At 46.4% G+C, this 144,179-nt stretch overlaps 1 protein-coding gene across 1 annotated transcript; it reads left to right on the plus strand.

Moving 5' to 3' along the window:
* The first annotated feature begins 39,444 nt into the window (after positions 1-39,444).
* Positions 39,445-91,583, plus strand: POLR2L (RNA polymerase II, I and III subunit L). The gene is made up of 3 exons (XM_069624018.1): positions 39,445-39,558; positions 40,033-40,175; positions 91,134-91,583. Exons 1-3 carry the CDS (start codon positions 39,460-39,462, stop codon positions 91,240-91,242), a joined length of 351 nt encoding a protein of 116 aa, XP_069480119.1. The 5' UTR covers positions 39,445-39,459; the 3' UTR covers positions 91,243-91,583.
* Positions 91,584-144,179: the final 52,596 nt, after the last annotated feature.

Genomic DNA, 144,179 nt, shown 5'->3' on the forward strand with positions numbered 1-144,179 from the left:
CAAGCACCACCAGTGCACCTAGTGATACCACAGAGGCAGCCACCAATTCCCAGGATCAGAGCCAGTCCAGTCCACCTAACCCCTGAGCAGATACACACCCTGTACCGTCTGGACTGGGATACCATCACCACCATAGTAGACATGATATACAACGACATTGTGAGTCTCATTGACATCCGTACTGCCATCCCCCCCCTCTACTGAAGGTAGTAGCAGTGCTCCACTTCTTGGCCACAGGCACCTACCAGCATACGGTAGGTCAGATGCATGGCATATCACAACCAGTATTCTCACGCACACTGAACCAGGTGCTCGATGCCCTCCTGAAGCACACAAGTCAACACATATACATGCCACGGACTGCCCAGGAGATCTCCAACACCAAAGTTGGCTTCCATTCACTGGCAGGCATCCCAAGTTGCATCGGGGCCATCGACTGTACCCATGTAGAACTGGTGGTCCCACATGCCAATGAGGCAGTGTACCGTAACAGAAAGCTATACCACTCCATCAACGTTCAAATGGTATGTGACTCCAACAAGATCATCACACATTGCTGTGCCCGATATCACGGTTCAACCCATGATGCAATGGTCCTGCGGAACTCGACAATACCACGATACATGGAGCGACATGCTGGACAACGTTCGTGGCTACTTGGTGAGTAGCAGGCCGACCACATGTCAGTGTGATGTGGATTGTGAGTGGGGGGGAGATGCATACTCCAACTGGGCGTGAATGGGGGGGGGGGAGATGCATACTCCAACTGGGCGTGAATGGGGGGGGGGAGATGCATACTCCAACTGGGCGTGAATGGGGGGGGGGAGATGCATACTCCAACTGGGCGTGAATGGGGGGGGGGAGATGCATACTCCAACTGGGCGTGAATGGGGGGGGGGGGATGCATACTCCAACTGGGCGTGAATGGGGGGGGGGGAGATGCATACTCCAACTGGGCGTGAATGGGGGGGGGGGAGATGCATACTCCAACTGGGCGTGAACTGGTGTCATGAGAAGAATGGACATACATTTTTGCATCACTGTACAGTGAGGCAGCCCACAATGGACCAGAGACAAAACCACATGCTGGAAGTGAGTGCCACGACAAACATATCAATCCATTACGCCAAACAGGCCATTCGAAACAACATGCACACCGCACAACACACCATTCCCCCCATTACACAAATCAGCAACATGCATATCAAAATCACAACTGAAATGTACGCTGAACAACATCAGAAATGGTCCGCGCACATGAGTGCATACAAATGGATCCCCTGTAGCCATTGTGGTGAGGCACACCCGTACCCCACCACTGAATTGCCATCAAACAGCATGGGGACATCAACTAAGGAATGGCAGTGTACTAGCAGTGTGGCACTAACGTTGCCAGGGCCAGGAAACACAAATCACTTAAACTCAGGCGGGACATGGCAATCCCTGCCGTATGCATGCATGGTGCATGTCCACTTGCAAGGACCACCTCACCTTCCCACATTGCAGTTACCCTGATTGCCATGCGTGCTTGGATCTGTGGATGTCGTTGAATATGCAATGTTTGTTTGTGTGATATGTGCACACTCCACATTATGTAGACACTTACACATACCCATTGTTGCACCCATGCAGGTGATGCAGGTTATCCCCTGAAGAGGTGGCTCCTTACCCCTGACGCATGCTCTCCATCGCCTCAGCAATGCGCGTTAGGACCTGCCTCACAGCGGCCATCTCGTCACATAGGCGCGTCATGTTGCTGTCCATGGCAGCTTTCATGTCCCTTGACAACACCCGGATCTCCTCCCTGGTCGAGGCAGCCTCGCTCACTTGCCGGGCAACCAGGGCATTAAGCTCCTCCTGGCGCTGGCGTATCAGGCTCATGGTGTCGACTGCGGCCCTGTTACTCCTCGGCGCAGCTTGCTGCATGTGGCCGACATCAGGTGAGCTCGCCACGGGACTGAATGACCCATCCATTGAATCTCCGGCATGCACCTCATGGATGCTGCCATTGGATGTGTTGCATGGGCTGTGGAGTGGGGACAGCTGGGTGCTGGGTGTACGCTGCCCTTCCGGTGTCGGACATGGGTCGTCCACATCACTCATAGGTGCCGTGGCTGCTGCTTCCCCGACGGAGCTATTGGCTGCGGACGGCGTGCCTTCTGGCACTGGCTCCTGAGTGGTGGGGGTGGGTGGTGGGGGTGCTGCCACAGTGTCGGATGGCCGCTGGGCCACTCCAGATATCCCAGTGCCCCTCGATGTACTGGGCCTGGTGCCTGCATCCTTTCCCTTGGCCTGCTTTTTGGGTGGTGGGGCCTGTGTTGCAGAGTCCAGCTCCTCACTGTCAGAATGACACCCTGTGGGGGAGCAAGACAGGGATAGCATCAGTGATGGGTCAACGTGCAACATGCATATGTTGTTGTTGCTGCAGTTCTTTGGATTTGGACATCTAGTTTGGGCCTGCAGGTTGTTGGCCAGATGGGTGGGTCATCCGGACATGTGTCAGGGTGACACGTGTGTGAGGTGCTGCATGCATGTGGTTGTGTGGGGATGTGCACGGCATATATGCAGGGTTGTGTACATGTGTGTGTGATGACCCCATCCATTAGCTAATTCCCATTTCACATTTGGGGGAGGGACTCATGCTTAGCATTGCTGTGTTTTGCGTGGTCACTCACCTCCGTCTGACGTTGTTGCCACACCACACTCCATTCGGCCCACTCCCTCGATGGATTCTATGCCAATGGTGCTGGCACATGTCTCCTCCCACTCCTGCATCTTCATCGGGGATCCACCTCCGCCTCCTGTGCCCATGGCCAGATTCCTGTTGGCCGATAAAATGCTGCGTACACGGAGGCGCAGATCATCCCACCGCTTGCGCACGTCCTTTACGGTGCGGGGGGTGGAGCCCACCGCACTGACTTTCTGCGCCACCTCAGCCCAGATTTCCTTTTTTCTCAGGAGTGCAGGGCGCCGCATGTCGCTAGCGAACACTACGTCTGCATTTGCAGCCAGGGTGTCTGCCAGCATTTTCAATTCGTTTGAGAAGCGTTCTTTGCGCTGGCGCGCAACGGCTTTCTTTAGGGCCTTGGGCATTGTTTGTTCTTGTGGGATGTGTTATGCACGATAGGTCAGTCACACACCCACACAACACCCTGCATGACACTCCGATACAAAATACTGTCAGGCTCCCCGGTTCACCGCCCAACCCTCCTCACGTCCCATCACCTAGGGTGCAGGGGAGTCGCCATCACCGATGGTTGCGGATCACACGAAGGGGACGGTGTGGTCCGTTTCCTCATCTCCAATGGCAACTGCCATGGAGATTGCGATCGGGCTGGAACAGCCGATCGCGATCGCTTCCTGGTTGCACATCAACTTCCCGATCACGTGCACGGAGCCCCACTCACGTGATCGGGAGGCGGCTCGCATAAAAGCCGGGAGCTTTGAATGACTCGCCGCTTCACAGCTGTTCTCTAACACTGTTCGGCGTTCTTGACTCTCGTTTTTTGACCTCATCGGATTTCGACCTCAGGCTTACTCTCACGGATTTGATTAACTCTTGCTCCTTGGATACGGTTGCCGATACTCTGCACGGACACTGGTACTTTGGACCCTTTTTGCACCAATTCCTCAGGCTCCCTTCCATTGAACATAGGTAAGAAAGTATCCTTATTCACTCTTAACTAAAGCACTGTCTTTGCCTGTATTAACCCCGACTTCCTTCCAACAGCCTCTGGAGTCCTCGGCGCCACCTGATTCTACAACCAACAAACCACCTGTGGCCTCAAAGCTCGCACAGGGAGTGTTTGTCTTTCTCTCCCTGTGGGTGATTTGTGGACAGAGGCTCAATACTCTTCACTACGCTGCAAGTCTCGACAGACTGTGAAGCCTTGCGTTGTGTTGAGTATGGAGCCTGTAGCCGAGGACCCCATGGCTGCATTAATACAGGCACTCACAGTTTTGAGGGCAGACATGACAGTCGCCAACGCGGCTATACATCAGAGGTTAGATTTAATCCAAAGTGTACAACACCCATTACCTGCTGATGTAGAGTTTGGGGAAGCCGCTGCCCAACCCCCAGTTGTCCAACCTAATACTCCCCCTGTAGCACCACAAATTCCTGTACTCATGCCTACACCTTTTCCCTTGGCTGCTCCAGAAAGATTCCACGGAGACCCCAGAAAGTACCGCACTTTTGTAAATCAATGCAAGCTACATTTTCTTTGTAGACCTCAGGCCTTTCCCGACTCCACCACAAAGGCAGCTTTCACCTTGTCCCATCTGGCCGGCACTGCGGCAGCATGGGCCAATCCCCTACTGGAAAACAATAGCCCTGTCCTATATGATTTCGAGTTACTGGTCACAGAAATGTCTCATGTATTCGACAAACGTCACAAAGCCCAATCCCGGGATCTTGAATTGTTGGATCTAACTCAAGGAAAGGGGTCACTCAGAGTACATTGCCCGATTTAACCAACTGGCTGCTGAAACGTCTTGGCCTGAACCCAAAAGGGCAGTAGTGTTTTACCGGGGGCTTAATAGTACCATGAAGGATGCTATGTCCGTCGTTCCTTCTTTGCCCACATCTCATACTGACTTAGTGGATCTCGCCCTACAGATCGATGCAAGGCGTTCCGAACGCAGGTTCGAAACAGGGTTCCCTACTCCTGGTTTATCCTCCCCCTCCTCTGATACCGGTGGTGAACCTATGCAAATAGGCGGTATTCGTAGCCCGATCACACAACTAGAAAGGGACCGCAGAAGAACCGACCATGCCTGCTTCTACTGTGGCCTGAGTGGGCATTTTATAAAGTCCTGTCCCAGACGCCCCAAGTTGAAAAATCCGGTTTTTCGGAATGCTCGACCCTAGATCCGGGGGCCGGATCGAGCAATCCTTCAACTCCCTCGGACAGGTTCCCCACATTTGGCAGGATCAGACCGGTGATGGTAAAGGCTACGTTAAAACCCACACCCGACATCGTTCATGTTGTTTCGATTTATATCGATTCTGGTGCCACTGGCAATTATGTCGATATAAACCTGGCCGGGTCATTGAATCTGCCCCTGATTACCAAACAACGTCCGGAACCAGTACAGGCGGTGGATGGCACAGCACTGATTTCTGGCCCAATTCGACAACAAACTGCCCCGATCACCCTAACTATACAGAAAATACATCAGGAAGTCATATCCTTTGATTTGATTACGATGCCCCAATTCGGGATTATACTAGGGCTCCCATGGTTACATCAACACAACCCTTTAATCGACTGGAAGTCTGGGCAGGTTCACTTTGAATCGGAAATCTGCCAGAATTTTTGCCTCACCGCACCTGACGACACCGAATCTCCTTCACGTGCCTTGGGGGCCGTCGCACAACTTACCCTACACGAGGAAGCGTCCACGTCCTTGGAGTCTCACATAGTGGGGGTGGTGGCGACAAATATCCCTGGGGAATATAAGGACTTTCATGAGGTCTTTGACAAGGGTTCTTCGGAGGTACTACCACCACACCGTTCTTACGATTGCCCTATTGATTTCATCCCTGATTCCAGCATTCCCTCAGGACGTATTTACTCCCTGTCCCCCTCAGAGGAACAGGCATTGAAAGAATACATTCAAGTGGCTCTAAAGGTTGGCCATATACGTCCTTCGACCTCTCCGGCAGCTAGCCCTATTTTTTTTGTCCCCAAAAAGGAGGGCGACTTACGTCCTTGTGTGGACTACCGACGCTTGAATGCTATCACCATAAAGAACCAGTATCCTATACCCCTGATTACACCATTGTTGGACAGGTTGAGTCACGCCAACATCTTCACGAAACTCGATCTCCGCGGAGCCTATAATTTGATCAGAATTCGCCCCGGAGACGAGTGGAAAACAGCTTTTTGCACTCGTTACGGACTGTTCGAGTACGTAGTCATGCCCTTCAGGCTTTGTAACGCCCCTGCTACGTTTCAGCGTTTCATGAATGAGATTTTCCATGATTTGTTAGACATCTGTGTAGCGGTATATCTCGATGACATCCTGATATTTTCACAGGACCTGAAAGAACATGTACTACATGTGCGCGAGGTATTATCTCGGCTTCGCCGTTTTTCACTCTATGCAAAGCCAGAAAAATGTCAGTTCCATACTGGAAGTGTGGAATTCTTGGGATTCCACATTACCCCTGGGGGTTTAGCAATGAATCAATCCAAGGTTCGTGCAGTTTTGGACTGGCCAAAACCCTGTAATGTTAAGGCACTACAATCATTCCTTGGGTTTTCGAATTTTTACAGGCGCTTTATCCAGGATTTCTCGTCTCTTGTATCGCCTCTTACTGCCTTGACCAGCCCCAAGTTGCCTTTTATCTGGTTGGAACAACACCAAAAGGCTTTTGATGCGCTAAAAGCTGCATTTACTACCGCTCCTGTGCTGAAGCATCCCGACCCGGAACTCCCCTTCATTGTAGAGGCGGATGCATCCTCCTTTGCTCTCGGAGCGGTATTATCCCAACATTGTCCTTGTTCCGGTCGGCTACACCCGGTGGCGTTTCATTCTCGAAAGTTTACCCCTACAGAAACGCACTATACGGTTACGGAGAAGGAATTGTTGGCCATCAAGGATGCCTTTCAGGTCTGGCGGCATCACCTGTTGGGAGCAAGACATGCAGTCACGGTGTACACAGACCATCGTAACATTCAAGATTTAGCCTCACTCAAGTGTGTCAATAGTCGGCAGGTGCGGTGGCATTTATTCTTTGCAGCCTTTGACTTCCAGATAAAACACCGGTCGGGTCTGTCCCACGGGAAGGCGGACGCTTTATCACGTTCTCCTGGTGGGGTATCCTTGCCTGTTTTCCCTGAAAAACTATTAGATCAGCATGTCATTTGCCTCTGTACTCCTCCTTTACCGCTTCTAGAGTCCATTCGCGCATGGGTTTCGTTACATCCCGAACAGACCTCTGAGTGGGATCCGGTGTTACATGATGGGCTGCCATTCATACAAAACAAATTATGGTTACTGACATCCGACACTCGTAATCTTGCACTAGAATGGTCTCACGACAGTGCCATTAACGGTCATCCTGGACAGAAGCGCACGCTGGACCTCCTCAGGCGATGGTGTTGGTGGCCCTCCATGAAGCGCGATGTTGAAGGGTATGTCAACACGTGCGCCGTGTGTGCCCAATGTAAACATCGCCGGGGACGTCCAGTGGGACTCTTACTTCCCTTGCCTATACCTCCTAGGCCCTGGCACACAGTGTCGATGGATTTTGTGACAGACCTACCTCGAACCAAGGGCTTCGACACCATTTGGGTAGTGGTCGATTCTTTCTCTAAAATGGCTCGTTTTGTTCCCTGTTCTGGCATCCCATCTGCACCGGCTCTGGCCGACCTTTTCTTTAGGTCAATCTTCTGTCTTTTCGGGTTACCCACTATCATAATCTCAGACAGGGGACCCCAGTTCACTTCTCGGTTCTGGCGGGCGCTCACAGGCCTCTTGGGCATTGATTCCCGTTTTTCCTCCGCATATCACCCGGAGACAGACGGCCAGACGGAGAGGGTGAACCAGGCCATGGAGCAATATTTACGTTGCCTCATTCTACAGCACCAACAGTCCTGGCTGAGTGTACTACATCTCGCTGAATTCTCGTATAATAATGCGCTGCATTCTTCTACTGGCTTTTCTCCCTTTTTTGTCTTATATGGCCAACACCCCCGCACCTTACCTGTTCCAGACCTTACACATTCCATTAACCCTGCTGCTGTTTCCTGTGCACGTGACCTTTCGGCCGTTCATGCCCGGACTCTCGCTCACCTTCGTGAGTCCCAAGTCTCTGCTAAATCTGCGGCTGACCGGCGGAGGGCCGTTGCACCTTCCTATGTAGTGGGGGACAGGGTGTGGCGTTCCTCTCGTCACCTCCGCCTGCCCGGTTGTCGCAAATTGCTACCCCGTTTTGTGGGTCCGTACAGGATTTCTGCTGTGATCAACCCTGTGGCTTATCGCCTTTCGGTTCCCGCCTCCTGGCGCCTTCACCCTGTATTCCATACATCTCTGCTAAAGCCTTGTCCTGCTCCTACTCGCCTTAGGTCTACGCCGGGCCCTGTGTCTGTGGGTGGCTCTGTGGAATATGAGGTGTCGGGTATACTGGGTTCTCGTATGGTTCGTGGTTGTCTCCAGTATCTGGTGGACTGGGCGGGTTATGGTCCGGAGGAGCGGTGTTGGATCCCCGCGAGTGACGTCCATGCTCCGAGGCTGGTCTCCCCTTTTCATTTGGACCATCCCACCTGCCCACGCGGTCGTGGGCCATTGAGGGGGGGCTCTGTTATGCACGATAGGTCAGTCACACACCCACACAACACCCTGCATGACACTCCGATACAAAATACTGTCAGGCTCCCCGGTTCAACGCCCAACCCTCCTCACGTCCCATCACCTAGGGTGCAGGGGAGTCGCCATCACCGATGGTTGCGGATCACACGAAGGGGACGGTGTGGTCCGTTTCCTCATCTCCAATGGCAACTGCCATGGAGATTGCGATCGGGCTGGAACAGCCGATCGCGATCGCTTCCTGGTTGCACATCAACTTCCCGATCACGTGCACGGAGCCCCACTCACGTGATCGGGAGGCGGCTCGCATAAAAGCCGGGAGCTTTGAATGACTCGCCGCTTCACAGCTGTTCTCTAACACTGTTCGGCGTTCTTGACTCTCGTTTTTTGACCTCATCGGATTTCGACCTCAGGCTTACTCTCACGGATTTGATTAACTCTTGCTCCTTGGATACGGTTGCCGATACTCTGCACGGACACTGGTACTTTGGACCCTTTTTGCACCAATTCCTCAGGCTCCCTTCCATTGAACATAGGTAAGAAAGTATCCTTATTCACTCTTAACTAAAGCACTGTCTTTGCCTGTATTAACCCCGACTTCCTTCCAACAGCCTCTGGAGTCCTCGGCGCCACCTGATTCTACAACCAACAAACCACCTGTGGCCTCAAAGCTCGCACAGGGAGTGTTTGCCTTTCTCTCCCTGTGGGTGATTTGTGGACAGAGGCTCAATACTCTTCACTACGCTGCAAGTCTCGACAGGATGTGGTTTTGCCAGTCGTGGTGTTGCTGCAGGTCCTGAGTGCAGGGGATGGCAATGGATTGTGTTTTTAAAGATGGCCGCCGGGCTCTTTCCCATTCCGGTGCGATGACGCTATTTCCGGTTCCGGTGTTTTACGGTGACCGCTAATAGCAGTGACCGCTAACAGCGGTGACCGCTAATAGCGTGCAGCATGAGGGCGGAGGTGCTATCAGCACTTTGGTCGGAGCCGGAAAGGTGCTTTTGTGCCATGGCGGTTGGGTCATTTACCGGCATGGCCCTATGCGCGTGTCCGCTAACTCGTAATGGAACGCTATTAGCGGTCTCCTACAATGGCGGACACGCTAATAGCGCCATGACGGTAAATCACATTTTTTACCGCCTACCGTGTAATGAGGCCCATTTTGTTTGAGCTGTACACTGGTAACAAGTGACTCGCCTTGGTTTCATTTTTACTTATTCTTGCGCACCTTGGCACTTTGTCGCCCTCGCCGGCCCATGTGATTTCATCATGTATTCTTGCGCTTCTTCGCGCTTTCCCTCCCTCCCCCATGCAGCTACCCACAACTCTGTGTAGCTGCACACATACTCTGACCTAAACTATGGTCCCCGAGAGCATTCAACCTATAGTGCTTTGATATCACACCAGTGATAAAAGGTACTCTAAATGCCCAATAACATGAGAAATCATGTAGGCCATCCAGACTTTAGAGAGTTACTCTAGAAGATATAGAGATGCTGTAAAAGAGTGGTGGGCATTGTGCAGCACTCATCTGTATGTGTGAAAGAAGGGAATGCCTCAGTTTAGGGAATTCAGATGTGCCCTCCTCCCCTAAACATCAAACAGATATACAAACAAAACACATTGCTTACCTGCAGACTGGAAAAGCGCTTCTCCTTTGGAATCTTTTTCTTCACGTATTTCTAATCCGCTTTCATCAAGACCGTCTACCAGCCATTTACAATTAACTTCACCAGGAATTGCATATGGCTCAAATTGCCCATCCTTTCTAATATACAGAGAATTGTCCGAAACAAAAGAAAAGCACACTAAAGAGTGCCATGATTTGAATTATTACCTAAAAGAAGAAGGAAAGAAAAAAAAGGAAGATTTAGTATTTGCTCCAAGTATTTGTGAAACTTGTCTGTACCCAAAACCATTAGTTTATAGTGGGCTTGATGTGGACATGTTCCTGCATGAAGTGACCCTATTTGTGAGTGAAGCGTCTCTTGGTGCTTGGTAACTTCCTCCAAGACCTTCGCTCCTTGTGGCTTCAACTAGTTCCATCTGTTTGCTAATAAAATTAGAGGGGAGTGTTCTGGAGAGGCAAAATGTTCTTAACTGGAGAGTTCTTGTACCTAAAATGCTGCAGTCATATTTGTGTGCGAAGACAAGCACCCGTTTCAGTTTCTTTTTTTTTTTTTAAACTTTTATTTTTGTTGGCAGAGGTTCACAGGGTACAAACGACAGGACAACAAGCATATGAATCGAGTGGCTCGCAGAGCTGTCAACGGGCCACAATAGCATCTTTACAATAATGACTGCAATATTTTACAAACAACAGAGGAGGCTGAGTAACATCACAATGCATGGGTGGGTGCCGGGGATGGGGAAGACTCCGAAGTGGCATCAGACAGGTCATTGAGATATGAGGTGAATTCACTCCAAATGTTCTTAGGACGAGAACGAGCAGGCAGTGTAGCCAGATAGTCTTCCTCGCAGTTCCGTGACCATGTGAGCATGCCCAACCATCTCTGAGGGGTCGGGGGAGAGGAACACCGCCAGGCCTGAAGTATACATTTCTTGGCAACCATGCAACTTATGTCTAGAAACTTTTTTTGGCGTTTAGTTTCCTCGGTGCCCCAAACCCCAAATAGGACTGCTAGAGGGTCGGGATCGACAGTGGTTCCAGTTACAGCACTAAGTGTGTTCATGACCCCACTCCAAAAATCGGACAGCTTGTGGCAGGACCAGAACATATGGAGGTGATCAGCCTCTGTGGCCCTGCAGCGCGGGCAGAGGCGCACCTCGGAGCGAGCAAACCCAGAAGTCCTGTGAGGTGTGTAGTATAGCCTGTTGAGGAGTTTATACTGCATGGCCCGGAAGCGAAAGTTGAAGGAAACTCTTTTGGTGTGTAGGCACATGCCTTCCCATAACCCATCCGGTATCTCTAGACCCAGCTCACCAGCCCATTTGTTGCGCGCCCCAAGGATCGGGGCAGGGGAGGCATCCTGCAGGATGTGATAAAGTGATGAGACAACCCCCCGTGCCCCGCCCGAATTGGCAATGTACGCTAAAGCAGGATCGTCTGGGGGTTCGTTCGGGAAGGAGGGCCACATAGTACGGAACGAAGCGCGGAGCCTGAAGTATTGAAGGGTCTCTAAGGGAGATCTGGTGTGGCCCGGCCTCCACGTCTGGGGATCTATAAATTTGCCCTCTGGGTAGAAGTCAGACAGTGCCCTATATCCCAACGCCTCCCAGTGGCGGGTCAAGGCCGCATCGTGCGTGGGTTCCAGGCCCGGGAAGGCCCAGATAGGCAGCCACTTGTAATACGGAGAAGTCCCAGGCGATGGGTTTAGTATGTGTGACCAGGCGAATAATGTCGCGGCTAAGGGGTCAATGGGGGAGTCCGGTGCGTAATGTCGGTGCAGAACTAAGGTCATCAGATTAATACCCGAGGATGCCAGCCGTTCCAGCTTGACGTGAGGGCGACCCGGGGCGCCAGGGTACCAGTGGGTGGCATACTGGGCTTGGGCCGCGAACCAGTATGTAGCCAGGTCAGGGGCAGCCATACCCCCCCGTCTGTACGAGAGTGCCATGTCAGTCCACTTTTTGCGCACCGCACCAGAATGCCAGAGGAACTGTGCGCAGAGCGTGTGAAGATTAGTGAAGTATGCCTTCCCAGGCCACAGGGGCACATTGCTAAAGGTGTACAGGAGCTTGGGGAGGAGGATCATTTTGATCAAGGACAGTCGACCCGAAAAGGACAACGGGAGAGTGCGCCAGCGTGAAATTTTTGTCTCAACAGTTCGCGCCACAGCGGAGTAATTATCGGTAAGTAGGGTGGGTTTAGTGAGGGATACATGTACTCCCAGGTATTTAATACCGTTAGGGGCCCAGCGCAGAGGATATTCAGAAGCGGGGTGTGTGGTAATTTTCGTAAGCGGGAAGATCTCCGACTTGGAGTAATTAATCGTGAAGCCAGAATGTGTACCAATGCGAGTGATGTCTCTCAGTATGGGGTTGAGGTGGGTAGCGGGATCCCTGATGTAAAGTAGGACATCATCTGCATATAGAGATATGATTTCAGGCTCCTCTATTAATCTTATACCCTTGCGGGAGTGTCTCGAACGCACATAGTCCGCCATCGGTTCAATCGCTAGTGCGAAGAGAATCGGAGAGAAGGGGCAGCCCTGCCGGGTGCCTCTGAAAAGCGTGAAGCTCTCAGATGTAAGAGAGTTAACGCGAACCCGCGCCACGGGGGATGTGTACAAAAGTCTGATGAATCCTATCATGTTGGGGCCAACACCCATTGTCTCGAGGACCAGCCACATATATTTCCAAGAGACCATGTCAAAGGCCTTCTGGGCGTCTAGCGTAACCGCTACAGCATGGGCGTCCTGGTCTATGCGGGACATGACATTAAACAGTCTCCTGATATTGTGGGAGGTGGACCTGCCCGGAACGAAGCCCGCCTGGTCCTCATGAACGAGGTGCGTCATTATTGGCAAGAAACGGTTGGCAATAATTTTAGCGAAGATCTTTGTGTCCAGGTTCATGAGGGAGAGGGGTCTGTATGACCCACATTCGTCTTCCGGCTTACCCGGTTTGAGCAACACCGTGATTACCGCTTCCCGCATGGAGGGGGGAAGGATGGAGGTTTGTAGCGCCTCGTTCCATACCTCGAACAGACGAGGGGCCAGGACAGCAATGTGTTCCTGATAAAAGTCGGCGGTGAGGCCGTCAGGGCCAGGCGCCTTGCCTTTGGGCAAGTTGGAGATGGACGACACTATCTCGTCTAATGTAATCGGGGAGTCTAACTGGTCCCTAGTCAGTTGGGAAATCTCCGTAGTGGGGATTTGCCCGAGGAGTTCACGCATATGCTGCTCGGTGTGTTCTGCGGGCTGGGAATAGAGGGAGCTATAAAACTCAGTGAATGTCTCCAGTATTTTCGAGTCCGCCCATTGTGCGTCCCCATTACGATCTTTGATGGAGGAGATCTGTGTACGGCCCAATTCCCCTCTAACCAGGGTTGCAAGCGTTTTCCCAGGTCTATCGCCCTCCCCATATCTCCTGGCGGCCTGTGGGCGACTGAAATAACGGACTTCGGAGGTGGCCAGTGTATTATATACTTGAAGTTCGTCAGATATCTGGGCAAGAATGGAGGGGTCAGAGCCGGTAGTGGCGCGTTGCTCAAGTTGTTTCAATTTGGCCTCAGATTGCCCCAGGGCAATTCTAATGGCCTTCAGCACCCCGGCCTCCCGGGAAATGGACATGCCCCTTATATATACCTTGAAGGCCTCCCACCTAACCGCTGCGGTCGTGTCCTGGAGAGAGTTAAGTTCAAAGAATGACTCGATATCCGCTAGAATTTCGGCCTTAAACACGATGTCCTTTAGGGCCTCAGACTTAAAACGCCAAGTGCTGACCGTAGGAGCAGGAGTGCCCAATTTCAGGGACAGTGTAATAGGGGCGTGGTCCGAGATCGTACGGGCAAGGATGCCCGCGCCCTCCACCCCGCCCATTACCCCACCGGAAACAAGAAACAGATCTATCCTGGACGAGCTGTCGTGCACAGACGAGTAATAGGTGTATTCCCGTTTCTGCGGGTGGAGAGTCCTCCAGGCATCGCAAATGTTGAGGGATGTCATGTGGCCCCGTAGCCTGCGCGCAGCGCGAGAGACTGCCCTAGGAGTCGTGGATGTTCTGTCCAAGACAGTGTCCAATATAAGGTTTAGGTCTCCTCCCCATATAATGTGCACTCCCACATAACCTAGAAGTATGGTGGCTATTGCGTCAAAGAATTCCGGTGAGTCAACATTGGGGCAGTAGGTGTTGATAAGCAGGTATTCCCTATTGACCAACGTGCAGTGTAATATAACGTAGCGACCCTCGGGGTCGATGTAACTTTTATGTAGTCCAAACTTAATTGATTTATGGATAAGCGTGAGGACCCCCCTGGACTGCGTGGAGTAGGAAGTGAAAAATCTGGCGGGACCCCAGGATGGGGCGAGTGCCCTTGGTATCAGACCATTGGAGTGTGTCTCCTGAAGTAGCAGGATCCTAGAGTTATGCCTGTTGGCATACGCCATGATCTTGCGCGCTTTAGTGTGGTTGCTCAATCCTCTAACATTCCAGGACATTATGACAGTAGACATTTCAATTGTAGCCATATTCAACCGCAATATTCATCCTCAGTGAACATCCCAACCCAAGTGGCAGTGTGGGCCCCCGTAGTCAAAACAGCATGCGCGCTTGTGCCCCTTCAGCCTGCGCCCAGTGGAACCTCGTGTGCCTTTTGAAAAAACAACCCCCTTCCCACCCCCCACCCGCACCGCTAACCGTGAATCAGCAGTGTACCCATCACCCACCCTAAGCCGCCCAAAAATAGGCCAACCCCAACCTGGCCTAAACCACCCAAGGGCCCAACAGGGGCCAATCCATACCAACAGAACAGAGAAAAACAGTGCAATCGCAGTGGGGTGCGCCGTTGCCACGCACTAGCACGCCTAGAGCCAGCGGCTCTGTTACCAAACAAACAATATCAGCAGGCTCCCAACGCAAGTCCCCGCCCGCAAGCGGAAATGCGGGGACCGCGCGCAAGCCCCTGCGGCTCCGCAGCCCTCAGACCAGTGTCAACAAACGAATAGCATCTACCCCATGTGTCCAATGAGTGGGAAACTGGAGCGGTCTTAATGAAGTGGGGGTCTCGCAATGGTGCCGTTTAGGGAGGAACACATGACAGTTGGGCAGCAAAACATTGCAATGTTGGCCTTATGCAAAGTGGCAACCCAGACCCGAGGAGGAGCAGGGCTCGGGCATCACAACCCGGGCAATAACGGAAGCATGGACCATCACAATGAGGTATCGTAATTACAAAGACAGCAAATGTAGCGAGTAAACCCTCTCCCCAACATTCCTTCAATTCTCATCAGCAAGGTCCTGGAGCGGTATCTCCATTTCAATAAACTTCGCCGCCTCTTCAGGGATGGTAAAGAAAAAAAGTTTGCCCCTGTGGGTGATTTTGAGTCTGGCAGGAAATAAAATGGCATATGGGACTTTGCGCTCCCGGAGCATCTTCTTGACGCCAAGGAACTGTCGCCTTTCGTGCTGCACCGCAACTGAGAAGTCTGGGAAAATTCGAATAGTGTTAGACTCCAAGCGCAGCTCACCCTTCTCGCGCGCCAGGCGGAGAATGTGGTCTCTGTCCCGGTAATTGAGGATCCTGGCTATAATGGGCCTGGGGATATCACCAGGCTTGGGTCGCGGGGACAAGGCCCGGTGAGCTCGCTCAACAGTGAAATAAGGGGAGAGGTCCGGGTCGCCAAGCAAGTCCTTAAGCAGGCGCTCGACTGCCTCCTCCATTCGACCCTTCAGGGCGGCCTCAGGGACCCCAATGATGCGTAGGTTGTTCCTACGGGAGCGGGATTCCAAGTCATCACATTTGGCCCTTACATTCTTCATGTCGCGCGACAAGGCAGCCACTGTGTCCTGTAGCGTGTGTATAACGTCCTCGTTGGTCGAAATCCGATTCTCGGCCTCTGTAATTCTGGAGCCAGCCTGATCGACACGTGTTTTGAGCGAAGCCACATTAGCATTGATGTCGTCAAGCTTCTCATGACAGGAGGCGAAGTTTTTTGCCATCGATTCCATCATGGCCGTAAGATCAGGGGATGGAGCCGCGGGGGTCTGCTCGGCATCAGGTTCCTCCGGCGTAGTCGATGTGTGGCCCCCCTCGGATCGAGGGACCGCCTTAGTAAATTTGTCCATGGCACCCCCTCTAGCGCCGCTCTTGGAGCGATTCGACATGGTCGATGGTAGAGAATGAGAGAGAGATGCCGAGCGAAGGGTAGCCAAATCCAGTGGCACGTGCTGCTACGGGCACGCAGGAAGCGGCCTAGTAGGCCTAGGTCGGTGAAGTCCCCGAGCCGAGAGGGAAGAATACCATATGCGTGGGAGTTGAAAATATTAAGCCAATGCAGGGCTCAGCAGAGGGACCGGCTGCCCCCCCAGCACAGACCCAGCGGCGGACCCCACCAAGGCGGGCCGCGCGCAGTCCACATGAAGTTGGAGCGCTGAGGAGGCGAGGTGCGCAGAGGAGATGCCCCAGAGCCAGAGGGAACGGTGCGGGGAGGTTCGCTGCCAGTGGCGGGCCCGGTTAATGTGGCGAGGATCAAGCCGGACCAGAGAGGTGGGAGTCCATTAGGTGTGGAGCAGGTCACCCGCCCCGGAGGAGGTAAGGTGTAGCGTAGACTCAGGAGCGGGGAGAGGCCCCCATGCAGGCCCAACAGGAAGGGCCGCGATCCATACGTCCAGGTCACAGCAGGCCGGGACGACGCAAATCACAGCCACCCCCGGCTCTCACCTCGTAGTATGCCGATCAGGTCCAGGCGGGGCCGCTGCAGCGCGTCGGATCTCCAGCAAACCCCCGGGGGCGGAGGGGGAGGTCCGCAGCCGGGCGGGCGGCGATCACCGGCAGGCCCGCACAGCCCACACACACAGCCGCGGCAATGTTCCTCCTCCTGGAGGGGCGGGCAGGCGGAGATGGCTGGAACCACGGCCCAGCGGCGTGGAGGAGTCGTGGAGGAGTCGCGCCCAATCCGCAGGACGGGAGGCGTACGATGGGACAGGGCCGCTGTGGGCACCCTGAGTCCGCCGCCGGGCGGGCAATGGTCACCCGCGGGCCCGCTCAGCCCACGCCCTCAGCCACGGCCCGGCGGCCGGCGCAGTAATGTTCCTCCTCCCGGAGGGGCGGGCAAGCGGGGACAGCCGGAGCCCCGGCGCAGCGGCGTGGAGGAGCCGCGCCAGAGATGCAGGCACGATCCGGCTGCAATGGGGGCGGCGGCAAGCGCCAACTCGGGCCGTACGCGGGCGGATTACGGGCACCCGTAGACCGATTTCCTTCAGGAGTTGGTGTGGGAAGAGCCCCCACCAGCAGCCGTCGTTTGTGCGAGGCGGGGTACCAGGATCAGGCAGGGAACCGCAGATGTAGCCGGATAGAAGGCGGCTAGGCGTGGAGCTCGAGCATCAAGCGGCCATCTTGCAGGCTGCTCAACAGCGCCCCCTTCACCCGTTTCAGTTTCTAAAATGTAAATATCAACCTTAGAGAGTCCCAGCTTGCAGACAGCAACATGTACAGGACATTATAAGGACCAGAAATAGGAAGGTATGCAGCTGCAGAACCCATAACCAAAGTGATCTTTACAGGGGGAAGAAAAAGTTAATATTTCACCTTGCCAGGCACGATCCTCTAGAAGGGTCAACAGAAGCCACCCCTCCATAAGCATCGCTACTGTGCCATAAATATGCACTGCAGCTGAAATAGTGTAGCGCTCACGAGCAGTGGAAAAATCCTGCAAAAAAGTAAACCAAGCCATGGGTACAATTTACAGATGCATGTTTTCTCACACATGCGCCACGGCCCGATACATAGATCACTTAGCGGGTCGGTGAACATGAGGAAGGCATGGACCTGATCATGTGGAACATTGTGGGGGCATTGGCGCAGCAACAGCGTTAAAGCCAGAGAAGGCCAGCCAGTAGAAGCATTTATCCCCTACTTGGCGAATGTTTCAAAACGATCAGACTGATCAGTAGAACAGTCATTGTGTGGAACCGGGAAGGGAAGGAAACGCCCCACCCCCGAAAAGGGGGCCTCTTTATGCTGAACGGTTAGGGTGTCTTAAGGCAGTGGTCTTCAAACAGAAGGGGCCCGAAGGATGCCCGGGGCATGGGGATGGGTTGGGGGCAAAGCTCATTAAAACAGGGTTCTGGTGTCTTTTTTTTATAGAAAATATAAGCATTTGTAGCTTGTGGGGGGGGGGGGAACCTGAAACTATATTTCTACTCAAGGGGGGGAGGGAGGAGGGGGTGGGGGACAGCATAAAAAGATTTGAAGATCACTACCTTAAGGGAATAAACTGACCTCCCACTTTCAAAATAGCAAAACAATTAACAGCACTCCTTTCATACCCAGGTCAGAAAACTCCTGCTAACGCACCAGTCCTGTTACACAAGGCTGTTATAAAATCCAGAAAAGCAAGAAAAAAGCTTCAAGTTCCACAACATTGAACGAGAAAGAACTGGCCCCATCAGAGACAAAACAAAATGTCAAAATGGCTCCAACCATCATCATAATAAGCATTCTCCCCAGATCATCAAAAGAATGATCACTATATATGTTCTTTAACCCCTTCAGTGCCAAGGGTGAGATATATCATCCTTGGAATTGCATGTGCAGTCCCAAGGACGAGATAACTCGTCCTTTTTAGCACCTCGTTTTGTGTGATCCCTCACACAAAACTGTAATCCAACCCCCGGGTTATGTGAGGGGGAGGTCCCCCCCTCACTGCCAGGGGACTGGATTACCTTCAGTTTCACGTCGGCGTGCGTAAAGCATGTCGGCGTGAATCAAAGTAATTTTCACCGCAGCAGCCATTTTGGGCTGCTGAAGTGAAAATAAGGTGAGTGTTCACCTTTCTCCCCCTCGATCTCTGGCTGTATTTCAAGCCGGAGATCGAGGAAGGTGTTGTTGGAAAGGGGAAGATTCTCCCCCTTCCAACGACACCCTGTGTGACAGCATTGCTGCCCGCGGATCGGGCGCAGAGCGCTCGATGCGCGGGCAGCAATGCCCACTAGACACCAGGGAATCGTTTGTGACGTGGGGGGAGGGGGTCTGCTTACAGTAAGCAGCCCCTCTCCCCCCGCCCCCCAAAGCATGGGGGTCCATATATAAAGACCCCTGGGGGCAGACAGGTGACCATCTGGCCCCAGGGGTGGGGGGCATAAAAATAAACTCAGGGGGGAAAAAAAGTGATGGGAAGGGGGCGGGGGGTTTTGGGGGCCCTAGCCACCAGGGATTTTTACGGAAAGGGTGGCCTGGGAAAGGGGAGAATCTCCCCTTTCCAAGGACACCCTGTGTGACAGCATTGCTGCCCGCAGATTGGGCACAGGGCGCTCGATGCATGGGCAGCAATGGCCACTAGACACCAGGGATGTCTTTGAATGCGGGGGGTTGTGGGGGTGGGGGCTGCTTACAGTAAGACAATAAAAGGGAATTTTGGGTGGGATTGGGGGGTGGAGGGGGGGCACGAGCCACCAGGGATATATTTTACAGAAAAGGGTGGTGGTCTTCACCCCAAGGGGAAATGGGGGCACCCCTTCTAGCCCTCCCTGGGGGCAGATATCTGCTCCTAGGAAGGGGCATCTGATCCCAGGGAGAGCTGAATGAGATACCCCCCCTGCATTTGGTGTGGGGGGTAGAGGGTCACCCCCATTACATTTGAAAATTACGTGGCGGTTTAGGGTGCCCCTCAGCCCGCCCTAAAGTGTAGTGTACCTTTTCAATTTTTTTCTTTGTTTACAAAACTTGCCTTGGTGCAGAGGGGCACATTGGTGTGCCAATCAGACACTGGGGTGCCCAAACCTTACTGCCCCACCCACTGGGGGGCCTGTCCCACCATTTATGGGGGCCCTCCACCCCCACCCCAAATAGGGGGGGGGGTGTACCTCACGCAGCTGTTTGTAGGAGGCCCAGGGAGGCCTGCATGAGGTGCCCCTGCCACCCATTTGGGGAGAGGGGGAGGGGGGGAGAGGGCCCCCAAAATGATGGGACAGGCACCCCCAGTGGGTGGGGCAGTAAGGTTTGGGCACGCCGGGGCCAGATTGGCACATCAATGTGCCTCCCTGCACAAAGGGGAGTTGGGTTACCAAAGAACAAATGTGAAAATGTTGGAATGCTTTTTAAGGGGGGCTGTGAGGTACCCCACAGGGTCAGGGAATTTTCTAATGGGATGGGGCGTTGACCCCCTCCCCCCATCCGCAATGGAGTGGGTGCCATGTCATGCAGCCCTCCCTGGGACCAGATATCTGCTCCTAGGAACACGCCTGAGCCCAGGCAGGAGTGCAGGACAGCCCCCTCACTTATCTGCCCCTACGGAGGGCTACATGAGATGGGCCGCCCCTCCATTTGGGGTGGGGGTGGAGAGGTGCACCCCCTTCACATTAGAAAATTCCACATAGGTGTAGGGGGCCCCTCCGCCCCCACTAAAGGGCAGCCTGCCATTTTGAATTATTTTCTTTGTTTACTATACCTGCCTTGGCGCAGAGGGGCACATTGGTGTGCCATTCTGGCTCTGGGGTGCCCAAACCGTACTGCTCCACCCACTGGGGGGCCTGTCTCACCATTTTTGGGGGCCCTCTCCCCCCCACCCCAAATGGGGGGGGGGGTGTACCTCAAGCAGCCGTTTCTAGGAGGCCCAGGGAGGCCTGCATGAGGTGCCCCCGCCACCCATTTGGAGTGAGGGGGAGAGGACCTCCAAAAATGGTGGGACAGCCCCCCCCCCCCCCCCCAGTGGGTGGGGCAGTAGAATTTGGGCACCCAGGGGCCAGATTGGCACTTCAATGTACCTCTCTGCACAAAGGGTGAGTTGGGTTACCAGAGGAAAAAAGTGAAAATGGTGGAACGCTTTTCAGGGGGGGCTGTGGGGCACCCCAAAGGGTCAGGGAATTTTCTAATGGGATGGGGCGTTGACCCCCCACCACCCGCAATAGAGTGGGTGCCATGTGATGCAGCCCTCCCTGGGACCAGATATCTGCTCCTAGGAAGGGACGCCTGAGGCCAGGGAGGAGTGCAGGACAGCCCCACCCTATCTGCCCCCAGGGAGGGCTACATTTTGCTGGTGTGACCGTAGGTAACACCTGTTTTTTGTTTTGTTTACAGCTTTTTCTACCCAAGCAGCTGCAACGTTATGTGAGTACTGTTTTTTATTATTCTATGGTTAGGGCCCACTATCAGAGGGGTGAGACTGGGGCTTGATTGTTGGTGGTGTGGGGGGGAATGGCCCATCTGGGCAGATAAACAACTATCCTGGAGTTGCGGCTGAGCTGCATTACAGCTTTTCTCTTCGGGGAGGTATTGGCACACTGCCGAGACTCCTTGGTGGGGAGAAGCTGTAATGCAGGGCAGCCAGGGCTCCAGCAAAGTCGGCGGTAATATCCCTGGCCTTGGGCACCCTTCTTCCATGTGGGTCTTTGCTGGGGGTTTTGGGTAATAAATTCTGGGCCGATTTGCGCAAGTCAGACCTCTGTGGATTCCCGCGGGTGACCTCTTTTGGAAAATGCATGGGGTTCCCTGTTTCCCTTGCTGGCTTCGACAGCCTAGGCCCAAATCTGTAGGTTGCCCACATGAACAAAATGGGCAGTGGCGAAAGGCTTGGGGTTACCAGTGGGTTACCCTTTTCCTTTTGCACCCCCAGTAGGTTCACCCACATGTGAGGTACTGTTTTCATTGGGACACGTGTGGGGACGCGGGAAGGTAGGCCATGTGTTGGTGGTGTGTTCGGTGGGTGGCCAAAGCATGTCTGAGACTTGTCTTCATTTCCAGCCAATTTCCTTGTGTCCACTCACCGAAACACGTCGCCAACAACAGATGTCATACCTTCTCGCGTTCCCACAGGTGTCCCGATGAAAAAGGTACCTCACATGTGTGGGTGCACCTATCGGGGGGCGCAAAAGGAAAAGGGTAACCCGCTGGTAACCCCAAGCCTTTCAACACAGCACAATTTGTTCATATGGGCAACCTACAGATTTGGGCCTAGGGTGTCGAAGTCAGCAAGGAAAACGGGGAACACCATGCATTTCCCAAAAGAGGACACCCGTGGGAATGCACAGAGGTCTAACTTGCACGAAGCGGCCCAGAATTTATTACCCAGAACCCCAGACAAAGTGAACATTGTGTTTTTTCCCCAACCAAATATCACACTTCGTCGGGGATTGTGGCTAATAAAAACTGGGGCAATTTGCGCAAGGCAGACCTCTGTGGATTCCCACGGGTGTCCTCTTTTGGAAAATGCATGGGGTTCCCCGTTTTCCTTGGAAGCTTGGACACCCAAGGCCCATATCTGTATGTTGTGCTTGTCTGGAGAAAGTGTGAAATTCAGGTGTCAAAACAGACTTGGGTTTACCTGTGTTTTAGGCTTTCCCCTTGGCGTCCAGGTAGGTGCACCCACACATGCGAGGTACAGTTCTCATCGAGACATCTGTGGGAATGCAGGAAGTTATAACATTTGTTGTGTTTGTTTGGTTTTCATAACGTTTTGACCCATTTTCTGGTCCCCTTTGTCACACAATCCTTTCATTTCCCAAATGTAACCTACATTTAGTCGCTGCTTTAGGCACCATACACTTTTGTAACCTGCACAAGTCACCTACACACCGTGGGTAAAAATAAACAGCGCTCAGATACCTGAGTGTTTGTAGTGCTATATAAATGCTCAATTATTATTATTACCCTTGAAAAGGTCTGCCTGTGCCCTTTCAAAAAATGTATGCTTGCCGTTCCTCACCACATTGGTTTTCCCGATTTACACATGCTAAATGCGTCTGTTCAGGCTGTGAGCATAAAACTCACGTGTACCATGGCTCAGTGTTTGGCTTGTGGTATTGCTTGTTTTGTAAAACACTACAAAAAAATGAGCGCTTTCCTAACTGCAAGAGTCTGGGGAATGTAGCGGAGCATTGCTTTTCTCAAAATTCATAGAAGCCATTGCCGTACCAAACCAACCATGTCCAACACATACCTTTTTTTCGGTCATTTTCCTGCTTTTCTCCCCCAATCTATGGCATTTTCCCCTACCTAGTTGTTGTCTGACCTATGCAAATCCCCCCTTCCTAAACTTGGAATTTTGTATACTTTTCAGAAATATATGCCTTTCTGTCCTCCAATTCGGCTTTCCTACCCTTTTCTTCCATTCCGTCCATGCATGTCCAATTGGAAAAAATGGCCAAAATCGCCTTCCTCTAACAAAACAGTTGATAACCACATCAAAATATTTTTTTTTCGTTTCCACTCAACCTGTTCTTGAAAGCCAGGAAATTCAGCACAGAAAACCATTTGTTCCAAGCTCACACAAGGAAAAAAACCACAGGCTTCTTTGTACATCATTTCATGGCCATTTTTTGAACAAACCGAAAATGTTCGCCCTTTTTGATTATTTTCTCTCACCCCCCTACAGCAACCTAGGATTCCTGGGTGGCGTTACGACCGCCTACATGTGGGGAATAAAGGAGACAAATTTGGCCGAGATATCACGTGTAACAAAAACGTTACAAGGCATTGAATGGCCACATACCGATATCACCAAAAAAGGCCCTGGCATGGGGGGGGGGGGGAATACCCAAGGCACTTAAAGGGTTAAAATAAATGGCATAAAAGCAATACCGCTATGCCTCACGGGTATAGCATCTGTAACTTCCAGCAATGAAAAATAGATTTAAAAGTATTACAATACAAAATTACAGTCTTTGAATGCCAGACCGTTCACTTTTTACGGGGGAGGGGGGGCAGCTTTACAGAACCTTTTTAGGGGACTTGAGAACAGAGTACATGTCCTGTACACCTTTCACAAATCTCAAACTGATGCATATACTGCAAACACTCTTCCCCAGCTTGAACTAGGTGGAAAAGGGGGCATGGGGGGTGATAGTTGAGACTCTCCTTTAATGCAAATCTCTTCCAATTGCTGTACAATTAATGGATGCGACTTAGAGAGTGGCGTTCTGTGTCTTGACTTTATTTTTTTGGCTGGTGTTCAACATCTTAAGTGAAAGCAATGATCAGGCCACGAGCAATGGGTGGTTTGAGAGAATGTCCACTGTTGGTTAGAAGTCTTTTTTTCTCCCTTCTTAAGGAGAGCTTGGCTGGTCAATATCTGGAATCAGTCTCTGTGTGCAGAAACAACAGCAAATCTAATTTGGAGCTTTTGTGAAGTAAAAGCAAATTCATTGTGATTGTTCATCCAAGGCCAAAGTGCCCTGTGCCACTAGAAGAAGGAAAGGCAGGAGTCAGAGAGCGCATTCATCAGGGCATTTCAACCATCCCCCGACAGAGACAACACCCGACGGTGTGTGCAGCGCATGCCGTGCCACACAGCGGCTCAAACATTCCTGGCCACCCTTCATTCCAGCCAAACAACTGCACCCCTTGGCACCCTGCTTCAGAATTAAGCAATATTGAAGATACTGGAAAAGTCGCACACGCTTACCACACATCAAAATCCTCACAAAAGGGAAATCCATGCCTGCGGGCGTCTGTGCACCAGCATGCAGCCGTTGGGGCAACTTACTGAAAATTACAAGCACAGCGCCACTGTGCCCTTTATATACATACACAAGACACACTCTCTCCGAGGGGTTACACAACACTGCAATGTTCTTAAGCAGCAGACCGAGTCAAATCTTGATCGCCGGGCCTGTGTGACACTCTCCTTCACAGTAAGGCACTTGAATGATTTGCTCGTACCCACTGAAGGTGCGGTCCTGTGTACGAGTTGTATCTGTACTGTACACATAGCAACACGGCACACAAGGGCACTGGACCACTTTAAAAAGTAAAAAAGCAACCAAAGATTTTGCAAAGGTTTGTTTAGTACATTCAGCTACCGCCGTTCAAGCCTGCACGTGAACCGTCTCCTAGGGACCGGCGGGGATCCAAGTGCTCTTCCAAACTAGCAAGCAAAATATACGTTAACATATAATGGTGCCAGCAGGATAACAATTAGATTTGTCTCCTTAAAAAAACATGTTCTTTATAACAAGATAATCACTCTACAGTTTGGCTAGTTTTAAGGAAAAATACTCATTTGTTGTTATCTTTCTGGCAAGACCAAGTAGGTGTCTGCATTTTCACTGTATATTAGCATAGTATACATGAACATGCAGGCATCTTATCAGTGAGACAATACAGGGAAATGAAGCAACTCTGTCCTATACAGACAGCTGAAGAAAGACATCTTGTGGTATAGACGCCGGTAGTTCAATGCGCTGCCTAGCAGCACTGAGCGGTAAAGTTAGGGACATCTCCCTGCAATGTTCAAGCTAGAACCCCTCAACTCGTAAACGCAGTGAAGTTAAATGAATCATGGCAAGGGAAACTTCATGCAGTAGCGCACCTGCCCCCCACTCCACTCCACTCCCCGCCCACTGCTCTTCATCCAGAACTCCAGGCTGCCGCCGCAATCGTCCCCTGCTCCGGTGGCGGCATATATATCACCCCTGGCACAGGGGGGCTCAGCAGCCCCAGAGGCATCCAAGCCCACGTGCAGCAGTGCAGAAAAAGCAGCAAGCACGAGTAAAACATGCTTGCAACATGGGGCTTAGTTTCCAACTGGGCGAGTTCATTGCTGTTCAAACAGTGAAAGCCGTGTTGCACAGATAAGGGTGAAGAACAATGACATATACACTGTAGTTTTGTAGAAAGCTGCGACACAAGCCCGTGAATACAGCAAAATGCCACTGCCATTTGGAGGTGGAAAGCATGCAAGTACGCTTACGTAAACAAACCCGAATTGCTGGCAGCCGAATTTGCAAAAAACATCTGCCCTGAAATTTCCTCAACATGCGCTGTACGGGCATAAATCATTTATGGGTGGCGTGGGGGAAGGGGGATGGGGCTACTACTTACCAGCCAAGAAGACAGACACACAAAGAACTGCTGTTGCTGCAATCAAAACAGGAAGAACAAAGCCATTACCAGCTAAATATACCTGCCCTTGCATGTCATGGAGTCCTCCTTCCTCCAGGATTCTCTTCTTCTTGGGGTGACTCCCAGAGACAAGGAGCCGGCGATTTCCATCTGAAAAGATGATGCTCGCCAAACTTCCCACATATGCAGACACAGACCAACTATCCAGAAAATGACAACAAACCTCCACTGCCAGGAAACGCACACCACGACCACCACACAATACACAATCCCCCTACTCAAATCCTCATTCAAATACTCACTCGTAAATCCAAAAATTCCCAGAAACTTGTCTGCGCCTTGACTACGATCATCATCTTCTCAGTCTTGCTCAGTGTTTGGAAAGAACAATTAATAACCTCAATCATAAACAGCAAAATCCTCTCCGTCAACACCCAAGAAACTCCCACCACCAGTGGCTGCACAACACTAGCCTCAGAAACAACCGAAGGGGGCAAAAGTCCACTCACAGCCGGACAAACCTTCCCAACCTGATACACACCAGCAGCCGGCAACTGCCTCAGCATAAGATAAATTGTGAGACACTCTCTCAGACTGCACATGTACTTCACGCACATACACTGGACACTTCCTAAACATAACACAGTGATCCCCAACACAGTTCCTACAGGCACTGTCTCACTGAGACACCTTGATATCATGGCCACCGCAACACCTCTGCAGACACTGGCCACACAACCAAACCCCCCGACACTGAAAACATCGCAAAGGAGGGGGCACATACTTCGCCACCTGGAACCTCTCGTAAACAACTCACAAAAACCAGGACACCTCCACAGACTGAAGCAACACGAAACCAGTAGTAGAAAGCACTATCCTAGCCCCGTTCCTAGGAACCAACCATCATACCCCAACCACACCAACACCCTTAATTACTGTCACCAAAAAGCCCAAGTCAGTACTTGCCGGAACACCATAGGTCACACACTTAACACATCAACAGGCGGTACAGAACACACCACTGGAATCCCCACCACTTCACACAAAACTATCTCTTGCTGATCAAAAGACTCACAGCACACCAAAAGCTTTCCTCTCGTCTCATAAATCGAGGCAGACGAGCTCACTCCTCCACAGAAAGCGCAATCTCAAATCGGGCACGCAAGCCTGAAATCCTGACCCTCCACAGCACTTGCCACAAGAACCACACTATCTGTTACCTCTGTGGTACCAAATACACCCTTCTGCAGCCCACAAGACCCAATGTCAGACACTGCACCACCACCGCCCCATCCACCACCTCATAAAGAAGCACAGCCTCCACATGCCCGAACACAGAGTACCTCGAAGGAACAGTGACACCACAGACACCAGAGACCCGCTCCAACACACAACCTGCCACCTATTCTTCTTCTTAACAGGAACCGACTGAACCAGAACCACTAGAGCCCGAGGCACCTCCTTCCCCCCATTGGTACAAACTCACAACCTACCACCACCCTTAACAGACCGGCCACGAACGCCAGAACATTGGCCACAGCTCCCCCAATAGCACCAATGCACCCACAGTCCCCACTCACAAATGGGCATGATCTACAAACTCCAGCGCAACATACTCTGGCGGTGAATCGCCTAGTGTCTAATTCCCATTCCAAAACCGTTGTCATCTCACGACAGGTGGTTGTTAAACAAGGCCTGCTAAACTCATCACACTTCCCTCGGAGCCCAACCTCACTGCTCCAACTAAACCTCTTCCACTTCTCTTAGAAGACATTCTTCCTGCTCTTATCACGCCAAGTGTGTGATAGTGTCTAGTATGCGCATGCTCCCACTGCGCACCACTGATTCACATCAAATATCATCCAGAACAGTTTTGTGTCTTCCGCCTAAGCACGTAGACGTTTACGTTGAAACGTCCATACGTCATGACGTCTTAAAGGCATTTCAGAAAGTGTCGGCACACTTTTAAACGACACACAATGGTATCGCGTCTCATAGCAACTTTAAATATGTATTTCACTTGATAATGAAACCAATTTAAGAACCTCCATTTACCAAAAGCTTCTTTTCCATTTGTTTCCACGGAGCTTCAGGTGAGTGCACGCGAGCCAGCTCTATTTACGAATTGTATATGCATTTCTTTAAACGTCCATTAACTCCGTTCATTCTCACCCTTTTGTTATATTTGTAAGAGGAGCCCTTTTGCAAACTCGCATGCACGTTGCATATCCCCCAACCTTTTTTGTCACCATTGCGGGTGAAAACACCCAATTTTCTTTTTGGCGGGTGAGAGGCCCATAGAAGTGAATGGGTGTATGAGGGACTTGGCGGGAGATTCATCTGCTTTCAAGGCGGGTGACACCCGCCAAAAGCGGGTGAGTTGAGAGCTATCACGTTGAAGTAAAAGGCTGAAGCTGTAATTCGTTGTATTGTACTCATCACATGTTGAAATTAAAACTGTTAAGTACGTGACTTTCTAAACGTCTAGTTTTGAAATTACACAGGGCATCCTGTTGTTGTTGTTGGTATTGTAGACACAGTAGCTGCTATGCAGCTTCTACACAGACTGTGGTCTGGCGTCAGTGACGTGTGTGTATATATATATATATATATATTCTGCCCGCCTAATGATTGCAGACGTTCTACTGTCTGCAGTTCCAGTACGGACTAATGGTTGCAGATCCTGTACTTTCTCTGGGTCTAATAACCCTGCTGTGGATAACTGCAGACACAGTGGCTGTTCTTGGTTTAATGGCTGCATGCACGGATACAACACCGCGTTGAATTGCAGCAGACGCTACCTTCTCTACTGCTAATGGTAAACGCCCATCCCATCTTCTGGCTGGAGCTAATGACTGCAGACACAGTACCTGTTCTGTAGCTAATGACTTGCGATGCAGTACATACCTGCTCATCGGCTACATCTGACAATACCTGCCCTGGGGCAAATAATTAGATACAGTACTGGCTATGCGATACTGATTCCAGACACAGTACCTGCCCTGGAACTAATAACGTTTGATAAATTACCTGCTAATACTTTACATATGACAGAATACCTGCCTGGGGCTTATAACTATAGACACAATACCTGCTATGTGACCATGATGGCGTGCACAGTACGTACTCTGGGGCTAGCAATTCCAGTAACTGATCTGGAGCTAATGGTATTTAACACAATACCTGCTCATGAGCAAATCTGGGGTTAATGACTGCAGAAATAGTAAAAACCCCATGCACCCTTTCCTTCTCCTGTGTCCTTTCCCATTCCTTATTCCTTTCTGACACTAAGAACCACACTCTCTGAAATGAATGTACAGCGTAAAGAAGTGATCAGTAGGGATAAACCTTTGGGCCCGATTTTCAAAATGTGTTGGGTGCAACTGATGGGATCCTCATTCACGTCGCTTGCGCCAAAAAGGTGGTAAACCGTGCTCAAAGGACTTTTAAATGTGTGCATAATAGTTGTGCTCTTTTCCCACCAAATGCACAACTCACAAGGCATAGTGTGTAAAGGGGGTTCTGGGCATTTTGAAGTAAATCACGATTTTCAAGACGTGCACTTTTCAAAGAACAGGGGAAATAAAAATATTTCCCTGTGCCTTTTTGGAACGGGTGCAGTTGGGAAGGTCACTTCTGATCCTCCCAAGCAATGGGTGAGTGAATTCTGTGTGTGAAAAAGTCAAAGAATGTGCGTGTTTGTGCTGGGCCAGGGTGCTGATTTTGACTAGCGAGGGCAGCACAGTAACAATGCACATTTTTAATGAGTATCCATCATAGATACCAGTACAAAATGATGTTTATTTTTTAGACGGGATGAAATGTGCTTTTATGTGGCTGCACTGGGATTTTGTGGCACCCAGTTTAGCCGTTATTTGATGTGGCATGACTTATTTTTTTACTGGGATTCTATGACAAAGCAAGCATGAGTGTTGCCTAGATTGACATTTAGGGCAGCCAGTCATGCTATTTCGTACTATGGCATGGCTTTTTTTTCACTGGACATCAAGGGTAAAGCAAACATACACATCTAGACTCGCCTCCATTTGCAGCTAGTTTGGACATGTGTTCTTGTTGTGACAAGACCTTCTTAAAGGTAAAGCCAACAGGAGTGTGTGACAGAGCCACTATCCAGGCAAAGACTATCTCTAGGCCCACTCTTGTGGTCCTAAAGTAATACATGGCTCTCACGGCTAGGATATGGACACAATAAATATGGGTAAGTGGAGGGGGTTGGACCCTCTACTAGACTTGTTCACTCCTAGTGAGTTTCTATGAGATGAGTTTGGTACAAACCAGGTGGCTCTGCTACTAGTAAACTGAATTAGTCTCTTTGGTGTGGTGAGGGCTACAGCCATGCAGAGAACCAAAATGAAGGTTGCCAAGTGTGTAATCCAGTCGGGTATCTACAGGTGGACTTACCATAAAGATACCACCTCACCCCTGGGTGAGGGCTCCAGCCAGACAAGCAAACTGAAGGATATCTGGGCACACTCCACAAATATCTTACTATTAAGATGCCACCTCACCACTCTTTGTACCCTGATTCAGGCACACTAGTAAACTGAATTAAGTGTCATATGGTGCGCTCTAAAACAAGGCTCTTGGTTGACTGCTCCCTAAGGGGAGCAATGAGCCACAGCTCGACCTCCATTATGGGCTTAGAAGGGCATTTGTTACGGGGTAGATGGCTCCCCTTACCTGAGTAACTCTCAGGGTTAAAACCGAACATTGGATAGAATTAGGGACCGAACATTGAATAGAATTAGGGGTTGAGAACAAGAGGCTATGACTAGTTGGGTAGATTATCTGGAAAGGTACAACCTACAATTGTGTGATGTTGTGTAGGTGTGCAGATCCTCCTCTGACCGGGGCAACGTGCCAGCGCGTTGCCATTGTGGGATTGGGACCTTGGTAGACTGGTTGGGTACACTGACCTACCCTCAGTGTTGCCACCCCCCTCAGACTAGGAGCCCTCCCCTCAAGCTACAAGCTGGCACTGTCAGTGCGCATGACTGCTTCAGTTCTTAACTTACTACTTGATCTGGCAGCTACGCCTAGGTACAGCAGGCAGCTCTCAGGGCTGGAACTCCTCTTCTCTGAGACTGGTCTGTAGATTTGAAGAGGGGGACAATGGAAAGAGGAGTGCAGGCTGCAGAACAGGGGTGAGTTTAGTATGAGAAGGTAAAGGCATTTAGGTGATCAGGCACCTAGACCTGGTTCTGCATCTGAGGCACAGGCACCAGAAAACTGGAAGTGGGGGGCTGGCCAAAATGGGGGAGGCAGAGTTGTTGACCAGGGAGTCAACCGACCCGGTGGGGGTGCGTTGTGTACGCAGACAGACTGGTTCCTCCTCTGGTAATAACCGGCAGGTTACACTGAAAAGTAGTAACCAATGAAGGCACCAAAGACTTTGTAGAAACCAGGTACAGATTTATTGCAGGAAGAGGAGTAAACTCATTGCCAGCAGGATAAATTAGACACACTGCACTAGCTAGGCACACCCACTGGCATTGAACCTGGGGCCTGGGGAGTGGCAATGCCCTCGCAGGACAAGGCAGCAGTGTTGAACAACGCAGGTTTGCAAGAGACACTGCCCGGCGACACATAGCATGTTTGCTACATCCACGCTTCCAAGCCTTTAAAATCTGAGGTTCGGACCCTGTGCAGCAAAGCCCTCGCAGGACAAAGCCACGGTGTTGAATAACGCAGGTGTTTGGCGACGAAGGGGTCGCGGCGCAGTCGGTGAGTGCAGTCAACTCACCCTCCTGTCTGCGTCTGCCAGGTAAGAAGTTGTGAGGAGTTGTCTTGCTCTGTGCTTCTTAGCCCTTCTGACTGTGCCTCTCCCCCTACTCCTGCAACCTGCCCTTGCCCGTTGGCCGGGTATGCCCCCTTCCCTGTTGATTCCTACCTGCGCTGCCCCCTCCCACCCTTCCCTGAGTTCACCTCTCGCACCTTCTATCCTTGTCCCTGCCCGACCCCCCCCCCCCCCCACCGGTGTGGTTCCCCTGCATTCCCGGATTGTGTTCTCGCCGTGTCACTTCCATCCTTGCCTGTTTGTGCGGCGCGTCCCAGACTCGTGTGGTACTTGCAATCCTCGATAGTGTGTGCTTCCGCGCCCTTCCATCCTTCCTACGCTCACGCCTGCGAGTCCTCAGCCCGCATGGTCCCTCACAATCCTTGCTCCCGTGTACTTCCGCGCTCTTCCATCCTTGCTATGCTCACGTCTGCGGGTCCTCAGCCCGCATGGTCCCTCGCAATCCTTGGATCGCACATGTGTCTCTGCACCTTCCACCCTGGCTATACTTGCACCTCCGCAACCTTGCCTGCATGGTTCCCTCACATTCCTTGATCGTGTGTGCTTCGCGCCCCTCCATCCTCGGCTCGCTAGCACCTACGCGCCCCCCTACATATCCTTGCTCCCCCCCACCCCCCAGACCCCTCCTCCCCTCCAGGGCTTTTTTCCACCCCCAAACCCTGTTGCTATGCTGTGTGGCTCTGTGTCCTCTTTTTGGGCTCCTTTTTGCTTATTTCACTGTTCTTCGATTTGATTTCTTCGACTACCATTATTCGTACTACCTACCTCCATTTGTTTTTCACCCATCTTTGCATGTTCCCTTAGATTACTGTTCATTTATCTAGTCCTCACTCTGCCTGGTTGTTCCTTGCTGTGTCCTTCTTTCAGGTTCCCTCGTTCTGCTGTATACTTCTACTGTCTTATTTCTTTGTTTTACTATTGGTTTTTATTCATGCCCTCCATAGGTTCCCTTGTATGATTGTTCTGTTCTAGCCCCTATTCTGTCTAGTTGTTCCCTTGCTGTCTTATTTTTTTTTATTTTTTTTCCTTCAGGGTCCCTCGTTCTTACTGTTGCTGGTTTCCTTTCACTTCCACTTGACTGCTCCCCTTGTCCCTTGAGCCCATTGTCTAGTTGGCTTTTATAACTTAACTTGTTCTTGTCTCATCTTCTTTTTGTGCCCTACCCTAGTGTATACCCTCTCTCCTCTATGGTGCTCTGTTTCTTATCTAACTGCTTCTCTATTGATGATCCTGTCCTTCTCATCGCTGTTCAATGGCTGCTACCTATACCAGCGCTTCCTCCAGACAGACCCTCACTTTCATCCTCTTTGGCGTTCCTTCGCCAGACCTATGGACTCCACATGTGGTGTCTGTGCTCTCTCCTTTTTCATCCTCTCCCATTAATGGTGGCACCCGGTGGGAGGCCCTCCTGGCCCCCTTCCATTTCTCGAAGATCATCATTAATGTTTCCCTAAATGGCACCGTCTTGGTCCAAGGCCCTGGCGGGCCAACCTCCTCTTATCAACTTCCTTTCCTCTCCTGCTGTCCCTTCCATCCCTTCTCCGGCTCCCATGCCTCCTTCTGCCATGTCTAACGCCCTAATCCTCCTCCTTGCCTACCTTGCCCTCTTCTCATTCCTCTTCTGCCCTCTTTCTGGCTATATACTTCTGCATGGAGTACCTCTGACATATACCCCTGCCCACAAGTCGTTCAAGGATGGCAACCTTCTCCACATTGCCACTCTCAGCTGTCAAACACTCATGACATCTGCCGCCTCCTGGAAGAACTTGACCTTAATGTTCTCGGTCTCACTGAGACTTGATTCACGGCCAGCTGCCTCTAGTTTTGACACTCTCCTCCCTGATGGCTACAAGATTCCCCCCCCCTCCTCCCCTGCGCCCAGATCCAACCGTTCCGGTGGAGGTGTAGCCCTGATCTTCCCAGGGTGGATTCCTGCCTCCATCATTCCTATGCAGGCCTACCCCTCCTTTGAATACCTGGTCTAGAGGCTCTGCTCTCTCCTGGCCACTCTCATTGTGGCCAATATCTACCGGCCACCTGGTCAGGTAACTTCCTCTCTATTCTTCCCTCAGGCCTGTCTCACTCTGTAGGGCACACTCTGGATGTAATGATCACCTCAGACCTCGCCCTCACCACTCTTCGCTCCTGGAGTGACCACTGTCTTCTCCTCTCTCTCGCTCTCCCTCTACCCCTCAGGCTGAGCTTGCCACCCACCCTCTCAGTCATCTGACCCATGAATCGCGTGTCAGCGGAGATCTTTGTCGCCACTTTCTCTTTTTCCTGCACCTCTGGCTGACTCACATCCTGACAGCCCTCTCCAACCTTCACTCTTCTATGACACTCTTGATGTACTTGCCCCTGTCATGAGGATCCGCTTGAATCCCGAAGCCAAGTGCAACTCTTGGTATGACTCAGACCTTGTCACCCTTAAACGCAAGTGTATGGTGGCTGAGAGAAAATGGCTGGCATCTTGTGCATCGTCTGACAAACGGGCCTGCCTCCTGCTCCAACAGCAATACCTACTCTGTCCTCACTAAGAAGAGAGCTCACATCCACGTCTGCAGCATCTAACAACTCAGCCGAACTCTTTAAAATCTGCAAGGAGCTGGCCAATCCTGCTACGGTCTCAACCTTTCCTGTCCCCTCCCAGGCCTCCTGCATGACCTTGTCCTGAGTTTTGGAGATTAAATGTGAAGCCATCCTGTCCACCCTCTCGTCCTCTCCTCCTCCCTCTACTTTTTCCTCTACCTCTGACCTCCCTGCGGCCACCTCTCCTCCTCACTTCTGTCTTTCCTCTTTTCACCCCGACAAGGTTTCTAGACAAGTCTGATCTATGAAAGTCTCATCAAAACAGGTTCTTCCCTGTATCCAAAACCATCAAGGACCACATTGACACCCTCGCCCCAGCCTTGGCCGACTTCTGCAATCACTCCTTTGCCACTGGAACCTTCCTTTCCCCCCAAAAGCACCCTCTTGTGCACCCTCTTTAAGAAACCCTCAGTCGACCCCCTACCTCCTCGAATCCGGCTAATTATCGCGCTGATCTCCATTACTCCTTTCTTGGGAAACACTTGGAAAAGCTGGCCATCTCCCAGCTTAATCTTCACACTGAATTTGTTGGTTGTCTCCACAACCATCTGTCTGGCTTCAGAGCAGCCAGAAGCACGGAAACTGCTCTCCTGAACATCGGGGAAGACCTGCTCTCTAACCTCGATGAAGATCGCCCCTCTGGCCTCATCTTACTCTAGCTCTCTTCTGCTTTTGACACGCCAACCATGCCATCCTGCTGAACTGGCTCTGTGATAACCTGATGATCACTGATCAGGCCATGACCTGGCTGACCTCTTTCCTCTCGGACTGACCCTCCCAGGTCTAAATTGGGTCCTTCCTCTCCTTTATCTCACTCTCACCCGTTGTGTTCCCCCAGTCCCTTGCTGTTCAACCAATACCTGGCACCTCACGGCCACCGCATTGCTGCTCTCTGCTCCAACTTTCAGTGTTATGCGGATGACCCCCGGCTCGCTTTCAGGCTACCCTCAGCTGCCTCTTCTCCCTCTCATATCCCGGATTGTCTCGTCTGCAATCCAGGTGTGGTGTGCCGCTAATGATCTCTGCCTCTAATGCCAGTAAGGAGATCCTCATCAGCACACCTGCACCATCCTTTCCTGTCACTCTCTGGCTGTCCCCTCTGGGCCCTCTTCCTGCTCCCACTGGTGAGGCTATGAACCTCAGGGTCATCTTCGACTCCACACTCCTTCTCTCCTCACCTGTCTGACGTCTCTAAGAAGTCAAACTACCAGTTGCACCTCCACACAGGTATTCTTCCTTTCATCACCTTCCCGCAGAAGCTCACTGTCTCCAGAGCTCTGTTTCTCACTAGGCTGGACTACTCTAACAGCCTTTTTCTAAATCTGCCTGTCTCTACTCTCCGTCCTCTACAACTCATCCAGAACAGGACTGCAAGACTTGTCCTTGGCCTTAAGCCCAGGGATCATATCTCTCCAGCACTGAAAATCTCTAAATTGGCTCCCAGTGGCAGCAAGGAACAAGTTCAAGACCCTCTGCATTGTCCACAATGCCTTCTGGGGCCTGGGACCGCAATACCTCATAACTTCCAACTCGAGCTCTTCGCTTTTCCACCTCCACTCCTTGAGGGTCAGTCGCTTCTTTAAGCAACAAGTTGGGGGCAGATATTTCTTCAGCTGGTGCCTCACTCTATAATGGCCTCCCTGCCTCTCTAAAACTTGAGCAGAACCATCTGCGGTTCTGGAAGCACCTCCAAGATCTCTTTCTCTCCTCTTTCTCCTTTTTCCTCTTTTTCTCTCCACACGCACTGGGCACCTGGCCACCCTCTGAACTCGGGCGCAGGTCCCTGCCTATCCTCCTGCAACTGCTTCTTGGACCCCCTGCAACTGCTTCTTGGACCCCCTGCACTTGTGGTCTGTATCTGTAACCCAACAGTCCCCTCTCGTGCACTTATTAGACACGTCTGTACTTCGAAGCACCCGCACTTGCCATCCGTTGGCTGAACTACTGTAGTTTTGGGTTTTTCCTTGTCCTGCACTTCTCCCGTTCCCTTGCACTTGCGCGATCTGAATGCCAATATGCCTAGTAAGATCGTTTTTGGTTTTTTTGTCCTCCCTGTTTCTCCTCCCCTCCCTTGCTGCTCCTTGAAACACTTGTGTATGGGCCTGTTAATGGGCATTGCAGTTTTTCCTGAATTGGCATAAACGGAATCTTCCAGATGCAGATTCAAGAAGAGATGCCTTGTGATGAGCAGACAATCGAGGAATTGTGTACTTGATGGAATTTTTTACTGGATTGTGGAATCCATTTTGTTTGTTGGTGTGCTTTTTTTTAATTACAAAGAGCTGAATTAATTTCCTTGCTGGAATGTGTTCAATTCCAATATGAGAGAATAGGATCCATAATCTACTAATTCAAAGCAAACTCCCTTAAATTGTAATCGATACTTAAGCAGAACATCCCGTTAACCAACTTGTTTTAATGATGGATGCATCGATGGCGAGATGGGAAGGCAGCACGAGGCATTTGATGCCTTGACGAGATGTACCTTGCCTCCACTTCTACCAGCTAGTGCATGCCAATTTCCATTTCCATAGAAAATACGAGTCTTATTTACGTTTAGAAGCTTTCCGTCTCCACCCTGTGTTAGGCCTAAACACTGTGGAGTCAGACCTTGTTCCGCAACACCCTAGATTCAGTAGATGAAAGGCCTAAATCCTGAATAAGTGCAGTCGCTGCAAAGAACCTGATTAAGAGCTGAAGGAATAGGTGGGCTATTCTCCTTTCGAACATTGTGGCATTCTTCAAAAACATTCATTTGCAGCTGGAAGAAGCACAAAATGGCAACTTTCTGGTGGTGAATCCTAATTTAAGTCTCCAGGGCGTGTGCGTTATGATGCGTCTGTGTTTTGTGTTGTTCAGTGTCTCCTGATTTGCAGCTCAGGATGCTTGCTTGCCACCAAGACTGTGACGGACTCGATGTTGGCCTGGCTTGTCGGGTATTTTTATATTCTGTATTTTTTTCTTACCTATTTGCAACGTCCTCATATACCAGGCTTGATGAGGCCAGGGTATCGCTGCAAACTACAATTCCTGACTTGCTTCTGAGGACCTCCAGTGTGGATAATGGAACGGACAGAAAACTGCAAGGAGTTCCTGTGAGAAAGCAGGTGGCCTTCAACCTGAAACTCTTTTCCTTTGGCGTGGAAAGGTGTTGGCTTGTGGTTATTGCTGTGCAGGAACAACCCCTTCTCACTTCTCCCAAATGTTGCCAAGACGAGGCTTTTTGCACTGCATTCAGTAAATGTGTCCCACTTTTGTTCTGAAATACCACTTTTGACCGCATACAGAGAAGCTTCTCCCAGGTTTGCTTTTTTCAAGGTGCCTTTCTTTCATAATCTTCTACTATACCGTGCACACCAGTTAGTAAGCTTCCTTGCCGAGTTACATTTTGTGCTGATGTGCAATTCATTTTGTACCAGAGTGAAATCCAATCACTTTTGGATTAAGAGCAATGTACAGCCTTCCACTGAGACAAAAGGGAACACACTCTGCTTTCATTCCAGAGGTTATTTCTGTTTTACCTTAACCATTCGGTTAACTTTTTCACTTGTTGAAAAACCCCACCAATAGCAGTAAAACCCCCTCTGCATATGTTGGATGAGGGCTTTAAACTGGACCCCACCACAACCACCTCAAAGGGCCCAGTGTGCCAGTACATGTTCCCTCTAGTACCAGGGACTTGGAAGCACACGAAGGGTTAAAGTATCCCTTAGTTGAAAGGGACATTGCTTAGTGTGGCTTTCCTTACTGTCCTATTCATGGATTTGGATGTAGTTAATGAAGACGCCCATTCTTCAAGATTGTTTGCCTGTCCAACTCTCTCCCTGTTCTGCCACGGCGTGTGCTGCTACACAATCTATTAAATGGATTTCTCATTCTGAGAGGATCCAGCGCTGCAGGAACACAATAGTTCTCCAGTGTGGGCATCTGCCCAGTTTCATAAGCAACATTCTCTGCTCGGGTGTATGGCACAGTTGTTCACGTGAGCAGTGTACAATGCATTTGATTTTCGATTATATTCTATGCAAGCCTCATTTTTCACACGCCACTGGTTCGTGATATTCTTGTTTAGCAAATGGTGTGCTGTGTGTATCTGAAGCATTGAGGGGGCGAGTGTCATTTAATGCTCGACTAGTAGCTTGCAACAAGTTTACCCCTTTTGGGGTGGGGCAATTCTTATAAGCATTTCAACCTCTTGGATAGGGGCAGCAAATATTTTCATGTTTTGATATGGTGAGTGTGCTCTTGCTGGAGAACAATTGCTCCAAGGAAACCACTTGTTCTGTTGACACAAACATTGGACTTGCACTGCCTACCAATCCTCATTAAAGAGCAGCAAGCCCTTCACAGCAAAGGGTGCCTCTGTTTCCAGGTGCCACGTCACTGCTGGTGGAGTCTGGTGGCCCACCTCCTGGAAGGAAGGACGAGGCACATGTACCTAATCCCGGTTGGCTCAGCAGTCGGGCAAAGGGCACCACTGTTTTTAAGCTGTCAGGAGGTGGAAAGGTTTTTGTTGTAGACTTCCGTTCTTTATTGCTCCTTTATTTGTCCATGAAGCAGTTGGTTTGAGTAGCCCATCCTCTGTTCTGCTCCTCTCGGAGATGGATAAAGGGGGTCCTTTTTGTGGCTGTCTCTCAGGCTGTGTGGTAAAAGCTGAGGAATTGCTGAACTGTGGAGGCTGTGTCCTATCAAGGTTTGGGGGGCAAATGCTTACGAACTGTAAACACTTTATCTCAGGATTAGATTTAATCAACACCTTACCTGGAAGAAACATGTTGACAGAGGGCCAAGATGAATCCCGTTATTCGGGGCCTGTGGATTTGCCAAGACCTTGAAACCACATTAAGTCGAGCATATGCTGGAAATCTACAGAGGTGTGGCACTAGCCACGGAGCCCGGTGGTAGTTAACTATGGGGCTCTGGTAATTTGAGACACTAAAGAACCCTGTTCTCGCCTGTCTGCTTGGTGTCCCTTCCTCCACCTCATCGTACCTTCCTTAAAAACCTATCACTAATGCAGATTTTATTGTGACATGCTGTGTGGTAAAGTGGAAGCCAACAAGATTGTCAGTAAGGCACATGTCGCTTGGGAATTGCCAAGTGGTGCGTGGCTTTGATTGGATCACTAGGGGACTGTGTAGTTTGATAATACTGAAAGTATTGCTAGTATTTTTACTGAACTGCATAAAGGGAAGTTGAGGACGCAAACCTTCATAAACCCTCTTCATGCTGCCTCTCGTTTGCTCCTGCAGGGGGAGCAGCTGGCTACCGTACTATGGTTTCAAACACCTACAACCTGATTCTTTTGGCTAAGGTTCGGATCGATGTCCTCTATCTAAAGAATATAACCTGCAAAAGGTCAGGTGAATCTAACGTAGGTGATGCACGCCTCATGTGCGTTGGGAGGGATTCGCTGCTGCATTTCTTTGCCCTATATACAAGGATGTTTACCGAATCTCCTTGGAGACGGTGTTTTATGGCAATGGATACCGGCCTTTGTTATTGTCCTTGTCCCTCCCTGACCCCAGGGTTGCTTTCGCATGCTTTCTGAAAACACTGGCAACGAAGAGCAATTTTGGTAACGGACCTGCAGTCATTTAGTATGTGTGCAATATATGTCTCTGATGTTAATTTGTTGCCTTTTTAATGTCATTGCTGGGATGAGGTGTCATTTTATGGTTATTGCTATTCATATCTGTACACTTATCTATTTTGTGATGTTTGTTTTGCGCGTTATAAAAGGCAAGTAACATGTAATCCGAAATAAACATAATTGACAAGTGCAGCAATGCTTTTTTTTCACTCTGTGGCTTGAGTTTTGTAACTTTGTTTTCCTTCTCTTCTACAGCCAGATCTTTTTTTTTTTTTTTGTGGTTGCACACTGCTGAGAGCCACAATGATTATCCCAGTGAGGTGTTTCACCTGCGGAAAGATCGTTGGCAATAAATGGGAGGCTTATCTGGGTCTACTCCAGGCGGAATATACAGAAGGGTATGTATTCTTTTTCTGGTATCATCTGGAGATACAGAGGCCTTACTTTGCTTTTTTCCTAAGTAAGAGCAAAAATGCTGTTTGGACAGATGTTTTACAATTGTAAAACAGGATTAACAGAAGATGTCATAACGCGCCTGTACAGTGTTTTTAGGCACGATAAGACAAGGAGGGGAAACTGAAGGAGGACAAACAACGATTTTACTATGCCTTTTGTCATTCAGGTCGCTCAAGTACGGGGAAGAGAGGAGAAGTGCAGGTGACTGAATAAGTGCTGCCAGAGTGTCCCTCTTAAGTGCAAAGGGAATGGACTGTATGGTTACAGGTACAGACCCTGAAGTGCTGAGGGAGCCCAGAGTCGGTGCAAGGGCAACTGTACATGCTGGAGCCTGGGCCCGAGTTCAGGGGTTATGTAGCATCACAGGGATGATGGGTGGGGGGGGGGAGGAGTGGAATGGTTTATCGTCCTACACATGAATCAGCAGATTTGGTCTGGACTGTGCAATGTGTGGTTAATTTGTTTTTGTGCAGAATTTTTACAAAACCTTAATCATTTCATAAAATAAAGTCCAAATTCATCCAGCTGGTACATTTTCTGCAATATTTATTTAAAAAATACGTTACACCTATTAAAACTCATTACCGTGGCGCTCATAGGGTCTTAAATCTTAAAATTGGCCTTTTTTTAGTTAAAGGGCATCATTATTTTTGCTACTAGTCTCTGCTTACTTGGTGATATTTCTCCAGGTTCTTACTCTTGCGTCTGGATTTACGTCTTTAAATTACCAATACAAGCATCTTCTGCTAAATCTTTCAAGGTGTTTAAATTCTTTTGACTTAACTTTTATTTGTTGATGCATTTTGCGCATACTTGTCTGGTTTTCATTTTCTTTCTTGCTAGAATTGAAAAATGGGTGATTAGGGATGTTCTCATCTGGTGGCTGGCCTCATGAGGGCTCACATTGCTTGTGTTAAATATGGACAGTTTTTTAAAAAATATATCCTATTCTGTCTTTGTTTCTTAGTTCTTCCCAAAACCTGGTCAGTTTGTGCTTCTAAAATGAACAGTTTGACTTTCTTGATACTTGCATCCCTTTTTATTTTTCTTTCACATCTATTGGGGAAGTTGGTTGATATAATTGTATTTGCAGCAGCCGAAATGTATCCATTTCAGAACTCCTGTTGCGCTCTGTTCATGAGTTCTGAAATGGATCTCTGCCGCTGCAGTCCCTCTGTCCTCCTCACCCACTCACTAACCAGGGGACAGCCCTGCCTCTTTCCCCCCCCTCTCCCTCGCCCTCTTTCCCCACACTCCACACTCTAAGCTGTTCCCTGATGCACCTATACCCACTTAGTACTCCTTCCGGACTCTTTTTACTTGCTTGTTGGTGTAATGGACGTTTCGCACATGTGTATAACGTAATTTGTGCTATCAAGAAAGCACACTGTTCTGCCATTTTGATGCTTGTGTCCTTTTCATTGCACATTCTTGCCCGTTTTAAGTATTGATAGCTAGAAAAATAGCAGACTGGATCTGATCCAGCTAAGCTTTATCCAATAAAGTGAGCAATGAGAATAGAATCTGGTTGATGCGCCCATGGGGGACGAGGGGCAAAAGCGGTAATCTAGAACCTCAAAGATTTTCTTTTTGGAACACTCCCGTTTCTCATTGATTTGGGTTCTGGGAGGAAAAGCCCCTAATGCCCCTAATTTCCCCAACTCTCACCATTACCAAGTACTATCTTTTTCCTCTCGTCTTCAAAGAACTTTATTTGAATTGATTATTGCAATTTGTAAAAGTACATATTTCTTTTCAATTGGTTAAAAGAAAAAGTAAAAAAGGAATAGGGTAAAAAAAACTAGTTATAAAAATCAAGGATTCTGTTGACATTTGTTGAAGGACAACTTTTCTCAAAACATTATTCAACAATGAGGACACCTGTATTTCTTTACATAAAATCAGGTAGTTAAAAGCCAATGCACACTTCCTTATTTTAATCTAAAAACCGGGATCAAGTATTGGGTGTGCAAGGTTGCATGTTTCGGGAACAACAATACGAAGCATAGGCTTGTCTCTATTTTATCAGGGCAAAGGGGCAGCAAGCATTAGGTAGTTTTGCATTGATGTTTCAAGGGGCAAACCAAGTATTGTAAAGGCAATACGTTTAAACCAAATCTGGTAACAGCCCAGCCATCCCGCAAATACAAGGATGTTTGGAGGTATGGTTTAGTCCCATCATAGATAAAAGTTTGGAATTCCAATTCAGTGGAGTTCCCTCTTTTAAACCAAATATCATAAGGAGTTTTATTTGCACTTAAAAGCCCACAGGTTGTGCATGTTCAATAAGGCTTTTTATTACTGCCTGATCTAGAGGTAATCTGGTCTAATATGTTCAAACCGCCTTCTTATTTGAACTGGTCGATAGCCATATCTTAAATGCGGCACTCTCCCAGAGCTGAGATATAGGGAGAATTGCTAATTTTATATCCGGTGGAGCTTAACCCTAACGGCTTACGGGAAATGTTTGCCTGGAGCTTACTTGGTTCCTCAAAGCCCCGCACTTCAGCAACAAACACCCCAATTGTCCTAGAAAGTGCAGTGTAGACATCCACTACAACGGGCAATAACTGCTGTAATAGCCCCAATACCTTGTTTCATCTTTGTAGCAGCAGTGGATAGATGTTCAATGCCCCGTAGATATTTGGTAAACGTGACCCCCCAGTATGTGAAGTGGTCTTTTTCAGGTATTCTGTCCTTAAGGCTAGTAAGTAAAGTGCCTGGTCAGACACTTTGGGGGGGGGACTACTACTGACTTAGCTGCATTTACTTTTAGGTCCAAAGTATTAATGTATTTCACCTACCTGGTTATAAGTTTATGTAATGAGCAAGGGCTCCTGGCAATAAAGGCAACTCATCTGCGTATGCCAGGACCAAGACCCTTTTGGAGCCGAAATGAGGGTCCTCCACTTGACCATCCAATAGGGCCAGTTATTTGTTTAGAGTGAGAACAGCAAGGGGGGACCAATACACAACCCTGCCAAACTCCTCCATTAACCCTAGGCCAAGGTGTGATCACCTAATCGCCCCATTCTAACCTAACCGCTGCCCTCTCATATCTATGGAGTTCAACCAGAACTCTGAGCATACTGTACGGGGTGCCCATATGTGGTCCATGACTGCCACATGTATAGGTTCCACATTGATGTGATTAGAGGTGGCAAGGCTCTGGCATCAATTCAGCACCTGATTTTGCAGTGACGAGAACCTAACGAAAACCCAATTGAGCATCCATTAGAATATGGAAGTCCACCCACTCGCTTAAATTGTAAAGTGTGAAAGATATTGAAACTAATGTTCAGGACAGATAATGGCCGAAATGAAGTCCGGCGCGGTGGGGGGGAGCTACCTTTTTTATAGATTGGGCATAATGCAGCCTTCCAAGAATTCAGCCCTCCAGAATTTGGGAAGACATTCAACTCTAACATATGATTTTAAAAATATAAAAAAGTAATACGGACTAGAAGTAAACCTTGTGTTTAAAACTATCTGAATGTAATCCCATCAGAGCCAGGGACTTTTCCAGATCTCTGTTCCATGATGGACTTCAAAACTTGGGCCCAGGTAAATCTTCGTTCATGAACCCCCACTAGTAAAACAGCAGTACAGTTAGCTGCCTCTTGCATGGTGTCAACAATATGTCGGACATTAAAAGTTTCAACATCACAATCTGAATAGAGTTCAGTAAAATGGACCATCCACATATCCCTGGACACGTGTTCTGTCCGTCTCGCCCATAAATGGCAAGTAGGGCTCATTCACTACCCCCAAAATGTTCTAGGGTCGCTTTTTCGTGGGGTCTCCAGTAGCTTATTCCAGGATATAGCCAACAGTTTCGTTTTCCTGTTGCTAGTAGTTTTTGTATGGCGATCTCTTCAGTAAAATATTGTTTGGATCTGAAGTTAGTTTTTTAAAGCATCCATTCGTTTTTTTGCTAGCCTACAGTGGGACTCAGCAGCCCAGCCCTTATTATGCACTGTTGTTAATGTTACTTATGTCTCTAAAGTAGCCTGTCGATGAATGGAAAATGTTGTCCAACTCATGATGTTTGATGCCTGATAACTGTTACTTGTTAAAAGCTCTGCATGGAAGACTTTTATATCATACAATGTTGATGATTAGTTGGCACTGCATTATACATTCTAGAAACCATCATGGTATGCCACCTAATCGGCTGCCGTTGAGAACTACTGAGCTAATCAGGATTTGGAACTGGGTCTTGTGAAATTCCATAACTATAGAGGCCACGCTTTTTCAATGTTTGTGTTCGAGGTAGATGATCACTCTCCAGTCTATTCATTACGCACAAATTCACAATACAAGGCCAGCTGGACGTAGAGATACAAATATAGCCATTAGACTCTTGCCAAGAATGGCCTACACGAGTCGAGTCTGTTTTCAATCAGCCAAGACCCCAGCTGTGAACCTGTGGTGTTGGTCCTTTTGTCAAGTTGCACAGAGGCCTCACACCTCATAAACGTCCTGTGCCGGGCCTTCACCCATGCAAACATTAAAGTCACCCCATATTATCCAAATAGTAAAACTGTGCATAGATGTTGCATAGATTCATAAATGCATTTAGGTACGTAATTTCTGGACTAAACTAACTTGGGGGTTTTGCCCACCAGTTCCCATTCACAATTCAGGCGTCCCTGTCGGTGAGGACGACACCAAAATAGCAAACCCCCCTCTACATTTCGACCCTGCTTACATTTCAAGGCAGGTGACCTGGAAGCGTTATTGCCCTTCAGATTAATATCCTCAATTTGCCACAATTCCTGTGGGAGTAAAACCTTGTAGTTAAAAGTAAACTGAATCGGCTCATCATCAAAGTGTTTATGAAAAATCCCAGCTACGTTCCAAGGCAGCATCTTATAGGTGCCAAAATCAGTCTAAGTACTAATTGCACACAGTCCACCAAGATTCACCCTCGTCGTTTGGGGTGTGGTGGGGACGAGTGGGGGGAATGAGCTATGACCCTGGGCAACATGCCTCCCCTTATTACCAGTGACACCAGGCAATTTGGTAGTTATAGGTTTACTATCTTCGTCAGGTGGATGTAAGGAAGAATCTGTAATACAAGTTACCTCTGGTTCAAGCAGTGGGTAAATACGTCGGCCGACTTCTTCTGGTGATTCAAACTTGAAAAGGATTCATGTTAAGCCATGTTAGAATTGTCCCCATTTTGTTGTCGGCTATGTTTTTTCTAACCAGAGGCGGCTCGTTGAGCACTTGCTGCTTCGATCTGAGCGTGATCTGCAGGTCGCAGGTTCGAATCCCAGCAAGGCCAACTCGGCCTTTCATCCTTCTGAGGTCGATAAATGAGTACCAATTTCGGTTGGGTGATATTGTATGTAAATATGTGCTCTGTAAAGCGCTTTGTATTAAGGCGCTATATAAATAACACATCATTATCATTAATGTGGTGACCAGCTAAGTGGCTATGGGTTATTTGATCTTGATTCAAGCAAGAGTCCTGCAAACTCCAGCATTTCTATTTTATTATAAATCATGCTTCCTAGTGGTTTACTTTCGGTCCCTCGGCCCCCTGCCCCCGCCCCACCTTCACTCCCATCCCGCTTATTTGGTGATTCAAAACTTAGTAGCAATGTATTATTTTTTTTTTCTACAAAAATATTGTGGGTAACTTGGGTTTGTTGATTGTTATTTAGGGCCAAGAGACCACCTGTTCAGCAACTGATCGTACCATGATGGCAGAAATATGGTTATAAAAGTAGCAAAGCGACATTCTGAGTCCACACCCTAAAAGGAGAAAGCCAACTAATGCAAGAAACAAAATGAAAGGCTAAAATAAAATCTCTTCCCTTGCACGCATCTAATGTAGCGAGCGGTGGAGCCTGCAAACAGAGTACAGGAACAATAAGGGAGAGTAGGCCACACTGGACATTGGTAAAGGCATCGGCTATAACCAGTAACCTTGATGAAACATGAGTGCATAGGTCCGATACAAAAAAATGAATGTCTGGCGGTGAATAGTACACTGCAGTACCACACACAGAACCTTTAACTGGTGGATTCACAAGTTTGTGTCATATGATTAAACTGTGCACAACAGATGCTACCGATGGAAGACTTAGTTGGCACATGGATACTTCAGTGTTTGCCATGCCACAGGCAGAGCTAAAAGCAAAGATGGCCAGAGGTCAAGTTTGTCCGTCACGCCACAAAAGAGGCTACACACCGTAAAGTTTGTATGCAGATAATGCACAAAAAATGCCGCACACACGTGTCGCAAACAATAAAGGATGTATCAGGCGAGTAGATTGCAACACAATGATGCTAGCCACTGTGACATTCACATTTGGGGACATGGTGAAAGGACTGGGGGTGGTCTTTGGGCTTGAGAAGAACGATGTATGTAAGTTACACAACCTCAGTTTTATGTTCGATTTCAACCCCCTTACCCCCAACCTTCTCGACCTCAGCCCATAGGGATCCTCAAAATACCTGCCCAGAGGGAAACTTGTTATGTGCGCAAGTCCTCGAGATAGCCCCCAGCTCCCACACAGTCCCATTAGAGTTCTGGCTAGAGTATTGTATCATCGGTCAGACACACATACACTACAATCACAAGGATGTTAATAATATCCTTGTGATGCTGGTGCAATAAAGGCAAAGAACCTCCGATTCTGTCCGCATAAAGTCTGATCATCCATTCTGCCGTTCAGGGGAGGTTTGTGGACAAGGAATTGCATGGGAGTGGTCACCAAATAGAATATTGGAACAGAGCAGAAGTCCCGTTCATTGCTCATATACAGTACTAACAAGAACCATTTACCAGCACAGAAGGGCATCCGCCCTCTAACTTGGCCACCATGACAGTTCCTCCTGCTTGTAAATTGGCAGTCGCCATGTTTTGAGTCCTGGACAGCAGTTTCATCTATTAATGAACCCGGCAAACCTAGTTGCTCTCATCACATGGGAAAGGGAACATGTGAAAAAGCTGAGACCACACAGCCCTGATCAATTGTGCAACCCCAAAGAGTTCAGTCACTTGGGACACTTGAGATCATAGTGATCATATAAAAGGAAATGGCACGAGACGAGGGCTGAGAGAGTTAGGGTGGTGTTTCAGAGGTTACTGAGTATGTGGTTGAGTCAGCCTGCTTCATGAGAGGGAGAGATTTGGCAGCAAGGAGATCTTTGTGCAAGGAGCCTTCTCGGGGTTATAACCAAGAATCTGGCAAGCCATCAAAACGTTTGTGTGATTAACCTGCTAGTAGGTATAACCCAGAGCCTGGATGGGTCATGTGACCATGAGAACCTGAAGTAGCCTCCCCATCTTGCTTGGGCTTCAGTCAGGCAGAAATCTGAAACCTGGAGAAAATGATGAGCCTGTAGTCTGCTCAAGCCCATGAGGGCCACTCTTGACTGGTGGGTGTGTAAACATTCCTGCTGGATGTGAGGTATTCCCCTAACGCCATGGGGGAATCCTACCTTCTGGCAGGTAGGTGAGTGATTGTCCCCCCTCCCGCCCCCCACCTCTATGTACCCCAAACAGGTGATTCCATTTCAGAGGACCGCCACATCTCCTGTAGCAACTGAAGGTTAAGAGAAAAGTATGCTGAAGTGTATTGAACATGGATACTGTAATATGTATTGGTCATGTAGCCCTGAAGACCTCATGGGAAGGTTGAAACGCGTGTTGGCATACTACCATTTAAAAATGACTAATAGCTTTCAGATGTGTTGCTAACATACTGAACTCTGAAAGGATATAACAAACTTGAAGAAAGAATTGTTGGTGTACGTGTAATTGGTCAAGGACACACACATGCTAGTGGTTTGAGGGCTCTAGTCGCTTGTTGGTGACCAATGCAGCTATACGCCACCCAAGCTAGACTTCAACCTCAGTGGTGTAGAACCTAGCACTTAGCGTTATATTGGTTCCAATATGCCCTACTATGTGCAACTGCAGCCAGTCTATTGTTTGTCGGTGACTTTCGTGCTTGTCACTGGCAATGCTGTGCGTTATATGGGAGATGGGATTATGTGTTAGCAAAGTAGTTGGTCACCTTCCCTGCAGCAGAATGCAGGCCTATGCTGCCACCTGAAGAAATCTCAGTACGCTGATGTGAAGGTGGAGAGTCTGATGTAGGCCTCTGCTCAATGACTGACCATTGGCGGCACACGATTCTGGAGGATTGAACCTGGCCGCTGGCCCTGCTCTTTACAACAGTTTGAGGAAGCAACGCCTCTGGCTATACAGGAAAGCTCTTAGATGCATGCATCTGTGAACAACTCCTCCAAATTAAATGTAGGCACACCAGTGTGAGACTGGCTTTGTAGCCCCCTTAGATGGTCCGCTTGCTAGCTGCTTTATGGGAATCCATTCCTTTACCCTTAAGTATGTGTTTAGGTTTTGATCCTCATTGTGAATGGCAGCAGGTAGTTGGCTGCTTACCTCAAGCTGCCTGGCAGTTCAGGTGCCGTGATCTTGTCTTGTATACCTAGGTGGATAGCTTGTAAGTAAGGCACTGGTCTCTGACATGAGAGCAGTCTTCAGTTTGTAAGTCACAATCCTTGGGAAGGGTTGACTAAGCATTTCGATTTTCCGTGGTCCGTGAATCGTGTACCATTAAACCCCCATTACCCCCTTGTTATTACAGTGCTTGGAAATGGGAGGAATTTAGCATTAAGCACTATATACAATCCAAGTATCTTCCCACTTTTTTCAGGGATATTTCGAACTGCAGGTTGCTTTCTTTGAAGCCGGGGTGTATTTGTGCCGGGGGTTGGAAGGGGGCAGACGGGGGAGATGTTTATCGACTGTCTCTTCACCTAGTAATCTCCTGGGATCTTCAAGTTGCTTGTTGCCAGTGTACATAGTCTGTGTAGTCTGACCATGGGTTCCAATGAACTGTGCACCTTTTTCTGATGCTTCCAGGTAATTTCAGAGTGTAAGACTTCAAAGGAAACCTCTGCTCATAGCACCTAGACTCGGATGCACCAGGAACATTCTTTCAGAGCCCATGCTCGCAGCATTTCACATTATCCCAGTTTACCATCTACATCACGAAACAACCCTTCTTTCATACTAAATTTAAGCGAGAATGGGACCTGGTTCCAAGTTAGTGCTTGGTGAGCGCATAATCTCTAGGAGTTTAACCGCAAGTGTGCTGCAGATTCGCCATGGAACAGTCAATCTTTGCCAATGAAGTAGCTCTAATGTGAAAGCATGGAGTGCAATTTGGAATGTGCATATATTGTAGTTTCATTTTTTTTTGAGGGGGCGGCCTTTTATTTTGAACTTGTGACGTTACCTATTAACGTGTGCCACATGCAAATGGTGGACTGACTGCGCCGGTTTGTCACTGTTATATTTTTTTTCACTAAGATTTAGGTATTGGTACATTTTACGTTAGATCCTTTTAAAGTATGCATATGTCTATTCACGTGTGTTGTGCTTAGAATGTGCTGTCTTTCAAACAGCTTGCACAATGACCCTTTATCTTTAACGGAGCTCACTTGCTGGTTAAAGGTTACCACCTGGTTCTTGCAGTATCTTTTTGTCAAACCTTTTAGGATGTCCAACCCTTTGATCTATCCACGACAGTAGGTAGAATACATTTGTAATCCAGATTAGAATGTGTTCAGTTCTGTAAATCCTTCTTTACACAATCCTTTTCTGTAAGATTGATTACAAGCAAAGAGACTATGATGAGCCATCTGGTGAAACAAGATTGAAAAAGATCTAACTGTGACGGTGCATAAAAGATGAGAACAACAATGTTGCTTCTGTGAACTATTCTGAAACGATCTCCAAGCGCTGGAATGTTGCTTATCCATATGTTTAGCTTTCATGAACCACTTGCACGTTTCATTAAAAAAAATGTAATTTGACTTTCTTGCGCAGCAGTATATCTGAATGCCCTGATCCTTCATATTATGCTTTAGCGACTTTGTGCTAGAGCAATATTGTATAGCTGTGCATCCTTTTTCGGACCTGTCATTTGATGTTCTTTGATGAATTTTCTCAATTTGAGATGAGGCATGATTTATGGTATTAGTATTTACTTTTTTTTTCCCTTTTGAAACCATTTTTGACTGTTCTTATGGGGCAAATTGATTTGTTTGAAGATGTTACGACGATCGTTAATTGCATTTTATAGTATTCTGAAATGTGATTTGTATTCTTGAATGAGATATATTACATTCAAGTTACTCTTGCCTTACTCTAACATGTGAGATTTTATTGCATTCATTCGCTGCTTTGTGCAGCAATGCATTTAATGTTAAGATACCTAACGCATTGCGAATTATCACTTTTTCCACACCCCATTTTTGTTAATCCTGATCACCACACAGATGGAGCAATAGGCGGACTGTGTTCTGGAAAAGCTGGGGATTTTTGTCCCATTTTTACCAAGCACCGTTCATGCTGACGGTCCAGTGATAACACATTCCAAAAAGGGCCTCAAACGGAAAAGGTCCCCTCACTTTTAATGGACGCTACGCTTGGGCACAGTCTTTGCTTCCTTTTGTAAAACCTGCATTTGTTTGTTTGGCCTAACGTGAGAGGTGTTTCGCTGCCTATCCAGTTCAATGTAGGTTACAGGCGCCTTTAACCATGCATATCTTTGCAACCCCATGAAGGGTAATGGGATCCACAGATATAGAAACATTTAAAGTTGCAAGCTACTAGCCAGCCATAATATAACTGGACTCCTCAATCCTTCATATACAAACGGCACACCATTTCTTACTCGCCAAGAATCAATTGTTACTAGCCAATCGGTAGCGGTAAGTGTAACTATTGCACCCAACTTCTGACGTGCATCTTCATACTGACAGCTGAATTTTAAAAAAGTTACTTGAGATCTTGCATTTATAGATGGGAGAACAAGGTACAGAGGAGGGACTAATGTTTATCAGGGGTGTCTGATATAAGGCACATTGACTGGGGTCAGGCCCCAGAAGCCCTACACACAGTGCACAATGATTCTCTACAGATCCTTTGGGAGCACCCCTGGACACACCCCCAATAGTCAGAACGGATGGGATGTTTACAAAAAGGTAAACGATGTAGTAACAAGTGAAAAGGTTACCAGTAAAATAAATGCACAGCAATAAACGGTCCTGTTCACATTCTCGGCTGTTTTCTGTTAAGCAAAAGCGGCTGAGTGGCATTTTATTCTGAAGCTACCCAGGGTGTGTATGGATAGGCCTGTAGTTCTTGTGAAATGTTCTAAGTTCCTTTTCTACACTATGGTCCCTGGCGCTGCTTAGCCACTCCCCACCTGGCTGAGCCAGGACTCCACAGCGACACCCTAAGAATTTGACAGGAAAGCAATTCAAATCTTCTCTTAACAGGGTACACGCAAGGCATATAAAACAGTTGTTTGGGTGATATCACTACCGGGACACTAGGCCTGAAAATGTGTTCAATACCTGAAGCCAAGGTGAATCTATAATTCTTTTTGAACTACCAGCTCATGTTCCTCCAGTGGACTACTGCAACATTGCTGATGCCGGTCATTTTGCACTTTTAGTAAATGTGGTGCATTTCCTCTTGATCAAATGTGTAGCCCGCGGGAGGTGCATTTGAATCCAAAGGGGCCCTCTGCTGTGATGTAGACTCTGCTCAGCAATGAGATAATTTGCCTGACTGGCCTTATTTGGAAAAACGCATGAACTCTTCGCTGGGCTGGTGTTTGGTTCAAGCCGAATATTTGACCCTAATAAAACCCTGGTGTTTGGCTGTGATACAGGAGCACTAAAGACCATTTCAGATGCAGGCCAGACTCCTGAAGGATTGGGGGAGAGGGAGCAGTAATTCCGCAGGGTTCAGAGTCAACCAATTTGTTCTCCTCTAAATCTCATTTTTCAACAAGACCATCGGGTGTTTCTTGGCCAGTAGTAGTGTCTGGTTGTCATCTACACGTATGGTAACCAAACCCATAAGAACTGATTGATTGGAGGGATGAGGTGGAGCGAACTCATAATGCGGTGACAAAACTGGAGCTTGTACTGCATAGCATAATTTGGAACAAGTCTCAGCTTGGAAGACCATGTGACCCTTGCCTGCTAGGAATGAATTAATTTAAAATGCCTGCCAGTTCTGAAGTTCAGGAAAATCTGATCGTTATCTATCAAATTCCATTGAAATTTAAGATGTGTGCAGTGATCAGTAGCTTATTTTATTCAATCAAATAACTTTTTTTCTGTATGAACTTCTATAAATGTACAACAAATCAACTTATAAATATTTAAAAATATAGAATATGCTAAAGCAGATCAACCTAACAAAGGGGTATACAACTCTGCCTAAGTTAGGTGTTATAACAGTTGAATACTGTAAGGGGTTAAGAGTAAGACTCGGACACAGTGGCATGTTTGTTGGTTGCTATAGACTTTATTTCCAGAAAATGAGGACTGGGGAAAATCCTGTCTATCCCTAATCCTAAAAGGGGTTTCCCTGCCTCAACAAAACTAAGTAGCATCTGTTTCAGGATGTTAAACAAAAGAGTGTCTTCTTTCCGGTGTCCAAAAATCAATCTGACGGGTATGACGTTCATAATCATGTGGTTTTATTATTTATTTATTTTTTACGGCACATTAAGTTTTTGCAAAAAAACTGCAAAAAATATAGGGGGTGGGAGGAGGTCATATAAGAGGTAGAGTGGGGGTTTTGTATAGGGAATAAATGGGGGGAGGGGGATTCGCAAAAGTGCAATGTAAAAAAAATAGGCGAAGAATTAACAGAGCACAATCTGACAATTGCACTCAACTCAATGAAATGTGTACAGGGAGACAATGGTAAGCTCTATACTCATAGCCTGCTTCAAAAGTTCTCAACATAAAAGGTTTAGGGTGCAGAACATAAAAGAAATAATGTTTCGCCAGGAAAGTGTTCTCCATTCCCTAGAGTCCTTCTCGCAGTTAGTGTATCTTTTCTCACATTTTAACAGTAGTCACAAAGGCATGAGTCTTTGTTTGAATTTCCTTCAAGAATGCGGTTACTCTACAATGTTACACTTTGTCCATTTTCTACTCCTGGTGTACTCTCCAGCCATTTGTGACTTTCTCTTCAATCCTTAAAAAGGGGTATGAGTCTTCCCTTTGTTTCCACAACTTTGCCTTTGTACTCCGGGTTTACTCCCTTGCCAGGTTATCACTTTACTTCTCCTCTCACTCTTGGTTTACTCTTTTGCCAGGATATCTATCGCTTTGCGTCTTAACGCCCTGCCTGGGTATGACTCTGAAACTGTTTGCCTTGTGCACTAACCTGCCAGGGTTGCTTTATTCACTTTCTTTCATCCACATCACACTAGCTTTCCACAGTTTAATCACTGACCCCTTTCCAATAGTTTGTATTTGCTTGGTCTCTCCTGTTTGCAAGGGTTGGGTGGGGTGGGCGGGAGGCTCTGCCTCCTTTTCAACTCTGTCCATATGTACAACAGTTCCTCTTTTACAGTTGTGGTCCTCTGTCTCACTTTCAACAATGTTCACATACACAATTCCGTCCTTTTGGACTACTTGGTCACCGACCTGTCTTTCTAAATGTTCTCATTTAGATTGGTTTCTTTACTATTTACAATGGCTTTCTCTTGCGTGCTCAGCATGACGCAGCATTCGCTATAAGGAGCGCCCTGGTAAACCATTCCATCTTCCTGGGCTTACTGGGTGTTTCTGGTGGGCCTCGTGTCTCCTCTTTGGCTTCGCGTTGTGTGCTGACTAGGCATACATCCTGTCAGCTGGTCCGTCATGGCTCTGGTTTCCCTCACTGCAGGCGGCTACGGCTGCTCCGGTCACTAGGCAGCAGATTACTTTTGGTTGTTTCACCTCACACCATCCGTTGTGACGCCATCTCCTGTTTTCTGGCATCTTTGTCGGCGTTCACACTAGTTGCCGACCGCTTCGGACTCTGCGCCACACTCTCCCATTGCTATCAACTTTCCAAAGACTCAACCCAACATTGGCTTAACTCTTTTCATTGCTCAATTTCTCTTGCTCGTCGCAGTACTTAAATTGAGGTGGGCGGGGGGTGGGGTATTTGGCTGGAAAAACCTGGGATGGAGGTTGTAGCGCTTATAGCGCCAGGTAGTCTTGATTCTATTAAGACACGGAGGCGAGCATTATGCTCGTCTCTTTAATGGCACTCTACACAGCAGCCTTTTTTGAAAACCCATTTCTCCCTTTTTTTTTCTTTTTTTCTTTTTTTTTTCATTAAATACCAAAAACCAGCAAAACTTCAATTTAAACGTGGGGGACTGTCCCTAGTGTTCTGTAGTTTTGTGCTTCTCCAAACAACCAATACTGGCCCAGCACACTACCCATGCCATGTCCTGTCCACACTCCTCCTCGTTCTTGATGATCCAACAAAAAACAGTCCCAATACTCCAACTAGTGCGGACCCATCATGTGAACTTCCACATGAATGCGGGACTTCGCTCCGCCATGCTTCAGCTCCTGCATTATCCCCTTGACTCCGCTCAACTGTTATGGTCTTCCCTTAAGAACCGAACAAAAGAACATCATTAGGGAGCAAATACGCAGCTTGGGTAACCCATCCACCATCCACAATTAACACTTATCTGTTCAGATATGTCTGCAAATAACAATTTTCTACTCGGATTCATATGTACAATCTAATCCGATCTTCTCATACCACTATGTACTCAATACATATGCGCACCGGCAAATTCCCCCCCACTCTCCTGCGTATTCTGGGTGGAATAATGCTCGCCTCTGTGTCTTCAATAAAGCGCCATAAGCCTGGGTAATCTTCATTCTATGTCCAGACCGGAGGCAAGCATTATGCTTGTTCAAAGCGGTCTATGACTACTGCCGCCACAGAGGATACAGGCTTAAACTAAAATGTTTTAAATGTCCCTTCTGAGACTAATCAGCTGACTTCATAATGTCTCGCAGTGAAGCGCGTGTCGCACAAGCTTTGGACGCCATCCCTAGTGGCCTTCTTCATAGAACTTAATGCACTGGGCTACCCACAACTTGGGCTCCCCTGGAAAATAAGGATGAGATGACTGAGGACCCGCTTTTAGTCCTATTAGCGATAAGAAAGGCCACCCTTTCCAGATAAAAGACCTTCCTGCTGATCTCTAAGTGCCTTAACGTCGGAAACTCTCCTACACAATACCAGGAACATCAGCATCGCCAATTTACTAGATAGACGATGTGTAGATAAGGATTCATTCGCAGGCCATTGTTTAAATAGGCGGAAAACCACCTCCATGTCCCGAAGCACCAAATACTTGGCTGTGGTGGTTTATGCATCTTGATGCCCTGTAATAGCCTGACTACTGCTGGGTGTCCCCCCCCCCCCAATAGGCGCTTTGTCACATTTCTCATGACCTGCGGAGCTGGCCGACCTATAGACTCCTATGGTGCGAAAAGCTCTACCCTCCTGCGCTAAGCTCGCTAAGAAGTTCAGTACCTCCATTAAAGGGGCAGAAATGGAATAAATCTGGTGTGCTGCACACCACTCTTTCCACAAGCAGCGTCATAGCTCCTATGGGTAGAAGGCGCCCAGGAGTCTGATAGTCTGCAGTGATAGCTGAAAGGCAAGGCTCAGCGTTGCCTGAGATTCTGCACGCTAATAGTCGCCGAGTCTCTGCCAATATTAGCGGGTGCTTCTAACTCCTCGGCTTGGAGAGAAGGCTTGATTGAGATGGAATCGCTCGCTCCGCCTGCTGCCTAGGTGCTTTCGCCAGGATCCTCGTCAACATGAACAGGGCGAATGCTTGGAGCAGTGCCCCCCCCCCCCCCACACACCCCACAACTGTGGAGGAGCGCATGAATCCTGAACGCTCCCGGCTCTAGCCTCCAGCTGAAATATATGCGTGTTCAACCCGGAGGCGTAAAGGTCTGTTTACCTGCACCCAAAGCTCCTGTAATCATAAGAACACTGGCTTGTGCCACTTCCAGTCGCTCGAGTACTCCAGGTATCTGGAGTTCCAATCTGTGACCACATTCTGCTTCCCCGGAAGAGTCCGCTGTTTACGCTATCCTCTTCTCTAGGCAATAATGCCAGAAGTCTTTCGCCAGCTCTACTAGCATCTTCGAGTTCCCCTTAGCTTGGTTATGTACCTCACTGCCGAGATGTTCATCTTCACCAGGATGCAGCAGCTCACTTAAGGTTTTTACTGCGAATGAGCCTGGCAACAGTTTATATGCATCCACAACTCTTGCTGGTGCCACTTTCCCCCTGTCTGCAGGTTCCCGCACTGTGGGCTCCAACCTGCTCTGCTGGTGTTGGACTATCACTAATTCTGGCATGTCTCTGAATATGGCCCTGCCGTTCCAGGCTTCCATATTCTGTAGCCACTACTGCAGTTCTACACTCTCGTCTAGCAGCATCATCTGATGGTACCGGACTCCTCCTTGCAAGTGCCTGATCTTGAGCCTTTGCAGAGCCCTGTAGTGGAGGGGCCCGGTAAATATCACTTGGATCAGCAATTCGCGGAGACCCACTATCCTGGCTAGACTCTGAAGCGTAATATGGGTCTTTAGAAGCATTGCCCTCAGCTCCTTTATTGTTCATCTTTTTCATGGGCAGCTCTAGTGTGGCTATCCTGCGGTCTAGAACTTCTGTCCCTGCACTAATTCTGATTTCTCCCTGTTCACCAAGAACCCTAAGTCAATTGGGAGCCCACCCATTGAACCTGGGTCGTCAACTCTGATCTGTCTTGAGCCAGTATCATGTCGTCTAGATAGACAATGATCCTGATCCCGCTTTCTCCGATTGCTTCCGCCACCTGCTGCATGCCTTTGGTAAATGCCCAGTGGCCCACCGCCAGTCCGAAAGGTAGGAAAGTGAACCGCCAGCTCTGCCCCTTCCACAGAAATCAGAGGAAATCTGCACTGCAACGCTATTGGGACAGTGATATGAGCATCCTTCAAGTCCAGTCTTGCTAGCCAGTCTGCTTTGTGCTGAATGTCCCTTAGGTGGTGTATGTCCTCCATTTTGAAATGCCGCTAAGCCAGCCGGTTAGTTCTTTTAGGTTGATCACTGGAATCGCTTTCTTTCCTGTTTACCAGGATCCGGTTATAGGTCAAGGGATCGAATGACAAAAGGGTCGAATCAAAAGGTACCCCAACCCCTGTTTGTTTTTTTTTTTTGTTTTTTTTACATAAACGAAAACCTCCCAAAAAATATGTTTTGTTTTCGATCCTATTGACTCACCTTTTGCATTCAATCCTTTTGTATTCGATCCTTTAACCGGACACCGGAAAATACTGCTCTTCTTGCATGCCTATGCAGCATTCTTTCACCCCTTTTCCTGCTAGAGCATCTATTTCTCTGCCTATGAGAACTTCCTCCTCCTTCGTCCTTCTGTGCTTCGCTGGGAACTGATCTTGCTGCGGGGGACCATGTAAATCTAGCCTGAAGCCTGCGACGGTCTGTAAGACCCAAGCATCGCTTGATGGCTCCCACCCTTTGCTTAAACTAATCTGCATCCTTCCTCCCACCTTGGGATGAATCTCGCCATGCGCCCTTACCGCTTAAGGCACTCTGCCTGTATCTGCCACGACTTCTGCGCCCACGGTATCCTCTCCCTGTGGACGGGAAGAAGGTGTCTTGTCGGCTTTCCCAGTAATGGGCTCTAGGACCATGGGCCTTCTCGTAAAACCAAACTGACCATTCGATCGGCCCATATGTCGTCCGGTCCCAGCAAAAACACGTCCTGGGAAAATCAGCGCTCTGTATCTCTTTGGCAAACGCCTCCCCAAATAGAAGGGTTGCACAGCTTTGCCTGCTTCGTAATTCGCCAGATCCCCCAGAATTTTGTCAATTTTAAGCAGTAGACTGCGCCCCCTTTCTGAGGATAGCGTACAGCATGCATTGTCCAGCAGGCATGCTGCTCTCTGCGCGCAGCCCGCTAGTGTAGCAACATCTACGGTCTCTCCTGTATCTGTGGCTCTCTGCCAGGTCCATAATCTTAGCCAGGGGCTCGGCCATGTCCAAGACCTTGTCTTGGCAATTTTTCCATGCTCATCTGACATCCGTGGTCGCCTTTGTCATAAAAGTTACCATCTTTGCATGCATCTCTGGTGTGAATTATTTTGCTGGGCAAATCCAGCCGGGGTCTCTCGGTCCTCATTCGAAAGCGCACTTCCTTCTGTAAAGGCTTACTAATGCGCTCTGCCATATATTGGGCCACCCTCAGCGAGGGTAGCCATTCCCTCGACGTATGCTGGTTCCCTTGGGCGACTTCGGTAAAGTCCACCATACTGCTATCGTCTTGATAGCTGTCTGCATCATCATCATCCTCCTTCCGAAGGAGTATCACCATCAGTGGTGTCCTCTATATTTTTTGCCCCTGGTAAGAGGACTGGCACTACTTATTTCGCCAAGGAAAGCGGATTTAAGCTTACTGAATGGGTCGGCTTCCTCCTGGGGCGGCTGCAGGCCCCCTAGTTAGGTGACCCGAGGGTGGGGGTTGTAGAGTATGGGGTGCTCTTCTGGGTGTTTGACTCCCTAGAAACCTCCCCCGCCAAGGTCTCTTCACCTGGGCTGACCTCTTTTCTTCTGAGCCATGCTGTTTATCACGATGAGGGATTAGAGTGCTTGCAGGCGTTCTTGGATGGGTTGGACTCCTTGTGATGGGCCAGTGAGTCTCCCAGCACCCTCTTGAAACTCGGTAGAAGTTATGATCCATTTCTAGCTCCTCCTTACTGTACTCTGGGGGAGAGCTGTCTGGCTCCATATGTGCCATCTCTATTGGGCAAGTTTTTTGTTTCGCTGATGTCTTGTGCCAATCTACGCCTGTATGTTGCAGGCTACACTGAGAGCAGGCACTCTTAATTGCCCCTGTGGACCATAACGTGTGTAACAACTTTCCTGAGCTTTCATTTGTTTTAATTACTACTGCCCATGTCGATCTTGTATCCTGTCCTCTAATGCCCTACTCTTATTGGGGATCCACAATCGCTGCTGTGATTATGCGCACATATGCGTGCCGAGGGCGGAAAGGGACATTTCCTGCCCTCTGTGGCGTGTTCACCGGGGAGCACACCGGTGAACGGAAGCTAGCGCTGTTGCTCGCGGTTCCCAGGAGCTGCTTCGTGTTTCCCTGCTGACCGCTTCAATAAGCGGTTGTGCGCTGCAGCCCCCTCTACCACATGCGCCTGTGAGTGGGGAAGCGCTGGCCCCGGTCTTGACATAGACATAGAATAAAGATTGAGGCATGTACATAAGCCAAGACACCATATTTGCTTTGACACTAGAAGTGTTCTGTTTAATAATTCCTGGGATAAATTGGCTTTCAGGTTTTTGCATACTGCTGAATAAGCTTGAATGTTCTTCAATGAATCACATACCAAATTCCTTATGCACCGCCCATTTCGGTGTCCCAGATGGTATGCCTAATATTGTCTTACAGAAGGTGTTTTCAATTCTCTGTACACCTACGGTCTTCCTTAAAACCCTGAATACCTGCGCCATGTTGCAACAGATCTATCTTTAGCATCATAGGCACTTAAAATCAGTTTTATTTGCTGTGCATCATATTTTGCAGCAAATAAAAAACGGCCCTAATTGTCTTGCAACATTCTTGCTGATTGTCTCAGAATATGCATCTGCGGAGATGGCGTTTATTGAACACGCATACCCAAATAGTCATAATGGTCTACACCTGAAACCGCTTTTCTATCAATATAAAAACATTAGACTTGGTCTATTTTTCCCACAAAGCAGACCATTATGGCTGATTTAGCAATGTTCACTTTGAGATCTGTGTCCTTCATGAATGAGTCTTGCATATGCGTTTAACAACATCTGTATAGCCTGTGGGGTTCGGCAAGTAACGCACTATCATCCGCATTTGTTAAAAATGGAATAATCATAAAGGTAGTTGCAGGTGCATCCGCCATCTGTTGCGTAACTGGTCATACGGAGCTAAAGAGTAAGGGGTGGTGATGACACCAACACATCATGTTTTTTTTTTTTAGCCATACCGTGGGCTTGATTCACCCCGAGAATCCAGTCTTATAACTGCATGGTTTTGTGAATGGAGGGCCAGCAATAAGTATGTTGTATAGGTTGGTACTCCAATGTTCTGCAGGATATTTCATAATTTGTCACGGTTGGCAAGATCAAATGCAGTAGATTATTCGACAAAAGTTGCATAGAGGCACTCCTTGTACAAGAATTTTGCTGCAATCCGGACACCCAACTGTACTCTAGAAGAATATTCTTTTCTACCCATAATGACACTCTCGCTTTACCAAACCACTTGCAAGAATCTGGAAGGGATTTCAGTCTGTAATTTGTGGGCAGGTTTCTTGGCCCCTTATAAATTAGAATCATTCTCCATGGAGTAGAAGAGGAGGGCGGGGGCATTTTTAGTGCACGTGAAATCCAGGAATTTAAGACGTAATCTGGCCATGGTGCCTCATTTGATTTCAGGGTGGTGATAGCACGTTTTGCTTACTCTACAGATATAAAAGGGAAAACAGCTGGGCCTTTGTGATGGACTCAACTGACAGGCTACTTAAGACCCGTGATCAACAGCTGCACCATAAAGTTGCGCCAAATGTTGAATCCAGTCCTTTTGGGACACCTTCATATTAACTCTGATCTCTTGGGTACCATTGCTTGGTGGCCACCAGCTCCCAAATAAGGAGAGTGGAGACGTGAGACTGCATATATTAGGTTCTCCAATGCAGAGTCTGCTAACGTACATTTCCCAGCAACTAGGCGGTTTTTGTATCCTTTCCTTAACTGCCGAACACCCATCACATTCCGAATTGGAGTTTTCAGGGACACCAACAGATTATCGTTTGCAATACTACGTTCCCTATGCCACAATTTTGGAGCCTTCTGTACATTATTGGTTTTAAGATTATGCATGTGCATTTCCCCCACGCCAAGAATCAAGTTGTTAAAATTCTCTGCTTTTCAGGCAATATCTGTTTCAAGACCTGAAGCTGTAAAATTACAGTTGACCTGAAATACTCAATAGATTAAATTATTTCCTACAATGCCATCCCAATTCATGCTCCTGCTTCACTTGATCCAACCCCTAATTAGATATTGTATTCCTAGTACGAACGTGGCCAATTTAATGATGTCCTGCATGTAATTTCAGTCTTTTCAAAAACCATTTGTCTAGGCACACATATGGTCTAAAATGGAGCCATGTGATTTGTCTATAAAAGTAGGTCTGGCAGGAATTTCTAACTAAAACCTTCCATTGACTGTTCATAAACTCCAACTGGGTTGTAGTCAAATAATTGCCTTCACTGATCGTGTCCATCAAAAGTGTAGGGTATATACACCATATGCAAGATCTTCATCATGGTCAAACTAATTGTCAACTGGACCGTCTTCAATTTTGAATTAAAGTAGCCAACTAGGAGTATCTGTATTGTCCCAATTGCTCAACTGGGAGGGTCGGGAACGTGAATATTAATAAATGCTAGATGAGGAGCTGGGAGATCCCATGTCCTAATTATATGAAATTGGGTTAAAGAAACTCCTTTAACTGAACTGACTTTGAACCTTAGAGCCAGTTCCTGCTATGTTCCATGCATAATGTCAAAGAACATCCATCCACATCAGCCTTTGAATTGCATATCCCATCCCACTTCATTTGAAATCCTTGCATGACGGGATTTCCAAAATGTTCTCCTAACATGCGTGACATGGCAAGACAATCGCATCGGTTTGTGACTAGTACATTCGATTTGGACTGATAAAAAGATGGTAACCTATCATTCAAATGGTGTGGGGCTAAGATCACATTTGACTTCTGTTCATCATGTTACTAAGACACTAAAGTTCTATGACATTGGTTAAAACTTGATTGAAAGGTGTTCAGGGCTTGTAGTCCCCCACCTGGAGTTGTAGTTGACAGACCAGTGCATTCCCAAGCTGCTCTTACAGGTGGGGGACGGTGGAGTATACATCAAAAGTAGCCAGATTGAACACCCAAATCTGGGTTAGTTGGAAGGATAAGAACATTGTTTTTTTCTTCATTTTATATACATTTTGTTTGGAAGGGGGCAATAATACTCTTGAAATGAGACAACGGGGTGGGGGGCGGGGGCATGTTGTGTGTTTTTGTTGAAACCAGTAGTAACACCCAACAAATGATGTTTACTAATGTCTGAAAGTGGAATTCCCCGCAAGCTTACAACCCTGCTAAAAGAATAGCATAGTTCTAAAATAGTAGATGCTTTGTGTGAGTGGGTATGATCTTCTTAAAATTGTGTAAAAGTAGTTAATCGGATACTTTAGCCCTGGCCTCGACACTCGTGTAATAACAGAAGTGGGCAAGAGACAACCCTGCCTGATGTCTAATGTAATGACAGTAACTGACACAGGGTTCATTTTACCAAGACTTTTAAATCAAAATCCTTCTAGTGTGCCTCTTCAGTCTGCATTTGTGCTTTCATCTCCTGCATTAGAGAGCACCGTTTGTCACTTTTTATAGAACAAGCATCATACAATCATGTCTTTAAAACCACATTAATTTCTTTTTATCCACGAGTGTTCTTTAAAACCAAGGCAGACATTAGTTTTCAAAACTTGATTAACAGTTTCCTCTTTAACATGTTCTTGATTAGCAAACAAACTAATGTGATTAGCACTTTTGATACTAATATTTTTAATGTTACCTATTTGTACCGAATACATACAGCATTATTTTTGTACCGCTGAAGTATCTGTCAAATGTAAAGGGTAGCTGCATGAATGGACACACAAAGATTAAAAAATACTCTGAAAACAGCCCCCGTAAGGTTCTGTGCAACTGGTTGCATTTGGTGTTGCATAGGGCAGTGTCCAGTATGTTTTATGCTTGACCCATCACTTGCTGTACAAGGAGAAGTTGAGAAGTCTCATAAATCAAATGATTTACAATGTTCACGGAAAGTCGTAGCCTGAGCACAAGTACACAGTGTGCTGCTGCAGCAAGCAGGGTATTGGCGACTTATGTGGACAAGATTGCCATTGCCTATCATTGATACCAGCTGTTTTCTATATAGTGTTAAATAGCCCTTGGGGAGGGCAGAGCCGCTAAAGGCCCTTAATCCCGAGTCTGTTAGGCCTAAGCACAGCATTCCAGCCCTGTGCACTCACGAAAGTGATATTATCGCTATTCACACTCTGGGGTGCTTGTACTTTTTCTTTTTGTTCTTAAGAGAAACAGGCTTTGCCCAATTAATGGGGTGTGGTGTTGAGTTGTGACACTCCAGTGTAGACTTGTTCTAGGGCACCACCTCCTAGGACACGGGGAGGCTGTTCAGATTGGTAATATGTAACACAAACATAGAGCAAAGTAAGCCCTGGAGGTGAACTACAGTGTTATGGTATTGCAGTAGTTCTGTAGATGTACAGATTGGATGGAACTATTAATCACTACTTTGCATTAACAGCTAGTTACCGTTGTGAATTGTGGATGTCTGCATGTGCCACGCCTAGATAGAAATGTGAATGTTAGCTATGCCAATTAACCAACACTAACAATTTCACCCCTCTGCATACACCTCTCAAACCCTAGCCAAACACAACCACACGCCTATAAAGACAACAATCCACACAAACTTCACTACACTGCAACAACAAAACAAACCACACATAGACTCGCCCAACAGTACACAATGGCTACCGACCGGAAAACACCCCAAGTCCAGCCAACGGAGCTAACCGGGTTGCAACAGCACATCACTGCTCTCTTGCACATTTCCAGCTCATTCCCACTAACTCAACCCCCCCTTCCCTTTTTCACAGCCGCCAGAGCACCACTCTGGTAGTGATGCGTGGTACAAATATCCTTTAACATTAACATGTAAAGAAAGTAAGGGACTAAGCAGAGTGGATGGCGTAGCAGGCAGTGAACTGGGCAAACTATGTGGAATATTGTAGTTTGCTGCATCTCACTTTCAGGGTAGCTGGTTTAAATATCAACGAGTTTGGGGCTCCGCTCCTGGGATGAGGACCTGTTGCACAGATGTTTGTAACCAGCACATTGCAAAGTTAGGATTGCCATCAAAATGTGGCCATGTGATAATGTACATTTTCAAAAGTACTTTTTAAAGTCTTCACTTTTCAATATGATGTACCCAGCCACCCCACAACAAAATAAAATGTAGTTAACACTATGAGATTTAGATACTCTAACCTAAATATGACTGAAAAAGACAATGGTGTTTTAGTGTAGCAATACTGTAATTACAACTTACATTTTTAAGAATGGAATTGCAGGACTGCGGAAAAAAAACGGGTCTTAACGGGGATATGGTTTGCTTAATACAAGTTTCATCAAAATTACTTACGATTTGAAATAGAAGAAAACCTTTCTTGCCTAGCACTCCCACCCATGACTTTGGCACTTTGGAGGAGAGGATTACTGCTGCACTTCTCCCCAATAGCCCCTTTTGAACTTGTTCTGACCAGAGTGCGTAGAGAGCCCCGGGGGCAAGGGGGAATGCAGGGTGAGCTGCTGTTTCATTGAACAGGGTAATGTAATTGGCTAACTGTGCTACACAAGTGGCAATTCAATTTGCAAACCTAAAGAATTGCATCGCAAATTGCTATGCAACACTTATTTCATACCTTGAAAACACTGCAGAATCACACTTCTAATATTGCAGTAATAAAACCTTTACAATATTCGGCATCTGCAGTGATGCCACAAGCCAAATTGACACAATGGTGCAAAAAAAAATATCTCAAAAGGAGTAGCTGCTGCAACTTACTTTACGTTTTGTATGATAGTCAACCTCAAACACAGAGTTTCTATCTGTATAAAATAAGCTTCCATTTGATCTCACCAAAGACATTGTCCTTTTGCTTGTCCTTTTCACCCCATATTCTGCATTCATGTTTAAAACAAGATTCAAATTATGTTGGTAGCCATTTACTGAAGTGATTTCTACCATTGTTCCTTTGGCTCTATTTTGGTCAACCTCCTGAAAAGGCTTGGCTGCCTTTGCCAAATGGGAACTTTTGGTTTTGTTCAAGATTGGACCAGTAGAACGTTAGGCAGGGAAAGTGATCATGTGTGGGATAAAAGGGAACCGGGTTAGTCTAAAAAAAAAATGCATGCTTGTGAATAAGTGAGTCCTTCATAGTGGAAAAAAGGTGATGATTTTGGGTGCTGGGGGGGGTGGGAGTTGAGTGGGTAAACCCATGGGACGCAACTTAATTTAGTAATTGTTTCTATGTATAAAATCCATAAAACAAATTATGACCATCCCATCACACAATACATGCAACACAATATACAAAGCAATTCTGTATGCTACAATCTAAAACCTAGTTAATGACTAAAGCAAATGCTTCAGATAGCTGAATGTGTACCGCTACATAGAATGCAGTGTTTGCAAATATATACATCAAGGTGCAAAAGTTTGAGTTGCAATTACTGGTCGGCCATCAATCACTTGGCACACAATTCTCTGCATACAGACCGCACGCCATTTCTTACTCGCCAAGAGTCAATTATCGCTAGCTAATGGCTAGCGACCGGTGCAAATTCTGCACCCTATATACATAACTGTATGACATAACCTATACTACAAAAAAGGCTCAACTATACAGAAATGATCTTTGAAATTGTATACAAAAATATCAAACCTCAAACTATATAGGATGCAAGATTATTCTAAGAAGTTCTGTGTAATCGCAGATCACGCAGAACTGTCTAGATAATCAGACTGTCCTCTATCAATGGTCATCGACAAATCCATAAATGCCAGGTGGAGCGAACCCAGCTGGACCCCCTAATATTGGCTGACGCCCAATTACTAGTTTAAACGCTGCTCCACTGTTCTCAGCGAAGAATGGAAGCCCACCAAGTTGTCTTAGATCAACCCAATCATACTCTGTTTAGAATTGCTTTGCGTGTTATATTTATCGACATGTTGCTCAAAAACATTGAGCCTGTAGCACTTTGGGTTACTACGAGAGACATTTATTTTGAATATGAACTCTAGTACAGACCCTCCTAGGTAGTGGCAAATGGCAGGCTACTACCAGTCTTTTGAGGGTATGTAGAATAGTAAGCAATAATGAATTCCAGACTGAGTTGGAGCTTATGTCAAACAAATTTAAAAAACGTGGTTCTAGTGATGATGCGTTTATTCCCCTTAAAGTTTGGGCCATTCATAAGGGAACAAACCTTTTGTGTCGGCACAAACTGGAGGTCCCCAAGCTCGCTTATATTTCCAGTTTCTCTCTGTCCAGAGCAACCATCAACAAGCACTGGAATATCGTCACCACTAGTACCAGACTTGGTTTCCTGACCCACCCGCTTTCACCTACTAACATAACTAGTAGATTCCTGAGATTTTGGCTAACACCAAGAGTAGTCCATCCAATGCAGGCACACGCAACAGAAAGTAGGTACATTCCCATGTTCACATTGCTCTAGTGGCAATAACTTAATCAAGGGGAACCTTGAGGATCACACTAAGAGTGGTGCGGATTCTTTTTTTTTTATTATTTTTTTTTTTTAAGGCTTTGCTAATTGTGATGCATCTTGTATTTTGTTTCTGCGATCAAATGTCCCTGCGGGGTGTATTATGTGGGACAATCCATGCGAGCCACAAAATCAAGATGGAATTAGCATTGCTAGAATATACAGACTGACCATCCACATTATCTCTAAGCACACCATTTTCCAGAACACCAACTTGCACATAACCAATTTCAAATCTTATAAGTGGTACGTGGCCTGCCTCAGGAAGACATTTTGAAAAGACTTAACTAGTCCTAAGCTTATTGGATCCATGGACTGGACGACTTGGCTCCAGGCGGAATCAATGAAGAACTTGATCACACATGTTCTCTGATTGTATGGGGTGCAGACTTCTTCAGACTCAATGTATACTATAAAACATTTTCACTAACCCCCTCTGCGACCTCCTGGACTCCCAACGGTATTTCCTATGCAAACTATGCTGATGACACTCAAATTCTACCACTCAACAGCAACCACACAGCAGACTCGCGCCCTAAACAGAATCTACCTGCCAAGCCTGGATGGCTGCCAATGGCCTGTCTCAATGATGAGAAGACAAATCTTACTAGTTGGGCCCTCATCAGTAATCAAAAATCTTGACCCTCCTCCCCCTCACAACCCCCCCAATATACCAAGTTCAGCATTGACGGATTGCAAATACCGTCTCAACCTCAGTGAAAACACTAGGAGCATACCTCGACTCTACACGCTCCCTGACACGACAGGTCAACGCTATTGCAACTTCAACAGCCTACACAACGAAGCATATTACTGCAGCCAGATCATTCCTATCCCCAAATAGCTGTCTCACGATTGCCAGAGCCATTATCCGAGCTAGATTGAATTACTGCAATGACCTCTTCGCAGGGACCTCTGCACACAACATCCACAAGCTCCAAGTGATACAAAACAATGCCATACGTGCGACTCTTAGCATCCCCAAAAGAGAGCACATAACCAAGTCTAGAAGGAACATCCACTGGCTGCCAATCAAGGAAGGAATTATATTTAAAACTGTCACCCCCAAATGCATATCCAACTCTGCCCCACCTTATCTTGTACAAAGATTCTGAAAAAGCCAAATCCGCCAGATCCGTCAAAGGCTTACACCCACATACTGATCCCACCCAAATATAAAAGGCTAAGAGTGGAGGTGCACATTTCCCACTTGTGGCAGCTAACCACTGGAACGCCCTCCTGTCTCACCGAAGAGAAGAACCCTCCTACTGGACCTTCAGAAAGGCTCTGAAAACCTGGCTATTCGCTTAGCACCTAGACCTTTACTGGCTACCACACTAGCCATAAGTACCTGACTTTCTACCACTTTGAGTGTAATTGGTTGTAACAGCACTGCAATGCCCTAGGGTTTGTGTGTGCTTTATAAATGTAAAAATAAATAAATGTGCTAGAATTTTCTTGCCTTCCTTGACCGTTCTTAAGGTTATCTTCTCCCCTTTGTGTTGACACATACTTTCGTTATGACACTCTTACTCCTTGTTTCTTTCATTCTGTTTGGTCAAAACGTCCTATGATGTCATGATGCAAGTAGGTGCCTTCCACTAACCGGTCATTTATACTTTCACGATTCGTCTCAAGTCACTTCCTCTGACGTCCTGTGGGGCCGTTGGGATTGCTGTACTGCTCTGACTTGCTTCGGTAAGAAGACACAGATTTTCACCCTCTGATGGCCCATGCACGCACTGCATTGTACTCCCTTTTTCTTGTCTACCTTTTCCATTATACGTTGTCCTGTGTTTGTCCTACATTTGTTATTTTGCAGGAAAGTTCTGCACGAGTTGTTGCCTTTCAGACTATTGAGGTGCTCTGTTTCTTACTTATGCAACACAAACAAGGTGATGGCTGGAAGGCTTTTCATTAATACTAACTTGTGGCATTATTCTGGGCAACCCTCCAGACAATCATTCTCCAGCCTGCCAAGCTATTACAGAAGGGGAAAGACCATATGCTAATCAGGCTTGGTCACACACTAAAGGGGCAGTCCAGCCCAGCTAGGTCGCTTCCATTCTGCTCAAGACCACAAGCATCTCTAGACATGTTTCGGCCTCATTCGTCATCAGTAAGAGTAGCGTGCGTCTCTAGGCCCAGCAAAAGGGGACATTGCCTAGCAGTTCAGGGCTGCTCCCATTGGTGGCAGTTACCTGACTATTTTGTATATGGCTGGACCCCTTTTGCAATGGCGCAGACGGTCTAAACAATGGTGTGAAAGGTTGCACAGAGCAGTGCCAGTGGTTTAAGTTGATTCAAAACCTTCCCATCACTTTTTGGTTTAGTCGGTTTTTCTTATTAGACTGATTTTGTTGTAAGTGTAGTCCACAAGCCTACAAAGCAGTCTGTTGATAGGAAACAAGTATTTTTTTTTTATGGGCCCCTGTGTATTTTCCTTTTTTTTATAGCATTAATTAGTTTCCAAAAAACTTTAAATGCACACATATATAAAAAATAATGAATCGATAATAGAGAAAAAAAGTTAAACAAAGTGAAGCAGCTCTAAAGGGGAGAAAAGATAAAAGGGGAAAAAAGTAATAAAAATCGCCAAGATTCAAACAAAACAGTATTGAAAAATGAAGGCACTGGGCCTCTATGTACAGAATTGAGTTCATAGGCCGTAGAAGAATTAAGTGTCCAAAGTTCAACAGTGCCAAAGTCGGATACTTTTCCTCCCCATCAAGATAGACCACCTCTGGAGAGGTGTTTTAAGTTTAAAGTTCTCAAAGTGTTTTTCCAACCATTTTTCTCTAAGAAATGTTAGTGAAGTACAGCTCATTATCAGATGATGTAACGTTTCAGTCTCCTGACCACAGCAACGGCATAAAAGTCTGAGCATCCCTGTTTTTGGTCCTTCTTCCCGTAACTTTTCTTGTGGGGTAGAGGTTCAGGCGGAATCTCAGGAATTGATGCCTTTCTTTGGGAGAAGGGAATCAGTCTAAGTAGGGAAGCACTGTACCTCTACAGTAGTCTTTCCGAACCAGGGACAGGGACTTGAATGAATTAAGCTTGTCCTGGGTCGAGATCAATCCCAGTCGAAGTTTTTTCTTCACCTTGGACGGGTTAGCCTCTAAGATCCTTTAATTTTGATCTCGATCCAGATATTTCTTTTGATGTTCACTAGCCCATGGCCTTTCCTAGCCTTCCTGAATCCTTTATTGTACAGGGAGCTGTATTGATTCTAGAGGTTACTGAGTTTGGGTGTAGGGTTTGCGTTAAGCCATGTAGGCGGGCTCACAGATGTTTTGGATATAAGTGGGAAGCAGTGGTGTTTCTGTGCTTTTTCTTTTTTTTTTAAACTATCAGGGTGCTTGGTTTTTGATTTCTAGTTTTGTATTCTTCATTCACAGGCCCTGATGAAGGATTTTGGATCTTAAATGCATTGGCCTTTGATTTTGTTTCCTCTGCTTTTTAATTGTTTGATTTTATGATTAAAACGCAGGATATTCTGTTCAAAGTTGTATCCAATTTGCTTTCAATAGACCTAGGAATATGAAATATGCCTGTGCTGCAGCTACATGCAGCATTGTAGCTACTGTGCTACAATCCTTCCGTGCAGGTTCTTAACACTGCTCTCATTACAGAGAGCTATTTAGCTCCTAGTTTTGTCCTGGAAGAGCCAGGTTAGCTTGCCGCCAACAGCAACTAGGGTTTGTCAACTCTTGGTATTATACAAACCTACGTAGGTGACTTAACTTGTGCGTTTCACAATATGTATAAAGGAGCTTTAGCACACAATTAAAGCATAATGGGATATATAGTGGACATCTCATGTAGAGGTTAGGTTTGTGCACGCTATGTACTAGCTCCTTATTACCCAGAAGTAGCTCCTGCTTAATAGGTGATGCACAAACCCAGTAGCTGCTTTTAGCTCCTTTTTTCAAGCCTTTTTTTAATCTTTTTTTATACATGGATTATGTTTAACAAGTGTGGAGCACCAGGTGCTTTTATGGGGACATAACTCTCACATATAGATCATTCACAGCTAGATCATTCGCAAAAGTCTCCAAACATGGTAAAGAATCATAATTGTATCTCGGACCCATTACACCTTGCCAACGTGACCATAACCTTGAAGTTCTGTGATATTACCCATTTGTGTATCCTGTAGATTTATGCTCCAAACTAGTTTGCAAAACGGTTGCCTGTGGTATGGAGTCCTGGCTTGAGCTGTAATACCAGAATTTCTCCCAAGCTAAATTAAGTATGTAATAATCTGTACCACCGAATACAACAAGATGCCCTACTCCTTTTTTACAGGGTGCAAAATAAAAAAATCCAATTGTCAACCTTTCAGAATCTGAAGCCATTATTAATTGCAGTTATGTTTTTGGCTGGCTACTCCTTGGTTATCTGACGGAAGTGAACTTCCAGTGGGCCAAAGCTCTAAAGACGACCAGCTCCAATTCCAGAGAAGACTGCAGACAGACCTTTTCGAAAAGTCTTCTGCACCCTCCCTCTGGACTTCATGGTCCCTGTCTGTAATTCGTACATATTCATTTTATTCCTAATACTGCACTCATTGTTTGCCTGTTGCTTACATTTCTCTTCACTTATGATTTTTGTATTTTTTTTTTAATTTAATTTTTCTGGTTGGTTCTTCACATTTATAGTAACATTAAATGCATTTGCCTGATCTGAAAATGTCATCCAAAGCTTGTGAAAGAGAAGTTGTCCTGTAGACTTCCCTTTTGAGGTGCCACAAAGGGATTTGTTCACAGCTGGCGCCAAACAAATCGGCAATAAATGAAAGATACTAGAAAGGCTGTTTAGTTGTAAATGATTTATTGTAGATGTAACTCTCACCTTGTATCCACAGGGACGCCTCTGGGCTGGTCTGGGACACCTCTGGCCTCTCTGCACCTTCCCCGGATTTCGTTCTGCCAGGAATCGGTTCTAGAAGATAGAGAGGGTTTAGCGACTTCTCTTTCTCTCCCGCGGCCCACCTCCCCGTTTTCCTTTGCGGTTTCCCCTTGGGACTTTGTTCACCTTGATTTTTGTAATGCCGCACTCTCCGTCCTGCCGTACTAGGCAGGGTTGCGTCGTTGGCTTGATCCGCGGAGTTACTTCACTGGCGTTTGCCTGGAGTCCAGACCGGCTGCGACTCCACCTTTCAGGTAAGTCTAGTGTTTTTTGAATAAAGTCTATATTGATGAATGTCCAAGTAACATTCTTCTCTTGTCTTGCAGAGGCTGATGGAGATTGCTGAGGTTGACAACGAGTTTGAGAAGGTAAGGATGCGCTAGATGCGGCGCTGAAAGCGTCCTTGCAAGTTGACTGACCTGTGCTTTCTTTGCAGGTCGCAGAGAATTCCTGGAAGCGACGATGTATTGGGACAGAACGCCAAAGGTGGTGATCGGAATGGCGGAGGCCTTCCAGGTGAGATGGTAAGTAGCTTCTAATTCTTGCCTCTTTTGTCCTGAAGATGTAGCTGGGGACCGATGGAAAAGTCCTCAAAGGCTCCTACTGGATGGAAGAGCTGGAGCTGAGCAGGTAAGGATAGCAATGTTCTTCCAAGTCGTTCGCCCGAACAGGCCAGGCTACAGAGCAGGACCCGGTGAACGTCACGCTGCAAAAGCAGAATAACGCGAAGCGCGTGCCTCGGGTCGGGCGTGGTTTAAATACCTGGCACGTATCCCAGGTGCCTTTGGGGCGGACACCGCCCTGAAGCTAGCCTGCTTGTTGCAATTCCCCAATAATCCTTGTGGGGGCAGCCATGTTCACCTATTGTCTATTGGAAACCATACTTGCCAAGTGAACCTGGTGCCAACGGCGCCAGGATTGCGTCCAAGGCACCCGCAACGGGCTAATGTGGGTCTTTCTGGCCTTGGGACAGTACTGAGGCGGGGGCCATGGTGCCCAAGACCCGTAGTCTGGGTTCGAGGTTGTGACGGTTGATTTGTACTCCAACTACAGAACGGCAACTTCAAATGGATTGTCCTCACACATATTGCTCATATTTGATATAGCCAAGTCTGCTTGCAGCTTGCTTCAGATTTTTTTTTTTATAGGATCGTGTCGTGTCATGGCCTTCGATGGCCTCCGTAGCGTCCCTCGTCGTGACGTCAATGTTGCTATATGAAGCACATGCAGTGTCCGTTACCTCAATTATGTTTTTTCTACATTGTTGCATGCTTTTTGGAGCCATCGCCTGAGTGAAATGTTTATTGCTTTTTCACTTCCGTCAAGTCGATTCGACGTCCTCGACAAGGAAGACTGGGTTTTAAGCGGTGTGGAGACTTTTGGGCAAAAATGTCCATTACAGAACCACACCGTGTTTGGGGATAGGCCACAAGGTGGACAACTGTGGCTCATGTCAATCCATGACAGTAGAGGCCTTGTGGCAAAGGAAGAGGAAACTTGAAACGGGTAAGCCCTCTCACAAATACCCATCCATTACCTTGTCCAAAGGAAAATTGTCCTCTGACTCGAGGGATGTTGGACACTAAAGGAGACCAGCAGTTGGGAGACCTACTGAAACTGACTTTGGGAACCCAGAGGTGGCTGGATATTCTGATCCTTCCTCTAGGTCGTTAATAAGTCTCTGAATATCTAGGGTGGTCAAAACCTGCAATCGTGGAAGCTGATGACCTTACCGGTATTTATAGATGGTGGTCCAGTAAAGGAAGCCTTTACCTTTTCATGCTGCCTTGGGTGAGCGTAATGGAAAATTTGCTGAAGCCACATGCCACACCACCCTGTTCATAAATGGTTGACTAAAAAGTACAAAGCAGCCACACGCACACGCACACGCACACGCACACGCACACACACACCTTATCTTTTTGGCAAAAAGGCTGACAATAGCTTGGAGAAGCAGCAGGCTTCAAGGGCAGCAGCTAAATCTTTAGGGGTGGCAATCGGACAACCAGGGCACCCTTAAGGACAAGGGTGGAGAGGACACTATTTTAGTTTTTATTCTTTCATTTCTAGAGGACGAGGACAGTTCTCACAAAGGGTTCAGAAGAGCGATCTTTGTGGAGCCCGAGGCAGAGGAGGTAAACCTTCCTGTGCAACACCCGCTGAGTTACCCTCTGCTGCAAGTGGAGCAGCAAAATGACTCTCACCCACAAGTCTGGGGTAGGAGGCAGACTGTCACAGCATCTCCAGTGTTGGCAAAGCATAACTTGGGATGCATGGGTGTTAAAAACTAGCAGACGATTACTGCCTTCCATTTTAAAAGAAACCCCCAGATTGCCCCCTACACCCCCCCCCCCCCTCCAAAAAGCCAGATCTACCTTGAGTACAGATTTGCTTCTCCAACAGGAGATATTGTCATCCTGTTGGAGAAAGGTGCTAAAGAGCTGGTACCTTGAGCAGAGAGCAACCAGGGTTGGTACTCTCCCTACTTCCGAATCCCCCAAGAAGGACATAGGAGTGCGACCCTTATTTGACAAGTTCAAGATGGTAACTCTTTCGCAGACCCTTCGACTCCAGGATTGGCTGGATCATTGGATCTTCAGCATGCTTATTTTCATGTGCCCATTCATCTGAAACGGAGTACCCGAGATTTGCAGTTGGCGGTTCTCATCGGTTTCAAGTTCTGCCATTCGGGCTCACCTCAGCCCGAGTGCCTTCAAGCCTATGGCAGTGGTGGCAGCAAGTCTAAGAAGGGAGCGGATTCACATCTACCCCTACCTGGGCGACTGGTTGATCAGAGCTTGTTCTCCGGAGCAGGCTCAGTCACCTCAGTCACACCTGCCACTTCCTACACGAGCTGGGCTTTTCCCTGAACTTCTAAGAAGTCCCACTTGACACCTTTACAGAAGCTTCAGTTTATTGGAGCAGTCCTGGATATATGGCGCCTATACACAGGAAAGTGTTTCAAAATACTCAAGGAGGGTTGGGGATAAGGGGGGAAAAAATGAGTCGCTCAGAGCACTTGAAATTCGGAGACGATAATAGTCTGCACAGGCAGAGTAAGTGCATAAAATAAATGTACAGTTCACCCAGCACTGTCAGCGATTCTGCAGTTTTTTGCAGTGCAAATTATGGGGAGAAGACTGGGGAAAAAACCGACTATCTTCAGGCAGGTTGCATTTGGATTGTGCAAGTGCATAGACGGTAATAGGGAGGAGGAGGCCCAAGCGAACCCAGTCAGAGGCTGGGGGTAAGCGCAGAGAGAGCTACTCTCCCGTGAAGGTGGGTGGGTGTAGGTAGTGGTCCAGTTGAGAGAATGTGATGAGGAGAAACCTTTTGGCAACCATGGCTGGAGAGGAAACTTGTGACGACACCTCCCTCACAGGATGGGGAGCACACATGAAAGATCATTCAGTAAGGAGACACTGGTCTCAGTCTGAGTCCAGGCACCATATCAAGCTTTTGGAGCAGAGGGCAATCAGACTAGCGTTGATGGCCTTTCTAGCCTCAATATGGGCAAAAAGTGCCCTTCTAATGACAGACAAGAGAGTGGCCATGCACTACAAGAGGGGTGGGGGGCGTAGGGTTGTTGCCCCTGTGCAGAGAGGCAATGCAGCTCTAGTTTTGGGCGCACCTGAGACTGCCCCTTGGTGGTAGTGGTGCGTGTTATAAATCAACATAACATAACACTGAGGGAACAAATGTCTCTTCTGGCAGTTCATCTAGCCAAAGAAGAAAACACTGGTGGGATGCTTTGAGGAGGCAGGGTACGATCTCCCACAAGTGGGAGCCAACTCAGCAAGTCCTTCTGGAGATCTTTGCTCTTTGGGGAACCACTCGGGTGGATCTGTTCACGACCAGTGTCGGTAGGAAGTGCGAGCAGTTCTGCTCCAGGGAATTTCCCCAGTGCCAGAGGACACGTTCGTAGTGGACTGGGAGTTTCCACTCTTGTACGCTTTTCCTACAGTCCCAGTCATTCTTCGCGTAATCAGGAGGTTGAGGAAGTTCGGGAAAACCATGATCGTGATTGGGCCAGGAGAACGTGGTACCCGGATCTTCTATAGATGGCCATCTGCCCTCCAATTCGTCTTCCCCAAAGAGAGGGGGACTGTAGGAAAAGCGTAGGAAGGTCTCGTTGTTCAACTAGAAATCCGGACTCTCAACCGTCATGTCTGGGGTCTGAAAGGGTGAGATATAATTGTGACCTTCCACAAGACGTCATGGAGGTGTTGCCTTCGGCTAGAAGACCAGCAACTAAATCCCTATACCACTGCTGTGGAATGTTTCACAGCTCGTGCAAGGAAAAGAAATGTGATCCTTTTACATGTAAACTTCCCACTGTTCTATCTTTCCTGCTCCACTTTCCACTTGGCCCAGTCTGGGTTACAAGTGGCCACAGTGATGGGTTACTTGGCGGAAAGGTCCATTTTAAGAGATCTCCGGATGAGGGATCTTATTTTAAGGTGCCGATTTATAATACAATTTCTTAAGGGTCTAACAAATGTGTTCGCCCCCCACCCCCCCCCCCCCGCTCCCTTTACTGTGCCAACATGGGACTGGTGTTCAAATGTCTTTTGAGCCCTTACATTCGTGTCTATTGATGCTTAAAATAAAGACCAGCCTTTTTAGTAGCGATCATGTCTGCCCGCAGGGCAAGTGAGCTACAAGCCCTGTCTTCAAAGCTTCCTTTCACATCCTTTTTCAAGGTCCAACTTGTTTCAAAGTTCGATCCTTTCTTCCGAAAGTTGTCGAGAGCACAGTCACAGCATGTAGTATTACCAACCTTTTTATCCTCCTCACCCATCAAGACGAGGAGCAACTCCTCGTCTAGACCCTAGAAGGGTGCTAAGTTACCATATTTAAAGGACTGCAAGTGTTTGCTGGGATGGCCAGCTTTTCGGTGGATATGCTGGACCGAGATTAGGTTTAGCAGTCACAAAACATTTCCAGATGGATTGTTGTGCATAACAGAATGCTACTTGGTAAAAACATTCGCCTTAAGGTTTGAGGGTGCATTCCAGTAGCGGGTGGCTGCTTACTCGGCTCTAGAAAGAGGAGTGGGAGTGCAGGAGATCTGCAGAGTGGGAACCTGGTAGTCCCTTCACACCTTCAGTATATTTTACTGTAAAGACTCTTTATCAGGAGAGGTATGCCACATTGTACAAACATTAATAAATGGAATTCTCAGCACCCTCCTCCTCACACAAACTGCTATGGGAGTGTATCAAAGATGAGGAATATGTGGGACGACACAATCCATTCGAAGAACAAGTTACTTATCCATGGTAACGTTCTTTCGACTGGATGTTCCTCCCATGTATTCCTCATTTCCCTCCCATCCTTCCGCTCTTACTTGCCTTGAATTCCGTGTCTTAAACCTTCCTTGCTCGCAATGTCAAGAATGTCTCCTCCTGTGGCAAAGCATGCAAAAGGGGGGGAACGAACGAACTGAGGTAATACTGCATGTGCTTCATATACCACTGGGATGCTATGGAGGCCGTCTAAGGCCATGACTCGACGCTCAAACCTATGAAAAAAAGAATCCAAAGCAAGCAAACTTGGATATATCAAAGATGAGCAATACATGGGAGGAACATCCAGTTGAAAGAATGTTGCCACCGGTAAGTAACTTGTTGTTTGTGGCTCCTCAAAAGGGAATGGGGATGAACGCTGGGCAAAACAGATATTTTGGTTTGATCATTTGCAGATCTGGGTACATCCAGATCAGAGTAAGCAGGGCAGTACGGAGGCTTTGGGAGAGAGGCAAGGACTGGCAGTATGGTGAGTCGGTGCATGCAGAGGAAAGGTAAACGTGGTAGGCAGCTGGCCATAGTACCATTTGACCTTTGACACATGGATATCGTTATTGACCTCCTCTCAGCCAGTCAGAACCTTTAGTGTGCAGTCAATTAATACAAGTATTAACTGCATTCTGTTTTTTTTTTTTTTTTTTTTTTCCCCGAAGCAGACAGGGAAGTAACAATGCAGTTTCCAGGCAAGGTGTTCCAATGAGAGGCTTTCTCTCTGGATGGCTTGCTGCAACATGCTAATTAACACACGAAAAGGAAGGATAAAAACATTAGAAAATACTTTTGTTCTTATAGAGAATTCACTTTTGCTGGACACTTCATGCATGCTCACTCTTCCAGTTCAACCAAGTTGCAATTAAAATGTTTTAAATCGTTAAATTTGTTTTGGTTAATTTAACATCAACGTTTACAAATAACGTAAACGTCCACAATACGACAAAATACAACAATTTAAAACTTCCATTCCATACACAGGGAAATGATCTTTGCAAGGAACTTAACAAATGCAATACAGATTCAAGTGTAAGATCCACTCAATAACCAATTTGAGAAATGGCTTTTTTTTTTTTAATACATCAATTGAAGGTGTATAAACTCCAGGCATTCTAAAACAAAACGTTGCAATAATTTGTTTTTTCTCAATGTCCTGGTAATAGCGACAATATGCCGGATCACAGGACAAAACCTTATCACCATTAATATTGCCCTCATTAAAATTAAGTTAAATTGAAACCGCATAAAGAATGAGGTTAATTTGGAGGGGAATTTTTGTTCAAGTATGCGGCCCAAAGGGGCTGCTTATGTTCGTCCCTCAGCTGTACATACAATATCTTTGCGTATTTTCAATAGTGTCAAGCCAGTCTTTCATACACCACCTTTTTAATCCTACATGGATTCCTTGGATAAAGTTAGCAAAGCTAGTGACTGCATTGGCTCCTCCATTTGACAGTACAAAGTTCAAATCAACAAAAAAACGAGCAGCAGGAACCAAGAGCTTCCTATAAAGACACAACAGTCTCCATATAGCAACAGCTTGAAGTGATCTTATCCCTAGCTTGTAGCCAATGACAGCCGTCGGAAAACAGTTGGCAAGTTTTAGGACACGACTCCATAATGTTGCCTGATGTTTCCCAAACTCTAGCATAGAAAACTGTAACGGTTTGATAGCGTAGATTACTTTGGGGGTGACTTTCAGCTCAAAGTATTTCAGCTCAAAGTATTCAAAGGTTCCAAGGTGAATTTGCTAATTTTATCTGTTGGATTTCACCCATTTGTGCTGTCGCTGAATCTTTGTTGTAAGAATTCCCAAATGCACAAGCAAATTTATCATGTCCAATTTTGAATTCTCAAAATACCAGATTATGATTGGCCACCAGGGGGCGCGCGGATGTGGTCTGACTTTGCGTGAGCTCCGCTACTTTGAGTCCCTAGGAGGGATTGAGCCCCCACCTTTCACTCCCCCCCCCCCCCAAGATTCTACACCGGTGTGCCGCCAGCTGAGGACCCCTCCCTCCGGTCGATCGAAAACCCGATCGAAATCGACCCCTGCAAACCTGAGATATACATCCTTTAAAAAGACGCCACATGTAGCAGCTCCACGGCCCGCTCGCAGGGAACTGCGCAACGGTCGGAGGCGGACCCTGGGCCTGACGAGCGAAGAAAGCCTGAAAGAACCTGAACCCTGGCGACGAAATTCATACTCCCGACGACGTTCCTTGCCGCAAAGGGGACGTGGCAGCCTCGGTCGAGTCGGCGGAGCTTCCGAAGAGCGTGATTGGACTGGGCCTTGAGACAGCGCTGAGCGGGGAGACGGTAGGCCCATCCCATCCACCCCGTGAACGGTGGTGGGCCATCACCGCGCAGCGGCGGTTTTGGACCTCTCTCGCCCCATAATGTTTACCCCCTGCACCTCGCACAAGAGGAAAACGTCCCCAAAGCATCGGCTGACCCGGACACCGCTTAAAGGGCACCCCGGGTGACCCATATGCATTACTGTGCCACCCATACCCTGGGCATATCAACAAACGCACCACGGACACAAACTACCTGAGACCACCGACGTCGGAGTGCAGAGGGTTGTGCACCCGACTCAGGGCCGTGTGCCTCTTCTGCCCCCGACCCCATCTCCCCGACGAACAGCACTGGTGACACCACAGAATTTTGGGAGAACCAATGGACATAAGGGAGAAACTAGCTACATTCTCCTACGTCTCGACTCCTGCCGAAAATTGTGACCATACCATGGCGAACCAAAATACCTCGGGGAGTGAATCAGCAGCTACCAAAGGGGGCATTGCCGCCTTGCTGGGCGAAGAATATGGGTGCCAGCATTGGCTCCAAAATTGACAAGATCACCCAACGCCTAGACACCATGGAGGAGAGGCTCAAAGGGGTTGAGACCAATCAAGCGTCCATAGACACCCTAGAAGCACAACTCGACCAGCAGATGACCGAACTGGAGCAACGACAGGAGAGCTTCAAACTCAAGCTTGATGACTTGGAAAACCGGGAGAGGCGGAACAACCTGAGGATTTTCGGAATCCCGGAATGAGAAGGGGAGACGGAGAGCGAGCTGAAGAACACCCTGCATGACATTATCAAACTCTTATTTGCCAATGACGCGGTTGATGAACCTAAGACAGAGGATACACAGAGCCGGAGGGCCTCCAGGCGGACCAAGATCTGTCCTTGCTCGATTTTACCGCTTTCAGGACGAAACACGGATCCTCGAGAGCAAGAAGCAGCGATCAATTACCCTCCAAGGATCCCAAATTTCGATATACCAGGACCTATCGTCCATGACCTTGGCACTCCGACGCATGTGCGGGCCTATCACCAAACATCTGAAGGAAAAGAGCAGAAGATACAGGTGGGGGATACCCCTTCTCTGTCCTTCGAATACAACGGAAACAAAATCAAGCTAAGCTCAGAGGGGGAGATCAAGGCGTACATCTCTGACCTCCTTGGACCAAGCGCAGGGGAACACGATCGGGGAGACCCATGACGAGAAGAAAGGGGATGGCGTATACAGGGCCCCAGAAGGAAACAAGTAAGGGATCGAGGACATTTCGGAGAGGTAATACCCCCCCCCCCCACCCCCCCCCAAGGGGAGGGAACCGATTAACTGCAACACTGGTAAGATGACATATATTCTACTACATATGTCCATGACCTGAACTGTGTTGTGTAGGATCAAAAGAGACTCGGGCCATGTAAACGAAGGAGGGAGGTGAAAGGGGGCTCAATCAAAATTATGATGGTATAATAATCTTGGGGACCTGAAGTGGCGGTCCCTAAAGGTGGTTCAATGCAGAACCATTGTCCCAATGTGGGAAGGGTGGGGGGAGGGGGCTGGGCAGACAAATGTACAGAGGATGAAGCATTATCGGCAATACAAAGGATCACTCAAGATGACCTGAGTCCTTATGAACACTACATCTACTTGACACGGGTCACGAATCCACAACCGAAATCCTCTGATAATGGCACCAATTGAAGAGCAGAAGGGTAGGGAGTTCCTAAGGATAGGAACACTTAACGTGAAAGGCCTCAACTCGCCGACCAAGAGATCACTAGTGGCAAGGGAATTCCGTGGATCTCAAATAGACATTCTCCTTCTACAAGAGACAGTTTGCCAAGGGGGAGGAGAGTGGCATACTAGGAAAAAGAGGGGGAAACTAATTCTGGGGCTCGGGCCCACTCAGGAAGGTAGGAGTTGGAATCCTGATCAAGAAAGGAATCAATTTCGATGTAGATAAGACCTGGTCTGATGTAAGCGGGCATGCCCTCCTGATATCTGGGACAATCGCAAAGGTTAAAGTAACAGTCGCAGTAATATACTCTCCCAACGCAGGACAAGCCAAGTTCCTAGAAAAGACAATACCCAAAATAATGTTAGAAGCATCTGGCCAAGTTGTTCTCGGAGGTGACTTTAATCAATGGGCAGACCCGACCAAAGACTGGGAACCAGGCAACCCTGAGATAAGAAACCAAACGAGAAGTGATCGCACTGGGCTTTCCGACATAATGGAGATATATGACCTGCAAGATGTGTGGAGAATCAAACATCCTAATGAAAGAGGCTACACATTCTACTCCAATCCGCACAAAACATTTACCAGGATCGATTACTTGTACCTCACCAAGGACCTCCTTGATACCACAACGCATCAGAAATAATTCCGATAACCTGGTCAGACCATGACATGGTCCTGTCAGATATGAGATGGGCAGACTTACCTGTTTCAGGAGGGAAGTGGCGCTGTAATGAGAGCCTGTGGAAAGATACAGTATTTAAAATTGAAATGGCAACTGAAATTGAGGAATACTTCAAACTAAACAATGGGGAAGTCTCCAAGCAGACGATATGGGAGGCGGGTAAAGCCACCTGGAGAGGTATCCTGATATGTGAAGGATCTACCAAAAAAAGAGAAAGATCATTGAGCACAGACTTAGGTCCGAAATATGCCAACTGGAAAGCGAGAACAGGGAACCCCTGGGCACGGACCGCAACATCAACATAGCACAACGTAAAAGGGAAGAACTAAGACTATTGGAGCATGAACAAATTGTGCGCAAACTTCGATTCCTCAAACAGAAATTCTATGAGAAGGGGGGACAAGGCCGACGCACTACTGGCAGCCAGACTCGGAGAAGGGCGGAGCGGAAAGTGAAAGATAATTGAAGGAACCCCTACGACCTCACCCCCACCCCCCCCCCCCCCAACCCTCCACACTATCCCAGAGTTTTGACAACTTCTACGACCCCAGGACAATCGGATACAGAGCACTATCTCTCCCAGATAGACATGCCCAAAATCTCATACCCTGAAACTGAGCTCTTAGAATCCCCCGATATCAAAACCTGAGGTCCAAGAGGCAATTAAAAGGCTAACTGTAGGCAAATCCCCCTGAGAGGACGGTTATACCGCTGGATTTTTATAAAACCTTCAGCGACCAGCTAACACCATTCTTGACGGAGCTCTTTAATGAGATACTAGAAACGGGTACATCCCCTGTCTCATTTACGAAGGTGCTCATAACGGTGATCCCAAAGGAGGGAAGGAACCCCAAACATTGTGGCTCATACCGCCCAATTTCATTGCTCAACCTAGATGTAAATATTTACACCAGGGTACTAGCCGCCCGACTGGAGGTACTGATCCCTCACCTCATACACAATGACCAAGTCGGATTCATATTGGGTAGGCAAGGGGCTGACACCATGCGCAAAACTCCATCTCATCCACTCATCACCAGAACTACCAGGTGACCCTGCCCTACTGTCAATAGATACAGAAAAAGCCTTTGATAGTGGAGTGGGAATTCCTAAGGGCAGTCCTTCGCAAAGTGGGGATAGGGCCGAGATTTAGGAAAGGAATACGAGCAGTATACACATCCCCAAAGGCCTCGATCTCTGTTAATGGGGAATATTCCAGATGGTTTGATGCCCCCTCTCTGCAATACTTTTTGCGCTCTTCATAGAACCCCTGGCCCAAAATATACGATCCGACTCCAGAAAAGGAGGCATGCGATTGGGAACAAAAGAATATAAGATGGCACTCAATGCTGATGGCATACTTTTACACTACCAACCCCTCTGTATCTGTCCCCCATATTCTCCAACTATTAGAAGAATATGGCAAACTCTCTGGGTTTAAGGTGAACAAGACTAAATCAATATTGTTCCCTTTGCAAGGAACGAAAGTGGAAAACTAAACCAAGTTCTTGCCACTAAAACACTCTGCGTTTAAATACTTAGGCATCCAGATCACTAAAAACCTAACAGAACTATATGAAGCTAACTTCCCTCCCCTCCTCCAGAGCTTCTCGCCGATCTGAATAGGTGGGACAAACTCACGATCTCGTGGTTAGGACGGATTAACGCCATTAAAATAGTATTCCTCCCCTGATTCCTGTACCCTTTCCAGATGTTACCTATCGAGATACCAAATGCGTTTTTTGAAGAGGCCAAAAAACGTATGCTTAAGTTCCTCAAGCAGGGAAAGAAGGCGAGGATTCCATACGACACTCTGACGCTTCCCAAAGACAAAGTAGGAGTAGGTCTCCCCGACCTGCGAGCATACTACAAAGCCTCATAACTACGTATCCTTATCCCACACTTACGTGACCACAACCACCTCCAATGGGTCCACATGGACAATCATTACTTCTCACCGGCCACTGTGTCAGAATGGCTATGGACCCCTCACAAAAGAATACAATGGAAAATTAAGGGCCACACGATACTGAGTACCATCTGGAACATCTGGCAACCAAGCATCACCACTTGGCCGTCCCCACTTAGCCACTTATGGTCCCCTGGCATAAACGACCACATACCCGAAGTAGGAAGATCCCAATCCTGGTACGAGGCGGGACTCGAAAGGGTAGGGCAACTCCAGAAGGACACCTTCATAACCCTTCCGGACCTAACTGAAGCCCTAGGGATAGGCCCCTTATCCACCTTCCAATACTTCCAGATAAAAGGAGTCCTCACAATTCTGCATGGAAGGAAAAGCTGTAGAGAACTCGCCCCATTCGAACAACTTTTGGATTCCAAGTCTGAAATGAAGGGTTTGATATCTGCAATGTACAAAGATCGAAGCAGGGGCACCGGGTCCACGGAACATCTCAGAAGCAGATGGGGGGAGAGACCTAGGAGAGGAGATGGATCCAGAACAATGGGAAATGATGTGCAAAAACGCATCAAAAAAATCCTTATCAAGTCAATATAATTCACACGCCATTAAACTCATACATAGATGGCAATACGACCCACTCAAACTGTCCAAGATGTTTCAGACACTGAGCCTGAGATGTTGGCGAGAATGTGGAGAAACAGCTGACTATTGGCACATGTGGTGGAGCTGCCCACGCATAAAGGTATTCTGGGAGGAAGTCCTGGCATGGATCAAAGTCATAGGCGGCATACAAAGAGACGTTGATCCACGTTTGGTTCTCTTCGGAATGGAAAAAGACGAGGGTGAATGGACTAGACTCGGGGGTCTTGCCCCACACCTATTACTAGCAGCCCATGCACTGCTAGTAACAAAATGGAAATCCAAAAAGGTTCCAAGTAAGAAGGAATGGATCAATTTGTCAACCAACATCTACACAGTGGAATTGATCACGGCATCCCTACACAACAAAGTGTCGCAATGTGAGATCTTATGGTCAGAAATTTGAGGCAAACACCTCTCAGAGACGACGGACTCCCAACCCGAGGACACTACAGGATGCTAATTAAACCAAGAATCTCACTCTCAATGCAGGACAGTTCTGACCCAAGAATCAAGGAAACCTCACAATAGTGAACCAAACATTACCCGCTATGAACATATCAACAGAGAAAGGATGCCGCAATGATGTCTGCCCAACCATGGGGAGGGAGGTGGGTGGGTATGGGATATGTTATGACTGTTACTACTAGAGAACGGAAACAAACAAAAGGACGATCAATTGTATAATGAGTCTAGTTTTGTTCTTTTGATGTAACCATATGCTAACAGAGTTGTAACAAGTGAAATCCTCAAATCTTTTGTTTTATTTTTTGTTTCAAAATCAATAAAACCAAATTAAAAAAAATATGATTTGTCAATTTGCACAAATATTTAATCGCAATTTTTTTTTTCTTTGAGATGTCCATTTTTAGATGATTACTAGACGCATAGAATTACTAAATGCATAGGTGTGAAGTTCATTTAGTACTCTTTGTAAAGACAAATTTGAGAGTTCTGACCATGAGCAAAAAGTCATCAGCATAAGAGAACCCCCAAAACACCAACTGGGCGAAATAAAGGTGGCTTCCTCCAGGCATTCTCCGATTTATCCGAGATGTAGAGGTTAAAGCGGCAGAGTGCCAAAATGCAACTGTGCCTCAAACCCCTGTGGCTGGATCTTTTGTGACAGAGCACCCTGGTGGTATAAGCGGACCTAGAGGTTAGATTGTTGATGTAAACGTACAATGACCTTCAACAGGCCTGCCGGTATGCCCCAAGGGCCAGCTTAACCCAAAGCAGGTTTTCGATCAACCATGTTGAAGGCTGCTGTCAAATCGATGGTCACAACATAGATGTTTCACTGTAAGCAGCATATGAGGAAGGCATTTAGGTTTGTGCCAAGAGCTGCTTGAAAGCCAGTCTGGTTTTTGGCTAGCCTACCGGTTTCTTGGGCCCATCTCGATGGATCATTTAAAACCAGAGAAGAAAATAGTTTACGATCAGAGTCCAAGGCCGATGGTTCTAGGCAGCCACCCTGTTTAAAGATGGGTGCAATATGGGCTGTCTGCCAGCTCCTGGGTAGCTCTCGTCAAACGAGAATCCGTCATACGAGAATCTGTCATATGAGAATCTGTCTAAGTAATGTAAGATTTTCAGGATCTGACTTTAACACTTTTGTTAGGTGATTTGGACCAGCTGCTTGCAAAGAGCTAGCCTTACGAATGGCTTGCTCAATATCCCTCCTTATCAAATTCCACATACCAAGGTGCTTTCAGAACTATATTGGGGACGATGGGGCTGCCAACTACAGCCACATACAGCTCACCACAATAAGATGCCCAAATTGCCTCTGGAATCGGGTTGGTTTGTAAATAGACCTGGCTCTCGTCATCTGATGGATTACATCCCATAGGTTTTTTATCGGCACTTCTTAATCATCCCGTCCAGCATCACTTCCCCATTGCACTGAGAAGAGTAACTATGATGCCTAATCCACTTTTATTTATCGATGCACCCGTGGTGACTGAATCTTTATCATGTTTCCTTCTCTCACTCTGATCTTCCTGCATAAGGCTGACTTCTTGTCATGGACAAGATCGTCAAAAGCATGCTTATGAACTGTTACAAGTTTCTTGTACCCGTTCTATGATTCAACAATTGTGTGTAATCCACTTTCGTGAGGGAATTATAGGTGATCTTGATTAAAGGTATGCCATTTCCATTGCTCATCACTGAAGTCGTAATCGCTCTATAGAATGTGATTGAAATTTTGCATATTTGCTACAGACCACCTTATTCGAGAACCAGGCGCTTTCAGTAAAAGGCCAGTAGGCCCGCCCCTAACTGCAAGGTGGAGAGCAATTTCAAATGGACAGGAATGCATACTGTGGTCACTGAGCAGCGAGGCGTGAACAGTCAAATTACTAAACTTATGAAAAAGCGGTAGAGTTACAAAGATGTAAGCACTCAAGAGGAAATTCCTCTGTTCCAGGTGGGTGGCTCATGGGCATGTTCCTCCCCCCCTACCCTCCGCCTCACGTGCCCATTCAGTTGGTGCAGACCAAACATGTCGGCAAAAGCTGACCAAGTCTCACCGTTTTGGATTCTTTTCCTCATTGGTCTTCATATTGTTACCAGGGAACAAAGTATTCCGGCAGTTCGAGCTAACGGGACAATAGGAATTTAGATAACCCACAAGGCAATTTCACTATGACCAGGGACTGCCAACGCCCCATGTTCCAGGAGTGAATCAAAGACCATCCTGCCCTTATGGCACTAAATATTGTCAAGTAGGATATTTTCCAAAAAGGGATTGTATTGTCAATCAAGGGAGACGCACAACATCCCTTTTATTCACCTCAACAAGCTTGGCTTTCAAGCCTGCAGTGAAGTAACCCCTCAAAAGTACAACTCTGATTTCCCCGCCCCACACCTCCTTTTTCAGCCGGTAAATCAAAGATGACAAGTATTTTCAGTAGCCAAGACTCTTGTATTAATTTGTCATGTTTCTCAGCTGACTTCCAGTGCCAGAGTTACTACAAAATTGAGTGAAACCACGTGAATTCCAAGAGACTAATTTCAGGGCAGATGTATCCTATTTGAGACCACGAACCTCACCCACCTCCGGTCTGTTAAGATGTCCTAATGGCCCAGATTAATTTAGGATAACCCCCATGTAACAAATCGTGAAACGATGTCTGTGCGCTAGTCTTCACAAAAGTCCACCCGTTAAATGTCTCTACTTAAGATGCAATGTAAATTATTAGACACTTCAGAGTATAGTGACAAAACATTTGATCCATTTGGTAATCGTGTCCTCAAAGTTTTCACTCCAGTCTGAATCTCTTGGAAGTCTTCTCAAAGGGGTAATCAGGATTTCACCCACCAGCCTTTGTTCTACCGGCAACTGGCATAATGCCTTTTGATGTGGAATTTTGGAACACACCTATGTCGCAAATACCTTTTCACAAACATGCATACTTCCCCTTAACCCAGTCGACCAGTTACCTGGACAGGGACCATTCATGTCCACGGAGATGAACATTTGTGTAGGGCCCAAGCAACCATTAACCTGTACTCCCGCTGCCGGGCTCTCTTCGCTTAAAATCTGAAGAGTCCTCCTATTTGCCAGCGTGCAAGGTCCATGCTCCGTGCTATGATCCTTATTGTTGATATTCGGACCTGGGATTAACACAGGAGCTAGGAGACGGCCTTCATCACCACAAGGCGTTTGCCTTCTATTAAGGTTTGGCATACAACAGTGATCTCTCCTCGTGATGGAGTGACCATACATCTTCGCCGCCCCACCCTTCCCTCTTTTGAGGGCTGAGCATTTGTTTTTGCCCCTATTTAAAAATAGTTGCACAGTGCCGGCTCTCAACCGGAAACGCCTTCCACTGCCTTCAGATTTCTTAATGTACGGGACAAATTCCCCTGCTTCCTTTTTAGGTTTTTATGTTGCTTTGTTTGCGCCTTCTTTTGCTCTGTTGGTCAATTATCATGGGTCTGATCTATCTTTAACATGGGAGGGCACAACCTTTTGTCTTAAGAGGTTTTTTTTTAATTCGTTTTTATTTGATTTTATGTCAAACAGGTTACAGTTTATTCAATAGGAATTAACAAGCTATGTAAACAATAAAAAAACAAAAAATTGTGCCAAACAAAGACAGTCATAATCCAATTTACATTTCAGCAATGCGTATGTGAACTTTCCATTTGCATTTAACTTCCGTTTAGAATAACAGTAAATATGAACAGTAATCCCTGCTTTCCCCTCCCTCCCCCCACCCTACAAGACTTGGTTGACTGCTGCTGAAGAATGTGTTTACTAGTGTGTGGCAAGCTGCATGATAGATTTGGTATGTTTTGGGGACCACCTTGTTTGGGAGATTGGTGTGGTTTTTCGTTCTTAGGTCCTATATTCCATCAAAAGGTGATCTCTCGTAATGTGAGACTATGGGCTGGTGGACCTGTAGACATTAATGTCTCATTTCCGGCATGTATTTGTTAAGGAATTCCATCCATAGAGTATCGCACTATGTGGATTTCCTGTGTATGGATGCTGTGATCTTTTCCATGGTGCACATATTGGAGGTTACATTGACCCATTCTTTCTCGGTTGGGACCGTTGGACATTTCCATTTCATGGCTAAGAGAGCCCTTGCGGCTAGTAACAGCGGTGCAGCTATGTCTTTGACCCTCCTCCATTCATCTTCAATTTTTTGAAAACCAAATGGTACCAGGTGGGGGTCTGCTGTCCTCTGGATCCCATCTAGGTCCCTAATCCAACCCAGGACTTTGTTCCAGTAAACTTTAATTCAGGGGCAATTCCACCACATGTGCCAATAGTCTGCCATGGATCCGCAACCTCTCCAACATAGTGGGCTAGATGATTGGTACATTTTGGAGAGCATGTGTGGGTCATATTGCCTTCTATTTAGTAGTTTAATTGCGTGCAGTTTATATTGGCACGATCGAGGCTTTGGGTGCAGCTTGACATATCTTGTCCCACATCTCCGGATCAATATTATCTCCAATGTCCCTCTCCCATTTCAGTCTAAGGTGTTCTGTTGGCCCTTCCCCTGCCTCTGAGCATAGGATCGAGATCAGTCCCTTTGTTTCAGTTCTAGAATCTAATATTTTCTCGAATGGGGTGAGGTCCCTTTCAAACTTGTCCTTCCATTTGGGCTTTGTCAGGACACCCTTAATTTGCAGAAAGTGGAATGCAGAGAGTGTGCCAATTCCGAGTGCCTCCTCCAGCTCGGGGAGTGTGATAAATGAGTCATTTTTTTAGAAGTTGTCCCACCGTTTCCAGGCCCGCCTCGTACCAGGATTGAATCTCTCTACGTTAGGAATCTGGTCGTTGATGCCAGGGGACCACCGGTGATTTAGTGGCGATGGCCACGTGTGATGTTTTCCATATCCCTGCCTAAGCAGATGTTTTCCTGAATCGTTAAGAGCCAAGCCGTATGTTCGTCCATCTCTGATTTTATATTCTCACATACTTTTACAAAGACAGAGCGCAATTCAGAGTAATCCAGACTACTATTACTCCATCCTCTGGAGGCTGATGTAACGGGGATGAAAATTCACCCTGCGTAGACCTCACAGGTGGGAGTGGGGAGGATTGTTACTGTTAGTAACCCGCTCTTCAGACCTCTGAGGCGTATGTAAAAACGACTCTGAAAGCCCTCCTTCAACATTATGGATTTTGGCAGTGTGGTTTGCTTGGTTCAACACTGAATGCAGCTCTTGCTCAACAGCAGAAGTATCCTCACTCCATGTCTCGGCTGGCGGGGCATAAGTTCCCTCCCCTACCATTGGAAGTTGGTGATTCTTCGTACATTGATTTTGAATTTTCTGCTGCTTTTTCAGGAGGATCAGCCCCAATACTCAACTGGAGACATTGGGAGAGGTAATGCCCATGCTAGCTCTATTAGATTTTTCAGCGTTCTGCAGGAGAGGTTTCTGCCACATCGTACCCGAAGATTGACCAATTGTTATTGCCCAGGAAATGACAATGTACAGAGTTTACGAGCCCGACCATCCCGACTGCGTTGAGCAGTCTTCTCCCTCCCTGCACGCCTGTAGGATGCTTTTATGGGAGACACAGGTGTTTCAGACAAGTTCTCACCTCAATTAAGTGTGCCAGACAAAAACGCTCAGTAGCTTCCCTCTGAACCTCACAGCTTCCTCGCTCAGTTTGTCGATTTTACTTTACTCACTCTTTGCAGCGCCATTTTCTTTTTTGTTTTTAACTTCGGCACAAAAACTGTAAACCATATATTGGTACTAGCACCATGTGCTAATATCCTTTATATACCTCGTGATGGAAGGGGTCATTGTTGCTTATGATAATGACTCTTCCCCCAACCTATTGCCCGAGGCAAAACGCTATGTCTGTCTTGAAGGCGGAAGATCAAATCCCTTTGCCTCAGTTTTTTTAATTTTTTTTGTTAGCTTTATTTGTGATGAAAATTAGGTGGAAGGAATTCCACAGGTAGGTAGGTGCCTCCTATTCTAAAACAGTTTTGGTAAAAACCCATCCATGAAATCACTCCTATTTGGAAATTAAGGGCCATATTACAGAAATTGTGCACCAGTGCAAGTGAGATGTTTGCGCTACATTCTCAAGAGGGGGGAAACCTTGCCGAAATATGTATTTCATTTTCTGAGGCAGTTTTCGCCCATGGACAAATCTACATACACTGCACTGATGCAACGTTTCTAGTATATAGGGTTAAACAAATGTCTGGCCTGTATTTCACTTGCCAAGTTAAGCAAAGCTAAGAACTATAGTAAATGACCTTTTTCTCCCAGTTGTTGAGAATGTGTACAGAAGAGAGGAAGTTTACTATCTTGTGCACGTTTGTATGAAGTGTCAAGTAAAGCATTTATGTATAATCTGTACTGTATTGATGGGCAGAGCACTACAGCTTCCAGTTTTTGCTATAGATAAACGGCCTCTGACCATCCAGTGCGTAGGAGCAGACTGCAGACGCGATTAATGTTTTAATGGGATTCCCTAACGCGTTCCTTTTACTCTTACAGAGATGCCCTTGATGCCCTGGGCCTGAAGCGTTACTGCTGCCGCCGAATGCTGCTGGCCCATGTGGATCTGATCGAGAAACTTTTGAATTATGCCCCGCTTGAAAAGTGATCAGGCCTTTTGACCAAAGTGGAGCCTGCGGGGGGATCGTGGGGGGTGCTCTCTTTGTGGAAAGGGAAAATAAAAGGGTCCAAATACTCCACGGGATGCATTTTCTTGCTGTCAGTCCACCACCGAGAAAAGAAAACAAGGAAAGATGAGTTCCATTCCCACAGGAACGCTCTGAACACTCTGAAACTTGCAATGTAATTAAAGTCTAGATGAAAAATGTTCTCCACAAAGTCCAACCGCCAAGGCAACATTTTTCAGAAGGGACTTGGGGTCAACTTTCATTTTATCTGCAAAGATTTGTTTTGTACACTGCTTTAATAAAGATGGTTTTGTTATAGTGACGTTTTGTACCCATTACTATTCTTGCAGGGTCGTACAACCACTTCAGTTGTTGGACCAAACGTTCTAGAGGACATGAACATTTTTATTTTCACATCACGGCACATGCCTGCTCCTTGTGACAGCAGTGCTGTGTTATTTCTAATAAGCTGTGCCATTTCGAGGCAACGTAACTACATCTAAAGAATTGCTGAAGCGTCAGGTAATTGAAAGGAACATTTTGTTTTCAAATTTTTTTATATCTGGTTTTGATGTGTTCAGATTCTTTACGTTGAACAATTAACTGGGGTTGGGGGGGGGGGGCATGCCCAGCAGTAATACATCGGGGCAGTTTCAGTCCACAAAGCCTATCCCGTGCAAAATGATTGTAGTACCCTAAAACAGTTCTGTTGGCATGCCAGCCTCACTAGCCATCGAACCTTTGGAAACGTACCCAGTTTATTCAATAATAATTGTCATAAAAATGCCAAACCTGTATTTCGGCTAATGGACATACAAATCTGGGGGTAGGTTTGTTATGTGAAAGGATCTTATACCGCGCACTGTCACCACCTGTGTGGTCCCTTGGCGCTCTGGCGGATCTGTAAGGCAAGAGGGTAATAATGAAACAAAAGGATAGAAAAAATGCACATGAATCCCAGAGGATCTTTTTGAGTATGCATGGGTCTCCCTACTCGCTGGAATTTAACCAACAAATTGTCTTTCAAACTGCATTTGAAAGAACACTGGCACTCCTAGAGAGATGTTGGAGACAGCACCACACATTGGATTAAAGGCAAATAAGCAATATCTTTGTTACACGTGATATATACAGTATGCAAACACACAGGTGGTAATTTCCGGCTCATTTTACTGCCTTGCTTGTGAGTAGTAGGGCAGCAGAGCAGGGTTGGCCTCTGCTCGGATTTCCGCCTCAGTCTGAGGAGAGCACTTTGTTTTATGCCTGCATGAGATTTTCATGCAGGCGTAAAACAATGCGCCTCAAATTAGCACCTGCTAATAAGCAGGTGGATTCCCTTGGAATCCATTATTTAAAAAAAAAAAACACCTGCATGGTGTGTTTGCCGATCAGGGTCGGACTGGGACAAGAAATAGGCCCGGTCACCCAAAAAAAAGTGGCCCACCCCTCGTCTCAAATAAAAGTGGCACACCCCTCGCGATCCTTGACCTCATCACCAGAAGTGATGTCATTTCACCCCACCCCAAAGTGACATCCCAGGAAGCGAAGAAACGCAACCTTTCACCCCTTGACAAAACAGGAAGTGGCCTCAAATAGCATTGTTCCTAAGTACACTAAATTACTGTGAATCCAAGCAGACGTCCAAGGCCAAATGATAATGTTATTGTATAGTGCTTATGCTTAAGCTCTTTTTTATAGAACAAATATGCATACCATATCACCCAACCTGTGTTGGTACTAATTTATCAACCTAAGAAGGATGAAAGGCTTTTTGAAAAGAAAAAAAATGTGAAAAAAAATTTTTTTTTCTTCTTCCAAACCGGCCCCCACTCCCCAGGGATGATTTTGTCCCGGCCACGGGCCGAAAGGCCGAGGGGCCAATCTGACCCTGTTGCCGATAGTGATTTAGATCTCTGAAGAGTCTTATGGATCTCTGAGGACACAGGGATAACACCATCCATATATACACAAGACCCCCTGAGAGGGATTGAAAAAGAAATTTGAGACATCCCATGACACAATCAAGATGCCCTCCCCTAACTAGAGAGAGGGAGCGTGACAACAAAGTAGATTTGTCGGTTTTAACTTTCTACTGGGACTACAATTGCCCAAGTCCTGAAGAAAGAGAGTGGGACCTATTCCGCTGAAATCCGCTGACTAACAGGGTCGGGCTGATCACCTGATTCCCCCCCCCCCCCCCCCCCCCTCTCCCTTGACTCAGCAAAATTAAGATTGAGCTTGGTTTACTACATCCATATTTTAAGAAGCGACGCAAGTCAACACCAAGAGACATATGGAATGAGTTAATTATCCCATAGGTTTCAGCTTTTTTTAATAATTTAAGTCCCACACATTGGAAGCAATATAAATAAAATTAGAACGGGATTGACTTCCAAAAAAGTGTGCTTAGTCTTTTGCAGATGAGGAAAGTAGTGAGATGGGATAGGGCACGCTTTTTCTTCTATCCCCTAACCTTGATGGGCCATACACCAGCGCACTACCAGGGTTAATTAGACACATAGGGATAGAAAATGTTTCTGTAGGGACATTCAGTAATTTACAGGGAACTGAGATTGAGGAATAATTTGGTAAATAAATTGTTTTGTCTAGTTCCAAGTGTGTTAGTTGTTGAAGTGTGTGGCAGGCCAGCCGCTATGCTGTCGCACTCCTTCAATTTTTGTTTTGGTGGGCCGTTCTCTGCTCTCATGTCCCATCCTCCTTGCTGTCTAACAGACATGCATCATGCAGTACGTGCCTCTGCAGCATAACCAACCTGCCAATGTGCTACTCCGGCTCTTCCTGCATCTCTGTTGCAGGGAGAAGGCAGAGTGGGAAGGGTGTCGGACACCAGTGCATCCTTCAGCTGCTCCGGGCCCTGCGGTTTCTGGCGGTTCTACATCGGGCAACAATTTCCTGATGGAAACCATTGAACAATATGTTGCAGCCCTTCGAACCTAACTTCACATTTTGGCAGTTTCAAGCTAGTTATTCAAGACGAGTTGATGGCGCACAAAACAATATGACTATTGTGATTTTTGGTGAACTGTTGCCACCACCTTCCCCATTTCCTTTGGCCGCACCATCCCGTTGGCTAAGCGAGATGAACAGTGAATGGCCTGGAGCAAAACGATTGCTAAGAAAAAACGTGCTGGTGTCTAACACTGTATGAACCATGGACTCTGTAGGAAGCAAGCGAAGAATGTATTGTATGAGCCCAACGGAGGAGAAAGTAGGACGAACTGCGACCTAGAAAATGCAGCAGGTAGTGTCCTAGGGGTAGGAGCACCACACTCCAAATGTTGTGCATAGGGCTGCAAGTATTCAGCCTATGGTAAAATTAGCCACTTCTGCTAAGTGTGCCTGCAGGCGAGGTGACGACAAGCCGTCGAGGGGACACATGTCTCCTTTTGAAAAATGGGACGAGGATAGTTCTGACGAATACAAGCACTAAAACGAAGTAATATGATCCTCCCTACCTTTTCACTTGCGGTACGTTTGGGACGGACAGAGGGTTGATGCAGTGCTTGGTGGCTTAGAAGCCGGCTCGGGGCATTTCCAGCCCTCGAAGGGGGTGCTAGAGGGACAGCCTGCACACCAGCCCCCCTTCCCTTGCAGGTAACTCCCACCTTGCCTGCTCCGGGAGGAAGGGGGCGTCCCCAGGAGCAAGCTCATCCGGTGTGTGCTACTGCGTGATGGAATAGAAGGCTGGGGACTGATAGCTCAGTCTTTCCAGTGTCCCCCGCCTGGCGCACTGCCTGGTGCGTGCCGAATAGGTAAATACACCTTTGTATAGATGATTAACATGCTTGTGTTTGGACCGAACACTCAGCGCTGGTTTTCAATGTCTGGTCTATCCGGGGAGGAAAATGTGGCGGGTGCTAATTAAAAAAAAAATGCAGGTTTACCTTTTTGGGCCGCTGTGCCACAGCAGGTTTTTTAATGTTGATACATGTATGTGCTCATTAACGGCCTCTGAGCTGCTTTAATGCCGGAAAGCCAATGGGCTGGTGCACTTGACCTATATGTGAGGGAGTTACCGTGGCTTATATAAAGTTTGCTTTGTGTTTTTTTTTTTTTTTTGGGTGAGCCGACATGCCATGCGGGGGATTATGGTAATCCAACGCATTTTGCTATGAGCTCAGGGTTTGATGTTTTCTTTTCGATGTGTTTAAAGGCGATGGCTGATTACAAGCTTGATGCCGCTGTTTGTGCCATTAATTGTTCGAATGTGCTCAGGGTTGGCCGCCGTGCCACATGGGTAGTTTTGTTGTGTTTAGATTGGATGGCTAATTTTTGATGCCACAATTTTGCTGTTGAATTTGGAAATTTGCTCCGTGTCGGCCGCTGTGCTGCATGGGCTATCTTGATGTATAACTGTGATATGTTAACATTGGATGGCTAATCGCTATGTGGTTATCTACTAAGTTAAATATGCCGATTATGTTCTTACCTAAAGAATTCAGTAGTAATAATGTCTGATTCAGTCTGCCCGCATGAGATGGTTTCAATTACATACGATTCCGTTACAGATGCATGGATATTATTCCCTTTTGGTTCTGGCACAGTGTGGTATGTTTCGGATTGCACGGTAGGACTGAAGGCGGTTTGTGATTTGAGTCTGCTTTCATCGCGCGGTTTGCTTTTGTAAAATGCTCTTTTGCTGCAAAAAACTGGGGGAATGGGCTCTGTGCCGCGTGCAGCAACACTCTACAATTTACTTATTGAACGTGCTTGGTGGCCACCATGCCGCGTGGGCTATTTTACAGTCAGATTGCCATTATGTGAAACAGCAGGATTGTGGGAAGGTGTTCGTTAGGGCCGTCCCCATACGGCAGGATTTTCATGCAAAAGGATTAGTTGGGTTAAATTTCGCATTACTTCCCCGGAATTTCATTTCATTACCGGCCCAGTTGAATAATTACTTATCTGTGATGGGGAATGGGTATCCGCTTTCATCATGTGGCAAGTTTTGTAACTTGCGAGCGGTAGCCGTGCTTGGCTGCACTTGAGCGTATGAGGGGCTGGGTACTTTTGCCATTGGGTGTAATTTTTCCCCATTGTGATGTTTTTGCATGCTCACATGCCACAGTGGCCAAGACCGTTTTGAAAGTATGGTCAGGCCGGGCGGCAGTTCATCCTGTTAGCAGGGCAAGGGCGCTGATCTTGGCAGCAGGACGATGCAGAGCAACAGTGTTTGTTTTTTAACCTGTGACTTGTGGATCCGGGTTTGTGTAGGATCATGTTTGGGACACACAAAGCTCGCAACTTTAGGTTTTTGGGATTACAGAACTGCTGGCCGATTTCAGAGAAATAGCACAAACACTGATTAGTTAAAATGGTTTCACTGAATTTATGAAGTAATTTGTGAATTTTGTGCCACAAACCGGTTTAGGTCACTGGAAAGAATTACTTGTTGATTGGAAGCAGACAGATTGGTAAAGTTGGCTTAACAATTGCACTGCATAGATTTGCCCCAGGTTAAGTGGGAAGCTGGATTAGCAACTGCAGGGATCTAGTAGTTGGGAAGTGTGGCAGGGTGAGCATTGAAAAAACACACCAACTCAGATTGTTTGCCCAAATACAGGAAGCATAACATGTCTCAACTAGGGTCGCCAGACATGTTTTCCAGAATAGATGCAGTTTGTGCGGGGACGAATTTGACGAGGAGGCCATGATGTTCGCACGTTTTCAGGAGAAAATGCACAAAAGGGGGGGGGGGGGGACTGGGCAGAAACTATGTTGGAAGACAAGAAAACTGCTCCCTCATCAACACATTGTGCAGGCGCAGGTGTGTGCAGCCCCAGTTCCTGACACCACACCGAATACCGACTGTCGTGACACTCAAAGGCTGTGTCTGTATTGCCTGTTGGGGGTTTGTCACCACTTGGGGCGGGCAACCTTGGGACACAAACCCCAAAGAAGCGGGTGGCACGAAAGACTAAGGGTAAGGTTACAGTTCTCATGCCACTACAGGTGGTCCCGCCACAAGCCCCTGCAGGTGGAGTGGATGGTCCATAGGTACACAAAAGCCTGCTTCAGTCATTGAGTTGGAGTACAGTTACTGATGCTATTTCAGCCACTTGTGAGCAATCCAGTAGTGATTTGTTGAGATCACTGCCAGCAGTAGTTGCAGGGATGAGTGAGAAATTGAATGAAACGCTATATGAGATGTTGAAATTATTGCGAGTATCTGTGCTGGCACCACCTGGTGCACCCAGCACAGCCGTTAGAAGTGTGGGAAGCTCCCCCCCCCCCCACCCCCCCAGAGCCGCTGCCATCGTAGGGGTTTCAGGTAGAGTAGGGGGGGGACGCTCCAGCAAGAAGTTTAGTCCTACAGAACCAGGTAGTTTTCAGGGTAACTGGAGTGCAATTCCTGTCCGATAAAGGGTGGTCAACCCCAGTCAATGAGCTATCGTGGTGCAGTCTGGGGGTTTAGCGGGGACGACCACCGTAGTTAGCAATGCAGGGGAAGTGATAAGTGAGGTAGCCCTCCCACTTGTAACAGCAGCCCGCTCAGCACTCTGGGGGAGTAGCAGCTTTAACCACCATGGTTGGCACTGAGTGGGAGGGGCAGGTGGGGTTGGCCTCCACTTGTAACAATAGCACCCTTATTATCTGGCAGATCACCATGGCATGGCATATTCTGATGCATATAAAAGGGATCTGGGAGAGGGAGTATTTTGATATATTCTCACTGTTGTAGACCGAAACAGCAGGCCCTGACATTTAATATTAGCAAGGCGGAGGACAAGAAAGAGGGGTGTCCGGTTAAAGCTGTGATTACAAAAGGTTCGAATGTAATAGGTTCGGGTCAATAGGACCGAAAACAAAAGGTTCGATTATTCCGTATAGGTAAAGTGGTTTTTACCACAAACAGGGATTGGGGGTTTTTCAAACCTTTTTGTTTTCGGTACTTTTGTTTCGACCCTATTGTATTCGAACCTTTTGATTCGAACCTTTAACCTATACCCAAGAAGAGGCAGAGAAGGAACAAACCCGAGGAGAACATACACAATTGGGATGGCGTTCTCTCTGTTGGCAGCAGTCTGGATGGAGAAAGATCCAAGCCAGGGTCCGGCTTTGTGGAAATACAGGGGGGGTGATCGTGAGTGAACATAAGAAGTATGTCTCCACAGGATGGATTGATTACGATGGGGAGTTTAGGACCAAGATGGCCTTGGTACTTGTGATGTCATGGGATCAAAAGGATATGGAAGCTTGGGTGTCATTCATGGAGGTAAGGATAGGGTCAGTAGGCCAAATGGCGAGGTGTATAGAGGCGGAAGGAAACCATGGTAAGAATGAGCAGAACCAAGAGTGATTGGTGGCCCTTTCAGTCAACCACCTCTGGACAGAGGGGGAATGACCGAGCACAAAGGGGCTCTGTGACAGGTAAGGCATGTAGATCTTTTAACAAAAGGTAATGTACGTGGGGATCCAGATGTAAGTTCCCACATATGCTCCAAGTGTGGGGGAAGCCACCCAATCACCGCCTGTTTTTAAAACTGAAGGTGGCTCTAGGGGCAGAGGCCAGCACAAGGTGGGCCAGTGATGTGGTGGGTGTGAAAGGCCCTGCCCCTCTGGACTGGGTAGTGTTGCTGGAGTTCCTACAGGATTACCCAAGGGCTAAGGATGAGGATTTGTTGTGGGAGGGCTTTAGTGGGGTGTTCAAGATCCACTACGAGGGGCCAATGGAACCTCCCTTCAGCCCTCCAGCAGATTCAGGTTGTGAGACAGAAGATGGACTAAGACGTGGAGCTTGGCAGGGTCTCAGCCCCCCCCACCTTCCCAATTGCATATTTTCCCCCTAGTGAATCGCTCCCAAGAAGAATGGCAAGTTTAGGTTGATTCACCAGTGTTTTACCCCATAGGGGTTTGTGTTAAAGATTGGCTGGACCAGGACCGCTGCTCAGTGCATTATGCCTCTTTTGACCAAGCCATGTTGATGGTCACTGCCACATGGAGACGGGCTCTCTTGGCTAATTCTGACTCTTACCAGTGCACCCTGACAGTTTTCACCTTTTGGGGTTTCATTGGGAGGGCAGTTTCTACATTGGCGGCAGTTTCAACATTGACAAGTGCATGCCAATGGGTTACTCTGTATCTTGTGCACTATTTGAGGCATTTGGCACATTCTTGGAGTGGGCGGCGCGCAAAGTTGAGCAGCGGGGGGGAAACTATCTCATTCATCACCTTGATGACTTTGTTTATAGGCCAGGAGGGCTCCATGGACTGTAGTCGTGCGCGGTCTTCCTTCACAAATTCGATGTCCAGGATGGGAATCACACGGGCACCAGAAAAAATCCAAGGACCCACTGAGGTGTTGACCTTTCTAGGTATTGAGATACACTATGAAGGGGATTTGCAAGTTGCCAGAAGAAACGGTGTCTGAATTGATCAGGGAGATAGAGGGTGGTTTGTCTAAGGACAGGACCAGGTTGGAAGGAGTGCAACAATTGTTGGGGAAATTGAATTTTGCGGCCAAAGTCCAGGGCAACAGCAGAGTGTCACAGGGCCACCACCACATCTGCCTGTGGGCGGGCTTAAAGGATGATTTGCGCATGTGGCGGGCATTTCTCTGAGTTTAATGGGGTGCTATTATGGAGAAGCCTGTGGAAGACCAGTGGTGAATTGCAGTGATACTCTGACGCTTCGGGGAGTGAAGGTTTTTGGTTAATACTGGGGCACGAGTGGTGCACCCAGAAATGGCTGGCGCAGTGGCACAAGAAGAGCAGGACAAAGAATATAATGGCATAACTATTTCCTATTGTCTTGGCACTCACATTATGGCCCGGGGAACAAGGGGGTGCGCTTCTGGTGAGACAACAAGGCTGTGTTTCAGGCCATAAACATGCAGTCAGCCTCATGCCTGGCGGTTCAGAGCCTTTTAAGGAGATTGGTAAAGGCGTGCTTGAGAAGTAATGTGTGGTGAATGTGGCAGCGGATGCTCGTTCTCATTTTCAGTGGAGCAAGTTTCGGGAGGCCCATCCAACTGCAAGGAAGGAAGGGGTGTTGTTCAGGAGCGAGTGGTGGCAGCTGGTGACGTGGACCAGGTGCTCGAACTTGGGGGAGCGATCGCTCACACCAGGCGTTGGATCCAGGTACCGGCATGGCTACGGTAAGTTTTTGAGCATGACAGCACTGCAAATGACAGGCTGTTCACTTGAAGAGCAGGTACGTGCATTTTTGGTATGGGCACATGGTATTGGTAAGAGCAGAGGCTGGGCAATGGGTCCTCTTGCGGCCATAGCTTTCCATTGCAAATTAAAGGGGTTGTGGGACCCAACCAAAAGTTCTTGGTACGCATGGCTTTGAAGGGATGGGACCCAAGGGGACCCAAGCGGGACGGCCAGAAACCCATTGACTTTGAATTATTGCAGAAACTGCTAGGCGCCTTGCCCTGGGTATGCTTTAATGGTTTTGAGGTGGCACTGTTCAGGACTGAATTCTCGCTTGCATTTTTGGGGGCTTTCAAGATCAGTGAAAAGAGGACTTCTCTGGTAGGGCTCTCGCCTTGAGGGATCAGTTCAAAAGCTGACGGGGAGGTGTTGAGCATTAAGTTGCGCCAGTGCAAAGGGGGCAAGGGGAAGTGGGTGGTGCTTCACCAGCCTACCCGCAGTGACAGTGGTCCAGTTGCATTGTTAAATGTTTACTTGGCCTTGAGGTCCCAGCAGCTGGGCACCCTCCTTATGCATTCTAGTGGTGCCCCGCTGACCAAATATCAGTTTAGGAAGATTCTGTCAACCACGCTGGGTGCAGTGCGGGTTCAGGGCAGGGGTTGGTCCTCCCACAGTATTCGGATCAGTGCCGCCACAGCAGCATTTTTGCAGGGCATGCCGCCACCTGCAATAAAAAAAAAAATAAATAATAAATAAAATGGGGAGATGGCAGTAAACCGCTTTCAGCTGTTAGGCCACAGGGCACACCTGAGTCCAGCACACTGGCTACCTAGTGGAGGATCTCTGCATATGAAAACGGATGGAACTGATGACGGCTTCTGTTTTTCCGATATGTTTCTCAACCATACAACAGATGAAGCAGTATGGATTGTGGGCAATTCATTTATTACTCAGGCTGAGATTGCGGCTCGCCGATGGCCCCTAATCTAGGATTGGGAAGGAACAGGGTGGTCTGGATCTGGGTATGAGGTGGCACTTGTTACCAGCAGTGCACAGGCAGCTGCAGTGGAAGCTGGCGCCCAGGGTGCTTGTAGTACATTTAGGTGGCAACGATCTCGCCAGCCTGGGTAGGGACAGACTATGGGCCCAGATTCAAGTAGGCCTGTGCGCACTTGCGCAAGAAAGACCTGGTACTGACATTATCTGGTCTGAGGTGGTGCCCATATTACAAAGGCGCGGGACGGCGTCTCACATAGGCATGGTGAAGGCCAGGCACAGGCTCATCAGAGGGAATGAGAAATTTGCAAAGGCTGAGGGCCTGGGATTTTGTCAGGCATGCTTGCCTGAACTCGCTCCCTTCCCATTTTGTGGCGGATGGGGTGCATTTATCAGATAAAGGGAATTACCTGTTCCTCACAGCTTTTCTGGGGGCCCTCATGAAGGCCGGTTGCAATTAGAGCAATTGTAAGTCTGAAGTGTTGTGTGGGGACATTGGGGGCAATTGGGGGGGGCACCCCCAAAGAGTCAGTTATCGGGGTGGTCCTAGCAGGGGAGGTTTCCCTATGGCCGCAATTGACACAAATTCGGACGATGGGTACTGGGTCCCTTAGGGACAGTTGAGATTCCTCGTCAACAAGATTCAGTGGTCCAGAGGAAGTAGTACTGCGTGCAGTTACATTCAGAAGCAAATGTCCGCTACCTTGCTAAGCAGATGTGACATGTGTCCACCGGAACATTCAGAACTTTGACATTGCCCTGTGTATGGGCCACCTTAGAAGTCTGAGGTTGTCGACTATGAAGTTGCTTAGGACTGGGACGGCCCCCGTATTTATGCTCCAATAAATGTGATCTTTTTGTTTCCAAATATAAACCATTGTCTCTGTTTATTAGTAATGGTCATAATCTGTGGTCTTGTCCCTTCCCCGGAATGCGAGAGGGGGGTGGGCAATGGGTGATGGCACCGCTATGCTTTAATTGTTGGCATTGGCTATTGTGTTTTGGTAGAAGTTTGCCTTGACAGTGTGATCAGTCGGCTTTGTATAGCACAGAGTTCCTTGAGCAGGGCAAGGTTGGATGCAATGCAGGATTTTTGCCAAGTCTTTCCTTGTTTTCTAATCTATCTTGAGAAATTCTGTTTTTAATGGGTCTTATTTTCCCCACATATGATAAATCACACACACTGAATGATGTGGATTACATTTCAGCTGTTGCAATTTGTGTTGCGCGTCCCAGTGCATTTCAGATCCTTTGATTACGAATATTTAAGTGTTCTTGTAAATTGGCATGCTACAGTTACTGCATTTATAATGACCTTTATGGATTCCAATCCCCATAAGGCTGTGACAAATTGTTGTCTGGTGTTTTACAGGGGTGTACCAATCTTTTTTTGCGAATTAGCGCTCTTATTTAAAGCAGATTGCTTTTTGAGGCAACACTGCAAGTTGTTTCATTAAATGGCAATACTTAAATATTTATTTCCTAATCGTGTTACTGACCCTACAAAAAGTAGTGACACGCAAATGTTGCCATATTTGGTTTAGTTTGTGTTTTTTAAACCCATTTCTCGATCGGTATGTGCAACACTTTTTCTATTTTGGACGGTTTTATAATTCTAGAATAACTGTGCTTTTGAAGTTTTGTGTCATTTGCATATTTGTAATCTGCTTTGTTTGAACTAATTCACCTTGAATGAAGAAATTGTTCATTTGAAGTCCTTTAGGTTGGAAACTGTTATAGTGCAACAGATGCTCTTGTCCAAAGGTTTCCTATACAGTTTGGTATATTTGTCCTTTTTAAACATTCATAGGTTCGAAAAAAGTAACGCTTCTGTAGTGAAGGATGATCTTAAATTAATGTTTTGTTTTTTTTCACATAAAATCTGACCAGACTGATCACTCCCCTTTGTCTTTATATATCTTCGCCGGATCTGCATCATCCATCTGTGTTTTTTTTTTCTTCAAAGGAGACGTATAAATGTAGGTAGCTCCCACACTGTTGCCTTGTTTCTGTTTGTAAAGTTATTTAGTTTCAGTTCATCTGAAGCGCGGCAGGCTATAAGAAAATATTAAAACCAATCCATTTATCATTCCCATTACAAGTCCTTTAACTTAACCAGATAAAATATTAGATATATATTCATTTTTTTACTAATCACTGTCTACTACTGCTGTAGCTTACGGTTCGCGTGTGTGTGTGTGTGTGTGTGTGTGTGTGTGTGTGTGTGTGTGTGTGTGTGCGCGCGCCCCTCATCCTTGAAGAGCGTTGTACAATTGGATTTCTCCATGTTGACACTATTCCTCTAGGCATACATGCGACTCTCCATCCATCACAAAGGAATGTCTTTTCGCTGACCCTGCAATTGGCAGTGATTCTCTTCTCTGGCCATTCCTTATGATGTCTCATGCTGCGATTGGCCTGCCCGGTCTTCGCTTGTCACAAGCTCCTTCCAGGTTATGATGATGCTGCAGTGAGGCCTACAGGCAGCCAGCACTATTATGATGCCCGTCAATTACACTGCGTTCCACATTCCTACATTTATCAATTCTTGCATGATTATACATTTACATGTGAATAAAGATTTTCCAGAATAACTTAGTCTTGATTCTATTAAAGACACAGAGACTAGCATTATGCTTCTTTCTTTTATTTAAAATCCATAAAGAAAGCTCAGCAGCACAGCAAGATTTATACACCTGAAGTATAGTAACATTACATTGATAACTTGAGTGGGTGCAGAAAACCAATATCAACAAAACGTTTGAACATAATAAACAGACAATTAAAAAATTAAAGTCACCTATAAGGCTTAGCCAAAGTCCATAACTAGTCACTGCAACATGTGACTGCAACAGCCAATGAGGTATAGGTAGTCCCTCCAAATAGGAGCTAGCAAGGAACTACTTCCTCTTTCGATGGTGCAAACCATGATAAACGAATGATCAGATGTGTGTGCGGCGGTGCTTTGCAGCTGTGGACATCCTGTTGAAACTCTACTCTGGTCAAGAGGGCTTGTCCGATGTCCCTATCGGAAAATGAGAACATCAGAGGGTTACCTTGTGTGTATAATTACCATATTAGATGTGTGGGAGGGAAAGAGATTAGCCAAGTTAATACATAACTTTACATTCTTTACGATAGAGCAATAATAGTAACCTTCCAAATAACAGACTGAATAATAGTAACCTTCAAAATAACAGATTGAATAACTGTGCACCCTCCTGTTATTGTGCTGTTTAATTTCTTTTATCGGGCGGGATAATGCTTGCCTCTGTGTCCTTAATAGAATCAAGACTTTCTTAAAAGTTATTCTGGAAAATCTTTATTCTATGTCCACACTGGAGGCTCCCATTATGCTATTTTAATGCTTACTTACCACTACAGTTGCGGGTTGCTCTACCAGTTTTAGGTTGAATTGTTTGATGCCGGACTCTCCTGCCCAGCCAGCCATTCTCAAAATAACCCCTCTAATAGGACTCCTACTTGGAAGGCCTTGGAGGCCATAGCGCCTCTTACTGGGTGTGTTCCGAAGTGATTGGTGTCTGCTTGTGCGAGAGTCCAGCGTACCCAGCGAGGTAGCGAAGGGGCGGAGACCGCTTTGTGGATTTGCAGAGTGCGGAGGCATCTTACTAGACAGTTTCGGTTGCTCTCAAAATGCCGGATAAGAAATCACTCTTGAGTGACACTTAGTTCTTCTGGATATGTGAAAAACTATTCCATCTGCAGAGAAAGACCTGCTAGGTCGAGAGCTCTGACGTCACTCTTCTGCAGGAGACTAGGCATAGTAGAGTATGGAGCTTGCCCGACAGGGCTGTACGGGATAGTTCCTATTTGCGAGGCCAGGAAAGAAAAAGGTTGAGTACCGTATTTACGTCACAAGTTTTTTGTAGCGGGCCGGAGGTGGTACAGTTAAGCATATACCTTTTTTAAGCAGTCTGCATACAAGATGGTGTTCACCTGCTGGGCAGCCTTTGACAAGATCGTGCCCGGCTGAAATTGCAGAACGATAAGCGTTCACTGTTCTGTAAACCAGACAGCGCTCTACTAGTGAAGCTAGGAAACTTAAAATCTCTTCTACAGGTGCTAAAACTGGATGGAGATCCTCCTCCAAGCACCAGTGTGTCCAGGTGCTCCAAGAGTTAGCGTACCTCCTGGACGTTGCTGGAGCCCAGCGCTCCTCAATAAGACTGACTGCCTTGTTTGAAATGCCCGGCACCCTCAATCTTGCCCTGAAATCCTCCAGGCTGCTCAGGAGAAAGGAGTGGCGTTGACCTGTTGGACCCGAGATTGGGGTAGTAGGATTGGAAAATCCGATGAAGTTTCAGAAGAACTGGATTCCAAGCCTGAGGGGTCCAAACTGGGGCTATGAGGATTAGCTCTATTTGCTCCTGATGGGCCTTCGCCAGGGTCCTCTCTATAATGGTGATCGGGGGCAAAGGCGTAAGCAACTGCCCTGGTCCACGGTTGTAGAAAAGAGTCTGTCACCGCGGCCACTGGGTCTGGCCTCCAGCTGTAAAATTCCGGGAGCTTGCTGTTGAGGCGAGAAGCAAATAGGTCCCTGGAGAAAGCTGCGTGTTTGCTGGAGGTGCATGTAGATCTCCCTGGCGAGTCTCCAGTCGCTGTAGTCGAGTGGCGAGAGTGCCAGTCTGCCACTTTGTTTCTTAGCCATGGGAGATATTCTGCTGTTACGGATATCTGGTGTCCCACACAGAAATGCCAAAAATCCTTGACTAGCTCTGCCAGAGGTTTTGATCTGGTGCCACCCAGATGATTGATGTATCTCACGGCACAGATGTTGTCCCTCTTGAGTAAGATACAACTACTCTGCCACTTGTGAAAGATCGCACTGCGAAGGAGCCTGCAAGAAGCTCTAGGCAGTTTATGTGCGTCTCTAGCTCCTGGGGAGACCATAATCCCGCCCCCCACTCCCCATGGCCATGGGGCTGCATCTTGCTCCCCAACCTGAACGGCTTGTGTCCGATTCTATCACTGTCTGGAGTCGAACCGGAGATCGCTCCGCCGTTCCAGGCTTCCATATGTGTGAGCCACCAGTTGAGCTCTGTTCTTGCTTCGGGCGAGAGGGCTAGATGCTGTGAATAAGAGGTTGTGCCTCAGATGCTGCCTTTTCAGTCTCAGTACTTCGCGGTAATGTAGTGGGCCGGGAAATATTGCCTGAATGGCTGCTGACAGGAGACCCATTACTCTTGCTAACTCCCAGAGGGCGATTCTCTGTAGGTGCCTGCGGGTCTCTCTGCAATTATAGTGTATCTTGGGAGTCGGCAGGCGGAGCTGTGAGTCCACTATGAACCCCAGAAATTTGAGTATTGATTTCTCCCAATTGACGAGGAAACCTAGGCCGTGAAATGGCTCTATGGCGAGCTGGACTTGATGCCTTGGCAGGTCCTCGGTCTGCCATGAGAATGTTGTCTAGGTATATAAGCCTGACACCTTTCTCCCTGAGATGTGCTACGACCAGTCGGAGCTTGGTGAAGGCCCAAGGTGCCGAAGAGTGCCCGAAGGGCAAGCTCGTGCATTCCCAGTCCTGATTCCTCCATTTGAACCTCAGGTAATGGTGGATGGGCACTGCTAAATATGCGTCCTTTAGGTCTAAGCGAATGAGCCAGTCGCCCGGTCTCAAAATATCTGAGCATATGAATTCCCTCCATTTTGAAATGGCGGTAGACAATGAAGTCGTTAAAGGCTCTGAGGTTTATTGCAGGGCAAACCTTTTGCTTCCTGCACACCATAAATATCGGACTGAAGAATCTGCTGCGGTCTAAGCATGGGAGTATGGCGTCCTTTAGGTGTAGACTGCGGACTTCACTGTCTAACGCTAGGGCGTCTACGTGCGACATTACGATATGTGCTGAGCAGCGCACTTGAAAAGGCTGGGCAAAAAATTCTAAGCAAAACCCCCTTGCGGTGTCTGACCCAGGCATCCCACGCTTGCATGAAGAGAGCTAGCCTCCCTCCTATGGACGTTTGCGGCGCTGGCACTGCCTTGTTTACACTGACCTGAAGCCTGTTGTGTTGGGTATCTTGCCACCCTCCTCCAGCCGCAGCCCCTTCCCCCTTCCTCTGGAAGGGAATAAAGTGTCCGTTCTGTCTTGCCAATAGGAATGCTGGTCTCTTGATTGCTGGAACCTTCTGTCAAAGGAGTAACGGCCAGAGGATTGGCGCCTGTGCGTACAAATTTTGACATTTCCTTGACTAAAGGGTCACCGAACAGCCCATGTGCGGCTGTGCCTGATTCTGTGTTGGCGAGTTCCCCAAGTTTAGGATTAATTTCCATAAGGATACCCTTCCTGTACTCTGTTGAAATGGCGAAGATGGCATTACCATGCAAGCAGAGGGCTCGTTGAGACCATCCTGATAGAGTGGATGGGTCATTTGGTTTCCCTGTATCCAGGGCTCTCTCAGCGCGGTCCAGGATTTTAGCTAGGGGACCTGTAATGTCTAGGACTTTGTCCTGGCAAGACCTCCAGGCTCTGTCGCTGTCTGTTTTTTTTTTGGGGTCCTTGCTATTCTTACCCAGGAATGTGATCATTTTTGCATCCAGCTCGGGAGTTGGGGCTACCTTCCCTGGGATCTCAGGATGGGGACATTCTGCTTTTTGCTTGGCCCGAACCTCTTTTTCCAGGGGCCAGCGGAGCCTGTCTTTGATGTATTCCATAGCCCTGGATGATGGAGCCCAGTCAGATGATCTGGGGTGAATCAAGTCAGGAACAAACATACCTTCAAGAGCAGAATGCTCACCAGGCTGCTGTTTGGCAATGGGGGCTGCCACGTTCCCAGATGTGCTGGGTCTCGACTCTGCGTCCTGTTCCTCCTCATCCTCTGTGGATTGGGGAGTCTGATCATCGTTGTGATCCCTCTCCTGATTCTCATCATCCGTGCCCGGATGATACACTTCTGGGCTTGAGGGTCTAGCACCCGCTTGATCTTCCTATGGGTGTAGGCTGGTCAGACCCAAGATAACCAAGAGGATTCAAGGGCACGACAATATTGATGTTGGGATAGTTCAGGGCTTTAACAAAATGTAAGGACCGACTTGCTGTAATTAAAGTGTACATGGTGAGAAAGGGAGTAAATGTGATGGGTTAGAAGGATCAAGTGGTGTTGGCATTGCACTCTGCCCCAATAGTGCAGAACAGGATATGGGAGTGTTTTCTATACAGGGATGGAAACCATGCATTTTCCGTGCATTATTTTGTGGCGAGTTTGAGAGGCTAAGACGGAATGTGGCAGGAAAGATGCCTAACCAGTGCACCACTAGGTAAATGGCAACACACTAGCCCATAGACCTGCAATGTTTGGCTCACCAGATGTTTTGGACTATCACTCCCATCAGCTGTAAATGTAATATTCAATGTTGAGGGACCATTCAGGCTTTGGTGCAAAACGTCTGGAGAGCCTTGGTTTCAAGACCCCTACGCTATCCCAAATAGATGACGTGGAAAAAGAAGGGCTGTGGTTGCCAAGGGATGAATTTGAGTTCATCCAGTCTGCGTATTGGTTGAGCCCTATTGTGCTGCCATGAATAAAAGAAATGGGAAAATAAGTGTATGTGAACCTGAGATATCTGAACAAGAATATTGTAGTGGACACATTTCCGATTACGATCATTGCAGAAGTGATGAATTGTGTAGGTAAACAAAAAGCTTCACCACCCTGTTGTGTGTTGTTTCTTATAACCATATGTTATGGAGGATCACCTTTCAAAGATTAGTACAAACTAATTGTTGTATTGTGCCTGTCTCTGGTGATGTCGTGTGGAATGTGTGTGTGTGTGTGGATGATAGAATCTTCTTAGTGAGTGTTCTATTCAGTGACAGTTACAGCTGGCTGGCCCTGGGTGATGGGAGCCGGTGTCTGTCCACTATCTATGTCCTTTATGTCCTCAATGTGGATTGTAACTATTAAGCTGGAATAAACTTACATGAAGTTAATCCTAAAAAGCCTGGAACCTGCTTTTTAACAATGGCGACGAGTCGGTCTTTGGCAACCTACGTGCCACAAGCTGAAGGACTGAGGACCCTGCTGCGGGGGGTGCAGGAAGGACAAGCTGCTGGAGAAGGACAACACCGCCCCCATAAACTAAGTCCCATCACCCAGGGGCCCAGGGCGAGCCGCAGGGAGAAAGCCCCTTTGTTTGTGGGACCAGCGCCTATATGTTGTGGGCAAGCTGGGCCCCAGGTGGAGAAGCCCTGACATGCCTACCCAGGGCCAGCCGGCTTCTCCACCTGTTATAAAGCAGCTTCTGTAGACTCCTTGAGTTTATTTGTAAGTGCTTTATTATAAGTTACATAAGCAGTTATCTAGGAGAGACCACCGGGTCCCATCACCCAGGCTCAACTGACCAGGCTGGAACCCTGGGGCATGATTCATTGCCAAACATTCCGCAGGCTCACTTAGAATTCCAAGATAGGACACATTAATATTCCTGCAGGCATGCACTGGCAATAAGCACATCATAACACATCTCCTCTCTTTCGAATAACAATCCAAACAAAGGGAAGCCACATACACACGCCTTAAATTATAATCCCAAACACCTTTTGGAGAGATGTTACGCAAAAGAACGGGCGTCACTGCATCTACATTAGACTTCAGTTTTCACAACATCAGAAACTTGAGATGCTTCGCCACCATTTGGCCCTTCGCATCATAGTGGACAGTAGGTGGTTGGTGGAAAAGGGGTAGCTGGGGACGCCTGGTGATGACCCGTTGGTATTGGGTGTGGTGTGTCCTGAGATGATGGGTAAATGGTTTTCAGTGTTTGTGACATTTATTGTTGATTTCGTCTTGTCTGTGGGTTCACCAGTCAGATTTGTTTGAGGATGCCATCTCTTCGTATTATAACGTGATTTTACCAGTTAGTGATGTTGGCATTGGGAGTGCGTGGCCACTGCTCCCAATGTGTTTGGAAGGCTTATACAACCTGGCCTGGTAACGTGTGGGGTGTTGAGTCTATGGGTGTTTGTAGTTTCAGTGACGTTATATGTTTCCGCTTTGTGATTCCCAGTGTAGTGAGGTTGTGGTTTTTTTTTTTTTTTTGGAGACTTTGAGGTCTCATCTCTCTAGAGTGGCAGTCTAGAGGCCTGCTGGAGATTCCAGGGTTGCAGCCTGGACACTCGCACTGTTGTAGGCGGGGGCAGGTGGTAGGAGGCGAAGCAGTCGTGTGGTGGTCAGGAATGTAGGTGATGTAGCCCAGTTTAGGGTTGGTCGGTCCTGGGGTGAGAGCCCAGTTGCTCGTTTGTGGCAGGAACAGGCAGATGATGATAGTATTTTTGCGAGGGTATTTAGTTTGTGGTTTGTCAGGGTGCGATATTTTTGTTGGTTGGGTTTGGCTGTGGAAGTGTCCGTTTTCAGTTGAGTGTCATGTGTGTCTGTCCTTGGTAGGTGGTAGTTTTGTTGTGGTGTGCGACTTGTTTTGTGCAGGTTAGGTTTGTAAAGGAGGGAGGTGTGTTGTATTGTGCCTGTCTCTGGTGATGTCGTGTGGAATGTTTGTGTGTGGATGATAGAATCTTCTTAGTGAGTGTTCTATTCAGTGACAGTTACAGCTGGCTGGCCCTGGGTGATGGGAGCTGGTGTCTGTCCACTATCTAAGTCCTCAATGTGGATTGTAACTATTAAGCTGGAATAAACTTACATGAAGTTAATCCTAAAAAGCCTGGAACCTGCTTTTTAACACTAATGATTCAATCTCGGTAGCTCCCTTTTAATGTACAAAGGCAAGTATCATGTTCTGTTAAGTTATTTACGGATAACCATTGATGTGGCAGGATTCTTATACTATACCAATCTCCCATACACACGTAGGCCCTGCCTACTCCATATTTGCTCAGCCTGGAGCCTTCCTCTGCTGACTGCCTATACTGCCAAGGCTGGGCTAGGACCTAAGGCCCAGCAACAGTCACAAGGACACTTCATGCTCGTCCTTCCACTTGTCCTGCATTCGCACCATATATGGTATATAACGGTAGTTTTTGCCAAAGCTGCTTATGTGTATTATAACCACATGTACTCCAGTTCATGTACCCGCAAGGCTTCATGACAAGACAGCTTCTTTAATTTATTACAAAATGTGTGCAACGTGATGGAAAGTACCACCTACCACTATAAATTACCAGAATATATTAGTGATATGCCTTTTATAAGCTGTACTCTGGGGCAAGAACCTCAGCGCTCAGTTTGACAACTGCTGTCACTTGTCATCCTGTGCTTCCCTGAAACTCAGCTGACCATTCAGTATATACTGTGTATTCTCTTTCCAATAAAAACACGTGTTTTACTAATCATCCTTGTATTCGTCTCCTTTATTGCTGCGGGGTTCCAAGACCCGGCCCTTTGGGGCACATGTCAAATGTTGCCCTTGTCAAATGGTGCCACGACTCGTTTCACCTGCTCGCGGCAGTGATCTGAGGGTCGCCGACAAACAACAAAGGCCCAATCTGAATCTGTTCTCATGATCCTTCTGAGAAGCGAGGCATAACCTGTTGACTTCAAATATGCCGAATGCTCGTTGTGGTTGATTGAACAATCTGTAGGTGATCTCTGTCGCAGCACGGCTGAGAACCTGTTTTCACTTCCCTGCCAGCTGATGGGTAACACAACCTTTTCATTATTACTGCCTGCATATTGCATTCATTGTCTACTTCCTCCTGAAGGACTCACTATTCCAGTTTTTATTGCCACAACCAATTGTATCCTCTCCCTTTTCTTTCTAAAGTGCTCAGTAACGTGGTGTTCATTTTACTCGTGTATGTACCTGTCCATTGCTGTCATTGTCTCAGCTGTGCTACTTACCATGCTTGTAAACTGCATTGTTAATTTCTGCCCACATATGTCTTAACTCTGTCCATTATCATTGTCTGTATTTTACCTTGTGATCCGTTGGGTTTCTTGGCTACAGTTTAGAGATACATTTTCTATAGGGTTCCCACAATTCAATTAGTACCACAGGCTTCTCCTGTGTATAGTCCACACATGAGGTTGCCATTTTTGAGAGCCCTAGGATTCCAGGTACAGGACATATGATTTGGCACACAAATTATACAGTAATATTTCCCATGTTAATTCAAAACTTACCACCAAATCCCATTTTGACTGTTCACTTTCCGTGCTCCAGCAAGCCCGGTTAACAGCCTACCACGACTTCTCCTTTTTTGCAAAGCAACCTGTGGCAGGGACGAACTACTCTGTTTCAGAGAAGCCTTCCTCTGGATATCTGCACACAGCGAACACCTTCCCACAACTTCCCGTTTTACCCACCCTGAACGTGTGGCCGTTTTCAAGGGACTTTCTTGCACAACGCTTTTACATTGTTGATATCAAAGTTACTATTTTTCATTTTGTGACTAACTGCAACTGTTCGTGTTGATTCTAATTGCTGACTGCTGTCCCTGTGTGCCACCACATGGACGGTGGTCTGGTGGGTATCTTAGGGATAGGGGTCCATTTGTTCTGTCACATCGACCCCAGTATTGTGCGAAGGTTGAGGACATGCCTATGTCTCTAGATTGCTCTTGGGGTTTCAAATTCAGTGTGCCGTCGCTCTCTTGCTTTGCATGTTGTGAGGCTTCTGTTCTGCTGCTCGCCGCTGGTCTTTGTGGTTTTTCATTGACACTTTCGTGTATGTGTGCATTTTGATGTTTTGTTCTCCGTGGCTTGCCTTTGTTTACTTGAGGCTTCTTCAGACCATTTGTCACCCCGAGTGGGGTGGGTATGCCCAGACGTGGTTCCTGTGCCTGCTGGGCCTAGAGACCCAAGCTACGCATGAGGCCCAAAAAGAATGAAACATGTCTGGGGATGTTTGTGGTCTTGTGCAGAAGGGATATGACCTAGCAGTTCGGGGTTGCACTGCACCTTTTGGGGTGGGGCCAAACCTTATTTGCATATGGTCTTTCCCCTTCTGTAATGGCTTAGCAGGCGAAGAACGATGGTCTGGAGGGTTGCTCAGAGCAATGCCGGAGGTTCAGATTCATTCTAAACCTTCCAGCCATCACCTCCTTTAAAAAAAAAAAAAAATGTTGCCAGCTTATCAACAGGCAGATGTTTTTACTATTGTTTAAAATCAGTCTGGACACTTGAGCCATCTTTCCGATTTAGCTTTATTCTAATATTTATAATTCTGCTTCAGCTTTCTTTTACCTTAACTACATTCAAAATTAACTTTCTCCCATCCCCCCCAAGTACACTCCAATAATTGAATATTTTGTCTCGGCTTTGTCTTCATATTCTGTAACACTGGATCAAAAAAATAACGCCTCTGAACTTTTTTGTAACTTGAATGTCGGTTGTTTCCTTATCACACCCATTCCCTGCAAAATATTAAAAATGTCCATATTATATTCTAGGTTTAACTTGATAGTACCCGCTTCTAACATGGGTTCAAGGGGCACGTTACATTTCTCATACAAATTGGACGACAATTACATTTTTATGTGGCAGTTTGTGTGTCTGAGTCCAGTCAAAGTATCCACAGGGATTTACTTTGTCCTAAAGAGATTCAAGCGTGCATGGTCGCTCATATCGTTTGTCAACACAAAGTGCTTTCATGAATACATTCCATGTAAGATATGTAGTCAATGGTACTATGACTACTACCCTGATTCCATATTGGAGAACTCGAATATCCCCTGGCAAATCTCGGCCATGATTTCTTTCCAAGCAAAGCCTTTTTTTTTTTAACCAGACCTTACTGGCTTGTCTTCTTGTAGTCGTGAATACAGTTGCAATTGAGATCTCCCGCAATTACAACTTCATTGGGTTGGCTTGTATTGACCCATGCATTCAATACATCTGTAATCACATTAAACAATTGCAGCTGTTATTTTTGAGTTCCAGTAAATGTTTACTAACAAAATACTGACATCATTCCATAGAGCACTCACAGCAACAACAGCTTCACTCTTTATAAAGCTACGCCTTGACCTCTGACCAATAATTATCCAACCCATTCAAAAATAACACCTGAAGGCGGACCTAAAAGGCTTTCTGTTGCTTTCTTTATAATACTACAGTAGCTGTCAAATCTAAGCATGTTAGCCAGACTTCCTGTAAGAGCAACACTTGGTGATTGTAAATACAAAATCCATCACGACTATAGCGTTTAAAGCTGTTGGAACCACAGGTGTTTCATGACAAGATGGTCAATTCAATGCAATCAAAGATGTGACGCCAGATTTATTTACTAATATTCCTGGAAGCCATGACGAATACTTTACATTTGAATCTGATGTCCTGTTCATAGTTACACTTGGGCCATTAACAGTACATTTACTTCCATTTATTCAGAGTACATTCTATTAATGGCCCATACTCCATTATGTAGTTCAATTATTCTGGATCTTGTACACTCAATTAGACTACTCTGGGATTGTTTTGCCCATAGAAAAACATCAATCCCCATAGATGAGGACTCTGACTACATATTAGATTATAGATCAACCTTTATCTGAAGTGTAATATTATAGAATCTAGTCATTCCTGAACTAAACTTGCTCTAAATCCTGAGTCAATCGGTCTCAATGCAGGTATTGTTAAAAAGATAGAGAGTATAATACAGCCATTAAATAAAGTACAATCGGAGTCTTCGAAGACACTTCCAATACCCGACATCCACAAGGATGTTTTCTTCCTCAATGGAGAGTTTGTAGAGGTATAATTGCATGATGTACACTTCGATAAGTGTTTGAGTTATACTTTGGGGAGGCAACACTCTTAAACCTATGTGTGTGGGATTCCTACAATATTGGCGCTTTACACATTTGTTATACTTCTTGGAGGATTCCTATATTCTTGGGAGTCCTATAGTGATGAAAGATATAGTCCACTCGTAGATTAATGGCAATGGATATTTATTATCACTGTGTGTGCTGACACCTGTTTTGACCATTAAAAGGTCTTTATCAAGGCAAAAGTGGTATTCTCCTCTGTATTATGGCGTGTGGCCAATGGTAATTGCTTACACTGAATAGTGCTTCTTGAAGGTTTGGTGCCAGAAGTGTAAAGATGGTGGTCAGTCGGTTGTCTGCTCCAACACGCACTGATACTATAAAATTCTGGACTAAATCTATAATCGCTATAGGACTCCCAATCGCTATAGGACTCCCAAGAACATATGACTCCTCCAAGAAGTATAACAAATGTGCAAAGCGCCAGTATTGTAGGAATCCAACACACACACATACTCGATCCTCATTTGAGGCACAAGAACACAGCCCTAAGGATTGCTGCAGCCGGCGGCCTTTACTAACACCGACATTTAAGGATGGGCTCAGCGCGGTAACCACATGTTCCATGTGCTCTCACCACTTTCCAAACGCTCTTAAACCTAGTACTCAAAATACTCTCATTTGCTATTTGCCTCCAAGACTTCATTCGAAGGAGAGCAATTTATTAACTGTTGGTCCAATAATTCAATTTCTTCTGCCTCACCCAAGGAATATGTGTTGAGATTCATCAGATCTGATGTCATAGATGCATTTATACAATTGCCTTCAACACTGTGTTCCTCCTTTCCTGCTTTTGCCTTCTTCAAGAAAGGAACTATTAACGAGGTATTTTCCAGTAGCTTTTTTAACCAGATTACTAATTGACTGCTGACCTTTTTGGGTCCTTGGCCTCTTCCTTGTTTTTTTTTCTTTTTGTTACCTCTTTTTAGATGTTACCGGTATTGATTAATTGCTGGCGGTGACTTGCTCTGACTCAACTCGGATTACAATATAATTTTGCTCTCTATTCAAATGTCTTAATGTTCTTGAATGTTTCTTTCTGATGCCACATGCTTTTTGGCCCTTCTTTTTGCTCACTTTCTGACACAAAGGAGACGCTGATTTTGTTGAAGAGGGTTTGACATTTCTAAATTGCAGCATTGATTATTTGAATTCTGATCCTCCATCACAAATGGCTGATCACTAACCACATATATGGTATCGGATAGAATACTCAAATGTATACATTGCACACCTTCACTGTAAGACTGAACATGAAGTGGCTCCTGATTACCACTAGAGAACATAGGGCCTGATTCACAGAAGTGTTTTATAATGGTGCAGTACCATAGGAAAATCAGACCCATAATGTCAACCCCATCAGCAGCATCGCTCTGTGTGTAAGCACTTGGCACACTTCGTGTTATCCTGTTTCTCCAATAAGGGTATCAGCTGATTATTAGAGCAAATATTTTCCATGTTCTTCACCCAGTGCAATAACTTAACCAAATAAGAGCCATTCTTCAACATCCCTAGCCGAATATTGCCATGCAATTGCACCAACGATTTTAAGACTAGATGCAATGCAGACAGCGTGGTAGGTTTCATTGAACCACACTCCCTCTGCCCTCTCTTGGGGGTAGGTAAACTCTGAATTAGAATATGGAGCCAGTCTGACAACTTCGCTCAGTATTGTGCTTGACCTTCGCTCCTTTTCCACCAGCAGAGTTGACCTCTTATCTCATTCGTTATCACTGCTAAAAAGAGAAGGAGAAAATTGCAATGAATCGAATGAGAGCTATTGCGACTTTTCTACTTCATGGTCGCTGCCCCTACTGCTATTCTTATATGCTTTTCCTATATTATCAACTCTACATATCCCAGCTCGTTCTTCAGAATTAGCGTTCTTATCATCCACATTTGCCTCTACAATTGTTGACTCCCCTAGATGTATTTAATTTGTACTCTTATCTAACGGAGGTGCTGCAATAGGATCTATGTGATCACTGTGTGGCCGGAAATTTCGACGACCATGGCACTGTGTATTGATCACATAGATCTTTTTACCCCTACTCCTTTACCCCTACTTTTGCGGGCACACTTCTTTACCGTGCTGCGTCTCCCCCCACCCCCTGCAACATCAGTTCCCTATTCCCAATGTGGGACGGAACTGGAACCCTAGGGTCTTTCTATTTTGTTTTCCCGGTATTTTATTGTCCCCCACCATCCATATAATGGAAGCGGAGGGCACCCCAAATCCCAATTTACTTAACAAGATGCAGGGGACCCCCCTCCGCTTTCGATAAAATGGGATTCAGTAGTTTTGAAAATGCCAAATGCACTGTAAATGCGCATTCAGCATTTTCTTTCTGATATTTTCTTAAAATACCATGTGATATTATTTGCAGCCGATACAGAACTCAGTTGTTCTCAAGATGCATACAGCTTTGTTTACAATATGGCCAAATGCTCTTTCCACTATAATTTCTTCAAAGTGGGGTAGAGGACATTCCTTATAGGTTTCCATGTCCACATCCGTGCCCCTGTGCTCTGGCGAAGTTCTTACTGTAGAGCCCATGTTTGAACAATCCTTCTCGTGTTCCTCGCTTAAGGTTCCATTATTTGAATATTCCTCAGATTATATCGGACTGGCGCATACCCAAAAAGCTGCTGTCAATATTAGATTATAGTTCTTGTGATATACTACAACCGCCAGTAATAATATAGTACATTAAGTTACTCCCCCAAGATAGTGATTGACTACTGCTAAAAAGAGGAAACTAATGCGTTCCACTGCACTTGTCGCCTTCCGCACTACGCTTGGTCTGCAAAACTTTGAATCACCAAGCAAGAATTGTTGCTGGAATCATGGTCCCCATTGCAGTGCAAGCACAGACCACTACGCATGCCGCTCTCCGCGCTTAACTCTTTCCAATAGAAAGATATGCAAACAGTAATTATGCAGTCTGACTCTTTCCAGTGGTGCCTGGGGATAGATGTGATTGTGCCCTGATATTTTGATCACGAAAAAATATACATGATCGTTATGATGTATTATTACTCTGGAGGTTAAATTGATGAGTCAGAAAATTGGAATAATCTAGGGAGTTTCTTGTCAGGAGAAATAGCGGAATACTTTCTATGTCTTTTGCTTTAGGAATTGAAATCACAAATATGTGGAATTTTGGGAAACAAATAGTATCATTGGCCCTGAAGATGGACTGTTGTAAAGTCCGAAACGCGTTGGCAATTCACTGAAACTCCCTGATACTACTTTGGATTGGTGACTTTGAACCAAAGAACATTATTATATTATTTCATTCTGTTATTATACTCAAGAAAAAGGGACTTTGCAAGTCTATGTGTGAAACAAGTATTACAATTGAGAGCGTACTAGAATAAATTCTGTGAGACAAACCAACTATGGTTAAACCTTGGTTATGTTTATCAAAAAGGTTTTGAAAAACTGTGCACTTTGGTTGATTAAAATAACCCCTTTAGAGGCTTTTGATTTTTCCAAATGTTGTGAATCATTGTATGAAGGAATTGATTGTTACACTCTGTGAACTGAGTTAGGTGCATGACACACAACCGGTTGTTATACTGATAATTAACTAGATGTTATATACCCATCTTAACTCTATTGAACATCTGCACTTTGAAATCCTTATATATAAGACTGTATAACAATAGACAAAATTTTGAACAGCAAGCAGTGGGACCTACATTAGAACCCACGTGCATGCAACTCTAATGATTTTGGGATTGAACTCCCCTTGGAGTGCACTAAGGGTTGGCACGTAGCAATACATGCCCTCTTTCCAGGAGACAAGGTTTCCCTGAGGAAATGATGAGTGACAATGGGCCACAATTCAGAAGAGTGGCGGTTGCTAGGGAGACTGAGGAGAAGAGTATTACATTGAGATTTGCAGCTACTTACCACCCAGGAAGTAATGGACTTGGTGAAAGCTGTAACCTGGTGGTAGGAGGAATGGAGGAGTTAGCCTTGAGTAGCAATTGTGAGATTACAAAGTCTCTATGTGAAGTGAGTTCATTGCCCAGGGCCAGAATGGGGGTATTTCCATTACTTTTTGTCCTCCCGCTTTGTCTTAGCGCTAATTAAATGAGGCTGCCCTCCCTCCCTTCAAGACAACATCCTATGGAGCTAGAAGAAAAACTGGAATTTTTGCTATGGTCCCTCAGCCCTGTGGCATAATGCTCTGCCTAGCCCAAGCAACTTCCTGATTCTTTTGTTATTTTATTTTCATTTTCTTTTCCTGTCTCTATAAAGACATGTTGTATGTTACTGATGAGGGGCTGTTGCAGATGTCAGAAGGAGGGTGTGAACAGAAACAGTGCTTTTGTGGGTCCTGGTGGGCAACGCCACCTTCTCCAGCATTGGATCTTCAATAAATTAGCATGCTGTGAATATTCCCCGTCGTCAGGCTGGGAAACCTTGGTTAATTTTTGGTTCACCTTACCAAGAAGAAACTACATTTTATAGTCTAACACCCTTGTTATGGGTGCGTTTGGCCCCAAACAATGGGACCTTGAGTAACTTTAGACTAGACCCTCCTCTTCCCTATACATTCTAACCGAGTGTTCAGTTGAGGGAATCGTCTGGTTCAGCACTGTTAGTAAAAACAAGGTATTTCTTCTACCAATCAACTAAACGGACTTTTGTTTAAGGAAAATGAATGTTCCCAGATGGGGAAACACTTCAAAGGTGAAGGGTTATGCTCTAAGGGGATGAAGGGCAAAAGGAGGCCCCTCTTCAGACCCTGTGCCATTTGTGGCCTTAAGAACATTTATGAATGGGATAAACACTCTGTATTTACTGTCTCTCTACCCACATAACACCGTGGAGGGCTGCACTATCTGCAGAGGTCTTGGATTCAAGACCCTCCAGGATACACCTAGACGGCTGGTATGCTGGTTAAATGAGGTGAATTATTCTGAATACTCATCCGACGTCGAGTCGACCAAAAGCATAGCCATTCCCGCTGAGAAGCACCCACGGTTGAATGAGGGGGCCTGGTCAGAAGAGCGGCAGGGGAAGAAGCAAAATATGCCCCGGCTATGCCAAGTTGTCGGCGGGGGAGAGACCATTGCTCACAAAGGCCAACCGTCAATGGCGAGGAAGTCCTAGACGGCAATGGAGCATCAAGGCCATAGCTCAAGGTCCATGAGAAGGGGCTAAACCCATTCCTCAGGGCCTAAGGTCACGGCGACAGCCGCTTTGAAGCTGCATAGACATGGCTCTTAAGAAGCTAGCGAGGAGCAAAGGATGGGTAAATGACCACGATCCCTGAAAGGGGAGCAGAGGTCTGTGAAACACCAGGCTTTGCACCCGTCCACTACACCCACTTCAAAAACTGCCTTGTTGGCGGCATCGAAAAAGACACATGGAGCGTTGCCTCACGCGACGAAGAGCCCCAAGGTACCGTCCTCAAAGCATCAAACAGTCTTGTCCACGACAGCTCAAAAATCGAGCCTGTTGTGGAGGACACATCCTCCAAGCATAAAGCCACCTCGTCAATGACTTCTCAAAAATATAGCCCGATGAATCATAATCCTTTCAAAACACACAAGACCACCTCGTCAACGTCATCTCAAAAGTTGGGCTCATTCACGACTAAAATCCAAAGTCCCACTCACAAAAATCAGGCTCATTAACGCAAAAGCATACGTCGACAAGGAAGGGCGCTCATGAGGCGTAGGCGGACACACCCCCAGCCCAGGAAAGGAGCAAGGAGGCTCTGTAAACAATGCCCTCAACAACCACCTAGCCAATGGCATCGCCTGTGGCAACTCCGACGGAGGAGGAGCAGCAGTAGCAGCAGCAGTAACCACCTCCAGAGGAGGGGCAACCGAGTGTCTTGGAGGAAAGGTCAACACCACAGGTCACCCAGGTATCTCCAATTCCATATACTGTGATCATGCTGGAGGATCTCTTGCAACATCAGGTGGATACCGATTTTTGAGGTACAACACCAACAATCACTCAGAACAGTTCCCTCATATGGCAGCACGACATTTTGGCTAAACCATCTATGCCGGGGAGGCATATCCAACAAGGGGACCCCCATAAAAGGGAAAGTTCCCCACTGCACCAACCCAGTAGGAGGAGGTCCGGGTCCATCCGGGGGGGCACTCCCACCAACACATACAGTTCCAATAAGGGGATGTAAGGGTGATGCATGCTAATCCACAGGCCCTACTATCTATCCAGGTCCTTTCCTTCCTACAAAAGGTCAACACCCAGCTTGATGCAGCACTTAAAACACCAGGTGCTCCAGCCCTACTGCCCCAACCCTCCCTTCCACAGGAGCCCTCACCCAGACCCAGGTCTGTATTGAGGGAAAGGTCAGCAAGGTCCTCCCCTTTCCAGGCTAGGTCCACTTCAGGGGGCGAGGTCAATGCACTCCTCCAAAGGGAAATCACATCCACCGTCCGCCTCAACCGTCTCCGGGGCTACAACCAATCTGTAGGAACAGAAGCAATTCTCCGGCGCCACTGTTTTTGCCCAACAAGAGGACCCATACACTGACACAATCGGTGTTAGAGGAAGGAGAACTAACTGGTACAGATACAGACCAGCGCTTCCTCCTCAACCACACCAAGGCGGGACGACTGTGACACAGATTCACCCCAGGGCTTTCCCCAGGAGGCTGAATCGGCGAAAGTCCCTCCTTGGTGGCATCACAGGAATCCACTCCACAGTTGTGAAGGCATGCAAGGAGTTTGGTCTCCTCTCCTCCCCTCAGAGGAGGACAAAAGAATGCTTTTTATTCGATCACATGGGCAAAAGGAGAAAGACAGTAGTTTTGATCCCAATACTTGACCAAGTATGGCAGGAAGGGGGTAAAGGCAATGAGGCGACCATTCACAATCCCAGCCGTCAAAGGCTGCCCAGATAAAAAGTATAACCCTCCGGACAATGCCCCGAAATGCCTCTCCTCTCAAATGTCATCTGAGTTGGTGGTTCCGGCAGCCACAGGCTGGAAGACTAAGTCAGACAAGCAAAAATGTGCTGTCCCTCTGGTCAATGAGGCTCACAAACAGGGCACCTTTGTATAGAAAGTATTAGCAGTTGGCGCCACAACAGTGAAAGCATCTAACTACCTAGCCATCATAGCTACATACGACAGAGAAATGTGGCATAAACTTGCACCAATCCTAGACTATCTCCCAGAGGAAAAGCATAAGGAGGAAAAGAAAATACAGAAAGAAGGTGAGGATGCCTCCAATACAGGGATCAGCATGGCAGTGGACCTGGGAGAGAGGTTTTAAGCAGATGGCAAACTGGGCAGTCCTAAGAAGGCAGGCTTGGCTCCGCTGTACGGACTTCCGGCCAGACGTCCATCATAAGGTTGTAGATCTGCCACTTGAAGGGGAGGAGCTATTCGGTCCTGAGAACGATGAGGCCCTCAAGGCAATAAAAATGGGCACGGTCAGGTCTCTAACATCCCTGCAAAACCGATGCAATTTTTGTCAATTCAGAGGAGCATCCGGCAGAACATAAACTGCCTCCTCCCACAAAGGGGTTGGGGGAGGTTCAAAATGATTCAACATATTACTCACAGGGGAACAAAAGGGCGTTCCAGGGGTACCAAAAGTCAAAGAATATGTGCCAGACCCATCGCTGCAAGCAACCATACAGATCAAACTCTCAGCTTGCAGGTGGAGAATCTCTAGATTCATTGGGGTTTGGGATACAATAACGGACAAGTGGGTGCTCGATGTGGTCCGCTACGGGCACCTGTTAGAATTCAAGTGTGCACCTCCTACCATGCCACAGGACCCCCCCAACTGCAGGTGCACAAGGCCGCCCTCCTGCAAGACGTCCAGCTCATGCTACAGAAAAGAGCCATATAAAAGGTCCCTAAACATCAAAGGGGAAAGGGAGTGTACTCTGGATACTTTGTAGTCCGCAAACTGGATGGAAAGTGAAGGCCCATTCTAGACCTCACAAGGTTAGAAATGTTAATAAAATGGCAAATCTTTAACATGATCACTTTACAACAGGTCATAGAAGCTATGCAGCACCACAACCTCCTTGCATCCCTGGACCTCCACGATTCGTGTTTCCACATACCCATCCACGCAGGCCACGGAGAGATCCCCCGGTTCATCATCAGAAACCACCATTATCAGTTCAGGATCGTACAATTTGGACTAAAGTCACCACCATGCACCTTCACGAAGAGCCTCACACTGGTGGTGGCCAGTTTGTGAAAATGAAGGCACCACGTCTACCTTTACTTCGACTGGCTCGTACGATCGCCATCCAAGGAGGGGACGGTACGCCTGATAACGGTAATGGTGGACCGGCTGGAAACACTGGGTTTCTCCGTCAATTACAAAAAAATCTTCCTTACAGCTGTCTAAGAAGCTCATATTCCTGGGGTTGGAATTCTTCACACACGAGCCAAGAGTGCACCCATCCAGTGACAGGATAAACTCCCTCAACACTTGGCTGCAATCCTTTAGACCAAACAATGTCAGAACGGTGCAGCATTGCATGCAACTGCTCGTAACAGTGGCATTGTGCATACCACTAATTCCTCACTGCAGTCTTCACATGAGCCTGCTGCAGAAGTTCCTGGTGGCCAATTGGTCGCAAACCACAGGGTCATGGGGAGACGGGGTTCAGATCCCTCCCAGACTGCATTTGCAGCTTCAGTGGTGGGCATCCAAACCCAATGGCCGCAAAGGAAAGGCATTCAGGATCCTACACCCACCAAGACACTTGTGAGATATGCCTCCCTACAAAGGTGGTGCGCTCACTTGGACCAACTACATATCAAGGGGCTATGGATGCCCCAGGAAACATCCCTACACATAAACGTGCTGAAACTAAAAGCGGTTTGTAGGGCACTCGAGTCCTTCCTCCCGGTACTACAAAATCAAACGGTCAATGTCCTCACAGACAATACCACCACAATGTATTGCCTATGGAAGCAGGGGGCTACCGGGTCCAAGACATTGTCCAAGGAGGAGCAGCTGACATGACACTGGGCCACAGCCCACAATATCAGCATCAAAGCATTTCACCTGCCAGGGATCTACAACCAAACAGCAGACAGCCTCAGCAGGCAGCTATACCGGAACCAAAAAGGGGAGCTCAATTAGACATCACTCCAACCGCTCTTCCGATGCATGGGTTGGCCGACAATAGATCTGTTTGCCACAGCCCAGAACAAGAAATGTGCCAGGTACGCCAGCAGGTCACTGCAGGAGGGATCCATGGGAAATGCATTTGCTTTTCCATAGGACGGCCTCTTCGCATACGCCTTCCCACCGTTCCCGATCATACGCAGAGCGCTGATGACCATCAAACAAAATCTCCTGCAAAGTGATTCTCATCACTCCATACTGATCCTGCCAGACCTGGTTCTCTGATTTAATCCAATTGGCCGTGGAAAATCCTGTCTGACTCAGAATTCAATCAGACCTGATAACACGGGGCAATAGGAAGATTCTACACCACAAACTGCAATCGATACGCCTCACAGCGTAGCTCCCGACTTTCGCAGAGTTTGGAGGCCTGAACATCCCCCAGGACTGTAGAGGGGTGCTAGAGGAATCTAGGGCGCACTCTACCGACAAATCTTGATGCCTAAAGTGGAAGTGATCTGCAACTGGTGTGAAACACTGGAACACCACCAAGGGAGTATCCTGAACCAATTTCAGATAACGCTGTAACTAGTCCTCCCATATCTGCTAGGCATAGCCAAACGGGGCCTATCTCACAACTCCATTAAGGTGTACTTGGCGGAAATCTCAAGGTACAGCAGAAAGGACATTGGTGTGTCCATATGTGGGAAAAGGCTCATAAAATATTTCCTTAAGGGCCTCTTCAGAAACTGCCCACCACTAAAACGGCTCTCACCAGAGTGGAGCCTCAACACTGTAATCTCAGGGTTAATGCGAAAACTATTCGTGGCATAGGGGCAGGCAAGAAAAGACAATGTTCTCTCCAAACCATAGCAAGAAGAATTTTGTTGGATATTGTTGGCCATTGTTTTCTGTCATAAATTTGTAGGGAAGACCCTCTAGGCTCCCCTGCATGCACTCTCAACAAGAACAGTGGTCTTGGCGGCATGGTGGTCGAGGGTGCCGATCGCAGATATCTGCCAAGCAGCCACCTGGTCAGTGCTGCATACATTCACAAGGTACTACTGCCTGAGAAACAACATGGCAAGGAAGTGTGAACAGAAAGATCAGTCCTACAATGCCTGTTTCAGTAAGGTATGATCCTCTCATAATTGGTAAGGTTGGGTGCTAAAGGGGAGTTTTCCCATCAGGCACCTCCTATACATTGTCAGGTCCCAGAATTGATAAATGAACCCAAAGTAAATAATGAAGACTAAGCATCATTTTATTTTGTTCTATCTAATTAGTTCTAGGTTATGTTTGATAATAAGTTACATTTTTTCTTTTAGATTGGTTTTGGGCATTAACTAAATTTTCAGAGTGCAGGAGGGACCCCAAGCCAAGATGGAGGGCAGAGGCAGGAGACTTGATTGGTTGGCAGGACACTGTTCTGCCCCCAACATTCTAAACTGCCTTTCATTTGTTATGCCTTCAGAGTAGGTCATGTTTTGTTTCTCTACTGAATAAATCTTGTTTGGCCTAAAGTCTGTTAAGAAAATATAAGGATGAAAAAGACTTCATCTAATTCAAGATCCAGTTCATTTTTGGAAGTACGTTCATGAAAATAAGAAGTTCACCTGACAAGACTTCAACTTCAAAGAAAAAGCTAAGTACAAAAGAAACAAAGTTTTAAGTTGTTTCATTTTATTCAATCTAGTTGGTTTTTAAAGTGACTGTCAAATTTCGTCCAGATTTTTCAGGGTTAATGTAGTTTGTTCTAGGAATCACATATTTTCAGAAAAAAAAACGTTCAAAACAAAATGCCCGCCTGCGCCTGCGACTGTTTTCCTTTCTAACAGGAAACGTTTTGCTTACCTTATCAGCACCGCCGTTGACGCTCCAGTGTTTGGACAGCTGCCGCGTCGCGTATTGTGCTGTCCTTTGAAGATGTGAGTTTTCCCTCGGCGATCTGTTTTTTTCCCGCGGCTGCAATAGAAAGACAAAAATTGTTTTCCCTTAACGTTATAAGGTGAGAGAGGGAAATTCAAACGGTTTTATCATCTGGAGCAAGGTAAGCCGGAACGTTTGTATTTTAGTTTTTGCTACGTGTTATTCTTGTTGTTTCCTGCTACGCGGTCGTTTCAAAGACAACGTTACTGATCTTCAAACCTGCGCAGTTATTTATTTTTCTGCCTGAGCATTTTCTCGTGCTGAGAGCGCGAATATTTACAAAGACTAGTATTCTTTTTACTGAAATTTCGTTTGCTATTATTCAGCACTATTTTGTTTCATCTGAAAGAAGGTACTATTCAGTGACTGTTCTCTTCAGCATACACTTGTGGAACAATAAAAGACATTGAGTTTACCAGCACATATTAAATAAAAGGCAATTGCAATTGTAAGTCAGCACAAGTTTGAAGTCGGCTATGGAACTATTTCAAGTACTTTTCAACTAAGCTTCAGTTTTAAATGTTGAACAATTCAAAACAACATTAATATTTACTTGAGAACTCTTTGAATTCCTAAGCACAAACTCTGGTTCCAGCTTCAGCTTTTATTTGAAAACAAGAGTTTGAGTTTTTATTGAGTGGAAAGAGGCAAACAAAAAAATATATTATTTTCCTCTTAGCCTTTGCAGAGGAATATCAGGTAGGATAGTTATGTTAGTCTAGTTTATATTCATGGTTAAGTTTTAAATATATGTTTACATTTAATGCATTTTCCTTATGCAGAGACCGGATGAAGACAGAAGATCCAGTGTCTGAATTTGTTGTTTTCTCCACTTTCCCCCTTCCCCCCGGGGTGTCTCAAGCTTAGCTGTATTTAGTTCAGTTGGGATTGTGGCATTTTAGTGGGACCGTGGGACTCAGCAGCACCTGGATCTGAAGAACTGACCTTGACAGAATGAAAGGCCCAATTAGTTTACTTCGCCTGAGCTGATGAGACCACGTTCCAGGTTTTATTATGGAGGCCTTAGGGGAGATGATTAAAGAGTTGAGAGAAGAGTTAAGGGTGTCCAGAAATGAAAATGTTCTTTTAAATAAAAAGATTGAGGAATTAAATATTAAGGTGACGCACATACAGGAAATATCGGAGGAAAGGTTGGTTGGAAGTAGAGAAGAACAGATTTTAGAACCGCCTGTGTTAGAAAGAGAGAGTTCTAGACAGAGAGCAGATTCTGGGTTAGGAGCAATTGAAGGTTTGAAATCTTTGATTTTACCAGTGCCTCTGGCACCACCAGAACGTTTTTCTGGTGAGGCAAGAAGATTCCAAATATTTTTTACTCAGTGTGAGCTGCATTTTCTGAGTAGACCAGATGTTTTCTCTTCTGACACTTAGAAAATAACATTTATGTTATCTTACCTTTCAGGGGAAGCAGCAAGCTGAGCAGGATTGTTGGTAAAACAAAGACGCTGCATTGTATGATTTCAGATTATTTAAGGAGGAGTTTAGTAAGGTATTTGATAAACGTCAGGAATCCTTACAGGTAGATGGTGAACTACTTGAGTTAAAACAGGGAAATCGAGAGTTAATAAGTTATATAACTCAATTCAAAACTCTAGTGGTAGAAAGTCACTGGCCAGAAGAGAAGAGAGCATCTTTATTTTACAGGAGTTTAAAAGTTGAGTTAAAGTATGCTTTGTCTGTGGTGGTTAATAGACCCACTTCCTGTGATGCCTTGATGGGCGTAGTGGTACAGTTAGATTATCGTTTAAATGAAAGAAGAATGGAGCGTAGGAGAGGGGATAATAAACAGGAGAATAAATCAATCCCTCAATTTGATAAACCTAGATTAGAGTTTGTAAACCGGGACTTTAGGTCAAGGAATTCAGAGGTTTCTGGAAGAGTTAGAGGACCTCTTTCTAAGGAGGAAAGAGAGGAGAAGGACTAATAATCTCTGTCTTTATTGTGGAAGGAGTGGTCATTTTCTTGGGAACTGCCCTTACTCTCCAAAGAAGGTTAACACTTCCGATGGCAAGAATCATCAAGTAGCCAATATTCTTCAAGCGGCATTTCCTCATATAACCATCAATGTATCCTTGATTTTTGAGAAGAAGATGGTGGGTAGTGGTGCTGTGGTCATAGATTGTGGGGCCACTGGAAATTTTATGGATTGGGGAGTAGCTAAGAGTTTAGGTATTCCTTTGGTGAAGAAGGTTTTGTTTGACCAGGTTAGTTCAGTGGATGGATCCGAATTAACTTCAGGACCAATCACACATGAAACCTCTCCTCTGTTAATGATTATGGCAGGAAATCACGGTGAGGAGTTGATTTTTGAAATGATTGATGCACCACAACTGAAGATTATTTTAGGTATGCCTTGGCTTACACATCATAATCCTTTCATTGATTGGTGAAGAAGGGCAATTGAGTTAAATTCTAATTTTTGTAAAGAATGTTTTGATTGAGTCACTTGATGAAATGCAGATTCTGGATGATAAGAGTGTGAGCAGTTTAGGAGAGGTAGGAGCTTTATAACATTCTCATACTATTGGAGCTATTATGGGAGAGTTACCAGATTGTTATAAATAATTCAGTAATGTCTTTGATGAGGTAGTGGCTGGTGAACTTCCTCCTCATAGGCCATTTGATTGTAAAATTGAACTTGAACCAGGAGCTAATTTACCCTGTAGCAGGTTTTACACACTTACGGAAAAGGAAAACGATTACCTTAAGGAGAATTTGGCCGAAAACTTAGCAAAAGGTTTCATCAGACATTCACAGTCTCCTGTGGCATCTCCTTTATTTTTCGTACCTAAGAAGGAGGGCACCCTTAGGACTTGTATAGATTATAGAGCTATAAATAAAGTAACCATTAAGAATAGATATCAACTTCCTTTGTTTTCTGTTATGTTAGATCAGATACAAGGAGCAGACATTTTTTTCTAAATTGGACCTTATAGGTGCTTACCATCTTGTTCGAATTAAAGGAGACAAATGGAAAACAGCTTTCAAGACTAAGTACGGACTATTTGAATATTTAGTGATGCCATTCGGATTATGTAATGCTCCAGCTTCATTTCAGTTTTTTATCAATGAAGTACTGCGTGAATTTTTGGACATTTTTGTTTACATCGATGATATCTTAATTTATTCACAAGATTTGGAACAACATCAACAGCATGTAAGATTGGTTCTAAAGAAATTGAGAGAAAATCATTTATTTGCAAAATTGGAAAAGAGCCAATTTCATACCTCTTCAGTAGAATTTCTTGGTTTCCTGATTTCTCCTAGAGGTTTAGAGATGGATACAAAGAAGATTCAAGCAGTTGGAGATTGGCCATCTCCGACAAAAGTGAAGGAGGTGCAGAGTTTTTTAGGCTTTGCAAATTTTTATAGAATTATTGATGGATTTTCTAATATCACTCCTATTACTAAACTTCTAAGAAACGGAGAAAAATGTGTTTGGAGTGCAGATGCTGAAAGAGCTTTTCAATTTTTGAAAGATTGCTTTAGTACTGGACCTGTGCTTTTGCATCCTGATCCCTCTAAGCTTTTTTTGTTAAGGCAGACGCCTCCAATCTGGCTATGAGAGCAGTTTTATCCCAAAGACATGAAACTTCTGGACAATTACATCCAGTTGCTTTTTTTTCTAAGAAGTTCTCTTCTGCAGAGGTCAATTATACCATAATGGATCGTGAGCTTTTAGCCATCAAATTAGCTTTCGAGGAATGATGTCATTTAAATAGAGCCAGACATACTGTTACAGTTCTAACAGATCATCGAAATCTTTTATTTTTAAAATCAGCTAAGACTTTAACACCCAGACAATTAAGATGGTCATTATTCTTTTCTGATTTTGATTTTGTAATTACTTTTAAACCTGGAAGACTAAATGGAAAGGCAGATGCTTTGTCTCGTCAGTTCCCGAAAATGAAGGAGATTGATCAACAACCTCTGATTTCATCTGAACTGATCATTTTAGCTGGTGTATCAGAAGAAGGAAGTTTTTCTAAGGAGATTCAAGACTGCATGACTTCAGATCAAATGGAAGAATGGGCAAGACAAGATCTGATTAGAAATATAAAAGATGGTTTGCCATATTTTGACACCAGATTATATCTTCCATCTGAGAAACTCCGTGAAAGGATTCTAATAGAATGTCATGAATCAAAACTCTCAGGTCATTCAGGGTTTAGAAAAACTTTAGAGTTGGTCAGGAAAAACTTTTGGTGGAATACTATGAGAATTGACGCCTTAAATTTTGTTAAAACTTGTGAAACTTGTATTAGAGCCAAGTCCCAAGTGGGAAAACCCATGGGGTTTTTAGAACCTCTTCCAATTCCACCTCATCCGTGGCATACAATTTCAATGGATTTTATAGTTGATCTCCCTAAGGATCAGGGTTGTTTTACAATTTTGGTAGTTGTTGATTTACTTACTAAAGAGGGTCATTTCATTCCAATCAAAGGGGAGGTTACTGCAGAAAGATTGGCACAGCATTTTTTTCAAGGCATTGTAAGACTTCATTGTTTACCTAGTCAAGTGATTTCTGATAGAGGTTCCCAGTTTATTTCAAAATTTTGGAGGGCTTTTTGTAGGAGTCTTGGAGTGGAGGTAAGGTTAACAGCTGGATATCATCCCGAGACCAATGGGCAAGTTGAACAAGTGAATCAAGAGTTGGAAAAGTACTTAAGATGCTATTTACAAGCAGGTGATAGTACTGCTATGTAATCTATTCACAGCATGTGAATCTCTGAAAGATCCAATGCTGGAGAAGGAGTATGTTTCTTACCTGTAACTCCTGTTCTCCAGCATTGGTATCTTTCATAGATTGAAATGCCTCCTTCCACCCCATCAATGGAAAAATCCCTCACACCCCAGTGACTTCCGGTTCCACAGGGTTGGAATGTGAAGGGAATAGGAAGTGGGGGGGGGGGTCTAGTCTACAGTTACTCGAGGTCCCATTGGTTGGGACCAAAAGCACCCATAACCAAGCGTGTTAGGCTATAAAATGTAGTTTCTTCTTGCCTAGGGTAAGGGGACTCAACAATTAACCGAGGATTCCCAGCCTGGCTGGGAATATTCTCAGCATGTGAATCTATGAAAGATACCAATGCTGGATAACTGGAGTTACAGGTAAGAAACATACTACATAATCTTCACTCCACACTGGGTGGTTGCAATGTTTGAACATTCGCAGGAGAATGGGTAGTTATGGTGGGTTATGATTGAGATGTTTTGGTCCTGCTCCAGTGTACAGCCCATAGGTCACACTACTGCACATCAAAGGCTGTCATATTGTTTGGTCACAATACATCTTGGGATGCTGTTGCAGACCACCCACACAATAGTGCATTGAGAGCAGCAGCACAATTGCATTTCCTTCCTCTGCAGTGTTTTCAGCTGGATTGTGCACAAGTGTAATACGTTTCCACATTAAGATGAGGCACGTGGAGAAAAGAAATTGCATCCTCTCTGCGGATCTTCAAGTTCCCCAAGCTCTGTTCGGCACAGGCTTTTAAAAGAGCGGTGTATGTTGCAAATCACATGCCTTGCCACCTTGGCGGACCATGCTGTTGCAGGTCTTGGAATGAAATACAGCAGGTACTGATTTCACAGGACTGGCAAGATTGACTGCATGTTTCAAGATACATGTTCCTTCTATAAACTTCCTGAGTAAAAGGTTGCGAGGGAGGGCTGCTGGGTGCATGCGATTCAGGGGCTGATGAGACTGCCTAGTGTGGGTAGTTTCTAGTTTTTACGGAAGGCTGTGGCTTCACGACATAAAGTAAGTTGGGTTCTTTTACGAAGTACTACACAGGAACACCATGTAAGCAGTAGTACATTTATTCCATCCAAGTTCCTTATTACAGAAACACTGGACAGCCAACTAACAGGCCAACTGTCCCTCCTGAAACCCATGGAACACTGACCCACACCAACACTCCAGATGACATCACACATTCTGCCTCATACAAACAGTAATTATGACACATCTCCCTCCCTCCCTCCCTTAATCTACCTAAAAGAACCAACAGTAATAAACAGTGGATCGAGAATCGACCCCACATACCACGGAACCAGATCATTTTTATTGTGCACAACCACAAAATAGCCAAAGCGCGCAATGTACCTGAAGAAGTGGTGCCCTGGAACACATAAACCCAGAATGCACTGAAAGACCAAAATTGCACAACAACAAAACGCCCCCACTTGCAAGCTACCCAAAACAACGTGACACACCAACTGACCTCATGCCACTCCTGCATGCCCTCAACACCACCACCATGACCACACTGACCAACCCCATAACACCATGAATATCTCAGCCCCTACCCAGGGGTCCAACTTCCTCACACACCACATGGTGCCCTGCTGCTCCAAACAGGGCAAAAGCCCTATAACTAGAAGATATGCAACCCATTGAACACCCACATATGCAGCCATGCAACTCCCCAGTGACTGCCACTCTTGACTGTACCCAACAGCCCCTAAACCAATGCTGTAACCGACATCAACCTGCAGAAATGACCACGGCTGTAACCACAGCCCTAAAACTACCAGCTCCATCAACCAATCAACTGCAATACCCTTAACCTGCACTAACTGACAGCAACCCATAGACCCTAACCAACAGTAATAACCATGGCTGAATCCAAAATCTCTTAACCTGCACCATAACTAACAACATCCGACCGACCGTAACAAACCATAGTGCACCCTAACAGCAACAACCCCCATTGACCGCCACACTAGACTGTACCCAACAGCCCCTAACCAACAATGTAACCGACAGAAATAACCACGGCTCTAACCAGAGCCCCAAACCTGCCATCTCCAACATCAACCAATCAACTGCAGTACCCCTACCTGCACTAACCTACAGACCGTAACTAATAGTCAAAACCATGGCTGTAACCATATACCATAACCAACAGAAATAACCATGGCTGTAACCAACCAACCCCCCAAACCTGTTGTAACCAACAGCATCCAACCGTAACACACCATTGTGCACCCTTACAGCAACAACCCCACCATGGCTGTAACCAACAGTCCCCCCAAACCCTAATGTAACCAACAGTAACCTATAAACCGTAACCAACAGTCATAAACATGGCTGTAACCAACAGCCCCCCAAACCTGCTGTAACCAACAGCAACCAATAAACTGTAGCTGACAGTCATAACCATGACTATAACTAACGGCCCCCAAAACCTCTAACGACCAGCAACTGATGAGCCACAACCAACAGTCATAACCATGACTGTAACAAATAGCATAACCGACAGAAATAACGACAACTGTAACCACAGCCCACCAAACCTGCTGTAACCGACAGCAACAACCCAACCACTAAAACAATAAACACTGGCCGTACTCAACAGCCCAAATGAACACACTACACTACACCACACCCACAACACACACACTTACACGCACACCCTCCACAGGTATGCACTTCACACAGCTCCATACGAACCACCCAACTGTAACCAACACCTCACTGCACAACCTTCCAGTACTAAAACCCCAGAACCGACCCGGCCGCTCTGGATGAAACAGCACCACACTGCCGTACCCGGAAACCAGTAACTCCACCGAAAACCAGCACGACCCTCTGAGTGTAGGTCAGCACCCCTCTGTCCCAAGACAAAAGTACACACAACCCCGAGAGCCCACCCGGCCACTCATGAACTCGGACCCAATCCAAAAGTACCCATAACCAAACACCCCACACTGATACCATATTAATCAGAGCCCAACCAGCCACTCTGAAAATTACCAGGGGAGATTCCCCTACAAACACACACAGAACACCACAACACAAACAGATGGAAACAGAAAGATCCATCCCCCCTCGGGATGACCCAGCGCTAAAGTCCAGTGTCAACCCCACACCCTCATGTCCAAAGTAATAACGATGCAGCTCCAACCACACGACCAACCCCCTACAAAAAAGAACAAAATGGCAACCCCAGATGCAAAAACCCTGCACACGAGTCCACAGCACCCCTTAAGGCATATCCTAAAGACACAAACACAACAGCATATCCTAAACCACAAAGCAGTCCTTTACTGCGAATATCAACCCAGGATCCAACCCCTTAATGTGCACTATCCCTGAGGCCACAGCACATAGACAACAACTTGACAGGCCGCCCCCGACACCTATTGTCTTTAGTCCTCAGTCGCAGAGGGCCTTCACACGCACGTATGCGCCCCACAAATCGGTATCCAGCTCCACGTATGCTCCCCACGAATCAGGATCCGGCTCCCACCAGCTCACTGCAGCCCAGGTCGCCAAACCCTTGGCAGTACCACCATCCTTTGGCACCCATGCAACAAATGTCCTTGCTCGGCAGCGCATCACTACAGTCATCCGCAGTTTTCCTCTGTCAGAGGCTGCTCGCTGCCTCTTGCCACACACTTTGCCACCCACTGCGCCACCCCTCATCTTCGTCTACACCACCTTCAGCCATGGACCCTGCTGCCGTAACAGATGTCCCAAACATCCCTGCTAATTCTGCTCCATAGGCGTTTGGCACTGCCACCTTACCCATCCATATCTCCAAATATGCCTCCCCACTCATACAGTGCCCACGCTGCGTTCCCATAGAACATCGCCGTCTACAGCTACACTACCTTTAAGTTGGGAAGACTGGGATACAGCGTCATCATACAGTTCCTAGGCACAGGGCAATAAACACCGCTACCATCCCCGCCCCTGACTTCATCAGTCATAACACCATCTTCATGATTATCCCCCTTGCTCTCGTGTGTAAACGCTTCCTGTTCATTGCCCTTGGCTCCTTCCTCTATAAACATGCCCTAGAGTTCCTCATTCTCCAGTCCACTGCTTATAAGTTTGCGTTACCTTCCTCTCGGTAAAGTCACTCTCTGCACATCCGACCTCTGCCTCATAGTTGACGGAAACTTCAGTAGAACACCTAATTCTCTAATGCTTTCCTTCCCGTAGCGTCATTCTTGCTGCTGCTGCATGAGAAAGGAACCTGTTGAAACCGCTGCTCCTACATAGACCATCCCTCATCATTGCCAGAGAAAAGGACCTTGTTGTTTTTAAACGTTGCGTCAACGTCTCTCACGTTGAAAGGTTCTTTCCTGCAAACCTTCCAACCAGAATACCTTCCTCAAATGCCTTACACCTGCAGCGTTCCAATGCATCGCCAATACCCCACAAGTTCTGTGTTACGTCGCCAGTGTGTAAAATCCACACGAAAGGAAACGGAGCTCTGGCTCTAATGAACTCTGCGTACAGTGGATTCTTTGCCGCTCCCAACCTCTGCTCTCCTGCAATTCGGTTCCTTCTGGCCCATCGCCACCCGGCGAACAGGCCCCACCAGACCTCCAACACCGCCAATTCTACATTATTCGCCTGCACGGCCCAATAACGGCACCGCCCATCTGGACAGCTCCTCTCCTGGGCCCATACTGCCACCTTGTGTCTCCACCGTCACTGCCTGCCCGGACAGTGTCTCCACGGCCGCCCTCACTGATCCTCGACCCTGTTGGCAACTGCTCCTGCACCACCCGGCCTGCAGGGTAGCCCTGGCCCAATTCCTCTGGTCCTGGACAGGCTGGCACCTCCCCGGATGGATGTAGTTCATGGAGGGCAGTGTACTGTACTTCCTGCCACCCCCTCCCAGCAACAAAGACCTCCTTGTCGCCAGTAACCAAGTAAGTAGGGTTCTTCTACGAAATACTACAGAAACACCATATAAGCAGTAGTACATTTATTCCATCCAAGTTCCTTAGTACAGAAACACTGAACATCCATCCAGCCAACTAACAGTCCAACTGTACCTCCTGGAACCCATGGAACACTGACCCACACTCCAGATGACATCACACATTCCACCTCACATACCAACACTAATTATGACACTTCCTTCTCCAGTGGGGCTTCTGGAGCTTCGATTCTCCAGGACACAGAGTATACTAGGCCAATGAGTCAATCTGGCCAAAACGCTCACCTTGATCCCGTTCGCAAGGCACACACGTGATATAGTCATGCACGGAATGTTATTTGTTAATGTTTAACTTGCATCCCATGTTCTGGGCCACAAGCCTCCATAGTATAGAATGAAAGCCATTGGTTGCAGGTTTGAGGTTTTAATCTAAGACCCGACTGTCCGAGGGCTGTCAGAATTTCTTTTTTTGTTACTTCTTCTCCTTTATCCTTCTCCTTTATCAATATGCCTTTCTGTGGGCTGTGATTAATTACGTCAGACACTTTCTAAACTGTCTGCAGTTCCAACAGGACATGTAGTGATTTGGAAAAAGCAGCAGGATTTCTCATATGTGGCTGGTGACTGGCATTTCTAGAGTGCCCCTCACTGTTGGTAGACATCCACCCCTGAGTGTTTACTCTTACCACTGTTGTGCATTTGTACCTCACTTCCACAGAGAAGGGTGTGAACCACGATTACGTCCAACCTGGTTGAGATTTTCCCAGACGGTTACAAGTTCTATCCCAGCTGACCCCTCAATGCAGCTCAGGGAGTTTGTGCACTACTTAGGGCTGTGATCAATACCGAGAGACTAATCTAGAGACTAATCTAATCAGCGCCTGTACTGCTTCAACATGGTGGGTCGTATTGAACTGTACAGCTTTGTGTTTCTCAAGCTTAACCGTGTGTGTGTGTGTGTGTGTGTGTGTGTGTGTGTGTGTGTGTGTGTGTGTATATATTTTCGAAGAAAAAAGTTATCGCACTTCTTCCAAAGTGAGACGGCACTCGTCAAGTTACAGCCGTATGCCAATTCGTAGAATTCCTTCACGTCAGCCCATCACACAACAACGTATGTATTTCTTATATCCAGTTTTATTTAGGCATCGGTAAAAACAGATTCGCCACGTACAACGCGTTTCGCAACGCTCCCTTTGCTTGATCACGTCCAAAAGAACAGACATACATCCAGCCATTAAATACAGGTACAAAAGCAAAAAACTCTACGGTTCTACTCAGTTTCTTTGTCCGTTTTCACTTTCTACCATAGTTGAATTCTATGTTTTCCATTGTTAAAAGCGTTCGACCATTTTGTAATGAATTTTGTATTCACTATACCTTTAGTTTAAAACATCATTGGTGTGCATTTTATAATAGTGTAGTCGTTTGTGTATTCCATATGTTTTCAGGAATGAATATATCGGAGAAACTACTTTACTAATTTTAGAAAGATATATATATATAAAGTGCATAGTGCATGGAAAAAATATGTAGTAGTTTCCCGGGGAAGAAAAATCCTTATTATAATTTTCCTTTTTAAATTTACAAAAGTATTTGTTCACAAACAACTCTTATGCACTCCCATGATTGGATAAGAAATTGGAGAATAAGGTTAAACCAATGAGAAACTTAATGTTAATGTGTATAGAAGCTAAAGTGCATAGTGCATTATTTCTTAAAATACATAGCTGCCACATTATTAATGCTTTTCTCACACATAATATATTGCTCATAGACAACTTTTGTGCACTCCCATGATTGGATACAAAGGTGGAGAATAAGGTTAAACCAATAAGAACCTTAATGTTGTCAATGTGTATAGAAGCTAAAGTGCATAGTGCATTATTTCTTAAAATACATAGCTGCCACTTTATAATGCTTCCTTCACACATTAATGGCCAAAGCTTGGAAAGGGGAAAATATTTAAGGTAGTAGATTTCATCATATTTGCATCTTGGACTTTACATGAACACTCTATACTTTTGGCGGATAAACAATCACAAATAAACTAATAAAACAAGTAAAAAGACTTTCTTAGGGTTTTTTTCAATTCTTCCCTTCTTTCTTGGAACCCAGCATCCAAGTCATTCCAATTTTTCCAACAATTGGCAAAATATTTCCCAAATGTATTAAATTTATTTAAACACCCTGTGTCGAGGAAAGTATACAACTCTTCATCGAAGTTATGTCCCTTAGGCTTTCTGGTCGCTAGATCGAATATAAACCCGGTTTCCATCTGGCGGAGTGCTAATTCTCGATTGCCCCCTCGTGGATTCTTTCACTTGGTGTATTCCAAAGAACTTGAAGCAATCCAGTTTATTTTGATGGACATCTCTAAAGTGGACTGCCATAGGATAGGAGGCATCAATATTCTTTATGGCTCGCATATGTTGCAGAATCCTTAATTTCAATTTGCCTATGGTACTTCCCACGTACCAAAGGTCACATGAACAAGACAGTACATATACAACAAACTCTGTGTTGCATGTGATCATTGATTTTACTTCTACAATATTGCCCAATACAGGATGCACAAAATTGTTCTTGTTTGAAGCATGTTGGCACGCTTTACACTTGGTGCATTTATGGAAACCTGTATTCTTGATCCCTATCCATGAAGAGAGGCCAAACTTTTCTATTTTGGGGGGCAAAAAACTACTCACAAGAATATCTTTGATGGAGGTTGATTTTCTGAAGGTTATATTTGCTCGTTCACCAAGGTATGGTTGTAGAGCCTCATCGGATTTTAAAACATGCCAATGTTTGCGCAGTATATTTCTTATTGGCTTGGCTTTAGTACCGTATGTGAGAATAAGCTTTATCTCATCTGTTTTTGTTACTTCTTCAGATGTTTAATTAGTTAGTAATAGGGCAGTTCGATCTAGATTGCATGCTTTGGAGTAAGCTCTTACAATAATTGCTTTCGGATATCTCTGATTATCAAAATTGTTGGCCATGATTTTGCACTCTATCAAAGCACTCAAGTTCACTACAGTTACGCCGAATTCTAACAAATTCTCCATACGGTATGCTCCATACAGTTGGATGGTTGCTGCTAGCAAATAGAGGCATGTCAGAACTAGTGGGTTTCCGGTGAAGCTCTGTGCTGATTTCTTTCTGGTTTGTTTTTACCAATACATCAAGGAAAATTAGTGACTCACGGCTGTGTCTGTGAATTTTAAATTTAGGTTGTTGGTATTCAGAATTTCTACAAAGTCGAGCCACTCCTTTTCTTTGCCATTCCAGTGAATAAATAGATCTATGAACCGTAGCCAGAGAACTACTTAGTTGGTGTACTGGATATTAGCCTCTGTCCATACAGTAAACTTCTCCCACCAACCCATTGTTAAGTTTGCGTATGACTGAGCAAAGCTCGTGCCCATCGCGGTGCCTCTAAACTGATTATAGACATTATCGAATTTAAAAATGTTGTTACATAGATCAATCATTTCCATAATCATTTCACCGTGTGTATGGTAGTTTAAAGATCTACTGTGTAAAAAAATTTTGCATGCTCTCTTCCCAACCTGGTGTTCAATGGAGGTATAAAGAGATACCACATCTAGTGTTGCAAAACATTTTCCCAAGCTACTCCTTCAATCGTACTCAAAAAATCTTGTGTCCCGTAAATAGGATGGTAAAGTGAAGACTAAAAGGTAGCAGCGTTTGGTCCACATATTTCGACATGTTTTCAAGGGAGGCTGCATTTAGGGTAACAATGGGTCTGCCTGGGGGACGAGATGGATGTTTATGGACCTTCGGTAAAAAGTAAATTGTCGCTATGGTGGGGAACTTATTGTACAGGTATTTGTGGTCATCATTCAGAATGTCAAGATCTGTCCATTTTTTCAAGAAGTCTTCCACTTTGTTTTTTACTGCCTCCATCGGATTCTCATTCAACTTTTCATAACAAGTAACATCAGACAATTGCCTTTCTGCTTCTTTTATGTAGTTTTATGTTTTGGATGACTATATTGCTGCCTTTATCAGATGCTTTTATAATCACATCATTTAACTCTTGCAGATCTTTAAGAGTTTTCCTTTCTTTTATTGAAAAATTCGATTCGAGTTTTTGATTCTGAAATCTGGCTTTCTTTAGGTCGTGTATGACAAGATACTGAAATGCTTCAATTTTCCCTCCTGGTTGGAACGTTGGATTGAACCTAGATTTCGCCTTCAGTTTGCTTTTTTTATAGGCCAATCAGTGTCTGTTTAACATTTCAGGAGTGACGGCGACGGACCCTTCAGCTTGTTCCCCGATTAATTGTAGTTCAGCTAAGTCTATTAGCGTGTCTAGATCTTCTATTGCTACCTTAGTTTGACCCGATAAGCCAGTGCTTTGTTTTTCTTTTGGTGGATTCAGAATAAAGAATTTTTTTCAATCGGATCTTTCGCATATATTTATAAAAGTCAATTCTTGTTTCCATATAGTCATACCAATATGTTTAATTTGACAATGCTTGTGGGTAGTTTTTAATGGCTCTCGCGGTTCTCCAAGTTGAGGCAGTTTAATTTTCCCGGTGGCTCAACGCATTCCTTCAGTCATGGTGCCCATGAGAACATGCCGGCTCAAACTATAATCATCAGATGGGTTGTACTGGAATGCAAGGCGATTGAAATCAAAGCATATGAAACATATACAAAGGGGAATTGTAGAGTTTAAACTAACGATTTGCACAGACATGAGAGAAAACAACATGGAAAGTGGTACACAATTTGCTTCCGAGGACATTGCTATGTAGTATGATCAACTCTAAAGGGATACGGAAGCTGACTCTACAATTCGAGGTGCTCACAGATGGCATTTTAATGAAATATTAGCGTTGAACCTGGGGGAACCGAGTGGTGGTCTACATGCACCTCGATGCTAGACTGCCCATGTGCACATTAGAAAGACCACTACACACAAAGGTTGTAATTGTGTTTCATTGCATTATGCCACACAGAACAAACAAGTAGAATGTAATCCAGAAATAATGGTCTGATAATGATGAGTTGATGCTCGTTCGGGTATAAAATCACCGAAAATCAAACTTATATTATATTCACCATTTCCATTGGAGTTGCCACAACTTGTCTCACCACATCCATGAACTGTAATTCTGATGCACGTGCAGGGCCGGTCTTTGCATCAGGCAGTGCAGGTAGCTGCCCGAGGTGCCAGGCTCTAGGGGGCGCCGGTCTGACTCCATTATTATTTCAATTACATTTTAACACAGACATGAATAGCCCTTTCATTGCTGCGCTCTGGGTGTAGCACAAGCGCATCAATTTATAAACATCAAGTGTTTTAATTAAGAGTGTAAAATAACCTGAAATTGCTTCTATTTAATATTTATAAATATTGGGCAACCAATATAAATAAAATAGAGGAACGAGCATTCGGAATGTAGCATTACTCTGTAATAACACAAGGTAAGGTTGGGGTTGCAGACTGCAGAAGCATCAATCTGTTTAAAAGTCCACCATTTACGTTTCTGCCTCACCATCTGTGTTGTCACTGAAATAATGCAATCAACTTGAAAATTAGTGAAGGTTGCAGGCTAAAAGCACTGTGCAGAGAAGTGATACAGCACCCACATGCAGTTATATATTTTGTGGCTCGTCCTCGCTTCCCTAGCACTCTGCAATCTGTCTTAAATGGGCCCCAAGCCAGGCTTCCCCATGCTGCTTAGTTTTGCTAAGAGACTGCACAGGACACACAGACACAAAGCTGCACCCATCATTGTGTTGCACCCAGTCACATGCCGAGGCACACACCAGATCAGACACAAATGAGACGGTGTGGATAAATGGTGGGCACAGCCACTGGTTAGAATGAACACCCACCCACCCATGTGCACCCAACCCCTCACCTTGAGTGAATCAAGCAGAGCCCAGGCAAATACCCATGATCAGCTTCAGTGATACTCTTCCGTTCTTCATGTTTGGTAAGAGGAACATAGCCATAGAAGGACAAGGCACAGAAAATAAATGGTGGTGGCAGCAACACATTTAACAAATGACCGGCAATTGGCATTGTAAAACATTTTGTGAGCACCTCCAATCGTAGGCATACAATTTTAGGCAATTGAAATCAGATGGATGTTTGTTCTTGCATGTCAGGGGAGTGATTGAAGTATAGGGGCAGGAGGCCATTCATTTTCACAGCAGAGCTTAAGTGTGTGGTTTCTGAGTGGTTTTGTAAGTGAGAGATGAAACTGATTGTAACATTGAAGCTGCACTAGAATAGTCTCATTAGAATCTGTAAAGAAGTTAGATGCCCCCACACAAGTAAGTTTGCCCCTCCCAATCGACTCTGAAGTTAGCACCTGTGCCAACATTTTGGGGGGTGCCAATGATGCTTCCTGCCCGTGCTCGATGATCGTGGCGCTGCTAAGGGGTAGGGAAACTTTGCAATGACAGAATGCACCATACTCCAACATTGAAGTAGGGTGTACACAAAAAAGTCAGTGTTTCTAGCAATAGCCCCATCTATGCCTAGGTCACGGACTCCTTCACTTATGTAGCCTACGTCTCATCCCTTTTGTGGGATTGTAAGGCAATTGTCAAAAGTGGAATAATTCAAAAAAAATAATTAACAAAGAGGATACATTTTAACAGATAAATTAAATGCTTTATTTGGACACTTCAAACATTGTTGATCAAAAAAACAGATGGTAATCATTTGTACCTGGATTTGAACTGTTCCACAAGCTTTGTTTGACCATGTATGTGTACTCGGAACAAAATCGCAGGCAATTCCATGATTATACATCTCCATCCCTTGAATGCTGATATGCAATCTCTTTGGCCTGTACTTTAGGCACATATTGTGGGGCACCTCCAAATCTACCGTGTGACAAAATGCTGCAAGTCCCGTCAGATCTCTTGAGAGTTTTATCAAACACAATCTTCTCAAGTGCTTTGTGTGGAGGCGAAGATGGAATCAACCACTTCTTCCGTTTCTGCACTGGGCTGTTCATGAACATCCTAACTGTTTGGACTTTCACAACAAAAAAAACCTGTTTTTTTGCTTTTTGCAGCCATATCCCATCCCATCCTCATCACCTCCACAGAGATTATTTGATAAGTTTGACAACTGCAATGTTGTATTTTTTTGTTTTTACCGCAATGTCCGCAGACACCAAACACGGATCCAAGATGGCGGATGTATCGAAACAATCTGACGCACCTCACGTTTCATCCTAGCCAATCAGCGGACACGTTGCATGTCCGCAGACATGATGCAATCCGATTAGCCAATCGGTGTCATGTCCGCGGAGCAAACGGGGAAGTGTCTGCAGAGCGCGCATAGATATCACTAAGTGTTTGTGACCGACTTTTTAGTCATTTAAAAAAAAAACTACTGGACCGATTTTTCACCAAATTTACAAAAACACACTTTTGGGACCAAGCCGCTGCTCCTGCCACAAATTTGGTGAAAATCCGTCCAGCGGTTTGGGCTCTAGGCGTGAGCAATTTTTTTTTTTTCTTTTTTCCCCCATTCAGTCTATGGGGAAAAAAGTTGTTTTGGGACCCCCCTATAACTTTCACTCCCCCGGCCCCCCGGACCAAACCACCAAACTTTGCAAATAAATTCAGAGTGGGCCATGTACTTTTTTTTGCAAAGTTTGGTGTGAATTCGTCCAGAGGGGAGCGAAGTTATAAGCCGCCCAAAAAGTGCTCTTCCTATGGGTTTAGCAACTTAACCATAACTACACGGCCACTATCGTGGCTGTGTAATATATATCAGTAAAAAAAAATTCAGTCAAAAAAACTTTAAGGGGACGTTATGGTTACAAGTAAAATCGAAAAACCCCTGAAATTCGCAAGGTATGGTAAGCTAAGCAACCATAACTCGCGCCACCACCGTGCACTGCTAAGACTAACACCCAGGACATCAAAGGTGACATCACAAATATCATTGATATCACATGTCTGGCTCCTTCTTTTTTGTTTGCTGACATATCTAGGCCAGGTGGTTTTCTTCACTGAGTCACGAATGGAAAATTCAAAAAGGTACTACATTTGTAGACATTACCCTTCTCATATGTTCTTACACTACTTCCCTTAGAGTTCAGTCGCATCATATGATGCATATACATAGGGGAAGAAGCAGGACTGAAACACAGCAATCATTTTTGTGTGTGAATACAATCCTGTACATAATACACAGTTGCTAATGATACTGCCTATTGTACTCTCCATATATATGCCCCTTATTTGTATGCATTATACTCTATTTATGTTTTGTGTGTTTTAGTAGAAATATGAAGTAGGTGATGCATTATTAGCTAATTACTACATGTTT

The sequence above is a fragment of the Ambystoma mexicanum genome, chromosome 11 (assembly GCF_040938575.1).
Source record: "Ambystoma mexicanum isolate Mex_15411 chromosome 11, UKY_AmexF1_1, whole genome shotgun sequence".
NCBI lineage: Eukaryota > Metazoa > Chordata > Amphibia > Caudata > Ambystomatidae > Ambystoma > Ambystoma mexicanum.

Bases quoted from the DNA above. Each gene is read 5' to 3' on its own strand.
- POLR2L (XM_069624018.1), top strand. From the start codon at position 39,460: ATGGTTTCAAACACCTACAACCTGATTCTTTTGGCTAAGGTTCGGATC. The intron at 39,559-40,032 runs GTAGGTGATGCA...TCTCTTCTACAG, and splicing joins AAAGGTCAGGTGAATCTAAC to CCAGATCTTTTTTTTTTTTT. The intron at 40,176-91,133 runs GTATGTATTCTT...TTACTCTTACAG, and splicing joins CAGGCGGAATATACAGAAGG to AGATGCCCTTGATGCCCTGG.